This window comes from Nelumbo lutea, chromosome 2, assembly GCF_056320005.1.
Source record: "Nelumbo lutea isolate HS-2025 chromosome 2, American lotus-T2T, whole genome shotgun sequence".
Taxonomy (NCBI): domain Eukaryota; kingdom Viridiplantae; phylum Streptophyta; class Magnoliopsida; order Proteales; family Nelumbonaceae; genus Nelumbo; species Nelumbo lutea.
The window spans coordinates 62242105-62386283 of NC_142685.1; the positions used below are offsets into that span (position 1 = coordinate 62242105).

General features: G+C 38.1%; 4 protein-coding genes and 1 long non-coding RNA gene across 7 annotated transcripts; 2 read left to right on the plus strand and 3 right to left on the minus strand.

Moving 5' to 3' along the window:
• Window positions 1-724: 724 nt before the first annotated feature.
• LOC148871118 (histone deacetylase 9-like) lies at window positions 725-69406 on the plus strand. Its single transcript, XM_088970917.1, has 14 exons — window positions 725-902; window positions 2685-2797; window positions 2904-3021; window positions 19179-19253; window positions 19331-19550; window positions 25612-25675; window positions 44113-44205; window positions 44314-44422; window positions 44578-44627; window positions 44704-44794; window positions 53080-53150; window positions 53576-53674; window positions 68723-68789; window positions 69120-69406. The coding sequence occupies exons 1-14, from the start codon at window positions 734-736 to the stop codon at window positions 69200-69202; spliced, it is 1422 nt and encodes a 473-aa protein (XP_088827043.1). The 5' UTR covers window positions 725-733; the 3' UTR covers window positions 69203-69406.
• An 11433-nt stretch (window positions 69407-80839) lies between these two features.
• LOC148871119 (neutral/alkaline invertase 3, chloroplastic-like) lies at window positions 80840-100641 on the plus strand. 2 transcript variants are annotated; one of them, XM_088974117.1, is made up of 8 exons: window positions 80904-81192; window positions 81289-81342; window positions 81959-82750; window positions 95656-95821; window positions 95929-96140; window positions 97993-98486; window positions 98775-98823; window positions 99881-100641. In XM_088974117.1, the coding sequence occupies exons 3-8, from the start codon at window positions 82019-82021 to the stop codon at window positions 100226-100228; spliced, it is 2001 nt and encodes a 666-aa protein (XP_088830243.1). In that variant the 5' UTR covers window positions 80904-81192; window positions 81289-81342; window positions 81959-82018; the 3' UTR covers window positions 100229-100641. The 2 variants fall into 2 exon arrangements, with proteins under 2 accessions (XP_088830242.1, XP_088830243.1); XM_088974116.1 differs by lacking the exon at window positions 81289-81342 and having other exon boundaries at window positions 80840-81192.
• Window positions 100642-101317: 676 nt separating this feature from the next.
• LOC148871120 (uncharacterized) lies at window positions 101318-106081 on the minus strand. 2 transcript variants are annotated; one of them, XM_088970611.1, is made up of 5 exons: window positions 105389-106081; window positions 105109-105244; window positions 104930-104997; window positions 104724-104810; window positions 101318-102671 (listed from the first exon to the last, which is right to left on the minus strand). In XM_088970611.1, exons 1-5 carry the CDS (start codon window positions 105557-105559, stop codon window positions 102594-102596), a joined length of 540 nt encoding a protein of 179 aa, XP_088826737.1. In that variant the 5' UTR covers window positions 105560-106081; the 3' UTR covers window positions 101318-102593. The 2 variants fall into 2 exon arrangements, with proteins under 2 accessions (XP_088826737.1, XP_088826736.1); XM_088970610.1 differs by having other exon boundaries at window positions 101318-104630; window positions 105389-105808.
• Window positions 106082-113173: 7092 nt separating this feature from the next.
• On the minus strand, window positions 113174-125225 carry LOC148871121 (serine/threonine-protein kinase D6PKL2-like). The gene is made up of 3 exons (XM_088970918.1): window positions 124855-125225; window positions 122029-124049; window positions 113174-114227 (listed from the first exon to the last, which is right to left on the minus strand). The coding sequence occupies exons 2-3, from the start codon at window positions 123834-123836 to the stop codon at window positions 113378-113380; spliced, it is 2658 nt and encodes an 885-aa protein (XP_088827044.1). The 5' UTR covers window positions 123837-124049; window positions 124855-125225; the 3' UTR covers window positions 113174-113377.
• Window positions 125226-140673: 15448 nt separating this feature from the next.
• LOC148871122 (uncharacterized) lies at window positions 140674-141651 on the minus strand. The gene is made up of 2 exons (XR_016108211.1): window positions 141272-141651; window positions 140674-141030 (listed from the first exon to the last, which is right to left on the minus strand). It is a non-coding gene; the product is annotated as an uncharacterized LOC148871122 (long non-coding RNA).
• Window positions 141652-144179: the final 2528 nt, after the last annotated feature.

Here is a 144179-nt window from a genome sequence, read left to right on the forward strand (position 1 = left end):
TATTTTAAAATTTTCATTATTTTTTCATTTTTTAAATGTCTCTCGTGGCTTGGCCCAAGACTTGGGCCTAAATGTGATATTTGATATCTAAATATGATTTGAATCTAATAGACGGTATTCAATTTCAATTTTGATGGTTTGGCTGTGTTGTTAAGTCAAACTGTCAAACCATTTGTTACCAAGGTGAAACTAGAGCTATAAATCGGGCCATGCTGCATGCGGCTTGGTAGGACGTCACATGGGCCGTGTCGGGCACGAAACAATGGGATGGGTTGTGACGATCTTGGGCACAACACGCCACAACCGAGACTGCCAGTGGCATGGCCCAACATGACCCATATATATTTATATATTATATATATTACATAATAATATATAATTTTATTTTATTTTCAATTTTATTATTACATACATAAACAATTGTATGCATCAAAATTCATATAAAATAAAATTGTAAGATTTTTTTAATATTTTATCTATTTTATTAAGTTATTTAAAAAATTTCATTAAATTTTCTTTGTTTTTTAAATATGCGTCTCACAGTTTGGCCCAGCATGGCCCACGGACCAACCTCACCCATGGCACAACACGGCCCGGGCCCGTGCCATGGGCCGTTCCATGCCGGACCTCTAAAGTTTCCCAGTAGCAAGCCCGGCCCGCCAAAAGCACGGGTCGCCACACCTCTAGCTAAATCATGAACCGCCAGTTACTTGGTCTTAGTGAAACCCGGTTCATGACCGTTGGGGCGAAAAGCCTTGGCTCGGTTATGTTAAATCTTCATGTCATACAATTTTCTGTTTCTGCCGTTGGGAATCCCGGCAAGGGCGAGATATCCCCAGGTCGTCGTCGTTTTTCACCGGCTAAAATGCCCTCGAGGGACAGGATAGCCTACTTCTACGATGGTAAATTTTCCTCCTCTCCATTTAGTTATCAGTCCACGCGTCATTAGTAGTCTTGAATTCTAGTTTTGTGAACGTGAACTCGTCTGCAATTCCATTCGGCTACTTAACAAGAAAACCCTAGAATTCCTGCTTCACGTTTTTTAGTCTCCCATGGGTTCTCTTTAGTGGTGATTCTTTAAATAAAAATAGTATATTCTTTACTCCCTTTCAAACTCATCGGAGTTGATAGTTATGAGTATGCTGAATGACGTGCTGTAACAATGAGTTCTCAGGTAAAGATGTAAAAGCAGTAAAACAGAACATACCAGATCAACCCCACACTATCAGGTTTCCGCCCTCGACTCTATCTTTCTTGTTCTGAGGAGGGGCGGTCGTGGTTTTGATGGCTAGTTAAATATTGAGGAAATAAATAGAAAATATCCAAGCACATGAAGACGCAAAGGTTTATGTGGTTTGGCACTTTGGCTTTAGCAAGATGCCTTGTGCCCTTGTCCACGGGGAAGACAATCAAAATAATCTATTAATTGTGGCAGGCTTAGAACCCAGATACATAAGAGGCATCCTTTTCCCAAAAACAACACATTATTATTCTTTGATCATAGTGATAGTATCACTTTATTACATTCAGATGACTACAACCACAGATTGGAGAAGGTAGAATCAAATTACCAAAAAGAAGATTCCATTACTTCTTTTGGGTGGATGTCTTCCCAGTCTAAATGTTTTTGTGAAGGATCTTCCAGATTAAGAAAACCTTGAAGCTAAGAAAATCCAAGAGCTCCATTTCATGCTTGGAAGATTCCATGGTATTTGATGAATCAGCTTAAGAAAATTCATAGCAAAGCAAGAACACTCTACCATTTTGAATACTCTTAGTTTGTTTGAGCAAAATGTGCTGGAGCAATAGACCTCAAGAGGATGAGAGGGGAAAAACCTGAATCTGGAAAATTCAGAATTGTTAGTTAGTGGCAACTGGCAAGAGAATTATAAAGAAGGCAGACAAAGAAACTTCTAGCAATAGTTGGGGGGGGGGGAGGAGATGGAACAGGGGAATGTGCCATCTACTTATTGCCTATGTTTGGGTTTGGTGCTTGAGAAATGAGAATGTGCCATCTACTTGTTGGTTTTCTTTCTGTGTAGAGGTTGTTTGTATGGTTAGAGGACAGTTGTTTGTGTATCCTGTTTGACAGTAAAATATAAAATTCGTTAGTAAAGAAGATATGAGACTAGGTTATAAAAAATCACCCGAGAGGGGTAAAGATCAATCAATGACAACCAATCTTCTGTTTGGCCCAACCAAAATCCCTTACACAATTGGCAATCCATAAGAACACCAATCATACCCATAAAAACAAAGTACAGAAATCCTTCAATCTTAGTTCAAAACCCCCTTTCCCCACATCCAAACAATAACTCCAGTTTAATACTCACTTCCCAGCTATCTAGGATAGCATACATTTTTGGGATGTGGAGGGTTAGGGTGGACTGTTTGGATGCTTATATTGGCCCTCCTTTTCCTGATCTCTTATGTAGGGTTTTTGCATCTTTTTGCTTGGCCACAAAGTCCTTTCTTCTGCGTGGAGATTTACCTTTTTTATTAATATATTTAAATTTACTATAAATTGATTATTCATTAAGTTTATGTGATTATATTCTGCTTCTAAACAAAAGTACAAGGTAAATATGTTTGGCGTTTTCAAATGTACATTAAGGATTGTCGGTTAAATATTATTTGCTCAGAATAAAGGCTCATAGGAAGCTTAATCATGTATTGTGATGCAGGTGATGTAGGCAATGTTTACTTTGGGCCAAACCATCCAATGAAGCCACATCGTCTTTGTATGGCACACCATCTTGTCCTGTCATATGAGCTCCACAAGAAGATGGAAATATATGTTAGTCTCTTAAGTGTTTTTTTTTTTAAATTTGTATATATGACATTCGTTATTACAGTTACAGTCAGTACTGGGATTTATTTATATTTTTTGTTCAACAATGCAGCGGCCTCACAAGGCTTACCCTGTTGAACTTGCTCAGTTCCATTCAGAAGATTATGTTGAATTCTTACACCGAATTACTCCTGATACTCAACATCTCTTCAGCAATGACTTGGCAAAATGTATGGTTCAGTTTTGATGAAGTTCTCAATTTTCTCTCTGTATGTATTGATGTATGTATGTGTTGACAGGTGTATTATATGTATTGTACATAGGTTTAGTGCCCATAGGGGTATTTTTGTAATTTTGTAGACCTCTTGTGTTGTACGACCAGTATAGTATAAATACAATGCTTCACTCGACTGAAGCAGTTTTTTTGAGGCCTTAACTTAGTAGCCTCCTCCTCTTCTTCTTCTTCTTCTTCTTCTTCCTTCTTCCTTTCTTCTTCTCCTTCTTCTCTTGCTCAACATGGTATCAGAGCAGGACCGTCTGGGCCTGGAAAACAACCATCTGAGGTCTCTCTCCACTGCTGCGTAGGAGCTATAGTCCTAATGCTCGAAGACAAGGAAGAGGAAGCATTCTCTAGTGCTGCGGTTAATCTCCACTGCTGAGTAGGGTTCTGCTACAAGAAAGCTGACTGTTCAACTTCCAAGGGCAGAAAAGGGTTATGCTACAAGTTTTTTCTTCTTTCTTCATCCTTCAGCCTTAGGTGTTGGTAACTGGAGTTGCTCGGCTAAGAAGATTGTAGAAAACCATCCCAGATGTATGAAGGGGGGTTCTGATCTGAAGAGAAGTTTGAGTCCATGATTGTACTGCCTATTCACAGTTCGGGTGACCTAGGTACTTAACTGAATTTTTTCTATTTATGGTTCTCTTCTTGCATTCTTTCGATGGGCTGTTAATGTCCCAAAATCTGAGTAGGGACTGTCTCCCTTCCTCCGATTGTGTGTTGCTCTATTCAGCTCTCTAAGGGACTGTTGATGAACTCTAAACCCTAAGTGACTGTTCGGTTGCCCTGGAAAGTGGATATCAGCCGATTAGGTGTGGTGAACCACCACTCGTATTGCTGTTCCTATTGAGTTTTTTTTTTTTTTCAGCTGAGAAGCTGCATTAAAGTTGTAAAACTGTAGGTCATTCAGACATGGTTACACTTCAAGTGCAGTTCGTATATTGTTTTGTGGACTCCTACATAGTGTAGGTCATACAACCTAGTACTGCAGCTGCGGAGTTTGTGCTTCGTTCTCTGTGAAACCGAAAATTAGCAAGTGCCTAGTTGTGGACTGTAGCAGCTCTATAAGGCAGTGTGCCTTTTGTTTTTGTGTACTTCTAAACCTAGAATCATGAATAGTGAAGATTCAGCTACATCTGGAATCTCCACAATGCTGAATGGAATGAGTGGGAGCAGTGACCTATCATTCCCTATGGCTGTTGTCCTCTTGATGGGTTAAACTACCTAGAGTGGTCAAGGGGGATCAAGCTATACATAACTGCAAAAGGAAAAATAGGCTACATAAATGGAAGAATCAAAGAACCACCTTTTGGAAATGTAGAACATGATAGATGGGATCAGGAGAACAGTATGGTTATGTCATGGCTTTTGATCTCCATGCAACCGCAAATAAGGAAGAACTTCATGTGGGTTGAAACTGCAAATGGGATATGGGAACAAGCAAAATCCACATATTCTGAACTTCGACACTATGCCAAGATTTATCAACTGCAAGCAGCTTCATCTACTTGTAAACAGGGGGGAGGAGTTTATCAGTTTATTACTCTGACATGACATCGGAAGGAGTTGGATCATTACCAGAATATTGATTGGAGTGTGATGAAGATGCAAAATTATATAAGAAACTTGTCTCACAGCAAAGAGTGTTTGCTTTTTTACATGGTCTCAATCCTATCTATGAATCCATCAGAGTACAAATTCTAAGTTCTAAGGATCTTTCTTCAATTTAGTAGGTCTATGCTCTTATCCATTTTGAAGAGAGCAGAAGAGACGATGAACAACACTGAAGGGGATGCAATTGTGTTGGCGGCAAAGGGGGGTTCCTCTACCAGTGGTAGACCTTCTTCCAAGAGAGGGGATATCCAGAAGAAAGCAGAAGATAAGGAAAAATTGTGGTGTACTAATTGTCAGAAGCCTCGACACACCAAAGATATTTGTTGGGATCTCCATGGGAAACCAAAGTGGGCTCAGGATTTACCTAAGAAGCAAGGCTCAGATGTAATTGGAAGACCCGGGAAACAAGATTCCAAGAAACACCACATGGCCAACATGGTTACTCGGGAGAATCAGCCCTCCACTTCTGCTATGACTCAAACACCACATGGCCAACATAGCTACTCTGGATCTGACCCAAGGGAGGATATTGTAAATTCCTTCCGTGACCATTTGGAGCTTTATGGTAGAGCAATTCGCTAGATGGATGCTCCTCCCACCACCTCTTTTGCATCTACATCAGGTAATCCTGTCACAACAAATGGCTCACTTCACCGGAGCTCCTGTGCCCGCACGCCACAACAAAATGGTGTGGCTGAACGGAAGAACCAACACCTTCTTGAAGTGGCACGGGGTTTACTACTCCACATGAATGTTCCCAAACGATTTTGGCTTGAGGCCGTCATTTGTTCTACATATCTCATTAACCGAATGCCCTCTTGTTGGTTAGAGTACAAAGCCCCACATCAGCTTCTCTTTCCTAAGGCCCCTCTTCTTTATATTCCTCCTAGTGTTTTGAGTTGTCGGTGCTTTGTCCAAAACCTATCTCCCACCCGGGGGAAATTGGACTCTCGTGCTATCCCGTGCATATTTCTTGGCTACTCATTCTCTCAGAAAGGGTATCGTTGCTTTGATCCTGTTTCTCGAAAATTCTATGTCTCCATGGATGTTACCTTCTTTGAGGATGAGTCTTTCTTTCCTGTTTCTCCTCAGTGGGAGTGTAGGCATGATGAGAAACTGGTTCATCTTCCTCCTCTTCCTACTCCTCATTCTCCCCCTTCTCCTTCTGATCCTCCTCCACCTTTCCGTGTTTTTTCTCGTTGTCGTAAAGGCCAATCAGGTTCAAGTGCTGTGGAGAATTCAGAAGCCGTACCTCAAATGCCATCAAATTCCTTGGGGGAAGATCATACTCACTCAGGTAACTTGACTCCCAACCTCCCTGTTAGGTCGTGCACCACTAAGCACCCCATTTCCAACTTTGTTTCCAATGAGAACATCTCACCTTCATTTCGTGCTTTTTTTACCTCCATTGACAGTATCACTATTCCCAAGAATGTGGCAGAAGCTCTCTCAGTACTAGAATGGACGAAGGCCATGAAAGAAGAAATTGATGCTCTTCATAAGAATGGCACGTGGGAACTTGTTGATCTCCCTAAGGGAAATGATCCAGTTGGATGTAAATGGGTGTTCACTGTTAAGCATGGGGCTGATGGAACCGTGGAGAGGTATAAAGTTCGTTTAGTGGCAAAGGGTTTTACTCAAGTATATGGAGTTGATTATGCAAAAACCTTTGCCCCTGTTGCCAAAATGAAGTTTGTTAGAGTACTTTTTTCTCTTGCTGCCAATCTGAATTGGGATCTTCATCAGCTCGACATCAAGAATGCCTTCTTGAATGGTGACCTTGAAGAGGAAGTTTATATGGTTTAACCCCCCGGTTTTTTGGCCCAAGGAAGTGAACAAAAGGTGTGCAAGTTGAAGAAGTTTTTATTTGGGCTGAAGCAATCACCAAGAGCTTGGTTTAGAAGATTTCATATTGCAATTCAGCAGAGGGGATACAAGCAACGTCAGTCAGTTCACACACTGTTTGTAAAAAGAATAGAAGGTAAAATGGCTGCCCTAATAGTATATGTGGATGACATAATTGTTACTGGTGACTGGAAGGATGAAATTCAAAGTTTGAAGAGCTTCTTTGCCACTCAGTTCGAAGTGAAAGATCTAGGACCCGCCAAATACTTTCTTGGAATTGAGGTTGCCCAATAAAAAAAGGGTATCTTCATCTCCCAAAGGAAATATGTCTTAGATTTGCTTAAGGACACTGGAAAGTTTGGGATTAAATCAGCCGACTCTCCCATTGACTCCAACCATAAGTTAAGTGACAGCCAAGGTGAACCTCTTAAGGATGTGAAGCAATTTCAGAGGCTTGTAGGGAGATTGTTGTACCTCTCTATGACTCGTCCAAACATAGCATATGCTGTTGGTGTCCTCAACCAGTTCATGCATGCACCTAGATCCATTCATCTTGAAGCAGCAGAGAGAATACTACGGTATCTTAAGAAGTTCCCGGATTCCAGAAACATGGACATTTGAGAGTTGAATTTTACACAGATGCGGATTGGGCTGGATCTCAAAGTGACAGAAGGTTTACTAGTGGTTACTGCACCTTTGTAGGAGGGAACATTGTTACTTGGAGGAGTAAGAAGCAAACCGTGGTGGCTAGATCCAGTGCTGAAGTTGAGTACCGTGCAATGGCACACGGAGTAGCCGAAGGTATGTGGATAAAGAATCTATTGGGAGAGTTGGGTTTTCCAGTAGATAAACCCATGACTCTACTCTGTGACAACAAGGCAGCTATAAGTATTGCTGCCAATCCAATACTACATGATAGAACAAAGCACATTGAAGTTGACAAGCACTTTATCAGAGAGAAAATCATTACAGGCGAAGTATGCATTCCATACATCAGCTCTAAAGACCAACTAGCTGACATCTTTACAAAAAGGCTAAACGATTCCAGACACCAAGGTCTCTGTGACAAGTTGAGCATGATTGATATCTATGCCCCAACTTGAGGGGGAGTGTTGATAGGTGTATTATATGTACTGTACACAGGTTTAGTGCCTGCAAGGGTATTTTTGTAATTTTGTAGACCTCGTGTTGTATGGCCAGTATAGTATAAATACAATGCTTCACTCTACTGAAGCAATTTTTTTGAGGCCTTAACTCAATAGCCTCTTCTTCTTCTTCTTCTTCTTCTTCTTCTTCTTTCTTCCTTTCTTCTTCTCCTTCTCCTGCTCAACAGTATGCATGTATTTTAATAATCTCTGTGTGTGTAGAAATGTCAATAGACATTTCTCCATGTAGAGATGGATATATATTGAATATATTTTGCTAAGATATTTAGAAAATCTAGAAAAAACAAGAATATTTTCTAGAACCATGGAATTAGTTAATAAACCTTTAAGGAATTATTAAAAAATATAATTGCACATTTATATTTCTCTACCTCTCTTTTTAGTTTTTTAGCCATCTCCTCTTCATTAATTATGTCAATTACTTGCCATTTTGACTATTGTATTTTTGTTACTATATGTGTTGATTAAATTTAGAACACTTTTGTGGTTTAATTCATTGTTCTTCTTCTTTTGAATTATAGTGACTTAGTAAGTGAATCATATGAAAATAGTAAGCCAATTATTCAATCACAAATTCTCTTTTGGTTCTTTTAGGAAATACTTTTAAAAATTATGATGATTTTTAATAAAATATAAAAATAATAATTTTCTAAAAATTTAAATCTTAAATATATAGTCTATCAATGAAATTTGAAATATTTTTGACATATTGGCAAAATATTAGAGACAGTTGGGAAAAAAGATTTCTTGAAAATTTCATATCACCACTTAGAAAAATTGGATATGTTGGGGATATTGTGAACCATGGTGTGTTTGTATGCGTATATAGCATAAATCATCGTCATTGTAATCATCTAAGCCTTGTCCCAACCATGGTTCGTAATATCAATATTGATGAACATTTCACCATGTAGAGTTGGAGAAATTTTGCTTAGATATTTGGAAAATCTAAAAAATTAGGAAAGTTTTCTAGAAGCATTAAATTAATTATGTCCAATTTGAAAATCAATTTAGTTATGTCCAATTTGAAAACCAATTTTGACAAAAGTTGTACTGTGGGTTTGAGTATAGAAGAGAGGGAGATGACAGAGGGAGCAAAAATTTTTGGTTGTGTGGTTTCTTAATGGCCTATGACTTGGGTTTATCCTTGGGGGATAATCCTAGAGGTAGCAGCTTCTGGAACCCAGTGGTTGACACATTCACAATTCACAAAGAAATTGGCATTATCTTTGGGTGAAAGGATCACATTGATTAAGTCCACATTAGCTAATTTGCTTGCTTACATGTCGGTGTTCAAAATTCTAGAAATCTTGTCAAATTTTGGGAACATGTTTGGCTAGGCAATTCACCATTAAAGGAACAATTCCCATCTCTCTTTGCCCTTTCCAATCATAGGGGAGAGCCCATTTCTTCTTTCTTGGTTCCTTCTAAGTCTAGGTTTGGGTTTGACTAGGACCTAAGCTTCAGAAGACGCCTCCGTGAGTCTAAAATAAGTAATGTATCGTCATTGTTCTAAAGTCTTGAAGGGGTTCTTGGATCCATTTAGAAGGGATAGGTGAATTTGGACTCTTTCTTCCTGTGGTTCCTTCATTTGTGTATCTTTCTTTAGGTCCTTTATACAGCTCGGTGATAGTCTTGGAGTATCCTTTCCTGTCAAGGAGGTTTGGAGCAAGCCTATTCCACCTAGGATATGAGGTTTTTGCTGGGAAATGTTTTTGGAAAGAATTAAACTTGTGATTTACTCCAAAGAAAAGACCTAATTGATGCTTATCCCCCCCATTGGTGTTCTCTCTGCAAGGCCGAGGGTGAGACTTGCTATCACTTTTAATCTCCTATCCCTTCACTTCTTCAATTTGGGAATGGTTTCTCTCTTTGTTCGGGTGTGGGTGGAACCCCCCACCAAATGTACAAAACTTGTTTGCTTCTACTTTTGTTAGCTGGTTGAAGAAGAGGGGAAGAATTCTTTGGAGGTGTACAAGGGCATTTGTACGCTGGACGAATTGGGAAGAAAGGAATCGGAGAACCTTTTCAAGGAATGAGAGGAATAGGGGTGCCTTAATTGAAATCAGTGCCATTGGAGTGGTACATTGGGTGAAGTTCTTGAAACTCTTTGAGGATTTTCCTGCTGATGATTTGAATATTTGATGAGGAAGTAAATGGTTTGAAGTAGCTTGTTCTTCTCCCTTTAAGGCTGTTATTAGACCATCTTGGTCCCCGCCTCATGGTGATTTCATAAAGTTAATTTTGATGGCAGTAGTGAAGGGAATCTGAGTCCATCAGGTCTTGGAGGAGTGCTTAGGGATGATGAAGGATAATTATTGCTCTATTCTTTGGTCCAATTGGTGAGGGTGACTCATTGAGGGCTGAAATAATCACTGTTTTGGAAGGTGTTTAAAAAGCTAAGGAATTGCATATTGATAAATTGGTGATCAAAGGTGTTTCAAAGTAGGTTATAAATTGGTTGCAAAAGGATGCTGGTTGGTGGGGTTACATTTATGAGAGAAGGAGAATTGGAAGGCTGCTACAAGAAGTGGAGGTTATTCTATGATGGGTAAAAAGAGATTCTAACTCCTTTGCTGATTCTTTTGCTAAACAAGGGGTGGGAAGAAACTAACTGTTTTGGGCTTTGTTGTAATCATGTTTCTAATCAAGGGAGAGATAAAGAGAATTTATCTCTCTCTCTCTTCATCCTTGTACTTCCTTGCTTTTAATTTAATGAAATTATTTCGGTTATTGATAAAAAAAAAATTAAGTTAGTTAATAAACCTTCAAGAGATCATTAGAAGAAATATAATTGCATATTTAAGGTCAGAAAACCATAAAAAAGAACCGTATAAATCAAATAGGAAAAATTTAAGCGATTGTAATAGGTATGTTTCTCTGTCTCCCCTTTGGTCTTTAGCAATCTTCTTTATATATGTCAATTGCTTGCCATTTTAACTTGTCTTTATTGTTACCATATGTTTTTTGATTAGATTGAGAATACTTAGGGTTGTCCACAGGTTGGGTCTAGGTTGGATCCAAGTAGAACTGGAACTGATCCAACAAGAAATACTAAAGACCTGGAACCAAACCAGACCTGATAGGGTCTGTAAGTTTTAGACCCAGAACTTAACTGATTGGTTCTCGGGACAATCAGGTCTGACCCGATTGACCAGATTATAATAAACCTACTGAAAATATTATATATGTACACACTAATTTATTTAAATATATATATATATATATATATATATATATATATATATATATATATATATATATATATATTGGGTTGGATCTGAGTTAGTTCGGGACTGGGTGGAACCGGTTCCGAAGCAATAATAATCGGGACAATATATCAGGAACTGGAATCGACCCATCGGTTGTGGTTCCTGGAACCAGAATCAACCCAATTGGTTTGGGTCCGTCAGGTCAGACCCGACCCATTGACAGCTCTAAGAATATTCTTTTATAGTTATATGCATTTTTCCTTTTCTTTTGAATTCTAGTGACTTAGTAAGCGAATCATATCAATGTAGTCAGCCAATTATCCAATCAGTAATTCCTTGCTGGTTCTTTTAGGAAAACATATTTAAAAAAAAATATGACAACTTTAATCAAATATTGAGAGGTTTTTAATAATGTTCTAAAATTTTGAAGTTTAAATATATGACCTATCAATGAAATCTGAAATATCACCGACACATTTTTGTATCACTACCTAGCAAATGGGGACTTACAGCCAAATATCATCGATATTGTGATGGGTGGGTAGCCAGCTGCTTGAATGTTGAATCGCTCCACCATTCCGTCCTGTTCAATCCATTGTTAAATTGCAGCCCCATAAATCATTTCTCACTACTATAATCCATGTCCTTTTTGACCTGCCCTTATCTCTTCTAGCCCCTTCAAGTTGTAATAGATCAATTCTTGCTTATGCTGTAGTTGACCTTCTCTTCACATGCCCAAACTATCTTAGTCTACTTTCCCTCATTTTATCACCTATTAGAGCTATTCTTTAGTTCTTTTGGATGAGTTCATTTTTAATTCTACCCTTTCTAGTTTTCCCACTAATCCATCTCAACATTTGCATTTCTGCCACATTCATTTTTTTTGGACATGTAGTTTTGTTTTTTTGTTTTTATCAATAACTAATTCATTAACTCATCATTAAAGTTATTACAAAGAGGAAGACAAACACTCTTATCTTCCAAATACAACTTAAGCCTTTAAAAGAAAAGAAAAGGAAAGGAAGAAACAATAAAGTTACAATTTAGCCCAAAACATTGAGTCCCTTTCTACCCCTTGTTTAGCTAATCCATCAGCTAAAGAATTAGCTGATCTTTTAACCCAATTCATCTTCACTTCCATCTCCCGCACCGGCCACTTAAATTTTCTCCTCTCATTGCTGTAATTCCATAAGCCACTGTTATCTTTATTCAACCACCCTATCACCACCTCTGAGTCCCCTTCAATTATAAGCTTTCTGAGATTCATCTCCTTTGCTTTCTGGATTCCTTCCATAACTGCAGAGATCTCAGCTCTAAGAGAGTCATCCACTCCAATTGGGCTGAGAACAAGGCAAAAATGACCCCATTCTCATCCCTAAAGACACCCCCAATCCCTGACTGTTTGGGATTCCCCCTACGACTCCCATCAAAGTTTAATTTTATGAATCCAACAGGTGGTGGGGCCCAGGGCACACTCATTACTGATCTGGCCTGTGTACAGTTTGCAATCTCACCTCACTTCCTCAACATGTCGTCCACTGTGTAATCTGTAAATTGCTCTAAGGATTTCAGCCATTGGACAGCCCTAATATGGACTATAGCCCTCAGTTCTTCAACCCCTTTCTCCACTTCTGAGAAGATCCTGGAATTTCTTTCTTCCCATATTGACCAGCATGCTGCAGCCCTCAATCCCCTCCACATAGTCCTTCCCCTTTTCATACGCCACCTGAAAAAAGAAGGGGAGAAAGACACTGCATGTCTGATGGAGGGTCCTAGCTGCATCAAAAAAAGAAAAGGCCCACTCCCAAATAGACTTTGCAAATTGGCAAAATACCAGTAAATGGAAACTAGTCTCCCCCTCCGCTTTGCAAAGAACACGCCAATGAGGTGACAAGCAAGTATTGGGTCTCTTCTTTTGGAGCAAATCACCAGTGTTTATTCTTTATAGAAAGGCTTCCCAACAAAAGCTACCAACCCTGGGAGGAATTGGTCTGCACCAAACCTCATAAACAGGGAAAAGGGGGGTAACGGGACTGGTGGATTGGCTTAAGACTTTAAAGAAGGAAGCATAAGAAAAAGAGCCAGTTGGGGTAGGGGTCCAAATTCTAGAGTCCACCTTAGTGGGGTCTAAGAAGACATTATCAAGAAGTTCAAGGAGACTCGAAATACTCTCAAGGTCTGAGTCCCTCACCGCCCTTCTCAGACCCAAGTTCTACCTCGACCCAGAAATGGAAGAGGAAGGGGTGATGAAAGAACATACTGGCTCATTTTTAAAATCATGTAGAGCATACAATGAAGGAAACTGGTCTTTTAGGGGAGCAGTCCCCACCCAAGTTTGTTCCTAAAACTTTATGGAGTTACCTGAATTCAAATCATACCTGATAAAAGGGGTGAAAACTGGTAGCAGATCATGAATGGCTTTCCAAGGAGAAGTGCTTGTGGACTTAGTTTTGATTCCAACATCCCATCCATTTTGCTCCAGCCCATGTATGCTTGCCACTATTCTAGCCCAAAGCTTCTCCCGCTCCAATGGAAATCTCCACAACCACTTCCCCAATAGAGTCATATTCCTTTTTCTAATGTTCCCGAGCCCCAAACCACCATAGTTTTTGCTCCTAGTCACCACCTCCCAACTAACTCTATGATCCCTCTTCTCCTCTCCCGGCTCCCAGAGGAAATCTCTCATCACCCTTTCCAACCTACTAGAAACCTTCATTGGGATTTTGAATACTGACAGGAAATAAATGGGTAAGTTTTCTAGCGTGGCCTTAATCAGTGTAGTCCTTCCACCAAGAGAGAGAGGTAATTCTTTTTCTAAGAAGCAAGTCTTCTTTCAAATCTTTCCACCACTGGGTTCCTGAAGCTCTCTCTTTAGGGGTATCACCTAATGGCAGCCCTAGATAATTCAACGGCCATTCCGAAACCTCACACCCTAGCACTTCCGCACTCTCCCTAATCTCCTCCTCCCCCATATTCACACCCACTACACAACTTTTCCCAAAATTCACCTTCAAATTTGACATTTGCTCAAAGAGTTGTATCACCATTTTCATGTTCCCGATGAAACTCACATTGCCTCATTCACAAAACAAAATCGCATCATCAACAAACTGTAGGTGAATGAGTGGGGTTTCCTCCCTTCCAACTCTCCAACCTTTAATGAGTCCCCTAGAATCTGCTCTATGAATCAAATTCCCCAAAACATCAGCAATTAGTATGAATAAGAAAGGGGAAAGGGGGTCTCCTTGTCTTATACCCCTAATGGCTGGAAAGAAATCTACCATTGTCCCATTCACTATCACTGAATAATGACAATTCCGAACACAACCCATGATCCATTTGCACCATCTAGCCCTAAATCCAAATTTAGTCATAACTTTCCTAAAAAATTCTCAGTCCACCAGGTCATAAGCCTTTTCCAGGTTCAACTTACAAACCACTCCCTTCTTTTTATCCTTCTTGAAACTCTTCACACTCGCATTAGCAATGAGGATTTGATCAGTAATCTGTCTTCCACTCACAAAGGCTCGTTGATTCTATGCAATGATGTCTGGCAGTACCTCCTTCAATCTCAAAGACAACAACTTTGCAATAATCTTGTACAGGCTATTTACCAAGCTGATTGTCTTGAAGTCCTTTGGATGTGATGCATATTTCTTTTTGGGAATCAAAGCTATAAAAGTGGAGTTCACATCGGGGTTAACAATTCCTCTCCTATGAAACTCTTCAAAAACCCTCAGAAGGTCATCTTTCAAAATATTCCAACAGTCCTGATAAAAAGCCATTGTAAACCCATCTGGCCCTGGAGCTTTTGTTCTATCCATAGCAAACACAACCTCCTTGATCTCTTCCAGATCAAACGTTCTTTCCAACCTTCTCCTGTTGTCCACCCCTACCTCTGGCTAGTCCAATTCTTCTACCCATACCCCACTACTTACAGGCCTTCTCTTCTTAGAATGGATTTAAAGTGTTCTACACATGCCCTTGCTATCTCCTCTTGTTGTGTTAACTCAACTCCATCCACTACCAGTTTGGAAATAAAATTTCTCCTCCTCCTCCCATCTGCCAAAGAATGAATACTTGGTATTTCTATTTCCCTCTTGCAGCCATTTACACACAGATTTTTGCCTCCAACTTATTTCTTCCTTATGTAGGCAATCCTCTAACTGCATTCTCAAGCTTCTTCTAAGTTCATTGTCTCCCTCTCCAAGTTCTCCCCTTTCTTCTCTAGAGTCAAGACTTTCAATTTGGTCCATCAGACCTCTCTTTCTTTCTTCTAACCTCCCAAACTCCAAAAGATTCCACTCCTTAATCTTTGCTTTCAAAAATTGTAGTTTCTTATGGAACCTCATTCCCTCCCATTCCACCATTGAGTTACATTCATACCACCACTCCCTTACCTTATTGGTAAATCCTGGATGGAGCAACCACATATTTTCAAATCTAAAGGGGGCAGGTCCTCTACTCCTTTCCTCCTTGCAGATTACTATGAGCCAATGATCAAATGTCACCCTAGGGAGAGCTCTAGATACCAAACTCCCCTAGTCCTCCTCCCAATCCAAAGAGAACAGGAACCTTTCCAACTTGGAACAAATGGGCCTAGATTGGAGATTTGACCATGTAAATGTCTTATGGGCTAAAGGTATATCCTTAAGCTCAAAGGCATTCACAAACCTGTTAAATTTCCTCATGCTAGCTATCACCCTCTGATTAGTCTTATTGGTTTCCTCCGAGTATATAGTCACGTTAAAGTCTCCACCCACACACTAGGGCCCATCCCACAACCCTCGAACATCAGTCAATTCCTCCCACAATTCCTCTCTCTCTGTAGTCATTTGGTCCGTAGACATTTGTGAGCACCCACACATAGCCATTCTTTTGCTGTTTAAACTTTATAGAAACTGAGTATTTTTCAATCAATTCCTCCAAGCCTTCCACCACATCCCTCTTCCACATTGTTATTATCCCCCCCGAAGCACCCCACGAGGGAGCAGCCACCCAACTAATCCCCCTGGCTTTCCATACACTCCTTGCCCATTTATTATTAAACTCCATTCTCTTGTACTCTTGTAATAGTACTATGTCTGGGTCATACCTCTTTATTACCTCTTTTATCGCTGCTCTTTTCCTTGCACTTCCTATTCCCCTCATATTCCGACTAAGTGTCTTCATTCTCACTTATTTTTTAGTTCACTTCTTCACCTAACCACTACTTTCCCCTTTTCCTTCTATCTCCCTTTACCCTGAACTTCTTGTCACCTTCCACATCTCTTTTCAATCTCTCAACTTCACTTAATTTCCTCTTCTTTGTTTTGATTTCCTTCTTCCTCTTTGATAAGCCTTCTTTGAGTACATTCAAGTCTTCCAGACTACACCCCAACTTCCCCACAAATTCTGCTATCGTGGCCTCCTCCTTAGAGTCCTCCACCACTATCTGTTCTACAAATTCCCTTCCAATTCTCCCCTCCTCTCCTTCTTCCTTTCCGCCTGATCCCTCTCCTCTAAATTCTCCGTCTGTCTCAACTCTTGTTCAACTTCCTTAAAGACTTTCTCAATAGTTTCCAAAACTTTTTCATTCCCATTATCTTCCTTCCAGCCTCTCCCCACAGTCCTCCCCTCTCCTCATCACACTCTTTGAGAACCCACCACCTTGGTTGGAAGCACATGCAAGGGCTGTTGAGCATGGGACAGGAACGGAATCTGGAACATAGGACACAGAGAGCACATTAGTAGCACAAACTGAATTCAACTGGTTATTTGGGTTTAACTGGAAGAATGATTGGGGATGCAGACTGTTGTTACCGTCCACTCTTTCTTGTTCAAAGGGTTGGTCAATGTCTGTCTCCCTGAGTTGGTTGGTAGACCTTTCTGTCCTTTGGCTAGTTTGGCGATCTGTCCTCTCTACCCATTGTTTATCCCTTATTGTTGTGTTCCCGCTCTGCCTCAGGTTCTCCAAGTTTACCCCTTTTTCTTCATCTTGCACAATCGGAAGCCTTGGGAGCGCAACCGTCTGATTTCTGCCTTCAGTCCCATTACTTTCGCAGGACTCAACTCTTCCTCCATCACCTGTCAGATTCCTCTGGCTGTCTGGGTTCAGTCTCCATTCCTCCTCTAAGTCCTCCTGGAATAAACTGGTGATGTGCAGCCCGCCGATGTTACCTATATCGGATTCACCCTTATCATTCACACTTCCGACGCTGCTATCCTCATCCACACTGTCCTCCATTTCTTCGTTGTTTACCTCATAATGCACCCAACCTTCATCCCATTCCTCCCTTTCATCAGTTCTCTCTCTTACATACCTGGGATTCGGCTTCTCTGAGGGGCGACGCACAGAACAATAAGCTTCAAGGTTCCGGTGAGGTACCCATCGCAGCTCCCTGTCACCTTCGTTCTGCCTCTGCAACTTTCTCCTTTCTGAACTCGCCAATGTGGAAGAAGATAGACCATGGGCATTGTCTAGCATCGGCCCACAATCTAACCCCTTTTCCCGACCCACGTGAGGCTTTAAGTTATCACGTGGGTCGGGGGCACTTCCCCCCGGTTCGCTGTTCGGTCCGCCCATCCCCTTTCCCTCACCTCTGCACCGACCCACGTGATACATTAAGTTATCACGTGGGTCACTAGGAAAGCTACAAGCCCCCGGTTTAGCTGTCACCCCACCCACACCTTTGACCGGCTTAGGTTGAGCCATTTGACGGCTCGGGCCACTTGAATTCTTCACCACATCAGCATATGATGGGCCGACCACCTGATGGTTCATTTTAAAAGTTTTTAAATTGTTTCCTTTTTCGATGTGGCTGCCCAAAACCCCTCTCGAACCCGACGCTTCCTCTTCCCTAAAATGTCCCCCCTTTCTTTCCCCTCCCCTCCCACTAAAACTTTGCCATGTAATCCTTCTTCCTCCATGTCACCTCCTTCTTCCTCCTTTGAACAACTTCTCCACAGCGACGCTTCCTCTTCCGTCAGGACCCAAATCCTCTCCATAGTCCCTCCGAGAAGAAAGTAACCAACCGAGGCACCTCCTCCGGCTTGATCCCTCGGATTCTTGCCTTGATCGCCTTCAAGTCTGTGAAACTACAATCCTCCATTAATCCACCCGTCGTGTGGACTATTTTTTCAACGAGCGATTTATTCCAGAGATTGAATGGCACCTCAAGAAGCTTGATGCCGAAACAAGCTACTGAAATGTCTCGCTCATTACAAGACATACGCCATCCTTCAACGACTATCAATCCGTCCTTTGTTTCAATAGCAGAGAGTTCCATTTTCGCTTCTCCTATGTCAAGGATAGCTCTGTTTTCACAGAAGGGCATCACAAGAACAGGTTCTCTAATGCACCAGTTCTTCCTTATCTCCTTGGCAACGAGCTGCCAGTCCGTGACCTTCCTTCCAGCCGTCAACACAAATTTATTGCTCCAATCCTGCTTGTCCACTTCGAACTCCAGTTTACTTGATTTAACAGAGCACGCAAAACATTCCTCCACTACCTTCTGAGTTTTCTGCTCTTCCTTTCCTACCAGAACACTCTCTTCCACCCCCGTCTCTGTTTTCTCTGTTGGAATTTTTTGCTGCACCTTTTCAATCCTCTCCGTCACTACCAGATACTCCTGTAACTTATCTGCAAAACACTTCCACCCTGTCTTCTTGTTTCCTTCCGGAATACACACTACCTTCCTGTTGCTTTTCCTAAAAGTTTCTGCGACTGCTGTGAACCACCCCTTTCTGTTGTTTCTTAGCTCGGCTATAAAGCTCTTCCTTCCCCTATTCAGCTGACATTTCCATCCAACTTGTGTCTTGCTGTACGTAACTGCATCCACGAAACCCTTCAACCAAAACACTGCATCCCTGCAAAGAAAGATGGTTGTGTGTTTCTTTTCTCTGATCTTCAAGCACGCCTGTCCCTTGTTTCTGCAAGCTTCAAACACATACTTTTTAGCTTCAAACTCCAGCCTTCTTCTCCAAGTAGCTGCCGACTTGAAACTCCATTTTCCCGCACTTTTTAGCTTCAATTGGTATAGTTGACTTTTCCCGTATCTTTGTCATACGGTCATACTAAATATGTTGTAGTTTTGTTGCCAGGATGCTAGCAAATCGGTGACTTGATAAACTCTTTTCTAGAATTCGATAAATGTTATTTTTCTCCTCTTTGGTGGTGTTTATTATTACCTTCTGAACTCAACTTTGGCCTTAATTGGTTCCAGTTAAATTATAGTTTTTCGCTATTGATTTCATGTTTATCACTAAAACATTTCTTTTCCTTTTACCTTCAGATAATCTTGGAGAAGATTGCCCAGTGTTTGACAACTTGTTTGAGTTTTGTCAAATTTATGCTGGGGGAACAATAGGTACGGCTTAACTTTTCACTATTGCTTTTAAAAGGTTGTATGAAGTTTTACTTAAACCGAATTTCTGTTGTCAACAGATGCTGCACGGAGGTTGAACAATCAGCTTTGTGATATTGCCATAAATTGGGCTGGTGGATTGCATCATGCAAAGAAATCTGAAGCATCTGGCTTTTGTTACATTAATGACTTAGTCTTGGGGATTCTAGAACTCCTCAAGTATCATGCTAGGGTTCTATATATTGATATAGATGTGCATCATGGAGATGGAGTTGAAGAAGCCTTTTATTTCACTGATAGGTACTAATAGTTTATTTTGAGGATAGGATGGAGTTCATTATACCCACAATAATCTGGAACAAATTTGATAAATGGTGTGGTAAACATGAAATAGCTCATTAGATGCCATACTAAATGTCTTGCAGATTCCAGGACCATGGATTCAGCAATATGGATTGTCTCAACTGTGTTGAAGTAAGCACAAATAAAGTGTATAATTTATGTGGTCAACTAAATTACAGTTTTGGAACCTACGGGACTATTTAATGTGGCAATGCATGATATTGACAATCTGGATTGAAAATTGAGAATGACAAAAAGAAAGATGTTTTATGCTTGTCAAGGACACCACACGTTTATTCTTCACTCATATATGATACATGTAGTCCTTATTGATGTACTCAGACTGCCTAATTGGTGAGAATTTATTGGGTGGCAGTAAACCTGATACTCATGCATGTTTAACATAAAAAAGATATACATAACTGACTGCTATATTAGATGTAAACCAGTCCTCAAAAATAGGTGTAAACTTGAAAAATTAGAGAGGAAAAGGAGGAAGAAAAGTAAGAGCAGCAGTACAAGAGAAGAAGATGGGAAAATAGGAAGAAGAAGATAGGTTCGAATAATCCTTCCCTCTCTTCTCTAATCCCTTTTACTAAAAATTAATGTTAAAATAATTACAAGTATGCCCTTAAGTGGGCGGTCAACTAGGCAGTAACATAAAGAGATTAAACAAAAAGAAATAACAGGCCCATTATCTAACAGGAAAATAGAAAAATTATTACAAGAGAAGATACTAGGACCCATTTGGCCCTGTCTCCTTACACTCCCTTCCAAGCTGAGCATTGATGTCAATCATGCCCAGCTTGCTTATATAGGGTGTCATTTTCCCTTCTGGAACTCCTTTGGTCAAGATATCAGCCAACTGTTCTTCTAATGTGATGAATGACAAACAAACTTCTCATGAGGAAACTCTTTCCCTTATAAAATGTGTATCAACCTCAATGTGCTTAGTTCTGTCATGTTGAACAGGATTATGTGCAATATTGATAGCTTCTTGGTTGTCACAGTAGAGCATCATTGGCTTCTCATAGTCAACCCCCAATTCTTCTAAAAGGGATCATAGCCACAGTAATTCTGACACACCATGTGCCATTGCCTTGTATTTTGCTTCTGCTGAAGATCTAGCTACTACAGACTGTTTCTTACTCCTCCACGACACAATGTTCCCAGCGACCAGAGCACAATAACCTTAGGTGGATCTCCTATCATCAATACATCCTGTCTAATCAGCATCAGTGAAAGCTTCCAGCTTCATATGTCCATGTTTGGCAAATAGAATACCTTTCCATGGAGTACCTTTCAAGTAATACAGAACCCTTTCTGCAGCAGCTAAATGAGTATCTCTGGGAGAATGCATAAATTGACTAATAACACTTACTACATAGGAAATATTTGGTTGAGTCATGCAAAGATATAACAACTTCCCAAGCAGTCTCTGAAACACCCCCTTATCAGATAAAATGTCACCATCTGTAGCAAAAAGCTTATGATTGGGATCAATAGGAGTGGAGATTGGTTTAGCTCCAAGTTTACTAGTCTCGGCATGGAGGTCAAGGACATATTTACGCTGAAAAATGAAGATACCATCCTTAGATTTAGCAACTTCAATGCCCAAAAAATACTGAAGATCTCCCAAATCCTTGATCTCAAATTCAGAGTTAAGGAATCTTTTGAGTTTACAGACCTCTTGAGTGTCATTACCCGTGACCACAATATCATCAACATAAACTACTATAAAAAAGGTCACCAGAGAGCCATTTCTCTTCAAGAACAGGGTATGATCAGATTGACTTTGTGTGTAACCAAAAGAGACAAGAGCAACCCTGAACTTCTCAAACCAAGCCCGAGGAGACTGTTTGAGACCATAAATAGATTTCTGTAGTTTACATACCTTGCCTTGCATTTTCTTCCCTTACACCCCTGGAGGCAAAGACATATAGACCTCTTAATGTAGGTCTCCATTTAAGAAGGCATTTTTAATATCAAACTGGTGTAGGGGCCAATCAAAAGTAGCGGCTAAAGATAACAAAACCCTGACTGAGGTTATCTTAGCTACAGGAGCAAATGTCTCAAGATAATCAATACCATACATCTGAGTGTAGCCTTTAGCAACCAGCCTAGCCTTAAACCTCTCAATAAATCCATCAGAGTGATATTTAAAGGTAAACACCCATTTACAACCCACTGGTTCCTTCCCTTCAGGCTAGTCAACGATATCCTAAGTATGGTTCTTATGCAAAGCATCTAGTTTAGCCATCATAGCATCCCTCCATTCAGGTTTAGATAAGGCTTCCGGTACGGACCTGAGTATCACATGGGAAGAAATAGAAGCAAGGAGAGAGTAGTAGGAAGGAGAGAGAAGGCTGTAAGACAGGTGTTTGGAGATACAATGGATTGTACACTTCCGCTTGCCCTTGCGGAGAGCAATAGGAAGGTCAAGGTCTGGGAAAGATGTAGATGGGTCAGAGGAAGGCTGGTCTGTTACCTCAGTAATGATGGGAGGAGCAAGGGGCTCTTCTGTAGGAGTGGAAACAACTTGCCCATGTCTGAATTTGTGCCTTTGGTACCACCTTTGGAGAACAGGATGAGGATGAATTACAGGAGAATGAGGTGGAGGAGGAATTAGAATATTGGAGGTAGGTCCAGTGGGAGAAGTGGACACCTCATGAGAGGACTCAAGAGGAATGGGAAGATGAACAGCTGGAGACATAACAAAGGGATCTTTAGATGTCTCCCCCTCAGGGGCATATCCCAGAAAAACACATTTGTGAGCTTTAGGTTCAAATTTGTACCTTTGATGGCTGTGAACATGCACATAACAAGTGCACCCAAAAACACAGAGAGGAAGAGAAAAAAGATCCTCATCCGGGAAAAGAAGGTTAAAGGGGGGTTTTGAAGTTAAGAACTTGGGAGGGCATACGATTGATCAAAAAGGTAGCGGTAAGAATAACATCTTCCCAAAATTTTATTGGAACATGGGATGCAAACAGGAGGGATCTGGCACTTTCAACCACTTGTTGGTTCTTCCTTTTCGCCACTCTGTTCTGTTGTGGAGTGTAGGAACAAGAACTTTGATGAATAACCCCAAAAGTTTCAAGATAGGCGGAGAGGGTTTTCTCAAAATACTCCTTAGCATTATTAGAACGAATTATTTTGATCCGAGTGTTAAACTGGGTGAGGATGAGTTCATGAATTTTTTGCACAATAGCTGGTACTTCATCCCTGGATTTCATGAGATAAATCAAAGTGTAACGAGAGTAGTCATCAATAAAAAGAATAAAGTACCTGTAACCCCTCATAGTTGGCAAATGATATGGCCCCCACACATCAGAGTGAACAATATGAAAAAGAGAAAGAGATCTTTTATTGTTTACTGAATAAGAATGTCTACAATGGTTTGTTAGTTCACACGACTCACAATGAAGACTCGATAAAGACACTCCCTTAAACATATTTAGAAACAAATGACTCAAAGCAGAAAAAGACAAAGGACCAAACCGAAAGTGACATAACGAGACTTTGTCAATAGACTTTGACAAGACCGACTGTAAGGCAACTCCATGAGGTGGTCCAAAAGCTCTATCCGGTGTGTCCAGCAAGTATATTTCATTCGCCTCATTGCCACTCCCAATCCTCGTCTGAGATTGCAGGTCCTAAAAAACACAATGTGTGAGAAAAAGGGTTATGCTACAATTCATGGATTTAGTTAAGCTGCTAACAGATAAAAGGTTTTTATTAAGTTTAGGGACATGAAGGACAGAGGATAAATAAAGGGTGTCAGAGGTCTTTATATCTCCTTTACCAGAAATGGGAGCAAGAGACCCATCAACAAGGGATATTTTCTCTTTACCAGAGAGAGAAGGTGGTATGAGTAGAAGAGATTAGACATGCTGGTCATATGGTCTGATGCATCAGAATCAATAATGCAAGGGATTTTATGATTACCTGAAACTGAAGCATGATTTGCAGAAGTACAAATACCTGAGTGAGCAAATGCTGATGATGATGATGTGTTGCCGGAAGAGTGAGATGAAGAAACAATAGCTTCTAAGTGATTTAGCAGCCTCCCATACTTTTCAAAATCCGTCTTCATTGCTACCATTTGCTCAATGGTTGGTTTTTCTTCACTCTCCTTATTTCCTCCTTTAGGTAATGTAGCAACATTAGCTGTCTTAGGCTTTCTTGCCTGCCTTCCCTTCTTAGAACTGTTGTTATTCTTAAAGCTGTCCGGAAGAAGCTCAGGTTGAAGCTTCCAGCAAGTGTCCTTTGTATGCCTCGATTTCTTGCAATATTTACATTTCCGCTCCTTTTTCTCAATAGGAACCTTTGGCTTTATTCCAACATGTGCAAAGTGTTTTGTAGGTGGACTCTGTAACTGAACCCGTTGCCTACTCTCCTCATTGCTTATCATAGCGTATTCTTGGGAAAGAGTAACCTTATCTTTGGCCAGTATTTTGCCTAATGATGTCAAACTCAGGGTTGAGTCCAGTAAGAAATTCAAACACCCTATTTCTCTCCACCAACTTCCTATACATTTAAGCATCATTCTTACTCTCCCATACAACTGTCTCCATAACATCAATTTCTTGCCATAGGGATTTCAGTATAGGATAGTGGATTGCTACACTATTCTCCCCTTGTCTTAGGTTCTTCACGTCACTTTTCAACTTGTAGACTCTGGCTACATTCAACTTCTGTGAATAGGTCTCAGTAACATTGTCCCATATTTCCTTAGCCGAAGACATCCAGAGATGATAATGCTGACTTATCTGAGGTTGCATAGAGTTGACCAACCATCCAATGACTGTATAGTTCTCTTGCATCCATTTCTCAAATTCAGGGTCTGTCTCTTCGGGTTTCACTTTACTACCTGTGAGATACCCGAGTTTTCCTCTACTACAGACATAAATTCTTATAGACTGTGCCCAAGCAAGATAATTTGTCCCATCTAGCTTGATTGTGGTCACACCAGTCAAAACGGAATCTACCGAGCCGAGGCCAGAAACCAGCACTTGCTTGAACTCACTTCCGTATGGCTCCATTAATCAAACGAAAATCAAAGAACCAGAAATTTGGTCTATATAAACTTACTTGAAGTCAAACTAGAACCCAGATGCTTGAAAACTAGGGTTTTACTCCGTCCAGCTGTTGGGGAGGAAGATAGAAGATGTAGTCGCTCCTACCTGAGCTTCCCAATCTCTTCCAGACCTGAACTGCCCTCCTTCAGGAGTCAAAAGACACCTCCCAAGCACAGAGCGCCACACCCAAAGCTTCACTTTTACCTGTACCTCAAAAGTCTCTAGTCGGCAAGGGTTTTGGGCAGCAACAGAACAACTCCACTTCTTGGCATAATCCAGCCAAATTTAAACTCTCCAAACCCTCTACCAACTAGGTTAGAGATCCTCTGAGCTATAGAGAGCCTATCTCTCCATACACTCTCTTAATTAAAGGGTGTATGGGAAAAGAGGATGAAGAAAAGAAGGAAGAAAGAAAGCTGCTCTGATACCAAGATGTAAACGAGTCCTTAAAAATAGGTGTACACTTGAAAAATTATAGAGAAAAAGGAGGAAGAAAGGTAAGAGCAGCAGTACAATAGAAGAAGATGGGAAAAGAGGATGAAGAAGAAGAAAGGTATGAATAATCCTTCCCTCTCCTCTCTAATCCCTTTTACTAAAAAGTAATGTTAAAATAATTACAAGTATGCCCTTAAGTGGGCGACCAGGTAGGCTGTAACATAAAGAGATTAAACAAAAAGAAATAACAGGTCCATTAGCTAATTGGAAAATAGAAAAAATATTACAATAGAAGATAGTAGGACCCATTCGGCCCAGTCTCTTTACAATATTGACATATTGTACAATCTGCTAAATAACTTATTTTTAGTTGTATTTTACTTGCCTTTTCTTGGATGGACTAATCATATAAAGAGGCTTTCATTTATGTGGACTGAATTTCATAGTACAAATGGGATCATTCATTCTTTTGGAATTTACATTGACAAAGTTTCATATGACAGGGTGATGACTGTCAGCTTTCACAAATATGGGGATATGTTCTTTCCTGGAACTGGCGATGTTAAGGTGATCCTTTTTTGCTTGTTTAACTTGATTATTAATTTTCTGCATTTTTCCTTTTATATGGTTTTAATAAGATATCACTATAGGAAAAAAATAGATTGCAAAGAGCCATACTTGAACTATTGAACAAATCCCATTGTTGAGCTAATGGATATGTTGATTAGAGATTGTGTTGAGGAAGTATGTTGAATGGAAAAGGAGGTGGTGAAAAGGAGTTTTGAGATGATAATGTAACTTATGACAAAATGTTTAAGATAAATAAGAAAGTGATTTGAATAATGTGCTTGAAAAAGAAAAGAAGTGGGTAAGAAGTTGGAGTTCTTCTTTCAGGAAGTGAAGATTTTTGCAGAAAAGTTTTCTTAGAATTAGAAGAGAAGGAAAGAGAAAAATCTCAAACCCACAAATTCAGATGTCAATGAGTAGATTGGAAGTTTTCAATAGAAGTTGGGGACAAGAAGACATATGGGGGTGCTGAATCATGTAAGGATGGTGTTTTGGTGATTAAGTTGAAGCAAAGAGAGAGTTATAAAAAAAAGATAGCATATCTCCTAAGATTTATCAAAGAAAATGATATCTTATCACCTAAGATTTTTTTTTTGTATGTAAAGTATTGTATTGATATTGAAAGTCAATTACATCAGACCATATACAAAGAGAATCTGTACAATGGGAATATAAAACCTCAGAAGTTACCCGAATAAAGGTCCAAACATGCAAAAAAGAAATAAAGTGGACACCATGAAAAACCTCAGAAGTTACCCAAAGAAAGGTCCAACTTACAAAAAAGAATTAAGCTGGTCACCATGAAATATCCTTTTTACAGTGTACACCCAACCAAGAACACAATAAGCCTATAAGATTACCTTTAACCATTGTTTAGAAAACCGGACCAGATTGGCCGGTTGAACCACTTGAACCATGACCTGGACCCCTATCATGCCCAAAAATTGCAACTTGTGAAAAATCTGTCAAAACCTGCTGACCGGTGAACCACCCAATCTCTAATGAATGGAAGTTTGAAAGTGGTGTTGGCATGTAACCACTAATCCACTTGTTGTAATCATTTATGCCACTTTAATGTATATATTGCTTTTATACACGTATTTTAAAGAACATGTAAGTTGAGAGACTTGAACCCTGGTCATTTACCATACAAATTAAAGTCTTGGCCATCTATCTATCACATTCAGGTATGATAATGTTTGTAAAATATATTATTTATAATATTTATTGACCTGCAGTATATGTACTTACCCATGAACCTCTCTTTTCTGGTTTTATGCTCGGCCCGGTTCTCTGAACATTGCTTTTAACTTTATCTAAATCTGAAAATTTTTATCAAATATGCGATGGTTTTTTCCCATCCATATAGTCCACAAAATGGCAGCCAGTACAGTCTTCTATAACAATTTCCCCCTTTTATTTAGATCCTTGATTGTTCACCCTTTTGGAAGTTGAAGAACCGGTTCAGGTTGGCAAAAGTGAAGATCAAAGCAGGACCTTGTCATTGTCAGCTGCTAAGGAAAGCTGCAGTGAACAAAGATGTGATTTTGAGGATCAGGGGGCTCATTACATAAAGAACATAAGATGCTGGGCTACGTGAGTAGAGGCATCCCTCTACCTCTAGTCCTCTACTAGACAGCTGGTATGTAGTTGAGCGTCTTTCAAGGGCTGCAGACCATACCAATTACCAAGAAGGCTATTTTGAAGGTATGTGGGAGCTCTAGAGTCCAGATTAAGGCTCAGGGCAAATCATTATCCTCCCAAGGGGCTACTATAGAAAGACTAACTGAAAACTTGCCTGAACTCTCCCCAGACATATTCTTTCATCTTCAGATAGCGAGTTAGGCTTTGTGCTTTGAATGAGACTTAGCAGCTGAATTAGCAGAACTATTTCCCAGTCATCGATATTTCTTCCAAATGTGTGGCCCCAAACTACTTTTCCGTTCACCAGATGGTCCAGATCAAAGCAGCCTTCAACTACAGCTTCCTTTTTTTGAGCTATATAAAATGACAGGGAATCTTTCCTTCAAAGTGAGATCCCCACACCATTTATTGCCAGAATTTGTTGTGGTTACCTTTGCCGACTTTGTACAAGTATGCCCTTTAGGAAATCAGGGAGGACATTAAAGGTATTACTTCAAAGAGCACACCTCTTGGGGAGATGCTGGTTAGGGGAACAAATTCAAATTTGTACAAGTATTTCCAATCAAGGTTTGGAGCCCATATTTATTATCTATGATTCTTATCCATTGACTTCGATTTTCCTTACTGAATCTCTAACACCATTTGCTGAAGAGAGCCCTGTTAATATTCCTGATACCCCTGATGCCTAAACCACCAAATTTCTTTGGTTTACACACAGCTTTCCAATTCCTCAAATGGGATTTGAATTTGTTCCCCCAACCAGCCCATAAAAAGGTCCTCATTTTCATTTCTAAAAGGCAAAAGCTTTGCAACACTGGTAGGGATTTGAAATAACCACGGGCAATAATAAATAGGGAATGAAAATAAAACACTCCTTATCAATGTGAAGTTTACCACTGTTACAAGCTGCTAATTCTCCAAGTATAGTACCGCAAGGGTACTATTGTAAATTTCTCTTTTTTTTTTATATCCTGTCGCCCTATTATATATACAAAAAGTTGGCGCCGTGAGCAAGACTTTAGGCTCTCAGATCTCTCTTCTCTCTTCTTCTTCTTCTTCTCTCTTTCTCTCTCTCTCTCTCTCTCTCTCTTCTCTCTTCCTCGGCATAACATGGTATCAGAGCGGGACTACCAGATCTGAAAGGAGAGATCGAGTGAACAGTTTCCTTCGCACCAGATTTCCAGATCTGCCACTCATCTACTGTTTGGCTGATTGAAGATCAAGGTTTTCTCGCGCACTGAAGTAACCTCTCTCCTTTTTTTCTGGTCGTGTGCCAGGGCAGAATCTGTACTAGGTCTGCTGATTGGATGTGAGGTGATCAGCACCTCTTTCTTTCCTTATTTGTGGGGTCAATTGACCCCTGTATAAACTCTAGATTGTGAAGACCTTTTGTGTGCTGCGATAGCAGCTTTTATGGTGAACTAAAGGTCAGAGAGTGACCTGTACTTGCTATGACAGCATCTCTGTTGATATGTAGGTCAAGAGATGACCTGTATGCAATGTGACAGCAACCAGTTTGATTCTGTAGGTCAAGGGATGACTTGTTAGTGCTGTAACAGCACCTGTGTTTGACAGAAAAGGGTTGTGTTTCCGAAGAAAAAAAGGGGTTCCTTTCTCCCTTGGTGTTAGACCTTTTTCTTTATGGTTTTGTACCCACTTTAAGAGTTTTTGAATCTATAATCCTGAGCGGTGAAGATTCTGCTACATCCAGTGTTTCCTCAATGCAGAATGGAATGAGTGGGGGTGTGGACCTATCCTTTCCCATGGCTGTTATTCCTCTCGATGGCTTAAATTATTTAGAGTGGTCAAGAGGGACTAAGTTGTACATTACTGCAAGGGGAAAGATAGGTTATATAAATTGAGAGAATCAAAGAACCCAATTCTGGGAGTGCTGAATATGACAGATGGAACCAGGAAAACATTATGATCATGTCCTGGCTTTCAATGTCTATGCAACCTCAAATAAGAAGGAATTTTATGTGGGCTGAAACGGCAAATGAGATATGGGAACAAGCAAAATCAACCTATTTTGAATTGTGTCTCTATGCAAAAATTTACCAATTATAGGCAGAATCGTTCACTTGTAAACAAGGGGAGAGGTGCTTGTCTGTATACTATTCAGACTTGACCTTTGTCTGGAAGGAGTTAATCATTATCAGACTGTGGACTGGAAGTGTGATGAAGATGCAAAATTGTACAAAAAACTTGTTTCCTAGCAAAGAGTGTTTGCTTTCCTACATGGCTTGAATCCTGCATATGAATCTATCAGAGTCCAGATCCTAGGTAGCAAGGATCTTCCATCCGTCTAGGAAGTTTATGCTCTAGCACAATTAGAAGAAAGTAGAAGAATTTTGCTGGACAATTCTAGATGGGATGCAGTTGTGTTGGCAATGAAAGGGAGTGTTACTACTGGTGGGGGAAATACCTTTAAGAAGGGGGATTTTCAAAAAAAGGTGGATGACAAAGACAAACTATGGTGTACTCATTGCTAGAAACCTCGACACACCCGAGATACATGTTGGAATCTTCATGAGAAGCTGAAATGGGCTTAAGATTTGTGTAAGAAGAAAGGATTAGAGTCGAATAAAAAGTTAGGATAGCAAGGTACAAGAAAGCACACTCCTCTGGATTTGATCCAAGGGAGGATATTATTAATTCCTTCTGTGACCATTTAGAGCTCTATGGTAGAGCAATTCGTCATATGGATGCTCCTCTCTCAACTTCATTTGCGTCTACATTAGATATAACTCTGCCATAGTTTTCCATGTAGCATTTCATACCCTTGACACTCCTTGGATCATTGATTTTGGAGCGTCTAAACACATGACTGGTAAGTCCTCTTACTTTCAAACCTATCACCTCCTTTTTGGAAGAGACAAGGTGAGATTAACTGATGGATCATACTCTACCATAGTTGGTCAAGGAACCCTTTCTCTTTCCTTTGGCCTTACCTTCTCTAATGTTTTACATGTCCCGAAATTTCCCATTAATTTGTTCTTTGTTAGTAGTATTACTAATTCCTTAAACTGCTCAGTGAACAATGACCTTTTTCCCTTCTTACCGTGTGATCCAGGATGTATGGTGGATAGACTTTACATGCTGGAGAATAAGGCTAGTCTTCAAGTTACAGAGTCTAAGAGCCAATCTTGTAAGAGTCAGGTCTATTTATGGCATAGTCGTCTTGGTCATTTATCTTTTGAGTCTTTAAAAATTGTGTTTCCAGAGTTGTTTAAGTCAGTATCAGTGCCAAAATTTACTTGTCAAACTTGTTAATTGAGTAAGCAATGTAGAACTCATTTTTCTTCAAGGAATAATAAATATGAATTTCCTTTCTACATTGTTCATTCTAATGTTTGGGGCCCTGTTACTTTACCATCTGAGAGTGGCTACAAGTATTTTATTACAATTATCGATGATTATTCCAGATATACATGGGTATATCCCATGTGAACTAGGGATTAAGTACCCAAAATTATTCAAGATTTTCAGCGGATGATCTTCACCCAATTTCAAACTAAAATCCAAAATTTTCAATCGGATAATGCCAAAGATATTTTCATAGTGATCTCACGAAGTTTTTTGCTTTGCGTGGTTCACTTCACTATAGCTCTTGTGCCCGAATACCACAACAAATTGGTGTTGCTGAAAGAAAGAACCGACACCTTGAAGTGGCCTGGGGGTTACTAATTCATATGAGTGTCCCAAAACGTTTTTGGCTTGAGGCGGTCCTTTGTGCTACCTATCTCATCAACCGTATGCCCTCTCGTTGGTTAGAGTGCAAAGTCCCATTAGCTTGTTTTCCCTAGGCTCCCCTTCTTTCTATTACTCCTAATGTGTTAAGTTGTTGTTGTTTTGTTCAAAATCTGTCACCCACTCGTGGAAAGTTAGATCTTCATGTTATTCCTAGTATCTTCTTGGGGTACTCTTTCACTCATAAGGGGTACTAGTGCTTTGATCTTGTTTCTCGGAAATTTTATGTTTATATGGATGTCTCATTCTTTGAGGGTGAGCCTTTCTTCCCTGTTTCTCCTCAAGGGGAGTATAGGAATGAGGAGAAAATGGTTTTGTCCTATCATGCTAAATTGGATTGTGGGCAATATTGATTGCAGCTTGATTGTCACAGTATAACATCACAGGTTCCTCTGCTTTCACCCCAATATCAATCAAAAGAGACCTAACCCAAAGAAGTTCGGAGACACCATGAGCCATGGATCTATACTCAACCTCTACACTTGACCTTGCCACAACCGCTTGCTTCTTACTCTTTCAGGAGATCAAGTTTCCACCTACAAAGGTACACACTCTTGATGTAGGCCTCCTGTCATCTAAGCATCCTGCCCAGTCTACATCTGTATAGGATTCTAGCTTCAGATTCTCATGATTTGAGAAAAGAATGGCTCTGCCAGGTTGCTTTTTCAGATATGCAACTATTCTCTCAATAGTTTCCCGGTGCTGAACCCGATGTGCATGCACACAACACTGACAGCATAAGAAATATCTGGTCGTGTCATACACAAATATAGTAGTCGGCCCACCATTCTTTGATATCTCCCAACATCCTTTACCAATTCACCATCCACACCATTAATTCTGTGATTTGAATCAATAGGAGTGTCTGCTAATTTAGTCCCAGCTTCCCAGTCTCTCGCAGTAGGTCAAGTACATACTTTCTCTATGAAATGAAGATCCCGTGCTTAGATCTTAAAACTTCAATCCCTAAGAAGTACTTGAGCTCACCAAGATCTTTGATATCAAATTCTTGTTGCAATGATTTTTTGAGATCATCAATCTCCTCCAGATCATTTCCTGTCACCACTATATCATCCACATACACAATCAGAATTGACACCAAAGCATCTCTCCTCTTCACAAAGAGGGTGTGATCAGACTGTGTCTGTGTGTATTCAAAATGAATGAGTGCTCCTCTGAACCTATCAAACCAAGCCCTAGGTGACTGTTTCAGCCCATACAAATATTTTCTGAGTGTGCACACATTTCCTTTACCAACATTTTATAAAAGCTTGTTGGAATGTCCATATATACCTCCTCCTATAAGTCACCATTGAAGAAAGCATTTTTGACATCAAGCTGGAACAATGGCCATGAATAGGTGTCTGCTTGAGATAAAAGGATACGAACTGAACTCATCTTAGCTACTAGTGCAAAGGTTTCCAAATAATCAATACCATAGGTCTGAGTATACCCTTTTGCTACCAACCTTGCCTCGTACCTCTCTATCTTGCCATCGGTCGTATACTTCACTGTGAATACCCATCGACATCCAACTGTCTCCTTGTCTGGGGGGAGATCAACTATTTCCCAAGTTTGGTTTTTGACCAAAGCATCCATCTCATCTTGCATGGCTGTTTTTCACTCAGGTTTGGAGAGAGCCTCAGTAACATTCCTGGGTGTAGACACAGAATCCAGGGAAGAAAGAAAAGCATGGTAGGAGGGTGATAAGGCACTGTAGGAAAGATGGTGTGAAATGCAGTGGGCTGTACACTTTCTCTTCCCTTTACGAACTGCAATGGGAAGATCAAGGTCAGTGGGATCAACTGCAACAATGGTGTTAGGGACAGAAAATTATCATCAGAAAACATAACAGGCTCAGGCTCAAGAGGAATACCTGGAACTATATTTGTCGAATCTGGAGTTTTAGAAGGACTAACATAGAGTGGTGTGGATCGAGGATGTGTGGAGTTAACCATCATTTTCTGGCGCTGATATTGTTGTGAGGCTGCCCATAGTGGCTCAGGTAATGAAACTGGAGGTGCAGGTGGTGGCTGAACTGATGGAGGCACCACAGAAACAGGAAGAGGAACAGATTGTGAGTTCTTCTCCCCAAAACTCTCCCTCTGAGGAGAACTACTTGAGAAGAAGAATGTGAATTCAAAAAAGGTAACATCCATAGTGACAAATCTGCTCCTCGACACTGGGTCATAATAGCAATACCCCTTTTGGTTTTGAGCATACCCAAGAAAAACACATTTCTTGGCCTTAGGATCCAATTTCTTACGATGAGGGACAAGAATGTGAACAAAAGAAAATTTTTCTGTTTTTAGGATACCAGTTAGGGAAGCTAGGAAACTGGAGAAGTTGATGAGAGATTTCTTATGGGAGTCGGGACAAGGAAAAAATGATCACTTGGTTAATTGGGAATTTGTGTGCAGAAGTAAAGAAGAGGGGGGTTTGGGACTTGGGAGGGTAACTAGAAAAACTCAAACTCTGTTGGGGAAATGGTTGTGGCATTGGCCTTTGGAAAGAGAGAGTTTGTGGCATGAGGTGGTGGGAAGCATTCATGGGAGGTCAAAGAATGAATAGGATGCTGGTGTATCGAGGCAAGCTAACCTAGCAGCACCTTGGAAGGCTATTCACAACACCCTTCCCCAATTCCTCAATTTTATCACGTATGAAGTTTGTTTTGGCAACTCTGTCCATTTTTGGGAATATTTGGGTAGGAGACGCACCGTTAAAGGATTTGTTCCCTTCGCTATTTTCTATTTCTTTGTACAAAAAAGAGGTGGTCTCAAAATTTGTCTCACCTTTGGGAACACCCTTAGATCCTACTTGGGATTTTGGGTTTCGTAGAGGTTGTAGGGATGATGAAATTGATTCTCTTTCTGCTTTGCTTGGTTGTCTTTATCAGGTTTGTTTGGATCCCTCCAAGCCAGATAAGAGGGTTTGGACTCCTAGACCCAATGGAACCTTCACTTGTGCTTCTTTCTTCAAGTCCATCTCTCAACTTTTTACTCACCAACCCTTTCTGTCAAAAGAAATTTGGTGTAGGCCAGTTCCCCCAAAAATTATGGTATTTTGTTGGGAAGTATTCCATGGGAAAGTAAACACTTTAGATAACCTACAAAATTGGTGTATCCTCTGTAGAGCTCACGGTGAGGATTGTTACCATTTATTAATATCTTGTTCCTTTTCTGCAGACCTTTGGGCTTTGGCTACTTTCGTTGTTTGGGGGTAGTTGGAGTCTACCAGCAAAAGTTCACATGCTCTTCAAGCATTCTACCTTTTATTGGCCTACAAAAATAAGGAGAATTATGTGGAGATGTGCTCATGCTGCTTTGATTTGGACCCTTTGGAAAGAAAGAAATCTTAGAATCTTTCAAGAAAAGGAAAGGAGCAGCCAGGATTTGAAAGACTGTGTGTTGAATAGGGCAATACTTTGGCTGAAAACCTTGTAAATCTTTCATCAATTCTCCTTTAATGACCTTTGGAGAAATTGGTCAACAGTAGCGAGGTGTTCATCTCTAAAGGACAAATCAATTACAAGCTGGTCTCCTCCATCCGAAGGCTCACTAAAGTTGAACTTTGATGGAAGTAGCATGGGTAATCCAGGTTTATCCGGAATGGGGGGTGCTTTGAGAAATGCGAAGGGAGAGATTTTGTTGCTTTACTCAGGTCCCTTGGGATTTGGGAACTCCATCAGGGCAGAACTTTTAGCTGCTGTACAAGGGGTGCAATTTGCAAACTAGCTGGGGGTACAACAACTAATAATCGAGGGGGACTCCAAACTGGTGGTGGGTTGGTTGAAAAATTCTGAAGAAGCTATGTGGCGATACAAGAATGAAATGAAGAAATTCAGTTGGTTGACAAGGAATATGTTGGTCACTGTACAGTGGGTAGGGAGATCAGCAAATACTTTGTCAGATATGTTAGCTAAGCAAGGGGTAAATAGGGAAGAATTATTTTGGGCTCAGTTGTGATTCTTGTTTTTCTTTCCTAGTTTACTTGTAAGATTCAAGGAGGGGCTGTGGCTCGCGCCTCTTGCTGAGATGATGTATGAACTCACTCTAAATTTACTTTTGAATCAATAAATTTATTATTATTCATCAAAAAAAAAAAAAAAAGAAACACAACCAAAAACCCTCAGAGGTATATGAAATATCTCTCCATCTGGAAAAAAGGAGGCTAAGTGGCACCTTAAACCCCAAAGTCCATGAAGGAACATGGTTAATCACATGTACGACTGTAAGAACTGCATTTCCCCAGAACTGCACAGGAAACCATAAGACTCCTTGCCACCTCCACAATGTGTCTGTTTTTCTTCTCAGCAACTCCATTCTGTTGCGGTGTATATGCACAACTGCTTTGATGAACTACACCATGTTCTTAGAGATACGTGGTTAGGTTCTTCTCAAATTACTCTCTGGCATTATTTGATCTAAAAGCCTTAGTTCTCACTCCAAATTGTGTGAGAACCATATGGTGGAATTGTCGTACTAAGTTAGGAATCTCATCACGTGATCTCATCATCAGTGTGAACAATATTAAAAGTACAAGTACTTTTATTACTTGGTTTATAAGACTGTCTACAATGCTTTCCTAACTGACAACTCTCACACTCCAAAGTAGATAATTGAATAGGCTCAAACAACTTTGGGAAAAGACATTTCAAAGAAGTAAAAGAAAGATGTCCCAAGCGATTGTGCCAAAGCATAATTTGGTTCACTGACTCTGACCCCCTACTATTGTTGCTGCTAACATGATGACCCTTATATCTCGGAATCTCATCCAGAAGGTAGACTCCATTCACCTCACGACCATCCCAATCATCTTCTTTGGCTCCAGATCCCGCAAAACACAATTACCAGGAAGAAAGGTCACAGAACAATTCAAATTTTTTTGTCAAAGAACTAACAGACAATAGGTTGGTATGAAGTCTAGGGACATGTAAAACAAAAGACAAAGTTATATCGTTGGTCACTCTAACTGTCCCCTTCCCAGCAATGGGCATATGTGAACCATTTGCTGTAGACTGTCTCTACCAGAGCACAATTGATAGGAACTGAAAATTGTAGGGGCATTAGTTATATACTTAGATGCTCTTGAGTCTATAATCCAAGGAAGTCCCTCCTTACCTGAAGTGGATGCAAGATTTGCAGTTGCATATGAACTACCTATATGTACAAAGGAAGTGATGTAGTTGGCTCTTGCATTCTGCTGTCCATCTAGAAGGCTAGAGTTGGGTGAATCTTTCTTACTCATAAGCTGTCCAAACCTTTCCAGTTCTGTTCTCACTGCTGCTACTGCAATGGATTCCCAATCAGTTTGGGAGAGAGGGGCTTAAGAGTTTGTTGTAGTGCCTACATTTGCATTTCCCTTCCTGTTTCTTATCCGAACAGGGAAAAGATTTGGATGAAGCTTCCAACAAGTGTCCTTGGTATGCTTAGGCTTCTTGCAATAATCACACACCAAGTCCTTCTTATCTTCCCTTCTATTCTCACTACTCCCCCTGTCTCCATTTGGCTTAGGTTTTGTTGTTTCAAAGTTACATTCCTCCTACTCTCCTCTCTAGAGACAAAAGCATAGGCTTGAGAGAGTGTCACACCCTCCCTAGAAAGAATATGCTGCCTAGCAATGTCAAATTCAGGGTTCAGCCCTGCCAAGAACTCAAAATCCCTATTCCTCTCTACCAGTCTGTGATAAGTTGCTGCATTATTTACATTTTCCCATACCACAGTTTCTAAGTGATCTATTTCCTGCCATAGGGTTTTCAGCATGGAGAAATACACAACAAAAGGTTTTTCTCCCTGTTTCATACATATCACTTGATTTCTTAACTGATAGTCTCTAGCTTCATTTTGCTTCTGAGAGTAGGTTTCAGTCATTCCATCTCAAATCTCCTTAGCAATATTAGCCCATAGGAAATTTTTTGCAATATGATGTAACATAGAATTACAGAGCCAGGACATTACCATGTAATTCTCTTGCACCCATTGGGAAGAGTCTGTATTAGGTTTCTTTTCCTCCCTAATGAGATACCGTAATTTTCCATGAGCACCAATAGCCATCTTAGTTGATTGTGCCCACTCCAAATAATTTGTACCATCAAGTTTTACTATAGTAATGATCCCAGACCCAAAAATATCACTACTACCTCCAACACCCAGTCCTACAGTACCGGTAAATTTCATCTTGGTATTCCAATTCTCCATTTTACTTCAAACAGTTCAACAGTAAGAAAAAAATAGATTGGAGACCTTCAAAAAATAATTCAATACCAGGCACACAGAAACCAACCCTTCCGGAAGAAGAAAACCCTACATGGAGGGAAATCTCTCTCCCCACGCCTCCCAATAGAGAGAAAAGTGAATCGATCACTCCGGGAGGCCTAGAAAATTTTAGAAACCAAACCACCCTCTTCAGAAAATCAAAAGAAAACTAACAATACCTGGGCACACAAGGTCAGATAAAAAACAAAGAGTCCAACTTTTCTGGGACTCTTCCACGTACTCCAGTTCGTCCTGATTTTGATGTCGAACAGTAGATCACCTTCCTGATGTCTAGGTCCTACCAAAAACTACAAGAACTGGGCAATCTATAGCAGATCGATCAACCCTTTACTACATGTAGTCGGCTGATCTAGGGCTACATGAGAAAGCTGCTGAATTAAAAAATATGAAAGAAAGTAATTTCTTGAAGAGAGAAGGAAGGAAGAAGAGAAGAAGAGAAGTTGAAAGAAAAGAGAGCAATAATCTGGCCGCCCCCTTCACTTATTATTTATAGTAAAATAATAGAACAATACAAAGACAACTATGCCCTTTTAGGGCGGCAAAACATAAAGCATCATATATAACACTCAAAAAACATAATAAAATTTGGACTCACATAACTACTGTGGTCCCCACCGCCTATCTAACAACTAACATAAAACATCTACTCAGAAAAATACCATAAAACTAATTATTTTTGAACAATGTTCAAGAGCTATGGAGCACCTAGAAGCTGTACCACCAATGCCATTAGACTCTTCGGGGGCGGATCATACCCATTCAGGTACCTTGGTTCCTGTTGATGTTCTTGACCCTATTGCTATTGATACATCTGTTGCTAATGACCTTGACCTTCCTATTACTCACTGGAAAGGTGTTAGATCTTGCACCACTGAACACCCCATTTCCCACTTTGTTTCCTATGAAAACATTTCACCCTCCTTTCGGGCCTTTTTCTCTTCCATTGATAGTATTCCTGTCCCTGAGAATGTGGCATAAGCTCTTTTGGTACCTGAATGGACAGATGCTATGAAGGAAGACATTATTGCGTTACATAAAAATGGTACATGGGAACTAGTAGATCTTCTTGAGGGGAAGTATCCGGTTGGATGTAAATGGGTTTTCATGGTTAAACACAGGGCTGATGGCACCGTTTGGCGGTATAAAGATTGTTTAGTGGCAAAGGGGTTTACACAAGTGTGTGGAGTAAATTATGTAGAAACTTTTGCACCAGTTGCTAAGATGAACTCCATTAGAGTCATTTTCTCCCTTGCTACTAATCTTGACTGGGTTCTTCATAAGCTTGACATCAAGAATGCCTTTCTGAATGGTGATCTTGAAGAGGAAGTATACATGGTACAACCCCTGGTTTTTGGGCTCAAGGTAATGAACAAAAATTGTGCAGGTTAAAGAAATCATTATATGGGCTGAAACAATCACCAAGGGCTTGGTTTAGTAGGTTCCCTGTAGCAGTACAACAAAGAGGATACAAGCAGTGTCAATCTGATCACACATTGTTTGTGGAAAGAGGGGAAGGAAAAATTGTAGCACTGATAGTATATGTTGATGATATATTTATCACTGGTGATTGAAAGGATGAAATTCAAAAGTTGAAGAATTTTCTTGCTACGTTTGAAGTGAAGGATCTAGGTCCTCCAAGGTACTTCTTCGGGATTGAAGTGGCCCGCTCACAAAAGGGTATCTTCATTTCCCAAAGAAAGTATGTCCTATATCTACTCTAGGATACAGGAAAATTGGGAGTGAAGCCAGTTGATTCCCCTATTGATCCTAACCACAAACTAGGTGACTGTCAAGGTGAACCCATCAAGGATGTGAAACAGTTCCAGAGACTTGTAGGAGGATTGTTATATCTTTGTATGACTCGACTAGGCATAGCTTATGCAGTGGGTGTTCTTAGCCAGTTCATGCATGACCTAAGACTACCCATCTTGAAGCAGTAGAAAGAGTTCTCAGATATCTTAAGAAGTTCCCAGGTGCAGGTTTGTTGTTTCAAAATATGGACATTTGAAAGTTGAAGTGTATACTGGTGCAGATTGGGCATGATCCCTGAATGACAGGAAGTTAACTAGTGGCTATTGTACATTTATAGGAGGTAATCTAGTTACCTGGAGAAGCAAAAAGCAGAATGTGGTAGCTAGATCTAGTGCTGAAGCTGAATATCGGGCAATGTCTCATGGAGTGGCTGAAATTATGTGGCTAAAAAATTTGTTGAGTGAGTTGGGTTTTCCAGTTGACGGACCTATGACCCAATTCTGTGATAACAAAGCAACCATAAACATTGTTGCTAATCTAGTGCTGCACGATAGAACTAAACACATTGAAATCGACAACCACTTTATCAGAGAAAAGGTTGTCACAGGGGAAGTGTGTACTCCTTATGTCAACTCTGAAGATCAACTTGTAGACATCTTTACAAAAGGGTTACACCACTCACATGATCATGATTTATGTGACAAGTTGGGCATGATTGACATCTATGTCCCAACTTGAGGGAGTGTTAAAAGTTGTTAATTCTCTTATTTTTTATATTCTGTCGCCCTAGTATATATACAAAAAAGCTGGCGCCGCCAGCAAGACTTTAGGTTCTCAGATCTCTCATCTCTCTTCTTCTCTCTCTATTCTCTCTTCCTCTCTTCTTCTTTCCTGCATAACAACCACCTTTTGATAAATATTCCTTCCACATGGCCAACTTCCTGTCAGGAATTGGAGGTATTGTGTGAGATGAGGATGGCAATAATTGTTGTCAAGGCGGCACTTAGGTGACAAGGCGCCCTTGGAGGTTCGCCTTGCCTAATCGCCAATCAGTTTTCTATTGCGTGTTATAAAAATCTTTTATATTCTTAATATTTTGAGGTTATAATTATAAAATAGACATTTTTAAACTAAAATATTCATTTTATGTGTTTATATACTAATTTCTTTTTATTATTTTCTTATTTGTTAGGGTTTAATCAACACAAACATTGCTAAATGCTGTATTGAACCCTCAAAGACCTCAAAACCTGAACTAATAAGTAAGAAAGAATATAAAATGTTGTCCAATCAATACATTTTCTTCTTTTTCTTTACTAATCTTGTGTGTTTATATACTAATTTCTTCTTCTTCTTCTTCTTCCACATTTTCTTTTCTTCTTTTCCTATAACAGAAATAGGGGTTCAGCCCCTATTTTTTTCAATTTTCTTTTCTTTCCTCTTTTTCTTCTCATGAATATGTTGATTTTCTATACTTTAACATGAAGTTTATACTTTTCTTATGAAAATTATGGATATTTATTAGGGAAATATGATTATGGAACCTAAGGAACTACCCTAGGATACATGTTTTTACTTAAAAAAATCCATCACCTGGGCGACTAGGCGACAAGGTGCCCCCCCCCTGTCGCCTTGCCTTGGTGCCTTATTTATATTAAGCTATTCAGGAACTGTGGGTATTGGTAATTCTTTGAGGGCTAAGTTGCTTGCAGTTTTACAAGGACTAAAGTTAGCTGCGATGAACAATTTTAGCAATTTATTGATTGAATGCAACTGCTAGCATTTTGTGGTTAAAAACAGTAAAGGAAGTCCCTTGGGCATTCAGATTCATTATAAGAGAGATTAATGTGTTGGAAAGACAACTGAGCAGCTTGTTCATCTGGGTTCCAAGGAGTGCCAATACTGCTGCTGACAGTTTAACCAATTCAAGGTTCTTTGTTTCTGATCTAGTTTGTGGCTGTCTGGGAGGGTCATAGTTGTAACTAAAAAGGTCACTACCAAATACTGGTCCCTGCTATCTGTGGTCTTGACATTTTTTTTTGCACAAAGTGGCCGCTCTCAGACTCAAACCTATGTTGTTGCACATGGCAGCCCGGGATATTACCATTACACCAAGTAATGACCCCTAGAGTCACAGTTGTAATTACTTTGATATAATCTCCTCTACCTGAATGTTGGTCAGCACTTGTGCTGTTTTTGTATATGTCTGATCCTTGCGGTTAGCTCTTTTCTTTACAAGGAATAAAATTTTGTATTGTTAATTATCAAATATTATTTGTGTTTAAATGAGGATTGCTGCTTCAATGCTTATCAAAGTGACATCAAACCTTGTGGTTGCACCACAAGGATTGCTGCTTCATAGAAAAGTTAGAGGAACGGTGACCTGAAGCAGTTTTCGAAGGTAAGCCTGATTTTGTGCTGTGGGCTAAATTAAAGATTTCTTAAACAGAAAATAAAAGACTGGTGTAAAAAGGAGATGGGGTGTATTATGTTGAGGAAGCAACAGTGAATCGAAAAACTTAATGCCCTGGATCTTAAAGAGGAAAAGTCCCTATTATCAGGGGAAGAAACTGTGCAAAGGTCTTTAGCTATAGAAGAGGTGTGTCGCCTTTCTCGCATGGAAGAGATAGTTTGGAGACAAAAGTCAAGGGTACAGTGGTTAAAAGAAGGGGACAACAATACTTCTGTCTTCCACTAGGTAGCAAATGCAAGGAGAAGGATTAACACTATCAAACAAATTAACATTGGGGGAGCTCACTTCAAAGGAGACAAGGAAGTTTCAGGTGCAATAGTGCAGTTTTACAAGGTCCTTTTTTCAGCAAATGTGTTGGAGAGGCCAAGCTTGGATAGTCTTGACTTTTTCTCAGATTTCAGAGCAGGAAAGTGCTTCCCTTGAAGCCTCCTTCTCCTGAGAAGAGGAAATTTGGTGTGCTACAAATGAGTTAGTTGGGGACAAAGCTCCTGGCCCAGATGGCTTCCCAATTGAATTATTTAAGAAGTGTTGGTCTTTCATCAAACTTGATGTAATTGCAATTTTTTCTGAGTTTCACTCTAGTGCTGATGTAGCGAATGCGGTGAAAGGAACCTTCATAACCTTCATTCTGAAGAAGAAGCAGAGGATATAAAAGACTACATTTTTCCTGAAACTAGGGTTTTCGATGGAGTTTTGGGATAAATTTTGGCAGGATGGACGTTAATATTTATGGGGATAAAATTGTTCTTATTTGAATTAATAAAACTATTCTCATTTATCAAAAAAAAAAAAACTTATGGGGATGTCCAAATATAGAAGCAACAGGAGATGGTTTGGAGCAAAAGGATGAAGATTACTTATTGGGAAAATTTTGGTTTTTGGTAAATTTAGAGAAGAATGTACATGGATCAATTTCAGTCCTTAGGGATTTGAAGGAACACTTTTGATGAAGAATTTGTGGGATGTTGGTGGTTGTAATGACTGCTTGCAGAATTGGGGAAAAGATAGAGAGAATGAAGAGATAGAGAACCTGGAATCATTCGACAAGGAACTAGTATCATTTTATGGTTTATGAGAATTACTTATCATAAGCATAATGTACATAAAATGCATTCCAATATCATTCCTTACATTATTCACTCAAAATATACATACATATAGAGGTAGCCAACCCCATTTGAACTAAGAAAAATAGAAATTACATAATTTCCACCACCATACTTTGGCTCAAAAAAACTCGATAACTCCTAAACTACTTCCAATGCTTATGAAATTTTAAATGCAAAATAAACATTTACTAGAAAAATCAAGACATTAGGCTGAACCATATGTAATATATAAAATGATCAAAATACTCCTCAACTATCTAAAAATAGAAAAGTACATAAAGATGTTCAAATTTGTCTCTTTTGCTCTTCTATTAGTGCCAAATGCCTACAGTCCGTAGTTTTGCTCCAATTGGGAGCATAAGACACCCATTGAAATTATTCTATCACACTCTACACATAGTACTCAGTCCTTAAATCCCCTTGTCATCAATCCCTGCTCCTACTGCCACACTCTTATTCCATTGGATGGTGTGCCTTTTAAAACCAATTTTGCAAATAAGTACCACCTCTTCCCATCTTGCCTCCAAGTTCCATAAAATTTCCAGCAATTAATGATTTCTATGATGGACCACATTTTTTATGGTACAAGTAAGCTTTTATTAGAAGAAAAGAAAAGTTAGATATACACTCCATTGGTGGTGGGATTCACCACCTAGCATAAAGAGTATTCAGCAACTGGTAGCAATATCAGTATTCAAATTCCTTCTTGATCAATATTTATCTTCAAGTTGCGCCTGCTTCTCTCTTACAAAAACTCAGCAAACAGTGAATGATACTATGCTCCATAAAATTCTAGCCTTCTTGCTCCTCCTATCCTCAGCTACAAAGAAAAATTGTCTTTGCATCAGATGGACTTGATTTCTAACTATTAAAATATCAAAGAAGAAATCCTGTGTAAATTCTTCCCAATTACATTGAATATATAAATGTCTAATTCCACCAAGTTGTGACCGAGGATGACAAGAAGCGCTCTTGAGCTCACCAATTGTCTAACTATTTAATTCCTCAAAAAATATATAAGTGTCTAACATTTTCCTCTTGTCTCTTACACATCACACGAATACTTGGAAGCTGATGACCTCTGCCTTCCAGATGATCCAAAGATAGAATACTCTCTAATGCTGTAAGCCATGCAAAAGCTTGAATTCTAGTGACCAATTCAATTTCAGCTTCAGCCATTAAGGATCTCAGAACCTCCTTTTTAACTTATTCACTAAAAGGCAATGCAACAAGTCATTCTGTTCAGCCACTTAAGCTGTTACCAAATGATCCCTTGTACTGAAAGATGGAGTCAGCAATTTAGCGTCAAGACAAATTGTCTCAATGTTCACTTTGCAGTTGTAGTTTAATGTAAAATTGGGTTGTTTTTGTTTACTATTATTTGAAGCAGAATATCTGATTAGTTGTTTTTGTTTTTTTGGTTTGGTTTTGAAGGAAATAGGAGAAAGAGAAGGGAAATATTATTCCATAAATGTTCCACTGAAGGATGGAATAGATGATGCCGGCTTCACTCGACTTTTCAAAACTGTAATTTGTAATTATGAATATTTTGAGTTCTATTTTCTTACATGGTTATGGTTGTTTTTGACAAAGTAATTGTAGATTTTTCTTACAATAAATACTCCAACCATGTAGATTATTGCCAAGGTTGTTGAAACATATCTGCCAGGTGTAATAGTTCTGCAATGTGGGGCTGATTCACTAGCTTCTGACCGCTTGGGCTGCTTTAACCTCTCAATTGATGGTGCTACTCTACGTGAAATTTATTCTCTATTTATCATTTACTTCAGAGTGAAGTGCTGAGCTTTGTTTCACGTTTCTGGTCTTTGCTACACTTGTTGAAATTGATTTATCTCTAATCCTGACATTTTGAGGGTGCAAAAATCTTTTTTCCAACAGGGCATTCCGAATGTGTAAGATTTGTGAAGAAATTTAATTTGCCTTTATTGGTAAGATTATGCCAATTACAGTTGCTTGATAAAGTTATCCATTTAGCATATTGTGTTGAACCTTGGTTTATTGCAGGTTACTGGAGGCGGAGGATACACAAAAGAGAATGTGGCTCGTTGCTGGGCTGTTGAAACTGGGGTTCTTTTAGATACAGAGCTTCCTAATGGTAAGTTGAAACTTGAAATATGATTTTTCCAAATTCTCTTCGGATTTGCATGGTATTTATAGAGTGAATGTGCCTTTGGCATTTTGTATCTACTCTTAATATTTGTGTTGAGTGATTTGTTTCAAGTTTCTTGAATGTTATATAATATGGTTATCCATTTTTTTTGATCAATAACAGTAACTTTTATTAAAAATATTAAAGAGAGATACAGTATAAAAGGAGAGGTAAAACCACTTAACCCTCCCTAACAATAAGGATCATATTACAACGCAACCCAAAAAAGGTTTGCTCTTCCCACCCCTTGTTTGGCAAAAAAATCTGCCAAAGAATTGGCACACCTATTGGCCCATTTAACCTGAATTTGCATGTTTCAAGTAATCTGGTTAATTTTTTTTTTCATTCGAGAACTTCCACAAAATAGAATCTTTCTCCTGCAACCAGTTAACTGCCAGCCTTGAATCTCCTTCCACCAACAAATTTTTGATGTTCAACTGCTTGGCTCTTTTGATCCCTTGCAATGCTGCCAAAATTTCAGCTCTCAATGAATCCCCCCAGCTTATAGGTGCTGAGAACATGGCAATAATTCGACCTTCTTCATCCCGAAACACTCCACCTATACCTGAAGGACCTGGATTTCCTTCACTGCTACCATCAAAGTTTAATTTAATGTATCCCGAAGCTGGTGGAGTCCAAGCTGGATTGGGAGAAGAAGTCAAGGGAGCAGACCTAGCCACTTCTTCCCACTTTCGAATGATGTCTCCTGCTGAACAGCCTTCAAATATCTTCATAGACTTGACCCAATGAACCACCCTAACATATATTGATTCAATGATGGCTTCCTTGCTTTTTTCTTTCTCATGAAAAGTTCTTTGATTTAATTCCTCCCACACACTCCAGCAGACAACTGCTCTAGCACATCTCCACAAGAGTTTACCTCTCTTTTTTAAACCCCTCACTGATGTAATACTAAATAAGCCCTGCACACTTTGAGGAGGAGTCCATCTGCAACCAAAAAGAGAGAAAGGCCAAACCCAGATTTTTGAAACAAAGGGGCAAGAAACTAATAAGTGATAATAGTTCTCACCATTCTTCTTGCATAAGATGCACCAGTGCGGGGATAAACACCGATTAGGCCTTTTCTTTTGAAGTAGGTCACAAGTGTTACACTTTTCTAGGATAGCTTCCCAACAAAAGGCATCTACTCTGGGAGGAATTGGTCTACCCCAAACTTCTGAGACTAGGAAAGGAGAACCAAGGATCAGATTGGACTGTGTTAATTTTTTGAAAAAAGATGAGCAAGATAAAGTACCCGACAGAACAAGAGAGCACACCCTACTGTCCACTCTAGAGGGGTTAATAACTATCTCCTCCAGAATCTTAAGCAAGTTAGAGATGGAGTCCAATTCAGAATCTCTGAGAGCCCTTCTAAAACCCAGATTCCAATTAACTGCGGAATCAGACAAAGTAAGAAAGGTAGCAGGCTCATTTTTAAACATTGAGAGGGAAAACAGAGAGGGGAACTGCTCTTTCAAAGGAATGTTTGCCACCCAAATATGTTCCCAGAATCTCACAGACATACCAGAATAAAGATCATACCTGATAAAAGGAAGAAATGAAGGAAGGATGGCATGAATATGTTCCCCGTGTCCCAGCCGTCTGCCTCTTGCCCGTGAATACTTAGGATTGTTTTAGCCCACAAATTCTCCCTTTCTTTATTCAATCTCCATAACCATTTCCCCAAAGAGCTTCATTCTTCTTCTTTAAGTTACCCACACCCAGACCACCATCACTTTTTGCTTTTGTAACCAAGCCCCACCTAACTCTATGGTCCCTTTTCTCCTCCCCTGGTTCTTGTAAGAAACCCCTCATTAATTTATCCAAAATCCTACATACTCCCTTGGGAATCCTAAACACAGACAGAAAGTAAATTGGGAAATTTGCCAAGGTTGGCTTAATCAGAGTTATCCTGCCACCCAGAGATAGGTAGTTTTTCTTCCAAGAGGCTAGCCTTTTTGTGAATCTATCAATCATTGGGTTCCAAAAGCTCCTCTTGGTAGGGTTATCCCCTAGTGGAAGCCCCAAATATTTCAATGGCCATTGAGCAATCTCACAACCCAAAACTTGGGCCCTTTCTTCCACCTCTCTAACACTCATATTAATGCCAATCACACAACTCTTATCAAAGTTTACTTTTAGGTTAGTCACTTGTTCAAACACCTTGATCACCATCTTTAAATTACTAACCCACCTAATTTCCTCCCCACCTCAAAATATAATTGTGTCATCAGCAAATTGTAAATGAGTGACCGGAACCCTGTCCCTCCCAACTCTCCAATCATTTACCAATCTTCTAGCATCTGCTTTCTCATTAAGCCTCCCTAACACTTCAGCAATCAAGGTAAATAGGAAGGGGGAGAGGGGGTTGCCTAATACCCTTAGTAGCTGGAAAATGATCTGTTACCTTGCCATTCACCAGTATAGAATAGTGGCACGTTTTCATACACCCTTTTATCCACTTTCACCTCCTCTGCCCAAAACCAATAGACTCACATACTTCTTGCAATAAGGACCAATCAACCAAATCATAAGCATTTTCCAGATCCAATTTGCATACCAGCACCTTGATTAGGGGATATGATTGTGGGAAGCACCTCTCTAATTCTTTGGGATAGCACCTTAGCAATGATCTTAAGGGTCTAAACTCTTTAGGGTGACAAGCTCTCTCCTTTTTTGGAATTAAGGCAATAAAGGTCAAGTTCAGGCCTGGATTTATCACCCCTCCTTCAAAGAATTCTGAGAAAACACTTTGGATATCAACCTTAATTATCTCCTAGCAATATTGGTAAAAAGCCATCGTAAAACCATCAGGGCTCGGGGCATTAGATCTATCCATAGAGAAAATGGCCTCCCTTATTTCTTCCAAATCAAACTCTCTTTCCAACCACTCAATCAAATCATCGGGGAGCCTAGGCCAATCCAACCCATTGATCCTTAATCTCTCATTTACAGGCCTTCTGAATATAGATTTGAAGTATTCCACAAAGGCCCCGACAATCTCATTCTGTATGGTTAAATTGTACCATCAACCACCAACTTAGATATGGAGTTTTTCTTTCTTCTGCCATTAGTTATAGCACTGAAGAATTTTGTATTCCTATCTCCCTCTTTCACCCATTGGTATCTAGATTTTTGCCTCAAATTAATTTCTTCTTTAAAAATTGTATCCTCCAGATTTTTCCTCAACTCCCACCTCACCTCTGTCTTTTTCCCCAAAACATCCCTGTTCTTCCTTTGCATCTATTTCCTTGATCTGGCTTATCAACCGTTGCTTCCTTTCTTCTATCCTCCCAAAGGTGAAGAGTATTCCACTCCTTAATTTTGACTTTCAGCTCTTTTAGTTTCCAGTGGAACTTCATTCCTGCCCAGTTTGCCCTCGAGTTAATTTCATTCCACCACTGCTTCACTTTCTCTTTAAAATCTGGATGCAGAAACCACATATTTTCAAATCTAAAGGGGGAAGAACCACTATTTCCAAAATCTGCCTTGCTTAGCATAATTGGCCAATGGTCAGAGGTAACTCTCGGCAAGGCCCTTGACACCAAATCTCCCCAGTGCTCTTCCCAACCTGTGGTAAATAAGAATCTGTCTAGTTTGGAGCAAATTGGATCATCTTGGAGATTAGACCAGGTGAATTTATAATGTGAGAGGTTCAGTTCCTTGAGTTCAAAGGCATTGATAAACTCGTTAAAACTTTCTCATACTTGTAGTACTCCTTTGAAGTCCCCTCCTAAACACCAAGGCCCATCTCACAGACCTCTAATGTCTTCCAACTCATCCCACAGATCATTCCCTTGCTTGTAGCCAGTAGGGCCATAGACATTAGTTAAGACCCATTCAAACCCATTTGTCACTTGCTTGAATTTGATAGAAACTGAGAATCTTCCCTATAATTCTTCCACTCCCTCCAACACTTCATCCTTCCACAAAGTGACTATCCCTCCAGATGAGCCCCAAGATGGACTCATTACCCAACTCAATCCATTTGCTCTCCACACACTTCTAGCCCACCTTTTATCAATAGTCATGAGTTTAGATTCCTGGATTAAAAAAATATCTGGGTTCTCTTTCCTTAGGACCTCCTTTATTAAAGCTCTCTTTCTTACATTCTCCAAGCCTCTCACTAAATTCTTCCCCTACCCTTCCTCTCACTAAATTCTTTATCCCCCTCCACATCCAATTTCAGCTTCTCAACTTCACTTAGCCTTCTTTTCCTCCTTTTTCCAGCTTCATTTTTAATCTCCAAATACCTTTTCAGCTCATTCAGATTTTTCACTTTGCACCCTAGCTTTTCAACAAATTAAGCTAGAGAGTCCTCTTTTTCATCTCCCTTTTTAGTCTGTATATGTCCATCCTCTCTGTGCCTCTTGCTTTCCTTCTCCTGCTCCACCCTTCCTTCAACTATTTTGGATTCACTGTTCTTCCTCTCTACCACCCCTTCCTGCTCCAATTCCACCCTAGTCAAATTATCCAGCTCATTTATTATTAAGTTCCACATCCTCAGCTCCCTCTCACCCCCTCCTGTATCCCCCCACCAACACCACCTCTATGAGCTTCTAATCCAAGGGCCATTCGGCAAGGAAGCAGGACTGGAATCTGGGAGACAAACATCAAGAGCAGAGCGGGTGTTAGTAACCAAATCCGAAAACACAGCAATACCTGGGTCTAGAAGGATTGGACAATCAACAATCTGTTGGGTTTGACCAGTCAGCACCAGAGGATGACTTTGCAGGCCACAACCTAGACTTAATTCACCCTTGTCAGTACTTCTGAGGCTCTGCCGTTCATCCCCACCTGATATATCCATGTTTGAGATCTGGTGATTAACCGCTGTCTTCCGGCTAGTTCCTTGCCCCTCATTCAAATTCTGGCTTGAATCCTTCTCACCTGAGGTTCGATTTTCCTCCCTTGCATCCAGGTGGCACTCGGCTTCGTTAATCATCCGACTGTCTGTAGATGGTTTCAGCACTTCGTTAACATCTTCTGCCTTCTGAACGAAAAGAATAGCTGTGCTAAATGTGTCTTCCAGCTGTTCTTTACAGTCATCAGTCTGGGTCCCTGCTTCCCAATCCGTCTCTATGTCATCCTCTGATAGATCACAGCTTACCTAGCCGTCATCTTCTCCTTCAAATTCCTCTCTACGATTCCTGGAGTATCTGGGATTTGGTTTGTCTTCTCCCCTCTTCTCTTGGTCGCCTTCTCTAGGTTTAACAATTGGAAGCCATCGCATGTTCTGCCTTAATGTGTTCTGTCCACCATCGAACTGTACACTTGCAGCTGGTTTCGGCGCCTGTGGGGAAGAAGATAGACCCTTACTAAGGTCTACCAACTCCACCTTTGATACCCGACACACGTGACCACTTAAAGAGTCACATGAACCGCAAGTAACACCAATAGTCTTCTTGCGGTTCGACCCAGACCGACCCAGTATTAGTCCGATCGGGTCCGATCGGGTCGTATGGTGTTCCAAACCTGCTCTAAATCGGCCCCTCCCCTGGTCTGACCGAGTTCCCCATTTGACCAGTTCTGCATAGGACGGACCAGCTACAGTGTTTCGTTTATTTTTAAAATTAAATTTATTTGAAACCTTTTCCATTAAAGATGCTCGGCTTCCCATACTTGACTTTTCAGCTTCCGAAGAAAATTTCTTCTCTTCTCAAGAAAAGGCTTCCTCCCCAGAAATGTTGTCGACGTGTCCATACGTATTCTCCTTCTTCTCGCCAAGTGTGACCCACCTCGCCACATCATCATCTGCTTGGAGCTTCTCCCTCCTATACCACTGTGACGCTTCAACTTCTGAGAGAACCCAGATCTTGTACCAGTAACCTTCTGTGCACAGATGGAGTGTTCTTGGCACGGCTTGCGGCTTCAAACCTGCTACCCTTAGATTGACTGTTCTCAAGTCTAAGGTCTTGCACGACAAGAGAACACCCCCCATTGTCAGAACTAACTTCTCCAGGATGGATTTTTGCCATAAATGAAAGGGTAGGCCCAACAGTTTCAGTTTGAAGCTCCCATCGACAGAGGTCACCTCATTAGCCATTGGTCACCAATTTTCGATTCTCACGACTCCTTCCTTTGTTTCCAAAATGGTAAATTCAACCGTTTCCTCTCCCACATCTAGTACTGCTTTATTTTCACTGAAAGGTATTAGAATAACAGTCCGGTGAAGCCTGAGTTTCTTCGTCACCTCCTCTAATAACCCTTTCCAATTTTTGACCTTTTTCATCGTAAAGAGGATTACTTTCTTCTCCCATTCTCCTTTCTCCCCTACCTCTGAAATTTTTGGTTCTGATATTGTGAATGCCACCGTTGGGTTATCTTGACTTTCAGCTGGCTCTTCTAAACCCAACTTTTCCAGCTTCTTCCTTCTTTCAATCATTTCCTCCTTCTTGCTGTGTCCACTGTCTACCTTCTCTGCCTGTGTCTTCACCGTCATCGACTCAGTCTCTTATGTAGTATGTTAGCCATCTCAGTCCATCCTGCTTCTTGTCGCCTTCAGGAATGATGATGGTTTGCTTCTTTTTCTCGAACTTTTCCTCCAATGTTACAAACCAGCCTTTGGCATTTTTCCTTCTCTCCGCAACATACTCTCTCCACGGTTGTCTGAATGAAGCAATCCAGGACTCACACCAGCTTACATGGACTGCTCCATCCAGAAAACTTTGAAACCAAGGCACAGCTTCGCCCACTAGCAGAATCGTTCCTCTCCTGCCTTCTCTTATCTTTATCGTGAGATCCTTTTGGTAGAAGATCTCCACCATAAGTTTCTCTTTCCTTTCCACTCTCAGAGTTTTTCTCCACTTACCGACGGGTGAGAAACCTTTGGACTCCATACCTCGCATAGAAGTGAGCCAATGGTCTTTGACTACTTATTCAATATTGTCATCTTCAAGTCATGCATATTTCTCAATATAAGAACTTTATACCAACAGTTCCAATAATGTGGTTATCCATTGGAACTATTGGATATCAAAATTTTCTATTACCTTTTTTTCCATAATCCATGGCAAGGGGACATTTGAATGGAACAAAATGTGGGGCAATCTTTAAGAAACACATCCATAAAATCAATATTAATGGAGATGAGGATGTTGAGATGAATATTTAGAAAGTAGAAATAATAGGTATAGAAATGGGTGTATTTGTGGGAATCTAGTGTGTAACCCCAATATGTGATAAAATGGGGAGAAGTGGACCAAGATGGTTTTGCCATGTGCATAGAAGACCAAGGAAGAAGTGATTTCATCCAAGTTGATAAAAGAGCCAAGTCAAAAAGGACAGTGGTTGGTGTAGTAATAGATGATTCTATAGAGGTAATGATACTTGATAAAGTGGAATAGTATAACATAATTCATTAGCCAAGTCATTTTTTTAAACCTGAAAAGAAAATTCATTAAAAAAGGAAAAAGGAATCGCCTGCAAACAAAATAACAAAACAGAATTGCTAGGGAGGAGAAATAAAATAAGCCATCCAAGATACAAGATGAAACTGCCACAATATCTCCCCAATTGTTCCTCAAACCTTCCTGGAAACTTGAATAAATTCTAGAGATGATGAAATCCAAACTGCAACCTATATGTTAACATTTTGCTGAGTATATCGTAGAATGTAGATTCCAGAACGGTACCTGTCTATTTAGATTTCTGATTGGAGAAGCTAAAGCTTTCTTGGGCAATCTGAACTGCTCATTCAGATGGGTGTCAATGTGTTCAAAAGGTTGCCTTATTAGATTTTCTCTCCTTCCATGCAATCAGTAGAAAGCCTTAAGTACAATGGAGATCCAGTGGATGCTGGGATGATCAGGGGCAAATTTGTGGTTTTCTTTTGAGGGGATGAGGGGATGGAAGGGGAAGGACTAACACTATTTAAGGAGGCATCAATCATGAGTTTGCTAAGGGCATTTCTAAATTCCAATTCACATGTTCTTTCTGCCTTTTTGGACATTGATTGTGCAGACTACATTGCATAATCAAACAATTTTCTTTCAATACCAATAAAGATCTCAAATGACATATTTTACCCCAAGCTTCCATTCCATTCTGGATCTTGTAACTGGTGGTCTGTGCTTGTCTCTCATTTCAAGTGAGACTATGACATATTGGCCTTTTCAGTTAATATATTTTTATAATCCATGCAGGTTAGTGTTTTGTGAAGAATTTCACATAATTTATTTGTGTTACACTATATTCTGAAAACTCTATTCTTTTCTTTTATTTTCTTACAGAAATACCAGATAATGCATATATTGAATATTTTGCCCCAGAATACTCATTGAAGATTCCAACTGGAAACATGGTAGGCAATTTTTTCCCCATGAAGTCATTGGAATGAAATGCTTTACAATTTTAATCTTACTCCCCTCCACCTGTTGTTTGAGGGTAAATAAGATTTGGGCACATCCCACTATTTATGAAGGGGGAATGCTCATAATGATTAGCCAAAAGATACATGTTTTATAAGACAATGATACTCCTATGTATTATTGATTTTTATCAATATGAACAAGGGTTTCTTTGTCTTTTCACGGGGGACATGCCTGGTCTATAAAAATGGGATGTGCCCTAATCAATTCTCCAAAAAAATTTTGGAAAATAATTTGACTTTATTGTGTACAAAAGTTGGGGTTAACATTTGTACTTGGGATACGATGAGATTGACTTTCTTTTAAGATAGTTTGCTAATGACATCTTAACTCATTACTTTTTTTATTGTTGGAGCAGGACAACTTAAATAGCAAGTCCTATCTTGGCACAATCAAAATGCAAGTGTTGGAAAATTTACGTTGTATCCAACATGCTCCAAGTGTACAAATGCAAGAGGTAAATTTGTGTATGACGAGGTTGAAAATATTCAATTTCTTTATTGTGTTTTCATTCTCCTTTTTTTCTATCATCTTTTTATTCATGGTTTTTTGCATTTTTTGGCTGGCAAAATGTGATATACCAAAAGCAAACTCCATTTACAAAATGTATGGAATTAAAGAGCATCATTCTTAGGTAAATGCGATGTTCCTTAATTAATGTTAAAAACTATGGATATTTTGGAAGAGTTCCCAATTGCTTGTTTGGCTGATCTTGCCATGTTTCGTGGTTCTTGGTATTGGCATCAACTTAGGAACATTGCATTTACCCAAGAATGTGATGGGTTCTTGGTGCAATGAATAATTTGATGTCTTATACTTGCCACCCCCCACCCCAATAAAAAAAAGAAGAGACAATTAATACTTATCTCTATTTGCAAAAAATGGATTATATGAGGTTTATTGTATCATGATGTCTGATGAACTTATCCATCTTCAGATGTTATTTATGGCTGAAAACTCCAGTTAAGAGAGAAAAAGCAGTATGAGTTTGCCATAATTAAAGAGAATGAGAGGAATTTCATTACTCGGTTGCAATGAAAAATCAATTTCTTTTCGCCAATTAGTTCCATTTCACCTCCAAACAGCACAAAACAAACTTCTTGAAAAGATATAAGAAAATGAACTGAGATCGAGTAATCCTTTACAAGGGCTGAACTTTTAGCATTACAACTTGCAAGGGTTGAGATTGAGAAATCTTCAACTAGAGGATTATTGTGGTAGAAGGAGACTTCAAGGTGATGATTGGTTGGGTTAAAAATGACAATTTAGGATCTTGTCTGTCTGCTAGCCAATATTTTGGCTAGACAAGGAGTGCAAAGAAATGAGTATTGGGGACTTATTCTCCTAGAAAACTGTGTGGAAATTGTAAATAGGGGTGAAGAGGTTTAGGTGGCTGGATCCAACCCAAGTCTATGTAAGGGTTCCTAGGCACACTTTTGTCTACTTGTACAAACAATAAAGTTTGATTTTTACTGGTAAAAAAGAAAAGGAAGAAATAAAAGGAGAGATAATCCCTAGAATCATTTATAGGGTTCCTAAAGACCACTTTAAGGCATCTATATAAGGGTTCCTAGAACCATTCTAGGAATTATACTTGGATGTAGTTGCATCATACAATTCAAGTTTACAGCAACATGTAATCTAATTTCATTCTCTTTATCATTCATGAGATTAAAAGAGTTTAAGGAAGCAGTTAGTGTGGGCTGGTTGCTTGGTCTTGGATTTGGAAGTCTAAGGTACCCTTTCGTTTTCTTTGTGTGGCTGGTTGGGAGAGGAAGGATTCGGAGTGGGGATACCTTAGCTAGGAGGGGTGTAATATTGAATGCTAGCTGTAGTCAGTGTGGGCTGTCTGATGAGACTGTTCACCACCTGCTCATGCACTGCCCTATCGTGGAAAAACCCAAGAAAAGCAGATTTGAATGGCACCCAAAATGAAAGTAAAACAGGGATGAGGAGAAGCAAGCATAGAGAACACATAGATTTATGTGGTTCGACTTATAGCCTACGTCCACAGGTGAAGGAGCAGAAATCCACTTTGTAGTCAGCAGGAGAAGAAATACAGAGTTGTGCACTCACAACCTTACTCACAGAAACCCTAAACCCCAAATACACCCAATGTCTCCCTCTTCTCTCACAAGACAAAGACTAAGTATACAAGAGAGAAAACCCCCGAAATACACAATTCTTCATATTCGGTTTGGACCTATAATCTGAATATGGATCAGGTCCATACCGCGGCCCAAGCCCTACGCTTCCATCACAAACACAATTCTTCATATTCGGTTTGGACCTATAATCTGAATCTGTAGTACCAATCTTCTTCACAATGCTATCTCTTTGTTGTACAACATCACGAATAAAATGGTACCGCACATCAATGTGTTTCGTCCTCTCATGGTACATTTGATCCTTGGTTAGATGAATAACACTCTGACTATCACAATAGATGACAGTTGCCTTTGGACCCAAATTGAGTTCACCAAACAAACCTCTTAACCCAATAGCTTCTTTAATTAACTCAATTACTACTATATACTCGGCCTTAGTAGTAGATAAAGCAACTGTAGACAGTAAAGTAGCTTTTCAACTAACAACACAACCGCCAATAGGAAATACGTAACCTGTGAGTGACCATCTCCTGTCAGCATAATTTGAATCAACATAACCCATTAAACTGTCATTGCTCCTCCTAAACTCCAAACAAGAATCTGATGTTCCTTTCAAGTATCTGAGAATCCACTTCATAGTCTTCACTACCTTCCAATGTGTATTGTTAGGACATGACATATATATGCTCACCACACTAACTACATGTGAAATGTCAGGTCGTGTGCAAACCATAGCATACATAATACTCCAAACTGCACTGGAATAAGGAACATCCTACGTATATCTTTCTTCTACATTTGTCTGTGGTGATAAATTAGTTGAAAGTCTGAAGTGTGCTGCAAGAGGAGTACTTACTGGTTTAGCATCTTTCATGCCAAAATGCTCTAAAACCTTCTCAACATACTTCTGTTGTGTCAAATACAACTTCCCTACTTTTTGGTCCCTTTGAATCTCCATGCCAAGAATTTTCTTTGCTGCACCCAAATCTTCCATTTCAAACTCACCACTCAACTATGTTTTTAATCTGTTGATCTTAGTTAGTTCTCTTGCTGCAATAAGCATATCATCAACATAAAGCAACAACTAAACAAAAGAATTTGCAAGTTTCCTGAAATAAACACAACTATCATACTTGCATATGGAATACCCAAGAGCCACCATAAAAAGAGTTAAATCTTCTATACCATTGTCTAGGAGACTGTTTTAAGCCATACAAAGATTTTTTTTATTGATAAAAAAAGATATATTTTTTTTTTAACAAGCAAACATGGTCTTCCTTCCCTTCAACAACAAACCCTTTGGTTGATGCATATAAATCTGTTCATCAAGTTTTTCATGCAAGAAAGTAGTTTTAACATCTAACTGTTTTAATTCCAAATTATGCATGGCAAATAAAGTAAGAAAAACATGAATGGAGCTATGTCTAACAACTGGTGAGAAAACATCATTAAAATCAGCACCTTGTACCTGATTGTAGCCTTTTGCAACCATTCATGCCTCATATCTAGCATCCTCTACACTTGGAGTACCTTCTTTCCTTTTGAAAACCCATTTGCATCCAACAATCTTCTTTCCTTTAGGTGGTCTTACCAACTCTCAAGTCTGGTTCTTATCCAAGAATTCAATCTCTTCATGCATAGCTGTCAACCACTTAGCAGAATCAACAAATGAGATAGCTTCTGCCCAAGTATTAGGTTCTGCAACATCAACATTCTCTGCAACTGACAATGCATAGGCAACCAGACCAGCATAACCATATCTTTGAGGTAGTTTAACCTCTCTCCTTGTTTTGCCTCTAGCAATAGAATATTGCTCCTCTTCTTCCTCTTGTACAAATTCATCTATCTCAATAGAAATGGGCACCTAGACTAATGTAAACTGAGGTGAAGAAGAACTTTTAACTTCTAACTCCACCTCCTTTCTTGAACCTTATGCATCACAAGAAATGGAAGACTCCTTTATCGGGTGAAGCATAACAGACTCATAAAAAGTAACATCTTTGCCAACTATGAATTTTGTTGATTTAGGACCAGGACACCACAATTTGTATCCCTTCACACCTAAAACATAACCAAGAAATATCCACTTCTTGGCCCTAGGCTCAAGCTTGCCTTCATTAACATGTGCAAATGTTGGACAACCAAATATTTTCAAATTTGAATAGTCAGGAGGGTTGCTAGACCATACCTCTTCTGGAGTCTTACACTTAATGGCAGTAGATGGAGCTTAATTTACTAGGTGACAAGCCATATTAATTGCTTCCGCCCAACAATCCTTTGAGAGACTAGCATTTGACAACTTGCACCTTGGTCTCTCTAGTAGAGTTCTGTTCATATGTTCTGTAACTCCATTTTGTTGTGGTGTTTTGACAACAGTATGGTGCCTTACAATGCCTTCATTTTTGTAGAACTCATTAAATTCATTTTCACAAAACTCTAAACCATTATCTGTTCTCAACTACTTGACATGCTTTCCTATTTGCTTTTCAAGTAATATTTTCCATTGTTTAAAAGTCACAAATACATCATTCTTATGCTTCAGAAAATAAACCCATACCTTCTTGGAGTAGTCATTGATGACGATAAGGAGATATCGAGCACCACCCTTTGATGGAACTTGTGAAGGTCCCCATATGTCTAAGTGAACATAATCCAAAATGCCCTTCGTCCTGTGAATGACTGTACTGAAGTTGGTTCTTTTTTGCTTCCCGAAAACACAATGTTTACAAAAGTCAAGCTTTCATGTACTTTGGCCACAAAGAAGATGACCTCTCCTGCTTAATACAATCAGTCCCCTTTCACTCATATGTCCTAGTCTCATGTGCCATAACTTGGTGGTGTTAGACTTAGATAGGGATGAGGTAAAAATTGCAACTGAACCTGTGATAGTAGTACCTTATAGCACATACTGACTTCCTATCCTCATGCCTTTCATCATAACAAGAGTACCCTTACTGACTTTCAAAATTCCACCTTCAGCTGAATACTTACACCCATTAGCATCTAGAGTGCTAAGAGAGATGAGAATTTTCTTTAAGCTCGGTACATGCCGTACGTTTGCCAATGTTTTCGCAACACCATCATGCATTCTGATTCGAATTGTTCCTTTTCCCATAGTTTTATAGTAGGCATTATTACCCATCAATACAAATTCACCATTAATAGATTCATAGGTGGAGAACCAGTCCCTGTTGGGACACTTTTGGTAGGAACAACCCGAACGCAGAATCCATTCATCCTTGGATTTGGTTCTGTCATCTTTCACTAAGAGAACATCAACATTCTCATCCTCAGCCACACTAGCCTCTGCAAAGTTTTTTTTTTTTTTTTTTTTTTTTTTTTTTTTTTTTTCTGCATTCTGGGTTTGTTTTTCAACATGTAACATTTTGTATTAATGTGCCCTTTCTTGTGACAATAGTTGCAGGTCAAGTTCTTATGTCTAGACTTAGGTTTACTATTTGAGCCCATATCCTTAGACCTTCCTCTTGCAAGCAATCTAGAGTCCTGACTATCACCCCTATTTATGGTCAAGTCTTTATTATTCACTTCTTTAGAGAGTAATGATTTTTTATCATCCTCTGTACTAATGGTGTCTCTTCCATAGATGAGAGACTCTCTGAAAGACTTATATGAGGGTGGTAAGGAACAAAGTAACAAAAGGGCTTGGTCTTCATCTTCAACCTTAACATTAATATTTTGCAAATCCATGATAATAGAGTTAAATTCATCAATATGAGATTCGATATGTGTACCTTCATCCATATAAAACAGGAATAGTTGTTACTTTAAGTAGAGCTTATTGGCAAGAGATTTTGACATGTATAGAGACTCCAACTTCAGCCACAAACCCGTAGCGGTCTTCTCAAGAACAACTTCCCATAGAACTTCGTTTGATAGAAGCAACTGAATCGTGATTAGGGCTTTAATATCTAACTCCTCCCAGTCTTCTTCACTCATAGTTGTAGGTTTCTTCTTCTTCCTGTTCAGAGCTTTGTGCAGTTCGTCTTGTCCCAAAATGGCATGCATCTTCACTTGCCAAATATTGAAACCGGTGCTACCATCAAACTTCTCAATACCAAACTTCATTGATGACATTGCAAGTGCCAAACGAAAAAAAATAGTTCTCTGATACCAGTTTGTCACAAAAAAACCTAAGAAAAGCATATTCGAGTGGCACCCAAAGTGAAAGTAAAATAGAGATTAAGAGAAGCAAAAATAGAGAACACACAAATTTACGTGGTTCAGCTTATAGCCTACATCCATGGGTGAAGGAGGAGCAGAAACCCACTATTTAGTCAGCAATGGAGAAGAAATACAGAGTTGTGTACTCACAACCTCACTCACAGAAACCCTAAACCCCAAATACACCCAATGTCTCCCTTTTCTCTCACAAGACAAAGACTAAGTATACAAGAGGGAAAACCCCCGAAATACATAACAATTAAATTTTATTAAATTTTCGTATTCGGTTCAGCCCAAGCCCTACACTTCCACCACAAACCACTATTAAATTTTGCCTTCGGGTTTTTCTCAAATTAATTCGGAGTGTATTCATGAAGCGGGTTGCTACAAACAATTCAAGACACAAACATAACATGCCCCTTTACGTACCAGGTCTGGTTCCATTTCTTCAAGTTGTTTTAAATAAAATGGGTTCTTCCCTCTTCCTTGGTCGAGCTGCTATCTTCTTGGAGAGTGGGCCTATTCTTTAGCAAAGGGGCGTTTCTGTGGAGTTGCCTTTCCATCTGTTGGGCAAATGGTTGTTGAGAAGATGGGTCGGCATTTTAATGAAATCTGTGGAAATTGAGGATAGTCATGTTTCTAATCGTTGGACTTCCCTTATTTTTTTATTTTATTTTATTGTATAGGAGCTGAATTTATATGCTATGTATACATACAGGCACACCTTCATTGAACCATCTATAAAAAAAGTGTTTTGACCATCTATAAAAAAAGGTTTTATCTAGAGCTTCAATGGGTTGTGTCTATCTAACAGAACTGAAGTTACCAAACGGACCAGACCAATTATGTCAGTTCTGTTTCTGTGGTTTTTTCCCAATTAATAACTGGATTGGAACCAATTCTTGCTGTTTCAAACCATTTCAGACCCAAACCAAATACATAGTTAACAAATAAAAGGCTCCTAGTTTTCTTGTAATTTTTGTTATATGTGTTGAGTTGGGCCGATTTCTAGTTATCGGGCCCAGTTATTTATTTCTTATTTTTAAGTTGTTAAGTTAGGATGTTGTTGGGCTTTAGGCCTATCAGTTTATGTTTTTAAGTTGTAACTGTTCAGCTACTTAAGTAACCGCCCTACTAAGGGCATTCTTGTAATCTCTTATTCTTTTAAGTTGAGTTTATAATACAAAGAGAGGTTGGCGGCCAGAACTAATTCAATTCTGGTTGACATCCTACTCCTTTTCTTCTCCTCTTTTCTTCTCTATTGCTGAAACTCTTCACCTTCTTCTTCTTTCTCTTCACAAGGAATTTATCCAAAACTACAATTAGTGATTTCTACTTGGTATTAGAGAAGGCCAAAGGTTCCTTGAGCTGTTCTATCATGCAACCCTAGATCGGCCGACTGAATGGTGACTTAAGAGGCTGATTGAATATCTCAGGTAAGCCCAGTTTTTAGATTTTTTGGTGGATCTGTTTGCCCTATAGCTGGTCTAGGGTTTCCCATCAAAATCAGGAGAAACTTGAGAAAGTGGGAGATTTTGTTTCTATTGGACTCTTCAATTTTGACCTAGGAAGTGGCGCCCTAATTTTTTAGGGTTCCTTGGAGTTTTCTGGGGGGTGGTTCAAGTCTTACCTGTTTTGGAGGTTTCTAGAGAGAGCGACTGCCTCTTCTCTCTCTTATCCCGTCCTGCAGAAAAGGAATCTTTTGTGGGAGGGCCATATAGGGCACCAGAAGGGTGTCGTTGGTACCAAAAGTGATTTATTTGACATTCTTGCATATTACAATAACCTTCTACCCCCTTTTTGATAATTATGGACGGTAACGGAGTTGAAAACAAGCTCGGGAGTGAAATAGAACCAGTGAGAGGTGTCAGAGACCTTTTTGGGGTTGGAACCATTACTACAATTAAGTTGGATGGTTCAAATTACTTGGAATGGTCACAATCTGCAAAGATGGCTATTGGTGCTCGTGGGAAGTTAGCGTATAGCTTTGGTGAAGAAGTGAAACCCAAAACTAACATCTCTCGGTGGGTACAGGAAAACTATATGGTGATAACTTGGCTGTGTAATTTGATGCTGCCCCATATAAGTAAATTTTTTTGTGGGCAAATACAACTAAGGAAATATGGGATGGGGTTACAGAAGCCTATTCATAGAGGGAGGATGTTGCTTGGGCTTATTAGTTGAGAAATCGGATTATTGCTACAAGACAAGGAGATAGACCTATTGCTGTTTACTTTTCAACCTTAAAACCCTGTGGTAGGAGATTGACCATCTGGAGACAGTTGTTTGGGAAACCACTAAGGATGCAGCTGCCTATCAGAAGCTCCTAGAGAAGTATAGGGTTTTTGAATTTTTTGTTGGCCTTAATCCCGAGTATGATATTGCAAGACAACACATTGTTTCCAAGGACAATGTTACTCTCTCCCAGGCATATGCCTTTGTGTTAGGGGAAGAGAGCAGGAGAAATGTGATGATAAAAAAGGATTTGATTTGTGACTACTGTAAGAAGCCTAAACACACAAGAGATACTTGTTGGAAGCTTCATCCTCATCTGGTGCCAAGTAGACTCAAAAACAAGAATGGAAATGCTCACGTGGTAGTCACTAGTGACATGCCGGCCCCTCCCACTGTAGCTACTCTAGAGTCTGTTGCAGCTACTGTAGTGAGGGCTGAAGTTAAGAGATATGGGCAGTTCCTAAATCTACGGGATACAATCGGTTCTAATTCAGTAACAGATGGACAACCAGGTACAGGTGGTTCTGGTGGAGCACACTCTACTTTCTTTGCTCACACATGTAGTTCACATGCCATTGCAAATTATGTTTCTACTACAGGTAAGGAGGGGCCTCTTTGGATTATAGATTCTGGAGCCTCAGAGCACATGACCCATAGTTCCACTATCTTTTCCTCTTACCAGCTTTGTTCTGGCAGAGACAGAGTCTCCACAACTGATGGATCTCATGTTCCCATTGTTGGGAAGGGGTCTGTCAAGATTAATGATTCCATTTCCCTTCCCTCTGACCTTAATGTTCCCAGATTGAGTACTAACCTGTTATCTGTTAGTAGTTTGACTAAGAACCTGAACTATTCAGTAATTTTATCTCCTGGTCATTGTATTTTGTAGGATTTGGATTCAAAGAGGACGATTGGGAGTGGTCGTGAAGTGAATGGGATCTACCTCCTGGTGTGCTTCCTCCTCATCAAGGTCATCATGTCAGTAGGGACAGTGAGGCAGGGTCTCTGAGTCAGATTATGCTTTTTGGCATAATCATTTAGGTCATCTGTTCTTTTCTTCTTTGAGTTTCTTGTTTCCAAAGCTTTTTGAGTCTATAAAGTCTAGAGTGTGAAGGTTGTCAACTTAGAAAACATTGTAGACATTCCTTTAAAGCTAGTAATAGAAGATGTTAGTTTCCCTTTGATGTTATTCATTCTGATGTGTGGGGCCTTATCATGTTCCTTCTATGGGTGGTTATCGATATATTCTCTTATTTGTGGATGATTTTTCTCGATATTCTTGGATTTACTTAATGAGATCGCGAGACGAGGTACCATCTTTGGTAAGGAAATTTCATCAGATGGTGCTAAAATAGTTTGGGATACGAATAAAGGTGTTCAAATTAGACAATGCCAGGAAATATTTTGAAAAATATCTTGCTTCGTATCTGTTAGAATATGGTATTGTCCATCAGAGCAGTTGTTCCTACAGTCCATAGCAGAATGGTGTTGCAGAAAGGAAGAACAGGCACATTGTTGAGATTGCAAGAAGCATGATGATCACATCTACAGTTCCAGTTCGTTTTTGGGGTGATGCAGTTCTCAAAGCAGTCTTTTTGATTAACAGGTTGCCCTCCCGTGTACTTGGATTCAGCACCCCATTCAGTCTCCTTTTTTCTGAGGGGGAGATGTTCCATATTCCTTTCAGAGTGTTTGGGTGTGTTTGCTTTGCACATATTCTTGGTCCTCATCGTCCGAAGTTTGATCCGGAGGCAAAGAAGTGTCTTCCTTGGATGTGCAGAAAATCAGAAAGGGTACTGCTGCTATGATCTAGTCTCTGGGAGTCGGTATGTTACTATGGATGCCACCTTTTTTGAATCCACATCCTTCTCGAAGAATCCTTCTTAGGGGGAGTGTTTTGGGGAAGTGAGTGAGCAGTCTATCCCTCTTTCGATTCCAGTTCCTGTGTCCACTCCTGTGTCTGATCCTCCTATGTCACCGACCTTACCACCTCCCTTGCGTCCTGCTTCTCAGCGTTACTCACGATAGAGACTTCACAGGGAGGTTGATTCCAATGCAGCAGAACTCACATCACTTTCTGCCAGTTCCTTAGAGACTCCAGTTTTAGTTGACATGGATTCAAGTATTCCTCTTGATCCTTCTACTGTTTCAGTTTCCATTGATTCTACTGATCCCATTACATATAACCTGAACCTTCCTATTGCTCATTGTATTTCACAATACTTATCCTATGGGTGTCAGCGAGGCTCTCTCCAAACTTGAGTGGAAGACAGCTATGCAGGAAGAAATGGAAGCCTTAATTAAGAATAAAACATGGGAAATTGTGGATCTATCTGAGGGCAAGGAGATTGTTGGATGCAAATGGGCTTACATAGTCAAATATAAGGCAGATGGAAGTATACAAAGGTATGAGGCCAGACTTGTTGCAAAAGGGTACACACAGACCTATGGCATTGATTACTTAGAAACCTTTGCATTAGTTGCAAAGATGACTTTTGTTCGAATACTTCTTTCTCTTGTTGTCGCATACTCTTGGCCCTTGTTTCAACTTGATGTGAAGAATGCTTTCCTAAATGGAGATCTGCAAGAGGAAGTGTATATGGATCTTCCTGTTGGTTTCTGTAGTGATGCTGAAAAGGGAAAGGTATGCAGACTTAAGAAGCCACTTTATGGTTTAAAGCAGTCACCCAGAGCATGGTTTGACAGGTTCAGGAAGGCTTTGGTTGCTTTTGGCTACTCTCAAACTCAATCTAACCATACCTTGTTTGTGAAGCGGAGGGGATCCGTGGTGTTAGTCGTAATTGTTTATGTGGATGATATTGTTGTCATAGGGAATGACCTGAGTGAGATTGACAGTTTGAAGAAGAATCTACACAGGGAATTTGAAATTAAGGATCTTGGAGAGCTTAAGTACTTGGGCATTGAAGTTGCAAGATCAAAACATGGAATCTTCATTTCTCAGAGGAAGTATGTTCTAGATCTTCTACAAGAAACAGGGAAACTTGGAACAAAGGCAGTCAATATTCCTATTGATTAGAATCACAGAATTAATGCATCAGAAGGTGAGCTGGTAAAGGACATTGGGAGATATTAGAGACTTGTGGGGCGGTTGCTGTATTTGTGTATGACAAGACCAAACATCTCCTGTGTAGTGAGCGTGGTGAGTCAATACATGCATGCCCCACGAGTCCAGCAGTGGGAGGCTATTGACAGGATTCTTGTTTATCTGAAGGTATACCCAGGCAGAGACATACTATTTGCTGATCATGGACAGTTAAAGCTAGAGGCTTATACAAATGCTGATTGAGCATGATGCCTTGATGGCAGGAGATCTACTTCAGGAGTTTGCACCCTTGTTGGGGGTAACCTAGTCTCGTGGAAAAGTAAGAAACAAATAGTGGTGGCAAGATCAAGTGCAAAAGCAGAATACAGGGCCATGGCACATGGAGTTTCAGAGCTTCTCTGGATCCGTTCCTTGTTAGGAGAGATTGATGTAAAGTCAGAAGAACCTATGATGTTGTACTGTGATAATCAGGCAGCAATTAACATTGCCCATAACCCAGCTCAACATGATTGGACAAAGCACATTGAAGTGGATAGACACTTCATTAGAGAAATGGCGACTTTTGGGGAAGTTTGTCTCCCATACATTTCTTCTGATCTGCAGCTTGCTGATGTTCTCACAAAAGGTGTTGCAAGAAACAAGCTGGAGCATGATCTATGCAAGTTAGAAATGTGTGACATTTACTCCCAACTTGAGGGGGAGTGTTGAGTTGGGCCGATTTCTAGTTATTGGGCCCAGTTATTTATTTCTTATTTTTAAGTTGTTAAGTTAGGATGTTGTTGGGGTTTAGGCCCTTTAGTTTATGTTTTTAAGTTGTAACTGTTCAGGTACTCAAGTAGCCGCCCTACTAAGGCATTCTTGTAATTTCTTATTCTTTTAAGTTGAGTATATAATACAACGAGAGGTTGGCAGCCAGAACTAATTCAATTTTGGTTGACATCCTACTCCTTTTCTTCTCTACCGCTGAAACTCTTCACCTTCTTCTTCTTCTTCTTCTTTCTCTTCACAAGGAATTTATCTAAAACTACAATCAGTGATTTCTACTATATGCATGTCCAAAAGGGTAAATTTCATAAATAGAATATAAGATAATTTTGGTTAAAAATACTTATTTTATGAACTATAAACAATTTACTATTTTTCTATCATTTTTATTAAGGTTATATTATCAAAAATAAAATTGTTATTATCATAGGTAATTATAGATATCAAGTACAATTGCATCAGACAGACCCAATTGTTCCGATTAATAAATGGGATGGTTCTGGATCTATTATATGTAACCAATTATTAATTGGTTCAGGACTGGTACACCCTGTCCTGATCCAGACTCAACCATTTGACAACTTTAGTTTTATTATCTTAATAAAAATAAAATTCATATATATGATACAACACCTTCCATAAAGGGATAGGCTAACAAGTAGTAATAACACATAGAGCACACTAGCACAGTGCAAATATCCCTAGCAAGAGAAGGGTTCCAAGGGATAATCTTGTGTAGGGTAATCCAGGAATGGGATGAGAATGCAAGGAGTATCTTAAGCGAGAAAATAGGGGTGATCAGCAATATACAGGGGGGGTTGGATGTATATTACCTGTTTATGGCTGCTTGTTGTACAGGGATTTCTCTTTTTGGTGATAAATTAATAAAATAAATACTTTCTTTACCCCTTCCCCCCCCAAAAAAAAATGCTGTTTTCTTTGTACCTATGGTTGTGGATGGTTGGATCTTCTTACTCATCTCAATAAGATCTTTCTACTGTTAACCATAAAAAAAGGGAAGCTATCTCGTTTGGGATGCTCCCCAATTCAAAGATTCCCTCAAGCAAACCCTAAAAATTCTATTATAACTGTTTATGCTTACATAGGATTGGACATTCTGATTGCCCTAATAGACCAAAGGATTCTTTGGTCCATTCGGGAAGAAAGGAATGCTAGTATTTTTAAAAGGAAAAAGCTATCTATGGAAGCTATTATTGAAAACTTTTCCATTAGAGTTGTGTATTGTTTTTAACTTTTGGACATTTTTCTTCTCTACTTGAAGGATGATATCCTTAGGGGATGGTTAATTGTTGCTTGTTTATCTTCAACCAGGGCCTAAACACAAAAGGAGAAGTGTTGTAAGACTCAGACTGGACTGGATGGTTGGTTGAACTAGTGATCTGGTGATCCAGTAACCTTTCTAGGTCCTAGTCAAATCACAGTTTTCACAATTACAATGGGCTAACCACCTGGTTAATCATTAAAACCATGACCCAGTGAGCATTCTGGTTTCGTGTCCATTACTCCAGTCCAAGTCTTACAACATTGAAACGGAGTGGAACCCACCAGCTTTGAATCAGGCTATGATCAATTGGGTGCAGTTTGGGGAATTCAGGTTCGTCAGGTATTGTGATATGATTATATTCAGGTTGCAATGGTGTTGGGGACTCCACTACAGCATAATTGACAGCTGTACTCCACGGCATAAAGTTGGGTAAAACCATAAAATTCTGAACATGAGTAACATGGTGGTGGAAGGAGATTCCAAGACTAGTGAGCTGGCTAAAGAATGACACCCGAGGGACTTGGCAATACGGGCATATGCTGAGAGAAATCAAGCACAGAGCAAGGGAGTTGGTTGTTTCAGTTATTTGGGTACCTAGATCAGCAAACTGTATGGCTGATTCATTTTCAAAGCATGGGGCTTATAGGGAAAGAATGTATTGGGTGTAAAAAATGAAAATTATGAGTAATAGTTGTATAGCAAAGTAATAGTAGGGGTTAGGTGGTGAAGGCCAGCCCAAAATGGGGAACCAAGGTTCTTTTTTTTTTCCTCTACATACTATTCTTTTATCACATTCAATGAAGTTCGTTGTTAGCAATAAAAACACTCTTCTGACTAAAAATAACTCTCTGAAAGTACCTATAGTTTACAATGACCCAAAACCAACAAGCAAGGTGCCAATTGGCTGGTCGGTATGGTCTCCTGCTGGTTGTAGCTGAGACTTGGAATCTAATCGCGCCTGCAGCAGGGTTGGTGGGGTCTATGGGTTTGGGGGATGTGCTACCTCCTGTTGTGTAGCCCCATGGAGCAAAATAAATAAATAAAAAAGAACATCTAAAGGAGATTATCATGGTCAAATCCACACAATTAAATAAAATGTCAAAAAATAAAAAAGCAAAAGAAATACAAGGAGCTATTATTTGATTTTGATCCCTCAACAAGGGTTAAGGGACCCCATCGTTATCATTACATTTCTAGAGTGGATTTTATGCAAAAGACTAATTCTCTGTAGCAGGTATATCAAAGTAGTTGCTTGTTGCAGTTTTATGATCCCTACATGGACCTACCAGTTCATGTAGTCACATTCTTCATGAGCCATAGCCCTCAACTTGGTCCGGTCTGTGATCCTAATGATTGGTTTCTTTTTTCAGGACTTGTTGTTTCATGCTTTCTTACTGATAATCTAGTATCTGATTTTTCATTTGAAATTGAATCTTGACCTACCAATTGGTGGATCTTGTCTTGGGTTGCTTTCTCACCTTAGTTTCCGATCCTAACTGTCTAATAAATAACTGGCCTATTTCTGGATATGGTTGGAGGTACTTATTTTCTGGATGTGGCTTGTCTGTGTCACCCCATCAATGATATTACCCCTTTGATCCCCAGAGGAGAAAAGGAGGAAGGGGCAAACGAAGGAGAAGAGATAAAAGAGCCATAGCCATACAAAGGCTGCATTTGGCAGGACTTACCTCCTTTTTGCAGTTAAAAACTCTGTGTTCATAGGGGCATTTTAACTGCAAAAAGGATGTAAGTCCTTAAAAAGGAATGCCAAATGCAGCATAAATAGTTTGCAGCAAAAGTATGAAAAAAGAATATGCAATGTTTTTGCCAATGGTGGCTGACAAATTATGTCCATGGTTGTTGCAGGTTCCACCTGATTTCTACATCCCTGATTTTGATGAAGATGAGCAGAATCCTGATGAACGGGTGGATCGTAAGTGATATGTCACTATTACTTGCTATTTTAGTGCATAGAATTCTCTCTGCCAATATGCATTGGACAGAAACTCCTATTCATAGAGCATGGATCTCCTGAAAGCAAAAATTCTGTAACACGCTGAGAGCATGTCATCCAATCGCATATTGAGAATATCTCCTGTACTTGTATGTTGAATTAATGGGGAGATATTACCTATCTACAGTTGGATTCTGTGCTCTCAGGGTGTGTACATGAGTTTTGCTTTCAGGAGATCCTGCCTACCATTCATATGGAAATTTATTGCCTATTTCCCTTGTTGTTGACCTCTGAATACTTGTATTTCAGAGCATACTCAAGACAAGCAGATCCAACGAGATGATGAATATTATGAGGGTGACAATGATAATGATCACATGGATGATACATAATATTTCCAGTTGCATAATTTTAGTTACATCTTCAATTTTTTTAGGGGATAGATTTTTGATTTACTGGGAGAAGTTATTTGAGACCAAAATCTGGTCAGAGATCTTTTTTTCCTCTATTGTAAATACTGTGCTCCATTCACGTCATTTTCATGTAAAACACAATATATCATATGGATGTTCCGTATAGTAGGGATTCGAACTGAACCTTCATGTGTTCCATGTGTCTGTGCATATGTAAAACTGTTTTATCTCGTACCACTTTCATTAAGGTGATCATTTAGGCCGTAAATGAACTTGGTTAAAAACACTATGCATATGATTCATGTTTTGTTGTTTGAATAGTGACTGGATTGCAGAGTTAAGTCTACAGACTGAATGATTGGTTAGATAATGCATTAAATTACATAATCAACCAATCATCCAGTCTATGGACTTAACTCTGCAATCCAGTCACTATTAAAAAAAAAAAAACAAAATACATAGTGCCCTTGGGAGGGCTTTTACACAACTTCTGGGGTTGCAAGGTAGGCCCCAGACGGAAAGCCATGAAGCTGTGTTTGATGAAAAACCTGAAAAGCCAAAGAAGGATTATATGAGCTGCAAATTCAACTTTCTAGTGAAGCTATTTTCAGTGGATTCTCAGAAGTGGTTCTGTGAAGCAGCTCAATCAGCGCTGAAGCCCTCCCAAACGGGAGACCTGCTTCTAGCTTAATGTATGTGAGAAGGATCAGGACTGGAGATTCGGTCAAGGCAAGTCCATGCCTACACCATGCCAACATCCTCTTGCAACCTTTCATCAGCAATATCTTCCCACTGTAAAAGCTGTTTGAACGGGTGTTGCCCTCACTGAAGCTGAACTCGGGGCTGATCCTTTTAGTAGAACCTGCCTAAAGAGATGTTCTACAACAAACTTTCGTATGATATAATGATTGCAATTGAGTAATTAGGTGTGTTATTTTGGATAATGGAAAAGCTGCCTAGAGCTTCAGAGATTTTCAAATCAGATGGCCAAGAATTACCTATGGTACTGGTCCTTGGTAAATACTGAGATCCATTAAGTTGAGCTAGGTCCCTATTTCGGCTCAGCTTTTTGAACCATGGTTTAAAGTATCTATGAGTTGCGGCCAACTGATACTACATTAATTTCTATATGTTTATTTTAAGGATTAATTATTTAAATATACCTTATGGTTTGACCAAACTACTTAAATATACCCTATCGTTTGCAAAACTACTTAAATATGCCTTGTTAAAGCATTTATGCTGTGTTTGATTTGAGAGAAAAGGTAGGGAAAAGAAAGGAAACCTATACCAGGGTTGTATATGTGACTTAAAAAAATCTAGAACCAATTTTTCTATATCCGATGTGAATCCTCCTTGGAAGGCGTGTATACCTTATAGAGCCCAATTCTGATTCTGGTTTGAACCAAATAAACATAGCATAGGTGATTTCGATTCCAATTCCAACCACAAACCTAACAGGCCTTTTATTAGGTGAGGCGATTTCCTATTCACTTTTTTTACTCACTCTCTACCCGCCGTGAATTGGAGCCACACATTGAGAGATGTGTGACTGCAATTCACGGCGGGTAGAGAGTGGATAGGAAAAGTGAGTAGGAAATCTGGGCTCTTATATTAGAAAAGTCATTGCTTCTTGATTTCTTGTTTATTAAAAACAAACACTTAGTTTTCCATGAAATCATAGGTTGGGGTTAAAATTGTTTTGCCGTTTCATTTATGATAATCCAGTGCAAATTGATTTTTCAACTTGTGAAATAATGACTGGTTCCTCATAGTTCACGAGTCAGCATAACTGCATAAGTGACAAACCAAGAATTTCTAATGGTCTACACCACAAGTTCCTTAATCTTTACCACTTGACCACTTTTCCTATTATTTATTGAAGTTTGTAGGGTATTTAGGAGGTGTTTGCCAAGTCTTTTTGTGTGGTGTTTTAGGCTTTTCAAAGCTTGGAAGACTAAACTTTGGTCTTTCTCTATTTGGCAATGAAAGATAGGAAGTTAGAAAGACCTATACTCTAAAAAGTTTATGAGAGCCCAAACTGTTCAAAATTCTAAAAGCTTCAAATTAAATGAAGATTCCTGTCTTTCTATCCCTAAAATCTTTCATTTAACAGCTATGTAGATCATGGTAGACTAAGACATTAACCAAACGGTCCAAATTTTTAAAAACAAGTCTCTAAAAGTTCATTAAATCTTATAGCCATCTATGATGTCAGAAGATCTTCCTAAAAAGACTTATCAAACAACACCTTAATCAAGAAGGCAAAGGGTGAGTGACAAAGATGAAGTACATGAATAAAGGCTGCATTCGAGCTCTTTAGTGCTTGAAGGATTAGAGTTCCCAAATGATGATACTGGACTTAAAGCTTTTTTGCATGAGGCCTTAATTAGAACTTGACACCTTCTAGTTCCTAGTTAGATGTGTTTTCCAGTAGGGCTGTAAATGGGCCAGATTCAGCTAATCCAAATTTGAAACCTGAAATATTGCGTTCGGATTTCGTCCAATTCCGTTCAATTATCATTAAAAAGAAAGAAAAAAGTAATTATTTTTAAATTCACATATAAAAAGTTATATAAATATTGAATATTACACAGAAATATTATATTAAATATAATTAGACTCAGATTGGATCTGGTGGGGCCATATCTGAAAATGTTTTGATTATCAAATGAATGCGGGACTTAATATCCAAATATAAGTAGTTGGTCCAGATGTCAGATTGGATATTGGATTTTCAGTCCATCGACAACCCTGGTAAGTGCATTTACCAGCACCATTCCCATATTGGATTTCTAGATGTCAGTAGTTGGTTCAGATAGTGCAAATCGGCACCATTCCCAGGAAAGGCTTATCCGGGTAAGTGCATTTACCCATGTTCTTTTTTTTTTCATGCAAATTAGGCAATTATCCATAAAAATCCATTATTAAAAGGGGCATTTTTTCTCATTCAAGTATTGGTAATATTGGCAATTTTCCCTTAGATGGGAAAGTTAATTTACCCACATAGGAGATAGGTATTACTTACCCGGGTAAGTGATACCCAGTAAAATAAACTTTCACTGGTCCCCACATAAATCTGAAAAATGAACATGGGTTTCTTGGTCAATGAGAATCAAAATCCCATTGACCAACTTTCCCCCCTCTCAGAATCCAAAAAAAGAATGCCCCCTTATTTCTAGTGTTGTAGAACCTAAGCAAAACAAAACAAGATGGCTTGTGTGGTGAAAATGAGCTAGGAGATAAAATGAGTATAAGTTTCCCTTCCGCATGTATCAAAATGTAAGGGATGAGAAGAGAAGAGTGGTATCAAGTTCTCCTCTGATCCAAGGGAATTGTTTCTTCCACCCTCAAGGAATGGTGCTGGTTTGCACCATCATAAAGGTTGAAGATGAACTATTAGAGTTTTGGTAATGAAATCTTGATATACTTTATTATAAATAAGCCATGATAGGCCATTATAACCAAATTAGTGTCTAAAAGTTGAGAATAATGATAATCAATTATTGGCTATGTAGGAAATGAATTGGTTACAATGATGTGACATGCTCAAATAGGTTATAACGATTCATTGGTTGCAGGGAGTGGGCTGAGTCTATGGCAGGGATTCATATAATTCTTCCCCACTAGGCTAGGCCTTATTCAAGAAATTGCTTTTCTGAAGACCGCCCATCTCTTCCATGTAGCGTCCATCAGGGGTGAGCATGGGTTGGGTTGGTTCGGTTTAATGGCAGAACCTGGAACCTACCCTGTAGGGGTTAGTCCCAAGTTTTTGGAGCTAGAACCTACCCTGTGAAGGTTGGTTCTGGCCTTGGAGGTTTTAGGGTTGGTTCTTGGGTCTACCTGTAGAACATGTTTTTTCTTTACTCTCTCGTTCAAAAAAAAAAAAAAAAAGAAAAAAGAAAGAAAGAAAGAAACATACTCTTTAAAAACATGATTTTCAATAAAGGTGTAGATTATATATAGTTAAATTTTATATTATCTTTATTGATTAAATTGAGTACCTTAATATGTAGATTATCATTATATGGTTCAAAACCTATAATTAAAATTTAAATTTTGTATATATTAATTTTTACATTACTTATTGTACACATTTAAATATTAAAATGAAAACAAATGATCAAATAACTTAAGTAACTCAATGGTCAAATGAGATCATGGCTTGTGTAACCATTAGCATTTGGGTTCAAATCTTCACATCTCCAAGAGTACTTTGGGGTTTATTTCAAGGCAAGTCCAGTTCCAAGGTAGGCTTTATCAAGGTCGGTTATACCAATGACAATCAATGTTCATTTAGGTAGGGTAAGCCCTTAGATCCTGGAACCGGCCTGGGTAGGGGTTGGTTCCAAGAATTTGGGACCAGACCCTACCTTGTAATAGATTGGAAGGTTGGTTCAAGGACGATTCCATTCAGTTCTAGGTAGAACCTTCCCATTTACTCACCCCTAGCGTCCACTGCTATGGTGCTCCCGTTGAACTAATGCCTCTGAGATTGCCTTATTTCCCTTGTTCACTAGTCTATGGCCCAATATGGCTATGGGATGAGGTTTGAATTTTTCGTTCTCAGTGAGTGGAGGCAAGTTGGGTTGGAAAGGCTGTGTGAGCTTAATTTCTTTTTCAGCCACGAGACATGGAAAACAGGGTGGAATTTACACCCATCTAGTTGTTGCAACTTATAAGCCACTGGTCTATGCGGTGGATCACCTTGCATGATTCATAGAAATGAGTAAATAACCTTTTGGATTTTCGAGAAGTAATGGAAGTCTGCCTATAAAGTTGGAGCCGAAGAAAAACCTATGGGATATTTGATATGACTTCCATTTATTAAATAAATGTTTGTATTTAATTTGTCTTGGAAACTGGGAAAAAGTGGTTGATGAACATTTTTATAGTGTTCATTGATTGATAGGCACCACATAAGCGGAATGGTAAATAAATACCTTTGTGTTGGAGGAAATGTTAAAATGAATATTTTCTCAATGGTTAGCTTGTGCACAAACCAATACAAACATTTGGGACAAGCACCTACATGGCGATGAAATAGCACTATTTATTTAATAAATGAAAGCCATACCAAGCACCATCCTAGTCATTTTACCCCTAGCCAAAGTCAAGCTATGCCTAAATTCTTCCAACATTTGGTCTCTTTTCCTTAGTTCATATTCAACTGCATGAACCCTTGTAGTACCTAACACATAAGAGAGTAGAGTGGGTGGATGGGTGACATAAACCAATTGGAAGGGAGTGGACTCGACTACCAAGTGGTAGGTGGTGTTGTACCACCATTTTGCAAGGGGAAGCCATTTAATCCACTGATGAGGGTTTAGACTTGTAAAGTAGAGAAAATATGCTTTAAGGGTTCTCTTCAAGACCTTTGTTTTCCCATCCATTTGCGGATGGAAAGCAATGCTCATGTTGAGCTTAGTTCCCTAAAAGCGAAAGAATTCATCATAATAAAATACTTGTGAAGACGAAATCCTTGTCACTAACCACCAAAATGGGTATATCATGCAACTTAAAGACCCCGTCTAACAACACTTGCGCCACATCTTAGGTCGTGTAAGGATGGACCATGGCCAAAAATTGATTGTACTTGGTCAAACGGTCCACCACTGGCAACCCCTTAATAAAATTCAAACTGACCGGTATATATATTTCTATTATATACTTTTTATATATTATAAATTAATAAATGATATATATATATATATATTTATAATATATTGTATATTATTTATTATTTAAAATATAATATTATATATATTTGTATATATTTTTATAATATATATTGTAAAAACTAAAAAAACCAAAAAAGTGATTGGTTTCAGTTCGGTTTCAATTATCGATTTTCCAAAAATCGATACTACCGTTTTTGTTCAAAAAAATACCCCGTGAGCACTCCTAGTGCTAGTTCTTCTTTGGTAATGAAATCATGATATCCTTTATTCTCATATGATGGATATTTATAGATAAGCGTGGTAAGATGCTACAACCATGTCTAAAATGCTGAGAATAATTATATTGGTTGTGCATGAAATGAATTGGTTACATTGATGTGATGTGCTCATGTAGGCTGTAACATTTCATGGTTGGTACTGTTTTGGGTTAAGAGCTGGACAGGGTGGTTCACATTGCAAGGAGTGGGTTGGGTTTAGGGCAGAAATTTGTAATTTTGTAACAAAGAGAAAATGTTTGATAACTTTGGTGCCATTTAATAAGTCTTTTTTAAAAGATCTTTCCGAAGATTTAATGGTCAAAAGATAGTGTAAACTTTTACATAAAGATCTTGGTGGCTCATAAACCATTTGGTTGGAAATACATCTTTCCATATGAAGATGAGACTTGAGTATGTGAAAAAAGGCGAGAAATTCTGTTTCTAACTTTCCAAAATAAGTTTGAATCTAGCTTCTTGTGTCTTTTTATTGGGGCATGGTCTTTTAGTAGAAAGATCTTCCCCTAACCAAACGAGAGACGAAAACACTAGCTATCTGACTTCTAAAAAACTGATGACCCGCATGAAAAGATATGCCAAACAAAGCCTTATTTTAAGACAATTTTGTCATTTTTCATTATTTTTTGGTAATCTAGTTTTCCCTAATGTCGATGACATTGAACATTACTCTCTAATTATCACCGAGTTTGTCAATTTGAAAAACCGTGTCATTAATTTTTAAAAAGTACTTTTGATTTTTATCTATTATTTTTTATCTTGTTCTTTCCCCTACTTAATGTTCAATGCGTCAGTTTTCGGTACAGGGTTAGGCCATCAAATAAGTTGAAATTTGTCTATTTCTTACTTTCCTTCGTAGCTGTACAAATTAGGAACGATTTGGGCTGAAAATATTACATGAAAAGAAAGTCTTTACCTATTAGCCAGAACTGATGCTGTGGTCGGTATGTACTTTTGTTACTTATTTCTCTTTCAAAGATATCAAATATCAAGATTTTCTTTCTCACCACACAAATATCAAGTTTCGGGTTTCTACTCCAAATTCATAACAAGCTTCCACCACAGAAGAAAATATCTAACAAACTTTACTTTGAACGGAGTCGATTTGTTTGTGTTTTATGGATTTTGCTTAGTAAGAGGTCCCTCACATGAGGGCTTGAAATCTATGCTCATGTCTGATTGGGTTCCACCTCAGCAGTCAATTCGTATACCACATATTTTGTCAATCCCATTGGGGGCCCTAAATCATTTGCTGAGTTGGTCACATGGGGAATAAGGGATGGAGACAGTTGGTCTACTCATGACCTTTTATTATAATAGAGATCCTAACTTTTGCTCTGATTAAATTTAGATTTCAATTAATCATGTCGGCGGTGTTTTACATTTTATTAATTCATATTTTATAAAATATATTTTGTCGTTTAATAAGATGTTAATAAAAGATATTATTAATATACATATTTTACTGCATGATACAATTGATACAGGATAGATTTTTCTTATTATAAAAGAGAAAATAGTCCAATTCAGGGTGAGTGATGGGCCACGCCTTCTTGTTTTAGAAAAGTTTGTAATTTTCCATGTGGTGGCTTTAATATCTACGTGAAAATCAGATTATTTTCTCCAAAGTTTTTAAAACCGATTTAGAGAATGAACCGGTCAGGGGATCGGTTATTGGGTAGAATAGTCAGTTCGTTCTGACAAAAAATAAAAAATAAAATAAAAAATAAGAAATAAGAAATGGTCAAAATCATTAAATGATTCAAATAGTTCGAACAGTTCAATCGTCTGAGTTAATGATTTATTGACTAAATCAACATTTTTTTGTAAATATCCAATTTTAAGAAAAAACGAAATTAATCATCTGACCAGTTTACAGCTTTTGAGGACTGACCGTCTGATCCGATCCGATCCGATTTTGAAAACCATGATTTTCTTTTGTATAATAGGAGTACAACTTAACTCAGACGTCGGGACACTGAATGATCATCTTAGCTACTTGGTCGTTAGTGGTCCTGCCTGAGGGGACCATAAAGAAATTGAAGACGTGCTAAAGCCAAATACAACTTTCCTTCAAAAGTTCAAAGTAAATTGTCACATGCAAAAAAGATGCGTGTTAGGATATTTATTTAGGAGGTGTTTGGCAAAAACATGCAAATGCATTTGTGTTTTCTAACTTCTTGCACTCCTGTAAAGGTTCTTTAATTTTAAGTGATTTGCATTAGAATTTAGGTCATGTTTGTTTTGGGGATTTTGAAGGGAAAAAGTTAGTCAATGGAATTATGATTCTTATGACCAATTTACTCATGTTCTTATTTCAAAAACGTGTGAGATTTACAAATAAAATTGGTTTTATACTTTTCTCAGACTTGGATAAGTTGAATTTTCCAAATAGAGGGTAAATGAAAAAAAAAATTAAATAATAAAAAATGGTACCAGAAGGTACAACCTAGAAAACATTGACTCGGTAAGTGCACCTACCCAGGAAAATAAATTCCTAAAAACAAACAAGGCCTTAAAAATGACATTCTTTTGGTATTAACATTCGTACATTCAAATGATATAAAAGACCAAAAACGGAGTAATGTGATGAGCATCTTAACCCCCCCAATTCTCCCATCTAATTCTAAATATATTGTATATTATGATTCACAAACGGGGAAATGATTGACGGAAGGCATGTCATCATTACATGGTAGGAATGGCAACGGGGTGGGGCAGGGAACGAGAGCCTCTCCCCATCCCCGTTCTCACGGGATATTCATTCCCCATTATTTTTTATAATGTTAATTATTTTATTTAAAATAAAATAAAATAATTAAAATTTATAATTTTACTAGAAAAGATTCAAGTATATTCAATTATATTTTATAAAATATTAATATAGGGATGTATGTATATACATATATATATTAATAGGGATTCCATGAGGTAGGAGGTGCTCTTCCCCGTCCCCGCTAATGGGGATGAAAATTTCCTCATTCCAGAATCATCCCCATCCCTGCCCCATTTAGGGCAGATCCACACGGGTTTAGGGAAATAGAGAATACAGTTTAAGACTTAGGATTGAGGCGAACCCGTGCCAAATCCGAATCCTTGATTTGTTCCCCACCCCTTTAATTCCCTTTGTATGGTTATCGTAGCTCTAGATCATGTAATGCAGGTTGTATCGGTATGATGAGTTCTATGGTGTTAGTTGTAATGAACATCTTGAGGCCCTATCTTATATATATTAATAGTAAATGGGTGCATTATGCATCCAGAAAATGGAATCTACTGGTACGAATAGGTCACACGTGCGAGCACCTATAGATACATAAGATAACAATAATTATTAATTATTATAATAATTAATTACTGTAATTTAATAATTACTAATTATTATAGAAATTTAATAAATATATAATTAGTGATTATAATTAATAATTATTGTTGTTATAAATTTTGTAAACAATAAGATATTTGTCTTAATTTTATTTTAAATTAAAATTATAAATATTGTTATTAAAAAATACTGTTAATAAATATAGTAACCCGGTTTTAATAATTATTGATTATTACAGTAATTTAATAAATATATAATTAGTGATTATAATTAATAATTACTGTTATTATAAATATTGTTAATAAATAGATATTTACTTTAATTTTACTTTAAATTAAAATTATAAATATTGTTAATAAATTTACTAATTATTGTTATATTAAAAATAATTAAAAATGTTATTAAAAGTATTGTTATTGATTATTTAATAAAATATTATAATTACTATTACTAATAAATACTGTTAATTTAATTTAATTTTGGTAATTATTAATTTAATGAATATTGTTAATAAGTCCTATTCATAAATTCAATAATTATTCTTATATTAAAAATAACTAAATAATATTATTAGAACTATCATTAATGATTATTTAATTAAATAGTATAATTACTCACTATTATTGATAAACGTTGTTAATAATGTTCTGAGTCTTCTAACAACCGGCAGTTCGACCATCCGGTTTGAACGAATGGCCCGCTCTGATAACAAAAATTACAAGCAAAAAATTACGGAACCATTCTGGCCACCAATTTTTGGGTCGACGGTTCAATCATCCGGTTCGAACGGACATTCCATTATGACAACAAAAATTATAGGCAAAAAATTGAGCTTGTGAGGTCCATTAAGTAGTATTATACGTGTTATGTTATTCGAGCACGTGACTCATACGACCCAAAAATGGAACCGTTCTGGCCATTGGTTTTGGATCGACGGTTTGAAACGAATGGCCCATTCTGACAACAAAAAATTATAGAACAATTATGGCCACCGGTTTTCAAGTCGACAGTTCGATCGTCTGGTTCGAATGGACCACCCATACTAACAACAAAAATTACAGGCAGAAAATTGAGTGTGGGAGGTCTATTGAGCAGTATCATACATGTTATATCATTTGAGCGTGTGACTCATACGACTCGAAAATGGAATTGTTCTGGCCACTGGTTTTTGGATCGACGATTCAACCGTTTGGTTCGAACCGGTGACCTGTTCTAACAACAAAAATAAAAAAAAAACAACCAAAAAACCATTGAACGGGTCAACGGTTTGACCACTTAGGTCAATGGGTCATTGATCGATTCAACGGTTTTTTGCCAGGGACCGGATTTGGGGTAAAACGGAATTGGTTGCTTGGACGGTTCCCAATTAAAAAAAAAAAAAACGGACGATCCATTCTAACAACAAAAATTATATGCTAAAAATTGAGTGTGAGGTCCATTAAGCAGTACCTTACGTGTTATGTCATTTGAGCGTGTGACTCATATGACTTGAAAATGGAACTGTTCTAGCCATCGATTTCGGGTCAATAGTTTGACTGTTCAGTTTGAACGGATGGTTCGTTCTGACAATAAAAGTTAAAAAAAAAAACAACTAAAAATTATTGAACGGGTCAAACAGTTTGACCGCCCAGGTCAATGGGTCATTGACCGATTCAATGATTTTTGGCTAAGAACCAAGATTAGGATAAAACGGAACCAGTTGCCTAGATGGTTCCTAATTAAAAAAAAAAACAAAAAAACAACCAAAAACCATTAAACAAATGAATGTGCCAATGGTTCGATTAATCAGGTCAATAAATCATTAATCGATTCAACGGTTTTTTGCCAGAGACCGGGTCAATATATCAACGGGTAGATGGTTCCATTCCAGCCCACTCATAACATTATGGGCTGGCTAGTGGCCATCCAATTAGCCAGCTCAACACTTCTCTAGTTGAGCCAAGCCGTGGACGGACGTCCACGGTCCACCAATGGCAGTCCGACCAGTGACCAGACCCTCCAAAGTCCAAAACCTCGGGCCATGAGCAAAACCATTAGATTTAGAGGTGGGACATTGTTTGGAAAATCCAATGAACTCTGCAATTTCAGATAGATTACAGTATCCATTTATTTGGAGTTTGGACTAGTGGGTCGACGTGGTATCAATTTCAAATTGCTTTCTAGTAAATAAACTTATACAAATTTGTTGGACAGTGAAATTTACACAAAAGCAATTATACAAAATTGCTTTCTAGCAAAATGACTATCGTACATTTTTTGGAAAAACCTTTTACCGTACATTTGGAATACTGTGTGTCTATGGAACGCAGCTGTTTAAATGTTCAAAATGAGTGGTATTTGGTGATTAGTAAATGATACAGAAAAAATCAAATTTGTACGCTTAGCATTACTCTTCAAAATTGAAAAGCGAAGGCTTGGACTGGAAGTTTTGGAGTTCCGTTTGCCACACGCGGAAGCAGAACACCTGTCAAAACGATCAAAACGGTCTTCTCAAATTTCTTTCCCGGCATTTTCTGGCTGCAAATCTTCGTTTTTTTCGATCACAACTCCGCAAGAAAGAATCATTGAACAAGTGGTGGGGTTTCTTCCTGCTTTCAGCATTTTTTCTGTGGTTGAAGACGCTTAAGAGAACCTAAGTTTCCGATCTGTTTCTCATTTCTGGATCGAATTCGTTGGATTGGATTGCAGTCGGTAAGAGCTGAGGATGAGTTTCTTTCATTTCTCAGTTTTCACTGTAATTTGATGTCTGTGTTCAGAAAATGATTTCTGTTATTTTTGTTGTTGTAGAATCTGACATAGCAGAAGGCCTAGTTAAGAGTTGTTGAACTTGCTGGATGGACAGTAGGTTAAATTTATTAGTGTCTGTTTTTGGTAAACAGTGAATGTTGGTATTGATTATACTGGTCCTGTATGCCCTGTTCTCTCTGTTAACATCATTAAGTAGAACTTGGTTTTCTTCTCTTGTGTCAACATTTTTTTTTTCTTTTCTTTTTGCTTCAAGCCTGCAACTACATGTCTCCAGCCTATAAAATATAGCTCTAGTAAACTGATGCATAGGTGTCGTTGATGATTAGCCGATGCGACTTAGTCCAGATATTTTTAACCTGAATCTTCTTTTAGAGGCTCTTTTCTTTATGATAAACTGTTCGTGGTTTTCGGATTTTTCATGTAGACGCTGTCCTTCTTGTTTATCTGAAGTTTCTCTTACTATAATGTCTGTTGAGATTAAAAATCATATACTTTGGCTTGATCACGTCTCCGGAGTTGCCTTCTGTTGATTTATTCTTTTTTTTTTTGGGTAATACTAAATTTTTGTCAGTGCAATGAAAATTTGGTTCTGCTGTAGTATTGGGTTTCTCTTTATCAATATAAGTTTGAATAATTTAGTATGCTCTTTGAAATACACTTTTGGTGGTTTATATATTCTCTTTATTTTGACTCGAAGCATTTTTCTTAGGCATCTGAAGCCTTGGAGTCATTTGGAAGGGGAGGATATTTGGACAAACAACATATTAAAATGTCGCTTGTGTTGCCTAGCACTTCAGAAGCGTCCTTGCAAGTTTTTTCAGGAGCTATACCCAAATCTTTGTTCCCTGATACATGTAATAGAAAACTAGACTCAAGTTTTCTCTCTAGATCCCATGTAAGACATAAAAAGAGAAGGGTTTCAGTGTATATGCAATTGCTAAATTGTTCAATGGTGCTACAAAATCACCCAAAGATCTCCACTGTCCATGGTATAGGGCATGTTTCCCATGGAAATATTGTATTTTCTCAATCAAGGTCTGTGAATTGCCAATGCCAATGTACAGAAAGTACTGGTGAGTTAACTGCAAAGGATGGAAATGTGAACTGGCTATTGGATGCAGTTCAGAAACCTAACCCACTCAATAGTGTCATGAATGTTCCCAATGTTCTAGAGTTTGAAGAGGTTCAACAATCAAAACATGAAAGTGAAAGTTCTGGTTCCAATGGTAAGTTAGCTTCAGTTGAAAAGGTCAAAGATAGCTTGCATAAAGTTGGCATAGATTCTCTTGAGGATGAGGCATGGAATCTTCTACGTGAATCTGTAGTCTATTACTGTGGTAGTCCCATTGGAACAATTGCTGCCATGGACCCAACCGATTCCAATGTACTGAACTATGATCAGGTCTTTATCCGTGATTTCATACCTTCTGGAATAGCATTTCTTTTGAAGGGAGAGTATGACATTGTCCGTAACTTCGTCCTTCATACACTTCAATTACAGGTAAACTATCCAACCAAAATACTCTTTACTTCTGGCAGTTTCTCTGTTTAAGATTATGATTTTTATATTGGTATAAATTTTCTTTCTTTTACATTTTTGAAACTTCCTGTGGTAATTTTCCCTATTGAGGTCCTCTTCATTCACAGGAAGTGCACAAGAATATTGTAAATCCTTGACTTCTACAGTTCTACTGATCACTCTGAGAGTATTTATCATGCAATGCTAATGTCATTGGCCTCTTTTTATAACAACACTGTCATGTACATTTTCCCTATTCAGTCTTCTCCACTTACCTACATGTGAAAATTCATAATTGTGGTATATAATCATGAATCCAGATCACTAAAATGCTATACCAACCCTTGGATTGGGGAATGGCCTGCACTGGTAGGTCTGCCTGGGCGAAATTATGTATTTAGAGTAAACTGCAGATAATAAAATGGCTAGTTGCATCCTTGACATAGATCAGACTCCATACTGTTTGGAAAGAGTTCTAACTATGCAAAATAATATCTCCACAAGGATAATGTTATGAGTAGTTTATGATTTTTTGTCATTGTAATCCAAAAGGTGGACCCACATTTGGATGGTCTAGATCAATGGCCATGCATCCTGTGTTTTTATTCAAGAAGAAAGAAATAATAAAGAAAAGAAGGATCACTGAACACCAAGTACGAATTCCACAACAACCAAAACCCAGAGATGCCTCTAGTAACCTTTCATGTAACTTAGGTGTGCCACCAATGGTATTCCGATACATGAAACCTGACCTTTGTGTCAGAAAACAAAACATTCCTCCAATAGCAACAGAGGCAATAAAAAAACCCCAACATACAAACTCTTCAACATTGTAGAGTCCCTCCTAGACCAAAAATAACCAACAGACAAAATGTTCACATGCTCTACATCCAGACCATGACTGATTACAAACCTCAGAAACTATGAAGGAAGTAATGAGCATAAAAAAAAGAATTTAGTTCTCCTTGATATTTTCTGAAAATGACAGTGTTAGTCCTACTACTCAAGGGCAGAAAGAAGAAAATCCTCGTTTTACATGATTAACTTTTCAGAGTTGGTACCATAAAAAGTTTGTAATTTTTACCGAGTTCAATTCTTTGGCTACCTCTTTGGTTTTTGACTGCCTATGTCTATTTCTCTTAACATCCACCTTTTCAATTGCGAAATTCTTAATAGTCTCCCTTTTGTTCCTCATTCTCCACAATGGGAAGAGGAGTTGCATTGCATCAACTAACTTCCTCTCCTTTGTATTTCTTTTATATCTTGTGAGAATATCATACTGAATAAGTGTAGGCTGAAGGTGTCTGCTGCCCTTCCTGTTAAAGGAAGAGGGTGTGCCTGTAACGGCAATCAGCTCATTTTAGATTGACAGTAATGGAGATATAGCCTGGCTCTTATAGATGATAAATCCGGGTTGACTGAGATTAAGATTGGAATTGGAGAACCACTTCTAGAGCCAATCTTAGAGTCAGTTTCTGCAAATGCCATGAGCAAGATCCCTTTGTTTTACCACTAGTTTTCCCTTAGCAGAGGTCATCTTTCATGTCTATAGTCAAAGAATTCACCTTGTAATAATTGCCTGTCTATTTTATATGAATGAATTCTCTGACTTAGAAAACCATTAGTCCTTATTGATGTCTCCAAAGCAGTCCTTTTTTTTATAAGTAATTTTATTAGAAACAGAATATATAACAGTACAAACAGCCCAGGGAGAGGTGTGAGATTCACCTAATCCAAAAGACAGAAAACTAGAAAAAGTACAAGTTACATTTGAGCCCAAAATAAATGATCCCTATAAACCCTTTGTTTAGCTGGAGGGTCAGCCAGTCCATTGGCCGATCTCCTTTCCCATTTAACAAAAACTGCTAAGTTACTGGTGAGCCATTTAGCCTTCTTAATTTCAATTTTCAATATCTTCATCAATTTCAATTTTCTTCTACATGTTTCTGAACATCAATTGTTCCCCACAACAATGAGCAAAAACTCAATATTATTTTCACAACCATTCTAATCCAGACAATATCTTAGGTTAATTTGCAAAGTATGGTTAGCTTTTACCTACTAAGCTAAGGCTCATGGACTTGGGATCCTTACTGTTAGTTGACTTGTCAAACCAAGTGTAAACAGCTTTTATTTATAAAATAAACAGGTGATGAAAGAAGAAGAAAAGTAGAGAGAAAGTAGAAGAGAGACAAGAGGAATGAGAGAAAGGGAGTAGAAAAAAGAATCTACTTTGCCACCCCATTAGATTGCTATTTATATGAGTACAAAAACAAAACAAGTATAACGATCAAAATATTCTACCCTAAACAATGATAAAACATATAATAACAACAATATAAGCATAAGAAAAAAAAGACAGAAATATCTATGAATCGTCCACTGCATCTCTACACTCCCCCTCCAGTTGGGAATAGAACAAGCAAGAATATTTTGTTTCTACTCTTCCATGAAATAAGATTTCCTCCTACAAAAGTGAATGCCCTGAAGTGGGTCGCCTATCATCAACACATCTGGCCCAATCAACATTAATGTGCACTTCTATCTTCATAAAGTATACCTTTGCCTGGACACCTCTTCAAGTAAACAAGTATCCTCTCAACCACAAGAGGATACTGACTAACAATATTGACACCATAGGAAATCTCAGGGCAACTCAATCAAAGAAAGAGAAGCTTCCCTACAAGCTATTGATACATAGCTTTGTCTTCGAGAAGCTCACCACCCTCTGCACTTATCTTATGATTCAGCTCAATGTGTATTAGAAGTTTTAACACCAAGCTTCCTAGTTTCCTTTAGGAGATCAAGAACATGCTTTAGATTGGGCCACCTCAATTCCCAAGAAATACCATAGGCCCCCTAAGTCTTTCAGTTCAAATTCTTTGTTGAACTGCTTTAGTGACTCAATCTTAGCAATATTATTGCTTGTAATGACAATATCATCAACATAAACCACAAAAAGAGTCAATGATGATCCACCTCTCTTAATAAAGAGAGTATGATTAGTTTTAGCTTGCACGTAATCAAGTCAAACTTCTCCATAGCAAGTAAACCACGCTCTTGGAGACTATTTTAAACCATATAATATTTTCTTTAAATGATGTATCTTTTTCCCTACCTTTGCACCACAAAAATCAAGAGGCAACTCCATATAGACTTTCCTTAAAATCTCCATATAGAAATGCATTCTTGACATCCATTTGAAATAGTGGCCATTAAAAACTAGCAACAAGAGACAATAGTACCTTGATGGTGTTCATCTTGGCTACTAGTTTAGTTTAGCCTTATACCCTTCATTGTATCATTCCACTCAGGCACTAAAAGAGCTTCTTGCATGTTTTGGGGGATGGGGATGGCAGAAACAAATGCTAAATAGGATTTATAGGGTGATGAAAAAAGATCATAACAAAAGAAACTGTGAAATACAATGGGTAGTAGATGTAGTACAACTACGCTTCCCTTTCCGTACAGTAATAGGAAGATCAAGATCACTTGGAGGAAAAGGAAGCTCAATTTATGCATGTGAGGAGTCATAAGGTAAAATAGTAAGGCCATTAGAAGGAGTGGGTAATGAAGTGATAGCAATAGGCAAAGAAGCAAAGTATGTGGATTAGGCATCTCAAAAGAGAAAAGAGCTGGCCTAGACACATCATGAGAACTAGTCCTGTAAACGGTATCCGGAAATTTGATTCCGAATTCGAGATTCGACTTAAACGAATCGAATTCGGATATTCGAATCAAATAAACAGTCGAATTCGAATTTAATTTTCATACCGATTATTTAATCGGATCGAATTCGAATTTGACTTGATTCGATCCGATATATATCCGAACCGATTGTAATTACATATATTAATATATTACAGTCGAATTCGAATTTAATTTTCATACCGATTATTTAATCGGATCGAATTCAAATTTGACTTGATTCGATCTGATTGTAATTACATATATTAATATATTATATAAATTTACATGCATAACCCCATTGTATCTATGTTTCTTTAATAGTTCAAGGGTATAAAGGTAAAATAATTTTTCCCTACACACATTCCAACAAATCTTCTCTGCCATTCAAAAATCTAGCGCATCCTCCAATAAATCTCCTTCCCCAAAAAATCAGCGAGCTGTCCAATCCTCCAACAAATCCCCTTCCCCAAAATATCAACGAACTGTCCAAGAAATCTCCTTTCTCATTTGAAATTTGAAAATCCAACTCTAAACCCAAGCGAAAGTCCCTAACCCTCATCATTTCCTTCTTCTATACTTCTCCTCTGTGTATTCTTTGAAGAGCCAAAATGGCAACCAGAGTTGAGAGATCTTGCCCCTGCAACATTCATTCACAAAGTTTAATGCTAATATCTTTGCACAAGCAAAATGGTGAATGAACAACTTGGAGAAACCTCTGCTGCAGCAGCATTCTTCACAAATATTATTAGCAGATTTTCAACAAAGATCGATGTCGACATTGAGGTCATTTTTGTCTAAGATGCGATTGTTGTTGACGGTGACAAGGAGCATTAGCAGCAATGGTAGATCAACCGATCAACTAAGGCCAGATTCTGACTTGTTTTTTTTTTTTTGCTTTATCCTCTATAAATTTTCTAGTGTTTGTAGCTTTTTTCATTTCTTCTTTTGCTTAATCTTTACTATGGGAATGGTTGTCGAATTTAGATTCAGTTTTGTCAAAATTGTAGCTACCATATTTTGATTCTAAAGTAATATTTTTGTATTTTAATTCACAAACAGAAATAGGTAGCTTGTTTTTTGGGTTTGGAACAACGAGATGTCCTCATCTTTCATTTATCCCCAATTTCTTTATTTTTATTAGAGTTGGATTTTTATGTTTTATGCCAAACCTAAACAGTTGAATTCGAATTGGTCGAATATTCGATTATTCACTCGAATTCGAATTCAGTTACTGATTTTAGATATTCAATGGATTTCGAATCGAATTTGAATCTTTATTTATGCAATCGAATTCGAATTCGGATATATCTTGATTCGCTTCGAATTCGATCCGTTTACACCTCTAATGAGGACCATAATCAACTCGTTTCCACCTATATCTCTAAAATACTTGAAACTCCTCACACTTCTAAAAGTCCTTTGCTCCACCCTCCCGTTCAATGATTGGAATAGGTAAGGGAACATTTGGAGAAAAAAATAACCCTTTCACCATTCTCTCCCTAAGAAGAAACGCCAGAATAATAAGGGATATCTTCAAAGAAAGTGCCATAGAGACAAAACGAGAACCAGATTAAAGATAATAGCAACAGTACTCCTTTTGATTTTATACATAACTAAGAAAAATGCATTTGGCATCCTTAGGATCAAACTTAGTACAATGAGGTCTCAAAGTTTAAACAAAACAAGTACACCCGAACACCCTAAGGCCCTGTTTGTTTGGGAGGTAAAGTTGACTTTCCCATGTTCTTTTACCAGTGAAGTGTGCGTCCCATGGAAACAAAACTTTCCCATGGGTAAGTTTTTGGCAACTTGTGAAAGTTTTACCCTCTTGGGAGGTGGGTAAATTATTCACCCATGGAGGGAGAAATTAGCCAAATTGTGTAGGACTAAATGCCCTTTCCAAAAAAAAATAGGGATCCTTTAGGAAATTCGCTCACCCATCTAGCAAATGAACATGGGTAAATGTACTTACCGGGTAACATTTTCCTAGGTAACACTTACCTAGGCAAATGCATTTACCCTAGTAACTTATCGCCAAATGAATGGGGCCTAAGAGGATTGGAGAATAAATCCATGTTAGGGTATGTTGAGCAAGAGCAAGAGAAGAGAAGAGAAGAGAGGAGAGAAGAGAGGGAGAGAGGAGAGGAGAGCCGAGAGGACTGAAAGCCCATTCTGAACTTAGGGGGCGAAAGAATGGTATATTATTATTTATACTGGTACAGTCGAACAATATAAACAGAGGAGAAATTACAACAGTACCCTTATGGTACTAAACCTAAATACATAAACAACTGACAACACCCCCCCTCAAGTTGGAGCATAGATATCAATCATGCCCAACTTGTCACAAAGATCATGATGTCTGGAAAGGTTTAAACCCTTTGTAAAGATGTCTGCAAGCTGGTTCTCAGAAGTGACATAGGGGGTACACACTTCGCCTGTGATAACTTTCTCTCTGATAAAATGCTTGTCAACTTCGACGTGCTTTGTTCTATCATGTAGCACCGGATTGGCAGCAATGCTTATAGCTGCTTTGTTATCACAAAATAGAGTTATAGGTTTGGTCACTGGGAAACCCAACTCCCCAAACAAATTCTTTATCCACATGCCTTCAGCAACCCCGTGGGCCATAGCACGATATTCAGCTTCAGCACTGGATCTAGCTACCACATTTTGCTTTTTACTCCTCCATGTAACAAGGTTCCCTCCTATAAAGGTGCAGTAGCCACCGGTAGACTTTCTGTCACTTTGGGATCCAACCCAATCTGCATTTGTATAAACTTCAACTTTCAAATGTTCGTGCTTTTGAAACAACAAACCAGTACTCGGATACTTCTTTAGATATCGGAGGATTCTCTTTGCTGCTTCAAGATGAGAAGACCTAGGAGCACATATACAATCTCCCTACAACATATGCAATGTCTGGGCGAGTCATAGAAAGGTATAACAATCTCCCTACAAGCCTCTGAAACTGTTTCACATCCTTGAGCGATTCACCACAGTTGTCACCTAATTTATGGTTGGGGTCAATGGAAGAGTCAACTGGCTTCACTCCCATCTTTCCAGTGTCCTGAAGTAAATCTAGGACATATTTCCTTTGAGAAATGAAGATACCCTTCTTTGATCGGGCAACTTCAATTCCAAGGAAGTATCTGGTAGGTCCTAGATCCTTCACTTCAAACTGAGTGGCAAGAAAAAGTTTCAATTTCTGAATTTCATCCTCCCAATCACCAGTAACAATTATGTCATCCACATATACAATTAGAGCAGCAATTTTACCTTCTCCTTTTTTCACGAACAGTGTGTGATCTAATTGACATTGCCTGTATCCTTTCTGTTGAACTGCCACATGTAATCTACTGAACCAAGCTCTTGGTGATTGTTTCAGCCTGTATAAGGACTTCTTCAACTTGCACACTTTCTGTTCATTGCCTTGGGCTAGAAACCCAGGAGATTGAATCATGTACACTTCCTCTTCAAGGTCACCATTCAAGAATGCATTCTTGATGTCCAGCTGGTGTAAAACCCAATCCAGATTGGTCGCAAAAGGGAAAAGGACTCTAATGGAATTCATCTTGGCAACGGGGGCAAAAGTTTCTGCATAATCAACTCCATACACTTGAATAAATCCCTTTGCCACTAAGCGGGCTTTATACCTTTCCACTGTTCCATCAGCCTTATGCTTGACTGTGAACACCCATTTACATCCAACTGGAACATTTCCCTTAGGAAGATCAATAAGTTCCCATGTGCCATTTTTGTGAAGGGAATTAATTTCTTTCCTCATGGCATTTGTCCATTCAGGAACTGAAAGAGCTTCTGCCACATTCTTAGGGATAGGGACACTGTCAATAGAGGTAAGGAAGGCACGGAATGAGGATGAAATGTTCTCATAGGAGACAAAGTTGGAAATGGGATGTTTAGTGGTGCACAATCTAACACCCTTCCTGTGAGCAATAGGACGGTCAAGATCATTAGCAGTAGAGGAATCATTTTCAATAGATTCAAGGACATCATTGGGAGCCAAAATACATGAGTGAGTATGATCCTCCCTCGAGGAGTCTGGTGGCACTGGAGGTACAGCTTCCGGATTCTCTACAGCTCCACGAAAAGGTGGAGGGTCAAGGAGAGAGGGAAGCTGAACCAGTTTCTCCTCATGCCTACACGAAAAGGTGGAGGGTCAGGCAGGACATTTGACTCAAAAGACAAATGACCAAGACGACAATTTCATAAATATACTTTTTTCTTACAGGACTGACTCATAGACTTTGTAACATGAAGACCAGCCTTATTCTCCAGCATGTAAAGTCCATCAGCCATACGACCCCTACCAATCGTCCTCCCCGAGGCCAGATCCTGAATCACACAATGAGAAGGGAAAAAAGTCATTGAGCAATTCAAGGAATTAGTAACACTACTAACAGAGAACATATTAATGGGAAAATTTGGAACATGAAGAACATCAGAAAGGGTAAGGCCAAGAGGAAGAGAGAGAGTTCCTTGACCAGCTATGGAAGAGTATGAATCATCGGCTAGTCTCACCTTGTCTCTTTTAGAAAGAGGGTGATAGGTTTGAAAGTAAGAGGACGTACCAGTCATATGTTTTGATGCTCCAGAATCAATGATCCATGGAGAATCAGGGGTGTGAGAAGCAACATGGAAAGCAGTGGCAGGATTACCTGACGTAGATGCAAATGAGGTTGAGGGAGGAGTATCCATTTGACGAATTGCTCTACCATAGAGCTCTAAATGGTCACGGAAGGAATTCATAATGTCCTCCCTCGGGTCAGGTCCAGTGAGATGTGTCTGAGTCACAGTAGAAATGGGGGGCTGATGCTCCCGAGTAGCCATGTTGGCCATGTGATGTTTCTTTGTACTTTGCTGTCCGTACTTCTTATTCACCTCTGAACCTTGCTTCTTAGTCAGATCTTGAGCCCATTTTGGTTTCTCATGAAGATCCCAACAGGTATCTTTGGTGTGTCGGGGTTTCTGGCAATGAGTGCACCACAATTTTTCCTTATCTTCTGTTTTTTCCTAGAGATCTCCTTTCCGAGAAGAAGATCCCACACCAATAGATACACCCCCTTTTTCAACTAACACAACAACATCCCCACCAGGGCTGTTCATCAAATTTCTCCTACTTTCTTCAGATTTTACAAGAGCATAGATTTCCTGAACAGAAGGGAGATCCTTAGAGCTGAGAATCTGAACCCTGATAGATTCATACATAAAATTCAGACCATGTAAGAATGCAAACACCCTTTGCTGGGAGACAAGCTGTTTGTACTTCTTAGCATCCTCATCACACTTCCAATCCACACTCTAGTAGTGATCCAACTCCTTCCAGGCAGATGTTAAGTCAGAGTAATAGACCGATAAACACCTCTCCCCTTGTCTGCAAGTAGAAGATGCTGCCTGCAGTTGATAAATTTTGGCATAGTGTCGCAATTCTGAATATGTAGACTTTGCTTGTTCCCAAATTTCATTCGCAGTTTCAGCCCACATGAAATTCTTCCTGATTTGAGGTTGCATGGAAACCAAGAGCCAGGACATAACAATACTGTTCTCCTGATTCCATCTATCATATTCAGCACTCCCGGAGGATGGTTCTTTTATCCTCCCATTAATATAGCCTATCTTCCCCCTTGCAGTGATGTATAACTTGATCCGTCTTGACCACTCTAGGTAATTTAAACCATGAAGAGGGACAACAGCCATAGGAAAGGATAGGTCACCCCCACCCATTCAATTCAGCATTGAGGAAACTCCAGATGTGGCTGAATCTTCACTACTCATGATTTCAGGTTTAAGAAAAAAGCAGCAACCAAAGGGGTACTTCCGTACAAGGCTATTATAGAAACAGGTCCTTCTGACCTACGGTTTCACTGGGAGCAAAGACTGAACACTGCTGTTGCAGTACTGGAACAGGTCTGTATAACCTACGGTCTTGTAGGAATCCAAAAAACAACACTGCAGTTGCAGTACATAACCAGGTCTATATGACCTACAATTGTACAGAGGTCATATGACCCCCCAACAGAATGGAAAATACAAGGTGAAGTTCACCACACCCCTAATCGGCAGGCCTGGTAGCCGAACTGTCAATGACTGAGATCAATACAACATCTGCTTTAGGGCATCAACAGTCCATCAAAGGGGTAAAGAAATACAAAAAAAAAATTGTCGAATACAACTGCTTTGTTAAAGAAATACAGTCCACCAATAGTCCATCAATCGGCTTTCAGTCAATCAATAAACAGTCAATCCGTAGGGCAGCCGAACAGTAAATGAACAATACCTCTTTTAACTTCAGATGATAGCCTCTCTGTAAACTAGAACTCCCTCTACGAACCTCAGATGATAGCCTCTCTACAGTCGAATAGACAATGAATACAACTTCTGGGCTGGAAGATGAAAAGTCTCTATAACTTATGGGTCGAATTGAATGCAACTTATTAGCAGTTCGATGGATACAGCTCTGGGAGATGAAGAGACTATCTGCTCGACATTGAACAACAGGTTTGCTTGACACCACCCTTCAGGCCTGGACGACTTGCTCTGATACCATGTTGAGCAAGAGCAAGAGCAAGAGAAGAGAAGAGAAGAGAGGAGAGGAGAGCCGAGAGGACTGAAAGCCCCTTCTGAACTTAGGGGGTGAAAGAATAATATATTATTATTTATACTAGTATAGTCGAACAATATAAACATAGGAGAAATTACAACAGTACCCTTATGGTACTAAATCTGAATACATAAACAACTGACAATAGGGTACAAGAGAAAAAAGGAGTTTTCATATCTAGAACCCGAGAAGGAACTTCGTTGATAAGATAAACAGCAATTGAATTGCATCCACCCAAAAATGAACATTGCCATTTAAATTCAGCATAATACCCCTTTCAACTTCAAGGATGTGTTTGTTCTTCCTATCAAAACTCCATTCTTCTAGGGGGTATGAGGAAATGTACTTTGATGATGGATAATCCCATACTTGAAAAAGTACGAAGTCAAGGGTTTAGTAAAGTAGTCCTTGGCATTGTTAGATTGGAATATTTTGATCCTAATGCCAAACTGTGCAAGGAACCATTTGATGGAAAAAACAAGTCAATATGGGAACCTCATCCTAAGAGCGTATAAGATAAACCTAAGAAAATGAGAATAATCATCAACAAGTAATAAGTACTTATACCCCCCTAGCAGCAGTATGATAAGGCCCCCAAATATTAGTATGAACAATTTTAGATGGAACAATGTTTTTTTTATTACTCAGAGAATAAGTTGATCTACAATGCTTTGCAAGTTCATAACTTGCACACTTCAAATTGGACACTTGAATTGATGCAAATACAATAGGAAAAAGAACTCTTAAAGACCCAAAAGACAAATGACTCAATCAATTATGCCAAAATATAATCTGACTTGCTGACTGAGATACAAGATTACCAATTTCTTTATTATTCATAGGTGGATGATCTAGCAGGTAGATTCCATTTGCCTTACTACCAATCCCAATTACCTTTTTTGTCACCATATCCTAGAAAACACAATGATCAAGAAAGAAGGTCAATAAACAATTCTATGTTTTAGTAAGACTATTAACAGAAAGGAGATTAGTACCAAGTTTGGGAACATTAAGCACTGAAGAAAGAGTGATGGCATTAGACATCCTAATATCTGCCTTGCCAAAAATAGGGACAATAATCCAACAGAAATAGAGGGTTTGTCTCTATGAGAAGACAACCAATAAGAGGTGAACAAAGAGGATAACTAATCATATGGTCAGAGGCACCCAAATCTACAATCCAAAAGTGATTAGTGCTACCTAGAGCTAAAGCATGATAAGCAGTAGCCCTTATACAGTTGTACCTGAGTGAATAAATGCTGAAGTAGGAGTTGGAGCCAGGGTGTTGGACTGAGATGATCTGGTAATTCCAACTTCATTCTCCAACTGAGTCAAATTATCTCTAATAGCAACCAATGGATCCAAATAAGTGGATCTAGTCCTAGAACTAGTAGTGACATCTGAAGTAATAGCAACATTAGCACTTCCCTTCTTATTTTTGAATCTTTCAGGTACAAGTTGAAAACAATGAACATGCCATACTATCATCTTTTACTCCCCCCACACTTGGGCTAACATGGCGGAGTTACTGTCAAGGTTTCCTGTCCCACATATCCATTTCAATTTCATTCTTTCATGTTTAACCTATAATACATTAGTTCAGCATCAAAATGATCTCTCAGTTTTTTTCTTCCAGAGTTGCATGAATCTCTCAATCAAAGCACATATTATTTGTGTCGGTAGGATGTAACCCCTGCTACAAATCTGCATCAAGCCATCTGCTTTTGCTAATAAAGTAGTTCTTTCTTTCTCCAAATTAAAAGAGAAAACTGGAGTTGGCCATTTGCAGGATCTTTTATGGATTTTTTCAGGTTTATCTGACAAGAAGGTCAGAATAAAGTCATCAACCACTGCTGTACTTTAAACATGGAAGTGATTACCTTCAGATATTTAGCTGGATTTCACCATTTCAGCACCTCTCATTATCATACATGGACCATATCCCTAACCCATCCTTCAAACATTTTTCCAGATTTTATCAAGCCCATACAATTGATACTCCTAACAACTTTGACATTTTTTTATAGTTAATCGCACTTTCATTAAAATAAAAGGAGTGCAAATAAAAAGTGATGGGAAGTCACCAATTCAAAAGAAAATAGAAAACAGCAGTACCAAACTTTGGATGAAATCACAGCCATTCCAACATCACAGAGAAAATGTCAGCTGTTATTCTTCTAATCAACCAATGTTTTCTTTAAAAAAAGGTTTATTCTTTTTCTTTCTAAATGTCCCAACAAACAGCAAAAAGGAATTCGATTATACCCCAACTATGCTCTGCTTCATCATTCCACAAATTAGCCTAGGCATAAAGCAAATTTTCTCATGAATTGAACAGTTGATGCCTTGACATATCTTGGATGTTACCTGGATAATCTTGCAACTTTTGTAGGAAAATACGGAATTTATTTTCCTGAGAATCCTTGAATATTTTAAAGATTTTTTTTTTTTGTTACAAAAATCTTTTTACAGATTTGAAGTGCCATATCAACAATACCAATTTGGTCATTTGTTTTGGAAGATACAATTAAGTTAATTTGCATTTAAAATTTAGTATCACTCCTTAATTTGACAGAGCTGGGAGAAAACAATGGATTGCCATAGTCCTGGTCAAGGGCTGATGCCTGCCAGCTTCAAGGTGCGCACTGTTCCACTTGAGGGTGATGATTCTGCAACTGAGGACATTTTGGATCCTGATTTTGGAGAGGCAGCAATTGGCCGTGTTGCACCAGTTGATTCTGGTAAGTAAATCAAAATCAGATCTCCTCTATAAAAGGGTTAGCATGTTTTAATACTCTTTGATTGATGGATCTCTGACTTTCTGTATACATAACATTTTCAATATCAGGACTGTGGTGGATTATACTACTACGAGCATATGGAAAATGCTCTGGAGATCTCTCAGTTCAGGAGAGAGTTGATGTACAGACCGGAATTAAGATGATTTTGAGGTTATGCCTTGCAGATGGTTTTGATATGTTCCCAACATTACTGGTGACTGATGGTTCTTGTATGGTAGACCGACGCATGGGAATTCATGGCCATCCTCTGGAAATTCAGGTATATAGATTGTTCCTCTCTTTTCAGAAGGAAAAAGTAATATTGTTATTTTTTTCCTATATGTTCCTTGATGGCCATCTTGATTGGTTGTTTCATATTCCATTTTCTTTGTCTTATAATACATCTAGTTAGTGAGAGTATTCCCAATCAAAGAATTACCTTTCAACAACTCCCTGACCCCCAAAATAAGCGTTCAGGCTTTACTGTATATTCCACATGTATTCAGGAATATTAACTAGGATAAAATTATTTCTGTATGCATTGTACTTTGAATTAATTAAGACAGAAGCTAGTTAAAATTAATAAAAAGAAAAAAAAAATGGGATGACTTATTACTATTGGTTGAAAGGGCATTGAATAAAGACTAAAATTCTGTTCAAATATTTTGGATGTTGCATTCCAGCATAGTGCAAGTTATGATAGTCATCATTATCATCATTGCTGTCCATGCCTTATTCCAACTATATGGAGTCAGCTACATGCATCCTGTTTCGCCAATCTGTTCTATTTGAAGCCATATCCTATGTTAAATTATTAGTGCTTAAATCACTTATACTACATCTACCCATGCCCTTTTTGGTCTACCCCTGGCCCTTCTAGCCCCTTCTACTTGTAACATATCATTTCTTCTAACTGGTGTTGTTGATGGTCTTCTATGCATGTGAGCAAACATCTTAGTCTACTTTCTCTCATTTTATCACCTATTGTGGCTACTCATTGGTAGGATGACTTCATTCCTTCATTCCTGATCCAATCCTTTCTAGTTTTCCAGAGAATAAATTTGAAGTAAAACCACTTTTGGCTGAATATTGTTTAGATTATTTTTTGTGAAGATAATGTGTGTGTGTGTATTATAGATAAATGGCAGGATATTAGATGAGAGAATGTAAACTGATGCGCAAAATTATAGATAAATGGCAGGGTATTAGATGAGAGAATGTAAACTGATGCGCAAAATATAGAAAACAAATCCCCTCCAATTAGAAAAAAAGTAAGAAGGAATAGAGCTATTGCTTAAAAAGAGCATCCACTACCATATTTATTTCCCAAGGTATCCATCTTACCTGAACTTTCAATTTTTCCAAGGACTTGCAAAGACAACTGGTTTACTAAGGTTAATGCACTATGGTATTAAAGAAGTAGATATGTTGGCTGCCAAGAATAGGCTGAAAAGTTGCAAGTTAAGATTATGATTCACTTCGGTAATCAACTAACCATTTGACTTCTTTCTGGGATCCAAGGGTAGAAAAAAGGAGGTTCCACTGAATCTGAGGAAAACAATACATTATGGCAATACCACACTATCTGACTATTTGGCATTCATATAGTGACTTTAAGTTTGCCACAGAAACTGGTTTCCCGTTTATGTGGAAAGTGTTGGGAACTTGAAGTGGGTTAAGTGATATCAGTAGAGCAAGATGCTGACTTCACATTGGGCCAAAGGAAAAGTTGAAAAGATAAACTTTGTTCCTCATGAACAACATGTTTCAAAGTGCTTTGGTGGTCGGAAGACATTAACCAAGTTTCCCAAAATAGCCAATGATGAAAGATGAGATAGCTTGGCAATCCAAATACCCATTGATAGAGATTTAACTTCTGCTTCCTCAGAATCCATGTTTCCAATAGGGTTAGGTTCACTGATTTAGAGTTTGGTATAGAATTATTTCTACATGGTGTAAATTTTGCAAGACAAAAGGAGTTAAAATTTCTACAAAATGCTACATAGTGCTTGAAATGGCAAAAGATGCACCTTTTTGTCTAATGCCATATCCATTGTTAAATTATGACCCTTTAACATTCGTATGTGCACATTTACTTCACTGACTTGGTGTCCTTGTTACAAATCTTGCAGGCATTATTTTATTCAGCACTTCTTTGTGCCCGAGAGATGCTTGCTCCAGAGGATGGGTCAGCTGATCTGATCCGAGCACTAAACAATCGTCTGGTCACATTATCATTCCATATCAGAGAGTACTATTGGGTGGATATGAGAAAACTGAATGAGATCTATCGCTACAAAACAGAAGAGTATTCATATGATGCTATCAACAAGTTCAACATCTATCCTGATCAAATTCCTCCTTGGCTGGTGGATTGGATGCCCAATAAAGGAGGCTATTTAATTGGAAATCTGCAGCCAGCCCACATGGATTTTCGTTTTTTTGCACTTGGGAATTTGTGGTCTATGGTTAGCAGTCTTGCAACAGTGGATCAATCACATGCCATATTGGATCTCATTGAAGCCAAATGGACAGACTTGGTGGGGAATATGCCATTCAAGATATGTTATCCTGCTCTTGAAGACCAGGAGTGGAGGATTATCACCGGATGCGATCCTAAGAACACGTAAGGCCTCTGCTCATCTGCTGTAAGGTTTTAATTGTCAAGTTAGGATCTCCTGCCTACCAACACCCTACCAACTTGATCTGACAGCGCACATCTCACTATGAAACTGGGGCCCACCATAAAAGTGGAATCCATCATGTATGAGATGTATGATGTTAGATGATGTTGGTAGGGTGTTGGAACATATTTTGTTGGCAGGTGATCCAGACATGTAATTGTCATGCCATTTCTTTGAATTTAGCATATTATTATGTTTCGTTGTTGAGTTGTTTCTCAATTTTGATGCAGGCCTTGGTCCTACCACAATGCAGGTTCTTGGCCAACTTTGCTCTGGCAGGTCAGTGAACTGTTTTGAAATTCACTAATGTGAACTTTAATTAGCATGCACAAGACACAAAACACAAATATACATAATAATGGAATTGGGAGAAAAGGAAGCCATAAAGTAAGGTTCTTACTGTACCTCATTGAATGGCTTAGTCATCATTCCATGAGGAAGAGGTGGATGTGTTTTGACTGTATTTTGGGAGGGACTGAGGGGGAACTGACTTGCAATTCTATTTAAACAATGATCCTCAATGTGATTGAAAAGGCATGCTCAGGTGCGCCTAGGCACAAAAAGCAAAGCGCATTTCAAGGCTTGCATTTTGCCTAGGCCCAGGTGCACCCACCTTAGAAAGGCGCGTCTGGTGTGCCTGGTGCACCTTGCGCCTTGCTTGCTCATCAGTGCTCTGAAAACCTCCCATTTGTTAATTTTGTTCATTTCATCCTTCCTAATATAGGACATTTTTTTAAAAGATAAGGAACTATAACTAAATTATAAAACCAGTTTTTTGTGTAGATTTTAAGAATTTAAGACACTAGCATGGACTTTTTTGGGCTTGCCTGAAGGGGTTTGATAACAAGTGGCTCGTAGAATCAGAGTAATGCAATTGGAAAAGAAATAAAGAGCTTGAAAGTTTTATGTGCTTAAAATTGTTGAGTGCTTTTATGTCTAATTTTATTTTTACATTTTCACTTTGCATATGCATTATGTGTTACGTTTGTGCATTTTAATTTGAGCTAATAGGTTTTTTAAAACATTTAGTTTAAAATTTAAGTATGTAGTTTTTAATTAATATTATTTTTAATATTTTCATTTTTCATTTTTTTTAATTTTACACCTTGCACTCTTTTAAAACACACCTCATATACGGGGATCAGGCCATTTGAACAAGGTATGCTAAGAATGTCACTGTATGGATAGCATCCTCCCTGATGGCAATGTTGCCAAATATTGTTTCATCTGTATGGATAGCATCCTCCCTTTCTATTTTCTTTGGAACGTCCATAGTACTTCTCATCGGATAGAGAAAGGTCGTATATCACTGACATGGTTGAGAAACCTGTCACAGCTCACAGCGGCGTGCATAAAGATGAATAGATCAGAGATTGCAGTGAAAGCTGTGGAGGTTGCAGAGAAGCGGATATCAAGGGATATGTGGCCTGAATACTACGACACCAAAAGTGCAAGATTCATTGGCAAACAGGCACATCTGCTCCAGACATGGTCGATTGCAGGATATCTCGTGGCAAAGCTCCTCCTTGCCAATCCTAGTGCAGCAAGTGCGCTGATAAATGAAGAGGATAAGGATCTTGCCAATGCTTTTTCTTGCATGAATGCTAATCCAAGAAGGAAACGTGGTCGGCAGGGGGCAAAACAGAGCTATATTGTTACGTGCCTTAAGCGAACTTACCCCTAAACCCAAGCACATATATACCCCACGACAGCATCCCATTCTACCAATGTGGGATACTTCACATTAGCATCCCATACTACGAACATGGGACAATAACATATATCGTATGAACTACATGTCATGAAGTCCATACTTGTGTCAGAGAAAATCTAGGGGAGTGGATGATAATTGATAAGCACTTACTATTAACTCGGTCCGGATTTTGATCATCATCGACCATCAGTGGCTGGTTCTACGGGTTAATTTAGTTTGTATACATTTTCGATTCGTCTCTTTCATATTTTTTTGGCGGGTTCATTGGTTCTGAATCCATGGCCAAGCTGTAACTTGTAATTCCACAAGGATGAAACCTGTATAATAGTACTGAGTTCTCATTCATGTACCAACCATATGGACTACATGATCTTGTTTCACCATTTCGTTCTGTTCAGTGCAGTATCGAGTTATAATAAGACTACTTCAAATAGGAGCGCGTATCTGCTACCCACTTAACCCAAAAGACACTACCGCTATCCATTGGGAGTATCTCCTATACTTTATGTATTGTGATTCATGGGAGATGTTCCTAATATACGGCTGTAGTGTCCTGTGGGTAGTGTTGGAACAGATCAAGTCTAAATACATGGGAATTCCACATTATTACATATAAAGAGACCTGGATCTGCTTCCATCTAGGCATCTAGCTGCTCATTTGGTTATTGACTGGCTTTGAGTACAACGTTTGCATCAACTTTTTGAATGAAAGTTTGTTTCCCATTTTGAATGCAACATGTTTTGGAATTCATAATTGTCGTTATATGAATTCACTTCAGTTCGACCAAAAAAAAAAAAAAATCACTTCAGTTCTGTGTTTACACCTTTAACAAATGCAGTCTTCATTTCTAGATGAAAATTTGCAAACTGAGCAGTTGCAACTTAAAATTTTTACTCCAAAGTTGGATTTCCAAGAATCTGAATTATATTAATGCGTGGTTAATGGCCTTGTGCTCCATTCTCCACCAGTGTTTTTTTTTCAGGTGTGGGGGGTGGGGTTGCTATGAGGAGAGGGAGTGGTAAACGAATTATCAGTGGGAAGTAATAAAAAATTTTGAATTGCAGCAATCTACCATTTGAACAAAATTCATTCATCATGGATCAATGTACAATGCGAAATCTCAAGCTCAAACATAATGGAATCAAGTTCCAACAGTAGGTAAAATTAACCAAAATTCAAAGTGAAGCCCATATAATTTGCTCTTGAGATTACATTCAGCATAAAGCATTGTACAAAATGGAATTTAAGCCAATTTTATACTATTCAGTAGTGGTGATCATTTCTAGCCTAGCCTAGGCCCAATACTTCCAGTGCGACCCAGGCCTGGACAGCCCCGCAATACATGTAATATATAACATACATGAATATGTTTTGTATTTTGTATTATACATTTTATATAAACATTATTATGCGACAGCATTATATATAATATTTCATATTCCATAAGATAAAATATAAAGAAGTTCAATTTGCTTTTGAAGACCTTTATCTTAAGGTTCAACCGTTCATAACTTATTTTCATTAGTTAACCATTATTAAATAGATGAACGCAAAGCCTTCATTTTTTATAATTCATCCATGTGAGACCTTAAATATTAGGTTTTTGCCTTTTTGCTGAAATGAACCGTCAAGTTTAAATAGTTGAACGTGCAAGTAGACATTTCATATCCTACATCAATGAATTGTAAAAATAAAAGCTTTGCATTTATCTATTTAACACATGGTATTAACACATAGACAACCGTGCAAGTTGGGAAATCATGCACCATAACACATGGCCACCTAATTTGCACAATTATCTATTGTTGAGTAAATGAATGCAAATCTTTCATTTTTATAATTCATTCATGTAGTACCTTGAATGTCAATTAGCACACCTAACTATTTAAACTTGTTCATTTCAACAAAGATGTTAACAATTTAACATTCAAGATCTCACATTGATGAATTATGAAAATGAAAGCTTTGTATTAATTTATTTAACAATAGTCAACTAAGAAAAATAAGCCATGAAAGGTTAAACGCTAAAATAAAGGTCTTCAAGTTTTACTTTACAAAATATAAAATATTATACAACATATGTTTTACATATCACATAACAAAATTTATATAAAATATATAACATAATATAATACAAAATAAAACACAAACATGCATGCTTTTAATAATATAAAGTATATTAAAATATATATAATATATTGCAGGCCAGGCCAGACCCGAGTTGGGCTTTAAGCATTGGACCCATGCCCAGAAATTTCCGAGCTAACTCGAGCCAGGCTTCCAATCTGGGCTGCAAATGATCACCCCTAACATGCATACTCTTAATTAGAACTATTATTGTAAAGTATGACTGTTCTCTGCGAGGATGCTGTCCAACAATGATTCACAAGCATCTTCTAGTATATCTAAGACCTGCCATAACACCACAAATTGGAAGTAAATTGTTTGAGTATTAATGGCATGACGAATAAAACAGTAGAAGTGAAATTGCTAATATGAAAGACAACCAATTTAGAATAAAACTCATAAAACTTGTCCAGGAGCTATCACTATAAAATCTGATTTTACTCTTTATGTTCTTCCAATGGATTTCTAAGTAACATAAACAAAATTGCATACTTGTCAAAAAAGCATAAATAAGTTCGAAAAAAATAATAACAATATTGCATGCATTGCTCTATTTGGCCATTACCAAAAGAACCGATTTTACTCTATTGATGTTATTCCAAAGGATCTCTAAGTAACACAAATAAAATTGCATGCTTGCAAAAAATATAACAATGATAATAACAATCTTAGGCTGACAGGCATGAGAACAAGGGTTCGAATCTGAGAGCAGCCACTTTGTGCTAAAAAATGCCAAAGGTCAGGTCCGCATCTAGTCCATCCCTCCCAAGAACCTATATGGGGGACCAACGTTGGGCAATGTCCTTTTGTGTTGTTACTTTTTTCACCCTTTTACTGTCATCTCTCAATTATTATAACAACTGCCTGACTTCCCATATAGATAGACCAGAAACAAAATCTCTTCTGTGAAACATTGCAAAAGTTTGCCAGCCATTGAAACATGTCTCCATGGAATCTAATTTGAGCTTATGCAACCGTTTTTTAAATGTCACGTGAGGCTTGTACTAATTTGAATGCTTTCAAGTGGGGTTTGCAATAATGATTCCAAAACTATAGACTTCAGGTACCACTCAATCTTATTTAACCCCACCTATTGGCATAAACCTTCGGGCTAATGGATCTGTTTAAATCATTCCCCCGTCTTTTCTCTTCACTAAAATCTATCTTATTAAAAAGCATAGTGGAGAAAATTGCTTAAGAAGGCGAAGAATTAGTTCAAATTATTAAATCTAAGGTCAAATTATAATAATAACCTGAACTGGCTTGGTAGGATAACTGCGGGGAAAATGGTTAACCTAATTGGATGGAGAAACATTGGAGCAGCTCAAGCTTACATGGGGTTTATTGTAATAACCTTCCTGTCCTAGGGTTGTCTTACATAGGTAATAGGTCTTACTGTAATTTTGGATCGAAAAGATAATAAACAAGTCGTTTTGGTTGGGTCAAATAGGATGGCGGATACCCTAGCAAAACAAGGGCCAAATAGATCTTCATTGTACCGGGCAGAATTGTAACTAATTGCTGGAGATTGCAGTTTAGATGAATGTCCCTCTGCAATCTTTATCTATTGTAACTGAATTTCTCTGTTATTAATGAAAAATTTTTGCTGATAAAAAAAAAAAGATAATAAAGAAATCTTTCAAAAGGAACCAGGTACAGCAGCACAAGCCTACAAGTATATAATGCTCCTATGAATTGCATCAGTTTTATCGTTATTAGAAGTTTCAAACTAGTACTCCAAGCCAAGGGCATATTTTCATATTCAGGCATATGATGATGGCGCACAGGGATAACAAGGTCTTATGCAAGAAGCACACTTACAAGTACAAATTTATTTATTTATTTATTTTCCACAATCTACCTACGCAACATGAGCTTTGCAACATTCGCAATTTCAACCAAGTAGGTGTCATGTGCTTATAGATTGACAGAAATGGATTAGTCGCTTGATATTGAGATAATAAAACATCAGAAAATAACACATTACAGTGACCTGGGGATCTGAGATGGAACCTGATATTCCATCCACTCCTTCCTTAAATAGTCAAATGTTGCATGATATTTGAGAGAAGTCTCTGTTTTTAGATTCGGTGGTTTGGTCATTCATTAGCAGAACTTGTAATCAACAGGCCCATGATCTGCCCATCATGTCTTGGTCAGTAAAAGGGGAGTAGGTTGGCTGTTTTCCTTCTGATGTTCTGAACCTATTGTATACTCATCCTTTTCTTGTTTAATGAATTTCCACTGGTTTACCCAAAAAACTATCTTAGCTTCAAAATCTTGTATTAGTCATAAGAAGCATTCATATAGAATGGTAAGGCCAAGTTAGTGGTTTACCTTCTCAAAACCTTGAGGTCCCCCATAGTAAGGATCAGGAACTTCGGTTTCATCATGCTTCTTACAGTAGGAACACATTAACCTAACCTGCACTACCGTTAAACAACAAAACGAATGAGTAACAAGTTTCTTAACTTGATAAGACAGTTACCAGGAAAAAACAAGATCAAGTAATCCAAACAACAAAATTAACCCATCAAGTTAACCTTCTTATTAGCATCATCTGGAAGAGGTTCCTTGGATTTCCACCTATTAAATGCCTTTAATATATCCTCTGCAGACACAGAATAAAATAGAAGGCAAAAAATCGCTACTAAATGCCATCCATGCTAAAGAATTAGGAAAATGAATACAGAAGCAAATGTAATATTTGATAGTTCATTACCTATGTTTTGCTTATCCATGGCAAGAATAAGATCGAAGTCTCTTAAATCAGATGGCCTTATCGGCCTCGAGATGGAAGTTATCTCAATCCCACGCCTTTTGGAGGCTGCCCTCATCCGTGGATCCGCTTGGTTACCCTTAACAATTTCGATTGTAACAACAACACTATTAAATTCCAAACCGCTCTCTCCTCCATCGAACAATTAAGTAAACATAAAATTGTCTCTTGATCAGCGTGAATCAAATCAACAATTCTAACAAAAGCAGACAAAGTAAAGTACCTCATGGTAGTCGATTGTACCGGCAGAGTCGATGTTGAATTTGGAATCGATCCCTCGTTTCTTGACGATATCTCTGAAGACGGCCTCCGCAGCGGGGCTTCTGCAGATGTTGCCGAGACAGACGAAAAGAACAGAAAAAGGTTTAGTCTCTGTTGAAGGCGTGGACGCCATTGCTGCAGAAGGACGCACTCCCGCGATGGATGCTTAGAGGAAGGGAAAGATTAGGGGGTACCGGGGTACCAGGCTACCAGCCTCTGGGGGCAAAGCGGGAAATGCAAACGAGTGTGCCAGTGTGGTGGCAAATTTGTAAATATGGTCCAATAATAATCGTTGCCACTTGCGGCCTCTCTTATCAAATCAAACAAAATGAAAAGAAAGAACGAATTGAAGCTAGGGCTTCTTCTCTGCCGATGCTCACTCAATCAAAATTCTATTTACTGAAAAAGATTTTTTTTTAATGTGTTGTAGGCTCTTTTTTCTTTTTCTGTCATGGTCTTTTCTTTGTTGTTTTGCTTATTAAATTCAGTTTTCACCAAAATTTGTATTTTGAGAATCCAAACCCCCTCAAATTGTAAAACCCTACCCTCACCTTATCAAATGCTTTCCAAATTCTAACAATATACCAGGTTAGGGTATTAGGGAGGGTTGGGTTTAGCCTAATATCATATCCTGTTCATGCCCATATGGGTTGTAGAATTCCAAAACCTGTCCCCACCCAATATTTTTCCTTCAAGCATACCCAACCCATTGACAACCCTAGGGATCATACCATCTCCGGTCCTTGAATTGTGAGTGTCAAAATTTTGGGCTTTCTAGGGTGAAAACATTTATACAGCCCTAATTTGTTTCCTTTTTCTTTTTGGCTGCTTTTGTAAATGAGGACCGGTATAAAGCTCCATTCCCGATTCAAATTTATTTGTGGTGTAAATAAAGATGGGTGTAAAACTCCACTCTCGATTTGTATTTATTGGCATTTGAATGGAGTGTAGTTTTATATCATAAATCAATGTATAGTTTTATATTGATAATTGATATAAATACAACATCGATAAAATTGACATAATATTTACACAGATAAATACAACTGTTAATAAATTTTAAATGATGGTGTTAAACTCCATCCATGGACTTTTATGCTATGTCTAGAAACGATGCAAATAAGTGTGAATGCAAATATGTAGTGTAAAACAATCCATATAAATTGCAAAGTTGGGTTAGTTTGGCATGGACAAATTTACTTTCTTACAAAACAAACTTTTAGTTGTAATGGATGCAAACACCAATTCCAATAAAGCATATGCTTTTTTTTATCAAAAGCCCACTTAAATGCAAATTTACTTCTTTTTAGGGAAAATTCTTGATAGGTACCCTATACTTTAAGTCGAGTGCCAATTTAGTACCCGAACTTTAAAACGAGACAATCTAGTACCGAACTTTCATTTTACGATGTTTTAATACCTGTCATTAACTCACCGTCAGTTAGAAGGCAAAAATACTTAATTACTCATCAACTATTTCGAGCAATGCATGGTTTCCCGATCGAAATGACAAAAATGACCCCAACTATAATTTCTCAGCAAGTGGGAACAAACTATTCACACTTGCAGTTACCTGAGATTCCAAAAACCAACTCCTCACACCGGTGATGTCAAGCAAATGCACCGCTGGAAAAGTTGAAATCAACACTGACCCCAAAAAAGTTGAAATCGAAGAAACCAGTATCGTTTCTGGAGAAGACGACTCTTGTTGCGGGCGCCGGAAACAAGAGTCTTGTTTCCCTTCCCTAAATCAGAATGAGATACATAATTTGTTTATCAAGGGGAACAAGAGTCTTGTTTCCCTTTCCTAAATCAAAGTCTTGTCATTGGTGTCGACGCCGGTGTTTGAATCTTTGCGATTTCTTGGATCGTTCAATCATGTTACATTTTACAACTTTCCTATTCTGTGTTTCCAATATATTATTAAAAAACCAGATTCTCTGTTAAATCCTTTCTGAGTCCTAAAGGATTTTGGGTCCCTAAATCAAAGTGTTGTTGGTAGCGCCAGAAATAAGAGTCTTGTGTCCCTTCCCTAAATCAGACTCTTGTGGAAGAACTCTCACTAGACGTAAACATGAAAGAACTTTGATAGGAGTTACGGGGCTAAAAAAGTAACTAAGGGTCCATTTGGCACGTCTTTCCGTGCGGTCTTTCAGTTGTTTACAAGCTGGGAAGACCAAAAATCAATCTATTCCTGTTTGGTAAGTGGAAGATCTAGATGCCAAAAGACGGGACACCGAAAAGACACAAGAAGCCCATTTTGGGCTGATTTCGAGAAGCTCCAAATGAAGCTTCTTGCGTCTTTTGCGTTTTAATCTTACAAAGAAAGACCTGAAATGATGCACGGAAAGATGTGCGTGTCTGCCAAATGGTCTTTGGGCTGCCCAGATCTTATGTCAAAAGCTCAATGCGTCTTTTGAATGTCAAAGCTACAAGAAGATCTTCTCAAAAAGACTTGCCAAACGGGCCCTAAATAATGAGGAGGCTCTCAAGTCTCAACCACTAACGAAGCCGTTTGTTTCCTTGAACTTTTCTCCCCTTGATAAACAAATTAAGTTAGATTATTAATAAAGAATTAAGAATTAATTAATCATCTTTTGAGAACTTAAACCCAACTTGCTATTCTATCCATCATCTTATGTATGTATTCTGTTGTTAGACAGTTGTATGCCCTTAGGTCCAATCAAATTGATGTACTTATGACATTTATTGTAAATGAATAAAGTACACATTTGATTCAAGTTATAGTAGTGTGTTTCTATGTAATACCCTTAAACTGGACACATAATGAGGCTCGTGTTAGTTTAGAATGTTTACAGTCGTTGGATAAGTCTGAGGAGATTTATTCTGTTAAGGCTGACACTGGTGTGCTGCCAAGTGTTTTGGTGACTTGCCTTAGCTGCCAGGTGAGACCCGAGGTACATGCAGTGTAGGTTTATTTGAAACCCTAAACTGGACCAGATTTCCATTATTGCCCTAGACCTTGGTGATTAGTGGGCAAAACTGGAAAGTTACACCTGACCCCTAGACTCGATTATGATACTGCACTAGGTGTCAGATTTGGCTATCTTTGATATGCCAATCAGTGAGATCCTTAGAGGGGGTCAAAACCTGGGTATGTTGGGACAGTCCGAGAATTCATCTGAGTAGATGATCATAGTGACAAGATCAGTCCCTTTATCGGACAAAGGTAATGATTGGGGATGCACTCTCTCTAATGGAAACCAAGACTGTTGGCAACCGATTCTAATCGTTGAGATTTATTTTACAAAATATATTTTATATACGGATATATATATATATATATATATTGTTCCTTGCAGCCGGTTTCAAAATGTTTGCAAAGGTTTTAATTTCCGGGATCCATGTGAGTAGAGAGTGCAACACTGTTCCTTGCAGCCGAGGGAGAGGTCTTCTCTTGTCGGGTAGTGTATGATCATCATGGGCTGAGAGGTTAAGTGTAAGACCATTGAGGGTAATACCTGATGAGTTAACCTTGCATCTACCCACAGTCCCTGGGTGTTACAAGGTGCCTAGGGACCACTTAGTGTAAGTGTTGGGCTCATATAGTCCATGTGATGGGCTCAAGGGGTTCATTGGGCTTTCTAGTGAATTCGGCTAGGCCTTGTGACAAAGGCTGGGCCGAACACTTGTGGCTGATGTGTAGATCAATGCTTGGGTCCCACACCGTACAAGAAAGCCCAATTGGGCAGTAGTTTGGAAAGCTAAGTGAGCACATAAACTTATTGGGCATAAAGCCCATTTCGAACAGGGCTGATTGATCAGTCAAATGAAGGGGCAAATATGAGATTAGATTAGCAGATAGGATAGGTTTTACCCTATCCACTCAGAGAGTCCAAATCTGAATACAGATTCAAATCTAGAAGCCTCTTGATAAGATTAGGAGAGGGCTGATCTAATCTGTAGATTGAATAAGGGTATATCCTTATCTCTTAAAGGGAATTCATATCCAAATATGATTTGGATCAACAACTCCTAATGGGATTAGGAGTTGATCCTTTTAAGGTTATAAAAGAAGGAAGGGGCAGCAACCTTTAAGAGATCACATTATCACCTACAGAGAAGAGATTACAGAAGAGAAAAAACAACTTCCAGTAAGACTGCACTGATTTCTCCCTACCGCCGCTGCCGCCATTGCCAGGGCTTCTCCATGACAGTAGGAGTGATCAAGATTGGATCTTGATATCAGTCATTTGTGAAAGGGCTGATTGGAAGTCGTGCTCACGTGTCGTCCAACTGATTCTTGTGAAGGATCTGGTTCTTTAGAAGAACACTGTTGATTCTTCTCCATCCTACACTGTGCCATTTTCAGTGGGAGCGGTCTTTGGTTCCTACCTTGGGCGTGAACACCTCCATTGGGAGATATTGTTTATCCGTATCAGGTATATCCCTCTCCTGCTTCTGTTTTCAGATCTGGTTCGATTTAGGGTTCAAGATTGATCCCTAAAAATGTAGATTTTCTAAAACAGGGAATGTGATTCCCAGATGAGGGGAGAGGAAATTTTTGAAATTTTGCCCAACCTACCTGCAGGGTTCAGCCATCCATACGATGGATCTCTCATCCCTTCACTTACGTATGTATTATGTTCAGAATTTATGGAATTCTCCCAAAATCTTTATGTATGCTTCTGGATTATTTTGTGACAAAGAAACAGTAGAACATTTTTCAGATCAGAACTGTGTGTGGTTCTGAAGCTAAACCTTTGTCCCACCATCTCTGATGCCTCTGGCAAGATGGTTATAGATGAAGTCTGTGCGCGGTTCTGGAGTGGAGTCCATATGAAAACTCCATCAGAACTGTGCATGGTTATAGATGAACAGATGTTGGGGGAGTTGGGGGAGATAGATGTTAAGGGTGAAGCTTACCACCTTTCTTCACTATTCCTTCAGGGGCTTCACATGAACAACCGAGTCTCCTCTCCTCTATCATTTCTTCAACCAAGTTTGAAGAGAAAGGGATGGAATGGGCGTGCTTGGAATGAAGAGAAAGATTGGAGTTGAGTGAACTCTCCTCTCCTCTCTCGTTCGTTCAACCCAGATTGAAGTCTAAAGGGGAGTTGAGTGAAGTCTCCTCTCTTTTCTCATTCGTTCAACCCAGATTGAAGAGAAAAGGGGATTAGGGAAATAGGAAGGAAAAAGGGTGAAATGATCAGTATTTTTTCATAAAGGTTAGTTTTGGTATTTCAAAAATATTTGACCCACACCTGATATCACGTGATGGTATTGACTGATGGTGAGTTAACGTTGGGTACTAAATCGTCGCAAAATGAAAATTCGGGTACTAGATTGTCGCATTTTAAAATTCGGGTACTAAATTGGCACTCGGCCTAAAGTACAGGGTACCTATCGGGAATTTTCCCTTCTTTTTATTGATGTGCCATCTTATTATCAATGTAAATATGCATTGGTCTGTCATTTGTCAATGCATAAATGTAATATTGCCAAATACAGACAAAAGTGAATCAGAGTGCAAATTTACCTTGAATTGAGATTTACACTCCATTTGCATTGTTTCCAAATGCAACCTTACATTGCAAACAAACGCAACCTTTCTTAGAAATGATAAAAAGTCTGAGAACTCCATAAACTATTTTGATAGTATGATACAACTTTGTGTATCATCTTTTAACGGATGTTAGGCCCTGTTTGATGATTAAGTACTTGTTAAAAGTTAACAACCACTTAAGGTTGTTTGGTAACCCACTTTTCAAATCACTTATTATGTTTTTTAAGTACTTATTGGGGTGGGGATGTTTGGTAAGCTACTTTCCCCATAAATGTGTATATTGATACAAATGATAATTTTACCCTCCACTGTAGATTACTCGGATCTCTCCCTCTCCCTCTCATTTTCTTCATCGGAATTGTAGATTGGACAATAGAAAGACTCCTCCAATTAACAACCTTCACAAAATTCTCGGATTCCCATTTTCACCTCATCTAGCGCAAAAGAGCATGGGTATAGCTAGATATCAAGCAAGTCCACATAACCGCATATTTCTCCGGTATTTCACCAAACAACCGGTGGGCCAATGCCACATTACTCGTTCGAACATATAGATTAATGAGTGTATTATATAGGAATAAATTACCGACAAACCCATTCTTGATGATTTGAGAATGGAGTCGCTCAGCATCTTCAAGATTAGAAGAAACTTCACACTAACTAACTAGGCACTCATATCTTTCAGAATACGAAAACAAATCACAAACGATTCTTCACTTGGAGCTGGTGAAGAAGTCGGAATTCGAAAGCATAATCGAGACTTTTTGTACCGGTCAATTAACTTCTGCAGTAAGACCAACGAAGATGGTGAGGTTTCAAAACTAAGATTGTTAGCATTCAGATTTGGTTTTAATATGAAAGTGGGTGTAAGAAACCTGCAAATCATAGTAAGGTAAGCAGAGAGGATTTGTTCATGGTTGCCACGCCTTTTTCAATTTGGGTTGGTCGACCATTGATGAGCTCAGGCAGGCTCAGCCTTCTTGGCTAGTCGCACTATCTCAGTTCTCTCCCAAAATTTCCAAGCTCAAGTCGGTTTATACTAACCCGATATTTAACACCCAAATTCGTCAATGGACTTGCAACCAAACGCCACTGCTGCCTATTATTATAGGGTTTCGAATGGAAGAAGAAAATGATAAAATCAAGTGGGGATAGTTGTCATTAAAGAAAAAATAGGGACAAGTTTGTCCCATTCAAATGAAGCACTTCTTCAAAAAGTGCTGGAAAAAAAACCACATCCATGTCACTTTTTTAAGAAGTACTCTTTTTAATAATAAGTACTTCTTACCCTCTTTTTTACCAAACACCCATAAGTACTTAAAAACCACTTAATGTGTGGTCCCATGTCTTAAAAGAAGTCTTGTTTAAATAAGTACTTCTTTTAAGTATTCTCAAAGAGGGACTTAGTCCATTTGTGGAATTAACAATACTTTAGAGCAACAAAAAAACAATCATAGCAAAGTAATATAATTAACCAATGTAACCCATTCAGTGGGTTACTGAGTTTTTGTTTTTTGTTTTTTGAAAATTTACTGTGTTATAAATTGACCGCTTGACCTGAACGATTGAACCACTGACCCGATTACCCAAAAGGTAAGAGACCAGCTTCAGTCAGGGCAAATCTATGCCCTCACCGTTCTAACAGCCTTTCCCAACCTTACATTGGGAATATCTTCACATGATATAAAGCAAATAAGTATGAAGATATTCTCAATACAAGGCAAGGCAGTAAAGGCTGCCCGAACAGAATTTACCCCGACTGAAGCTGAACTCGGAAGGGAAAGGACTAACAATTATCCAATGTAATCCGATTTGATGACGATTGGATGCGCAAACGAAACTGTTCGATTCCAAGATTAGTAGTCACAAAAATGAGTATCAACAGTCCTTATGAATGAGATAAGGATTCTAGGGCCGAACTAGAGGGGGGAATAAACCAGTGATTCGAACAATTCCTCGCCCATGTTCACTCTAGAACAGTAACAAATTTCAAGTTCAACCTGTCAGCTCATTTGAAAACCAGACAGATCTATTTATCGCGACCCTGGAGTAATGTCGCTGTTAATAAGCTAACGAGATTTGCTATTTCTTGGTCCCCCCACCCCCACCCCCAAGCTTTCATTGCTATCTCTGGGGTGAGCTGGCGAGCTTGTAACTATTTGTTAGATGAATGAATTTTAGCCTGATAGCCTCTAAAAAAGAAAGAGAAAAACAGAACGCTTAAAAGAACTCCCTCACCTTGCTCTTTCTTTTCCTTTTCATTTCAGGCCCAAATTATCATACACGCATTGACGCAAAGCTTCCCGCGAACTTTATAAGCTAAATTTACACTATAAGCTCCGTTATCAATTACAACCAGGAGCAGCTTTTATGGAGACCCAGCAAATCAAACAGCTCTCACAAAGTAGAGGTCAGAGGACCATGCTAGAACAGTTCAAACTCCAGATGCTCACCTGAAGCCTTGAACTCCAAACACTTGCTCTCCTTATGGGAGGCCAAAACTGGAACTCCGAGATCACTGGACTTTGGCAGCTCCGGTGGGGTGGTACACCGTATTAATGCCCAATTCAGACCCTCGAAGAATGGATGCTGCTTAATCTCAGCTGCCCCTTTTACCGACCCCAACCGATTCTCTGGCTCCTTTATTAACAGCCCTCTTATCAGGTCCCTCGCCTGAGAGCTCACAATTGGGCCTTCGGGAAACTTGAGGCTCTGTGTCACTACATTGGCCAACGTCTCCTCGTTTCCTGGACCCTTGAAAGGCGTCTTACCAAATAAAAGCTCATAGAGAAATATTCCAAATGTCCACCAATCAACAGCACTTCCATGACCCTCTCCTTTGATTATCTCAGGGGCCAAGTACTCATGGGTCCCAACAAAGGAGTTGGAGCGTGCACTAGTTGGCTCTGCCACAAGCTGTGGCAGTGGGCTGACCTGGGCTGCCAAATCAGATTTTAGTTTCCTGTTCTTTGCCGTGGTAGATACAAGCCGAGGTGAGAAGCATGAGACTTGAGCCCAAGATGGCTGAAGGCAGAAAGGATCGATGCAATGGGATTCAGCACACGGACCTGAAAACCTTTTCGTGGGCTCAATGATTGATGAAGAGGATCTAAGAAGTGTTGGATTCACGGCGCATCTCAATGACAAGTCAAAATCTGAGAGCATGATGTGACCATCTTCTCTAACTAGAATGTTTTCTGGTTTCAGATCTCGGTAAACAACCCCAAGCATGTGTAGATACTCCAACGCAAGGAGGACTTCTGCAACATAGAACCTGCAGAGATCATTGAAAGAAATTAGTGCCAAAAGGAGAGAATATCAGAAAACAAGGATGAGAATTAATAATCATCAGTCTTGGTATATAGTTTCTTGAAAGACCAGAAAAGAATTCGTCATGGGTATTCTCACAAGGAGCTTTCTTGAATTGCTTTTGTTAAATAGTCATCGTGTGCTGAACTTTTCTGGCATGTGCAATGCAACCACCACCCCAACACCGAATTTATAGAGAAGGCACTAAAAAGAGCATGGAGAACTTCCAGGTCTGTAATGTGAAAATGACCCAGTATCACTGCAAAGGCATAGGAACATTCTTGATCCCCAACTCATTTTGTCTTTTAGGCTTAAGATATATTGGATCTCTTGGAAGCTACCATGTCTTTCTTTTAATGATTCCCAGTTAACAATTTTTCACTCTCCAACTCGTGTGTGTTTATATTTCTAAGCTTATATGCTTTTTAAGCCTTGAAATTATTTGGAAATTTTCATTTCAAGTTTCAATTGTAAATAGAGTAACTCATGACTAGGAATCAAGAGTCTAAAAACCAAAGTATTTGTTATAGCAAAAATTTATTTCTTTGGTGAAAGGATTCAAATATAGGAAAAGGAAATTGTGATAGTAGACAGCAGGACACACAAATGGGCAGTGACAAACCTCAAAGTAGCCAGCTACAAGACAAGTAGGATTTGTCACATCTCATATCAGGCCCAGAAGCTCACCATTAGGCCAATTCACTAGGTAAAGCATTGGGAAGCCTAGGCATTGACTGAATGAGAAGTTGAGAACTGACATGCCAAGGTGTAGGGGTATCTCATAATTTTTAACATTTATAAGGACTATTCCTGTATTTTAAAGCCACCACACCATGGAGGCATGGATCACCATCAGTCTCACTCTTCACATCAAGAGAAGAGGACGTCTAGGACCTTCTATGAGGTATTGAGGACCAACCTAATCTCTAATCACTATAAAGATCTTTTGTGACTTTATTGCCATCTTCTACCTCTTTTTTTTGTACTTAATAATACACTCCAATTGCTTATTGAAAAATGAAAACCAATGAGGCCAAAAGGCAAAAGGATTATTCAGAGAGCCGTCTCAAGTGCACTTCAACGCCATATAGGCCAAGGCCTTCAAACTGAAGACCTATAATCAAGGTTGAATTTTTGTTCAAATCAGAAGAGACCGCAAACAAGGGCATTCCAAAGAATAGTGTTTCTAAAGAGGCCCCCAAACACACACACACACAAAAAAAAAAAAACATCTGGATAAAAATGATTAAATGATTAAAAAGCTTTGTTAAAACGTGGACTGTTATGGGCTGTTTTTATTTCTTTTTATTAGTGCTGTCATATCAGCTGGGCCTTGCTAATTTTATTCTTTATTAGATATGTCTTGAAGTGCACCTTCAGTGTTGTGTAGGCCAAGGTTTCAAATTGAACACCTATCAAAGTTGAACTTTTGTCCAAATCATAAGAGACCACAAGCAAGGTCACCCTAAAAAAATAGTGTTTCTAAAGAGGACCCTAAAAGAAAAGAAAAGGAAGAGGTCCCTAAGCAAATCCCATGATGATCTTGACAAGCACATCCTCCTAAGAATGATAAAACATCTTGAGTAACCGCCTTAAATCTCAATACCAAAACTGCAATGAAGAAAGAATCTGGCAATTCCCATATGTGTTGCACACCAGAGAAATGGGAGGGGGAAAGACACCACTCTTTCTCACAATATAGTGTACCACGGGCATACTTTTTGTTGGCAGCTAATAATTCAACTGAAATGTGGAAATGCAAGAAACTAGGATTTGGTCTCCACTTCGGCTTCAGTTGAAATGTGAAAATAAATAATTCAACTGGAACCCTTAGAAAAGAACATAGAAGGTACCGATTAAAATAAATAAATAAAGGGAAGCATTTCCCAAACTTGAGGAAAACAAAAATGAAAACAAAATTATAGACAATTTCAAATTTTAGACTGTCACATGTAAGACAACTTGCTATATGCTATTTATTTTATTACAAATGGCTGTTGTGGTTACTTAATAAATCTTTAAACATGTATTGCCATTTATTCCATCACTTCTGCATCTTGCATCTTGTGTGGTTCATCTTTTGGGCCTAGCAATTAAGACTACGTTTCCAGAAATCCCCATTGTTCTTGTTTTGGAGATTGAGTGACTTTATATTTCTTGGTTCCCATCAATGAATTTTCAAGTCATTCAGAAACAAGATTAAAGAAAAGAACTACTTTCGCTGATTAAAAAAAAAGCACTACTTTCTAATTTTGTTAGTGTGAGTGTGTGTTGAGGGCCCGGAATAGGATCTCATCATGGGTCAGTCCACGGGGAAAACCTCCTGTTTTCCCTTGTTCCTTCCTGCTCGTGATGAACCTATCTTGGCGCCTTTGGTGATTTGTCCAAGAGATCACCAACTCTCCTAACTCACTCTTGACTGAATAATTTGATATCTCATTCAATAATGGGGTCTCCTTAAATAGGAGATTACAAGAGTCCTAATCCAGGGGAGTCTCCTTGCTGAATAGGGAGACTTCCAGTTCTATCTTGCTAAGGATAAGATAAGCTAATCCTAATCTGATAAGCTACTAACAAGATAAGATAAGCTAAGCTAATCCTAATCTGATAAGCTATTAACAAGATAAGATAAGAGATAAGAACAATAAGATAAGAACAAGCAAAATGAGCTAATCTAATCTAGATAAGGCTGCTGTTTTCGAACTAGGTAGGATGAGAATCATTGGATCACTGCTGCTGCTGGCGGTGGGTCAGGTTCCTGTTGCTGCTGGTGGCGATGGTACGTCTTCCGGAGGAATGCGTCCATAACAGTGTGTGACCCTTTTTTCTGGTGGTGTGAAGCCAACCATGACAGTGTGGCAGTGCCCGATTCATGCAACTCCTCAATCCTTCCATAATTCCATGAATCAACAATTTTTTTCCTGATAATTTGTCTTGCTTAACTTCATTGCTGCAGCCAGCTGTATGGTCATGAATGTAAACAGTCAACTTGATCTTCCCTAGATTTGGAGTCCTTAGCCTTTATCCTCTGCCCCTACCCCTAGTCCCTCTTTCTGCCCCCAAACAAGAGGGGCTAGAAGCAGAAAGAGGGGTCGTACAATCCTCATTAAGACTGCCCTTTTTTTTATGTTTGAAACCCGTCTTAATGATCTTGATTTTGTGATTGTTCACAAGTCATTTGCCTCCTCATTAGCAATGTAAACATCCATTGGAATTAAATGTTCATACTTGATGTAATTTTCCAGGATTCCCTCTAGAAATGGAAGTCTGCAAGAGCTCCTGCTACTCTCTCCAACAAGACACCCAAACAACAGAATACCAAAATCCCTATCCCTGTAGCCCATGGTTATTTTATCATAAGAACAATGAAAAAGATGTTATTCATGATGATCAGAAGAAACTGCAAACAGCATGAGCTGATAACAAAAATAACAGTACAAATTACAAGAATATTGATATTGATAACCCAAACCCAAGCATGGAGCTCCTGTGACAATTCAGGTCTATTAAACCATCTTTACTTTAGCTAGAAAATCTGCCAAGACATTAAATGCAGTATTCATGGTTGAAGCTAATGCCCTGGCCTCCTTAATCAAGAAATTGAGATTCAACAGTTCCTCCACTGGAGAAGAAACCCAATCAATAATCACCAGATAGTCACCTTTGACCATGAGTACCTTCCATGCCGAGGAGTGAGGAGTAACCCGGCTTCAGAGTTCAGACCTAACAGCACTGCCATTAACCTACCCTAAGAGAGTTCCTTCACCTATAGGGCCTGCAGTTCATAAATAAGACCAGCATAATCTTTAAAAAACCTACCTATGCCTAATATCAAGGATTTTCAAGAAAACACCCATCAAAACTAAACTAGATTCTCACACTGATAGGACCAGCCCGTTCTTGAAAAATAAACCTCCTGTGTGGGGCAATAGATCATCAACATCTAAAAAACGAATCGGCCAATACACCTTTTAATTCATCTTTGGTGGAAATCCAGTTTGCAACTTTCACCTCAATGAGATCAATAAGGATGACCTCTCATTTGCTGTTATGAGTACGAGCGGGTGTGGTTGGCACTCGGTCCTCCCAAAAATTCATGGGGTTCCCTTGATACAGCTTAGCTCTATTTAAACCTTCCCTAACAAGAGAATCAGCTAGAGAGTTTTCTGATGTCTGGACCCATTTGCACATAAAATCACAAGCCAAAATATAGAAGTCAGCCTGACCCTACTGCTCAAAACAAAATGAAAATTACAGAGGCCTCCCCTGTACTTTGGAGGTGTGACACTTAGCCCCCATATGTTTTTTGTGTGGCAAATAGCCTTTTGTACTTTCATATCATGACAAGTAGCCCTTCGATCACCATTTTGTTAAAGGAACTAACTGAAATAAACCCACATGCATGTCATGTTCATCTTTAGACATTTCTAAAATCCTAAATTGCCCATGTCTTGCTTTTGAGGACAATTTTGTTCTTTACCTATTTGTACCCATTTAATATTATTGAAAGAGATCTTTCCTATCATCATCTTCTAACCAAAGATATAGAATACTGAATTCATGTCTCAAGATCAGTCCACTAATCTTGAAAATCCAAATGATGTGCAATGGTTTCAAATAATCTAGGCAATAGAAGTTGTATAGCAAACATTGAATTTGAACCTTCCCAAAATTTGAAAAAAAAATGTAAATGGTGTACTGAATTAACCCAAAGATCTGAGACATCAAAGTGGTCTCTTAAGACCAGTGCATTAATCTCAACCATCCAAATGATGTACCAACATTTAACTACTCTAGGCCATCCAAAAGATGTACAAAATAAACAAAAACGAATCTAGGCTATCAAAGTGACCTCCTAAGAGCAAAGATTTTTTTTAATAGTGATAACTGTTAACTTTATAGATATAATAAAGAGCAAGGTTCAAAGTTATCAATACACCCAATATGCATGAATGTGCATATCAGGTGTTCTGATAATATAAAACACTATTTTTTAATTTTTTTATTTAGAAAATTTCTTGGGGTTATTCATAAAAAAAAAAGAAATTTCCTTGGGAGTTGATGTATAAAAACCTAAGTTTCTGGAAAAGCCTTAAAAAAGGTGTGTCGGTCAGCTCAAGATACAATTAGATACGCCTGATATGGAGTGTATTGTGTCAAAATTTTGAACCTTGATGAAGATGTTGTATAAATAGAATGCCAAAAAAACCTGGCAGCCCCTGGCTACCAGCCTCCTTACACCCACATTTAATTGTACATGCTAATCCGCAGCTGAGTTACCATTTTTACCTCCCCCCTCCCCAATACATTAGTCATGTTTACTCCTTGTTTAGCTAAACCGTCTCCCAAGCCATTTCCTCCTCTTGGAATCCATTGAATCTGCGCTCTTATCTCCCCTAGTATCTTCCTTACATCTCTTAGAATGCTTCCATATTTCCATGGGCCTGGATTGCTATTTGATAAGCATTTCACAGCTTTGCAGGAGTCTCTTTCCACCAAGATATCTTTGGGATTTATTTAAGAAGCAAGCTTTAAACCATAAAAGGGGGAGCCAACATCTCAGCCTTTACTGCATCCCCTTGTTCTATAAAACCTAAGTAATCACTCCACAATGCCTGCTCTTCCAGAATTTCCTAGTCTTCTTCCATCGAAGTTAAATTTGAGTTGGTTCGAGTAGGGGGCTGTGATAAGCATTTCAAAGCTGCTGACCAAAGAGAAAAAATTTAATATTGGCCATCCAAGCCATATACCAAGGTTTCAACTAATCTCAGGCATTCAAGTAAAGCACTGAAGTTTCATAAATCTAAGCCAAAGAAAGTGATGTAACAAATAGGCCAAATATTTGGACCATCATAATGACCTCCTAAGATCTGCAAACAATCTTAGCCAACCAAATTATGTACTGAGCATAGTTCAAAGTATCGAGACACCTTCGTGTATCGGCAGAGGTGTGTCGGTACTTTAACTGGTATGTCTTATATTTTTTTAGTTTTTTTCTTTTACAAATTTCAGTTTCAAATATATATATATATATATATATAATTTAATAAAAAAAGAGTTTGTAAAAACACCTGTTTACAGGTGTATCGGGGCTCAAAGATACGACACGCCCCATATCGGGCGCGATACTTTGAACCTTGGTACTGAGATTTCAACTAAATTAACCTATCCAGTTAAGGACCAAATCAATCCAAAGATCTAAGCCATTGAAATGGTCTCCTGAGATTAGTGGATTAATATCAACCATCTAAGTGATACCAATAGCTCAATTAATCTAGACTGTCTTGATAACGTATCAAATCAACCCAAAAGTCAAAGCCATCACAGTGGTCTCCTAGAGAAATAGATTAGTCTTGCCCATCCAAAGCTATGTACCAAATTAAACCAACAATTTGTCAAAGTGGTATATATTCTGTTGTTAATCAAAATCAGACATCACCGCCGTCTTGTTTGGTAATTTCACATAGTAGAATATATATTCTGTTGTTAATCAAAATCAGACATCACCGCCGTCTTGCTGTTTGGTAATTTCTAACAATATCTGGGGTGGGGTGGGGTGGGGTGGGTGGGTGGGGGGGGGGGGTTGACATCATATGAAGGCATTATATAAAAATACCAGGGGCTAAGTGTCACACACACACCCCCCCAAAAAAAAAGTACAGGGAGGTCCCTGTAATTTACCCCCAAAATAAAAGGGAAAAAAACTATAGGCATATATCTGCAGTCATTTATAAAAGCCTGACCTTCTCCAGATCCTCTTGGTCCTTTGGTGTCTGAATCCAACTCCTAGTAATCCATCTAATTCACAAAGATAATAAACCAATCTCCTTGAACTTTGACAAATCCCATTGCTCCTCCATCCATCTAATAACATTGGCAGAATCACCTTCAACTGCCAACCCCCCCCCCCAAAAAAAAAAAAACTTCATTCCTTGCTGAATGAGATCTTTATTTATTTATTGAATGGTGATAAACTAATTTTATCAATAAAAAGAAAAGCTGAGGAAGAGATTTCCTCATCAGTAACATACAAGGCTACAAAAGACAAACAAGGAATTAGAGAAAAAGATCATTATCCCGAAGATCATTTCTCTTCTATCGAGTTAAACTGAGAACGGCTTTGCCAGGTCAGAAAGTTAATTAGAGCCTATAATAGAAAATCTTCATAGCCATAGGAGCCTTGTATATGCTAAGAGCCTGTAAAGCTTGTAATAGGCCCTTTTCTGTGTGTGTCCATCCCCTACCTACATCATATGCTTGTAACCCCCCCCCCCTTCTTGTTTTACTTAATGAAAATAATTTCACATAATCACAACCCTAATGCCAATGAGGAGTACAACCACATTAAATTCGGTCGAATTTTCAACAACGATAAGGTTAGAGAAAGCTTGTGAGGTGCTGCCATCTAAACTGAGGAAGACCGCACCTATCCCATCCTGTCTTTAGTTGCCAGTGGAGCTTCCATGAAACTGCAGCTCAGCTAACCCTTCAATCTAAGGAAAATACGCTGCTCCAGATTCCAGAAGGGGAAGGACTATGGGAGGATTGAAGTTCTGAAATTATAGCTATAGCTTTAATATTTGAAGCCTCTAACAATATAAAGAATTCCAAAATTTTGAGTATTTGGTATGGTATACTTAATAACTAGAGCATGCTGTTCATGTATATGCATCATTTCATGTGATACAACATATGACCTTTATTAGGGAATGAAAGCAAATTAGAAAAAAAGTGCCAAATGTAAAAGTTCACTTTTGGCTATCTACCTGGCTGCTGATTCAGAGAAACTCCTGCTTGGTTGCCTCTGACGAAGAACGTGAAGATCCCCACCTGGACAATACTCCATTACCAAGCATGAGAGTTTATCTGTTGTAAAATGAGAATATAAGGTAGGGAGAAAAGGATGGTCCAACATTTGCAATATTTCCCTTTCAGTTTGAGCCCTTGGCATCTTTTTCCTGCTTTCCAGAAATTCATTATCCATGACCTTCAAAGCAAATAGGCAATTTGTACAAGTTAGCTGAGCAAGATAGACTGTCCCTATGTCCCCACAACCAAGCCTTTTGTGCAGCTTGAAGTGCCTTAACCCTAAGCTTCCATACCGCATCTGAACATGACGGATGGCTTCCCATCTAAGGTCCTTTGACATATGAGGCCTGTTGCCTCCGGAACTAGAGGCACTCAAATTGCTCTCCTCACTGATGCTGGTGCTACTGCTGTACTCACCAATGCTACTTTTTGAGCTTTGTGAGAACTCCCCCTTCCCTTTTGATCTTGAGCTCTCATTGCCCTTCGGACAAACTGTTCTGTTTCTGTTACACGTATTTGAATTGAAATCTGGTTTAGTTGCACTGAAATCTACTTTACTCGAATTGACCTCAGTGCTGCGACCAGTACTGCTGCATGCTGGAGAAGCAGATTCTTTGCTTACATTATTCCAGGAACAGTTGTGAGTCCTGCAAACCAATTTACTTGTACTGGGACCCAAATCACTGTCAACTTCATTGCATGTATTAGAACTACTAGAGGCAGAAGTTGTAATTTGATCCCCTTTCTTCTTAACAAATTTCTTGTTTCTTAAGATTGGCTTGATGACTAAGCATGGGCTGATGCTAGTGGAGTTGCTTATTTTACTGCCAGTACTAGAGCTAGATGGAGAAGGTTCTGTTTTCCGCTTGTCCTTCTGGCCCAGCTGTGGCTTTGAAATTTTTCTGCCAACCTCTTTGGAGACAGGAACAATTTCCTCTATTTCTGAAATTTTATTACCAGTATTAGAGCTAGATGTTGGAGGTACACATTTCAACTTTCCCTTGCGATCCAGCTCTCCCTTTGAAGTTTTACCCCTGACCTCTGTTGATTCAGGAACAATCTCATCTTGAGATGTTTGTACCAGTGTTACTTCTGCTGTGGTTGCAACTGCAAATTGAGGTGAAGTATGAGCATTTTTGTTCGATGCTTTTGTCCCTAGTGTTTGCTCAGATTCAGATACTTTCTCGGATGAATTTGGTGTGCTTTTCTCTGGCACAAGGGAGATTTCTAGAAAACTCCCTTTGCCTTCATTTAAGGAAAGACCAGATTCACTTGCCTCAACCACAACTGCTCTGTACAACCTCTTGATCGTTCCAGCTTCTGAAACCACAGATGCTGGTTTTGATAACCGCTTCATAGCAGCTAATTCCGCTTTCTGGGAAAGGCATAAACCCCTTAATGCTTGTTTTAGAGACACAGGCTCTGAAATTCCAATTCCTGATGCCTGAGATAAGCCAACTCTAATGGGCTTTTTTAAGGCATTCCTCTGTGAAGGGCCTGTACCTTTCTGGAGTGATAAACCCAAACCCCTTGTTGAGGCTTTGAGGTCAATTGCCTCAAAAAGTCGATTAAGATCATCCTCCAGAAAATAATTGCGCCTGGACTTAATCATGAGATTCTTTCCATTTATGTCATCAGCTTTAAAACCTGAGCTTGATGGGTTAGCTCCTCGATAACACTGAACTGAATCTGATTCTTCCTTAAATTCAACAATTTCACATGTACCAGGAGACGGACCTATCATCTGGGGATACCTATTCTCCATTGAATTCAATGAAATAAAGGAACAATTCAAAAGGTGGAATAAGGCTTCGCAAGTTCATATTAGCCCATTTCTAATGAACTCTTCAGAGATAAAGGAGCACAGATATTAGAAAATAAAAAACTACTATATTTGGTCTCTCTATCATAATGAATCCAGTACACGAAAACCCTGTCCAACCGCTTTCACTCACTTCAGCATATACCATCCAAGGTCCTGTCATCATCAACGTGATTCAGATAAAAAGAGCCTGAAATCTAATCTCTATTAAACAGTATAAGTTATCCATTTGCCTGAAAACAAAATAAACACTAAACAATAATTTGAGATTTACGTACAACAGCAAGGTTCTTACAACAATCAAGCACTCGGTAAGGCTCCAATGCCAAGCCAACTCAAACAAAGGATCCAATCAGGCGACAGGCTAGACACCAGTTTGTAGAGAATAATATAGTAAAATCATTCCCCAATTAAAAAAAAAAAAAGAAAAAACATTTCCTAATTGCTTTATAGGAAAAAATGTGGATCACTAGGCAAACAGCACAATCTTTACTCCGTTAACATCATATCCGTGTACTTAAACCACGAAGAATTTTATCAGGATTTGAACTTGAACACCGATGCATAAAGCAAGTCATCAAGTGCTTGCAAATTCCTCAGACCAGCTCAGGCGAAAAGATTGAAAGTTCACAAAAAAAAAAAAAAAAGTACGATTTCAAACACAACAAAAAGGAACGTCAGCAACGACAGCAGCCTCGCACTAACTCACACCACATGAATAAGAATCGAACTGATAGAGCTCGAAACAAAATTTATAAAAGAAAGAATAACAAAACGAGGAACAAATATGTTCAGTAAATATCAAAATGAAAATAAATAAAAGAAAAAAGGCTCAATCAATACATAGAAAAAATTAAAGCTACACCAAATGAGTTCAGACGGGAAACACTCAACAGTAGATCAGTAAAACAAAAAAAAATATGTATTAATCAGAAAAGAATAAGAAGGATTCTACTTCTACCTGTAACAAATTCAGAACCGCCAGCTACAGGATCCGAGTCGATGATCTGCTAAGTTAATGAGCAAATGTAAGGAGAAAAAATGTACAAAAACGCGAAAAAAATCTCAAGTTTTTGGAGAGGTACGGAGAAGTAGGGCTCGAATCTCTGATTTTCAGGAGAGATGGTGACGAGAGAGTGAATGAGTGATTATAATGAGGATTCAGCTTCAAAGTTGGAGGAGACAGAACAGGATTAGGGCACGAGAAGAAGTTTAAAGCGAGAACAGAGGAGGAAGAAGGAGGAGAGGAAAAGCGAAAGCGGTGAAAATTTGCACTTCACGAGGATTTTCACCAGTCCTCTTCTCTCTGTTTCTTTTCCTTCTTTTCCCAACAAAGCAAAAAAAAATGGCGGAAAAAACAAAAATAAATTAATTATTATATTAATAAAAAGAAAAAGAGGAGTCAGTGATTACGCTACGATCATTTAGATGGATCTTGTGTTTACTAAACTACCATCATTTTGAGTTTTTATTACGGCTATGCCTGTGAAATAATTATGAGATTGGGTGGTCTTCAGGACCATACTAGTACTATAGTCCTTAAGCCTGCACCTTTTCGGATTAAAATTTGAAACGACCCGCATTCCGATGACCTAGGATCCGGAAAAAGGAGATTACAGTCCAGATTGTTAATTGTTACTCAAATCACTTCATAATTAATGTAGAAAGGTAGTTTAAATGGAGGTCAATTATGGTTCTTCACAACCCACTTATTTTTGCCACGTGGATATATGACGTGGAAAGTGTACACTGTCAATTGGATTAGTGACCCTGTGAATTGGTAATTTTGTTTAGGAAATCTCGGAAATGTGTGATTTCAATTTCCTATGCCAAATAAATAAAAGATTGTAAGGAGAACTCTGTACTAATTTTCTATACTTTTTGAAGTCATTCCCATTGTCCAATAAGTACAAAGCCTAATATTCAACCAATAAAAAAAGGTACAAAGCCTAATACACGTCCGATCTGTTCAATATTTTAGTAGTTGTGAAATTTAAAAAAAAAAGTCTCAATAGTCAATACGATATCAAAAAAGACATTATCCCTAAAAAATAAGGTCTGTTTGGTTTGTGAAAATGGGGTTTGAAAAGCAAATGGAATGGCCCATACTATTTAGTTGGGCATAAAGAGAAATCAATTCATATACATGGCAATCCCCCATTTAAGGGAATGGCCATCGTGGTTTTTAAAAACGAATCGGGTCGAATGGTCAGGCCATTCGACCCGAATGGTCGGTTCGTTCTGACAAAAAAATAAAAAAATTAGAAAATGATCAAAACGGTTCAAACAGTTCGAAAGGTTAACCGGTCGGTTCAGCGGTTTGTTGACCAAAATCAACGATTTTAGATGATCGATCAGGTGACCGATTCCCGGTTTTTCCAATCCGACCGACTGGTCCTGTTCGGTTTTGAAAACAGTGATGGCCATGTCGGCCCCCTCCCTGACAATGATAACCCATTCTAATTTACCAAAAAAAAGCCTGATTCCCTTCCATCACCCCAAGGTTTTAAAAATTGATCTGGAATCGAAACCATTTTGGCCACCGGTTTTTTGGGCCAATGATTCGATTGTTCAGTTTGAATAGACAGCTCATTTCAACTTAAAATTTAAATAAATAATTGAAACAAAAATGGCCAAATTTGATAAATGGGTTGAATAGGTTGACGGTTCAATTGCCCAAGATAACAGGTCGCTAACCAAACCAATAGTTTTTCAACCAAGGACCAAGTTAAGGGTAAAATGAAATTAGTTGCCTGAATGATTTCTGGGCCAAATGAAGAAAATGTTTGGATCGATGACAGTTCAAAAACACTCCAACACCTCCTCCAACAATTGAGCCCTACAAACTTTGGTGAGGTAACCACCGGTTATCGCAATAAATGAGATCTCTTAAATTTTGAGAAACAAGGGGGAAATATGCCATTCCAATTCCAAAGGATTTTGATTTTAATTCCAATTCCAATTTTAACCGTAAGTCAAATGGATTTGGATAAATAATTAATTAGTATCATAAAGGTGGCTACTTTTTCTAGTATTATATATTACACATTACAGTTTCTACCAAAATATGTTACACTTCAAAGGGGATTAAGGGGTGCATTTGAAGTCTAATGACCCTATCACAAAAAGCCTCCAGATATGCAGGTTTAATAACATACCTCCCTATTTGGAGGGATGTGGAATGATAATCTCAATTTAGTGAATTATTCGCATAAAATTTACCAATTAGACAATATTCATAAAAAATTCACATAGAGTTCTGTTTGGCCAAAGATCTTCCGGTATCATAACTTTCTAACATCATATACAAATTGCTAAAAAAAAGAATGACTATATTCGCTATTAAGATTGAAGCTGTCTTTTGGAATTGTATACTGTCCAAAACTCAGATAGATAAATGATTAATTAAAGAAAATAAATATAAAAATAAAACAATAAATTATTTATTTTTTAAAAGTTCTAAACAATAATAACAATTAATAAAACAATACTGGTTTTCAGTTGGAAGAAAATTTTTGTAAAACATTTTTGCTGTATTTGGTTTGAAAGAAAATGTAGGAAAAGAAAAGAAAAGGTAGGAAAACATTTACAAACCTTGAATAGATTTCCTTACCTCTCCCGTCCTTTCCCTACCTTTTCCTTTAAACCAAACGTAGCCTTTGTTTCACTCCTTTTTTGTAAGTGAAAATGTAGAAGCGTCCATTCCATTAAATTTTGCATTTGTTTACCTCTTCAGTCCAAACCAATCTCTGTATTTGATCTTTATCATGCAAGTGGTACTAATTGTACAAGGTTCCAACCTTTCTTTTATCAAAAAAACGGGCAAAAAGGGCTTACTTTGGACATATAGATTGGCTTGGCCAGAAACTTTCCCCATGGATTGAGTGTGGTGGAACATGTTAGGTCGTTTCTTTGGTCCCCAACCATATTTGTCATGTGGGAAAGAAAGATCTATATGTCTTAGGCTTCTCTAAACAATGTGGCTTATATGTTTGTTCCCTTAATAAAATGGTAGGGCTCCGTTTGAGAAAAGTGCAAATGTAAATATATTCAGTTTTAGTGTAAATACAAATATGCATAGTTAATATGCATAGGATCCATTCGTAATTGCGCTCTTTCCAAATAGAGCCTTAAGGCTGTATTTGGTTGCAATGCAAATAAATTCGCACTAATGCAAAACTATGGCAGCACAAATGATTTGAATGTAAATTCTGACCCATTTTTGTTTCAACTTTTAGATTATTTTGTTTGATTGCAGTACAAATGAAGTAAATGAAGACATGAAACATAATAAAATAAAACACAAAATAAAATTAAATGAGAATTTGCATTGCACTTTCATGCATTTGTACTAGTGCAAATAAAATAGCACTGCAACCAAACACAACCTAAATTGCAAAATTAACATTCAAACAATTATCCGAATTTGTATTTCGACCAGAATCAATTCCTTTTAACGCATTAGATCTTTTTTCTTTTGCATTATGGTTTGAATATGGCATTAAATAGAGCAAAATGGCAGATTAAGATTGATGTAGCTGACCCTATATAGTTGGGATAAGACTTTGATGATGATGATGGTGACTATGATTTTTCACATGATGGTTTGGACTTAAATACAAATAATTAAAAGTAATATATAGCAAAAATCATCATCTGAGCCATGTCTCCCAACTATATGGGGTCGGCTACATCAATCCTAATCGGCTTTAGTGTCATATCCATTATTAGGTTATTAACCTTCATTAACATTTGTCATTAACAACATATAAATATACTTTTTTCTTTATTAACACTTTTTTATCCAAACTATACCAGAGTTATAATTAAGATGATCGCTGAAAACATGCCAATAACTAAAAAAAAAAGTGCCCTACTTAACCAAATCGGATCACTCAGCTCCAAACCAAGTTCATGGATGAACTTTAAAACTAGAAAGTCCATCATGTTTAATAGAAGTAATGAAGAGTTTTCCTAACTTATCATTATCATCATCACTATTATCTTATCCTGGTCGAAACTATATGGGGGTCGGCTAAATTTTCCAATAAATATATAAATGTTTAAATATTATCAATCAAATCAGATAATATCAATTTGGATTGGATTAAATTCATATTTCATCAAATCATATACAAATTGTATTCACTTAATAGGATGAGGTTTGATGAATTTTCAAAACCAATAATGTTAATTCCATTAGTTTTGAAAGACAAATTGGATTGATTGCTCCATCCACAATAATTTTCAACCTAGTCAAGCAAGGGTTATTCTTTGTACACCAAGCGTAGTACTAGAATTAAGATTTTGATTAGTAGGTACGAATATTTTTAAAACCGGACCGGATCGAAAAAAACTGAAACCGGTCACCCATTTTACCCTAAGCTGTTTTTTGGTCAAAATTTATTAATTTGGTCTACAAATCACTAACCCATGTAATTAAATTATCAACCTGAAAACCCATTTTACCCTAAAGCGGTTTTTAATTTTTTTATTATTTTTACTTTCTTATCAGTACGGACCGTCCATTCAAATTGTTCAACCCGAAAACCGGTTTTAGAATAATTCCCTGTCCAATCCGATTTTAAAAACCTTGATAATGCAATAAACTTTAACTATGAATTTAGACGTCAGTGACCCAAAAGTTAAGATGGTCAAAATATGTGAGAGATTAAGCCTAGGGGATTGTAGATTCTCCATGGTATAGCCAGTGGGACCTCATGATCAGCCTGCTCTGTCCCCACCCTTGACTCCCCTTGACCCTTGTAAAGCTAATTACGTAATACCATAAGACAGAACTTTGAATTTGGACAAATGGTTACAAATTTAGAATCATAAAAATTAAGAACATTTACTTTCACATGCATTTAATAGGTTCAGAAGGAAGCCACTAAGGCAAATTCCATTCAACATAAACTACCATAAGCCATGGTCTTTATATACAAAAGAAGACGGAGAAATCAAGGCAATGAGACCAAGTTAAACAATTCGAAATCAAGCAGCCATGATTGGCTAAGAGATGAGATGCTTTACTTAACGACCGAGGAAAATAAATGACTTGTATTTAGAAAAGGTAACGGGGCGGGTTTTGGGGTGGGGATTATATTTTCTGTCTCCCAAGAAATTAATCCCTGTACTTTCTCTAATTTTTATTGGGGATAAAATTATCCTCCATCTTCGATCTCTAACGAGGATGGGTTATTTGCAGGGATCCGAATTACAAAATGATTTTAGCTAACAGTATTTTTTGAAAAAATAAATAAATATTTTAAAATATAAATAATGTTTTAAATATATTTTAATATATACAAATAATATTTAATATATATACATATACAATCGGGGGCGGATTGGGGCAGGGCGGAGACCTCAATCTCCACCTTGACCGATGGGGTTGGAGAAATCGGGTCCCTATTGGGGATGGAGGACATTGCCATCCCTACTTATACTCGAGTAAAACCTTGCATAAATGTCCTGAAATCTGCTATAGCTAACAAAAAACCTTGTATTTTGTATTATATATATAATACAAGATTTGTATATGTACTCTTTCTAAACTGAGCCTAATTCTGCCATTGGAAACAGTGCAAATAGAGTCTAAATACCTATAAGATAAATTTATTGCAAAATTAACCTAACTTTACATTTATATGGACCAAGGTACACCTTGTAATTCACATCTATACTTTATTTGTATCTTTTCGAGCACAGCCCAAAGGATACAATACAAATACATATAAAATAATACAAAATGCAAGGTTTTGTACTCTATATATAGTATAAGACCTTGTATTTTCCCAAACTGAGCCTTAATAGCAAAGAAAAAACTAGGGGTGTCCACGGTTCGGTTAACAGAACCATGGCACTTTTTTGTAAATCGAACCGGTGGTACCGGTTTTTCCAATTCTCCGAATCGAAACAGAACCGGTACCATCGGTTAACCAGTTCGTCGATTTTGGATTTTGACCAGTTCGGTTCTTTGGTTTTTTATATTTATAATATATATGTATAATATTATATAATAAATGATATATAATATATTATAAATATTTGAAAAATATATAATATATTTATAAATAGATCATTATAAATATAATATAAGTATATGTTTATATATATATATATATATATATATATATATATTTATAATGAATATATATTTATATATAATACATAGAAAACATGTGACATATATTAAAAATATATATAAAATATACATAAAAATATATACCAGTTGATTCGGTTAATCATCGATTTTTTATAAATTAACTGAAAACTGAACCAATCCTTCGATTTTTCAAAAATCCCGAACTAAAACCAAACCAATCAATTCAATTAACCACATTTTGCGGTTCGATTTTTTCGATTCGATTTGATTTTTCGGTTTTTTATGGACACGTACACCCCTACAAAAAACACCATTTCAATGCAATAAAAAATATAAGCGGCCATTCTATAATAACTAAAGTAGCTGTATTGAATGATTTATTGCTTTATCCTGTAGTGTATTTATTACACTCTGTCCATAAAACATTTTGGCAGCATAGTAATAAACACGACGTGCTATTTAGCAATTTAAAAAGCCAATAACCTACTTAATAATTTATTCATAGAAAAATATAGTAATAGTTTAGCCACTTCATCCGTTGCCAAACGGACCCCAAGATTAAAACAAGTACATCATCACAGAATCAAAGCATCCAAAGCTGCTTAAGGATTTAAAATTAAGGATCAGTAGTGATCAGTGGTGTCACGTGACATGCCGTGCTGTAAAAGTTAGGACTTTTGGAGTGAAAATCACTTGACACCCATCCAACCTGCCATTACTACGAATGCTCGTGTTTTCATAATTGTGTCGTGACAAATTTCGAACCTCCAATGGCTGTCGACATAAGCAGTTCAAAACTTCAAATGCTCTGCAAAACCTGTGGGATCTACATGTACAGGTCTAGCTTTGTGTGTCATGATCGGCCAAATACTACGAGTAGAACTAAAGGAATTCAATTTTTATTAATCTTATTCCCCTGGCCCCAAGCACTCGTGTGGGGCCATTAAGTTCTTGTGGTTATTGTATATTGCCACAATAAAACACTCGATATTTCTCACTCACTTTTATTACCTACTCTCTACCCGTCGTGAATTGGAGTCATACATCTCTATAATTTATTACGGTGGGTAAAAAATGGATAGTAAAAGTGAGTAAAAAATATTGGGTCATAATAAAAATAGTTATATTTGGTAGTGTAAATGAGATGATAAAATTGAGTGGGGCTTTAGTCAGGGCAATTTCAATAGCTTCTACAGCTTTACATTAGGAATATCTCTGTATTTATGTGATTTATTTCATAGAAGATATTTCCAATTCAAGGTTGTAAGGGGTTCTTCGAATGATACGAGCATCAACTTGTCCCGACACAACTCGAACTCGAACTTGATAAAAATTAGGGGGTGTTTGTCTGAACCTACATGTGATACAATCACCTCAATTTAATCTGAGGGAACAAATGGGGGCAACGTTCAAAATATTGATACATGGTGATACGTAGGGGTGTATTGGCCTGTATCGGTATTGTTTTTTTTTTTTCCGAATCTGGTTCAAAGGGGCTGGTCTACCCCCTGAACCATTCATTGACCCAAAACACCTCCTGTAGGGGCATATCGAAAAGGCTTCAATACGATACGTATCAACCAATACGTGATGATATTTTAAACCTTGCATAGGTAGCCCTCCCATCAATCACTAAAACATAGAAAGTAAAAATGACCGATTAGGAGGGTGTTCACAATATGGTTGGTTTTGTTTTTAAAAACAAAAACAATTATATTAATTTTGCTGACATGGCAGCTGTTTTTTGTTTTTTAAAAACTACCAACCATGTTGTCAACACCCCATGTAAGTACATGTTGTTCATTATGACTGCGATAGCAATGAAGGTAACAAATTAGAACCACAAAAACACCCATGACAACATTGACAGATGACATATGGCGAACCCCTAACAGTGTCCCCCTGACAACCGACACCGAATTGAAGGTCCCCTTTCCAAATAAGAGTCAAATCCTTTTTGGCTCCTTCCCTTCAGAGCCTCGGGGATCTTCCCTTATAAAAGGGGATGTGAATCAAAACAAACACACAACTCTATTGATAGAAGCCCGTAGCCTATTCTTGCTCCTACCTTCCTTCATCCTTTGAGGAAACCACCACACTTAGCCTTACCACACCACCTACGCCCCTGAATTGATTGATTTTTTTTTTGTTTTTTTGTTTTTTAAACCATGTTATTGAACACTCTCTTAGATTCATGGGTGCATCTGAACCCACAACATGACCCAAATTAACAAACCAATCCACTACACAATTAGCCTTTTTGAAGACATGAGAATATTGAATATTTAGATTCCATTTATTTCAAACAAAATAACGGTCTTTGGTGGTGCTCTTGATACTCCACGGGATAATATGACCCTTCAAAATTCAAACCATGGTTTTAGAACCATCATTGACCTAGATTGTTGGACCATTTGAGCAAAAAACTGTCAAAGCAATTGGTTTCATTTCACCCATAATCTGTTCTTTGACAAAAAACCGTTGACTTGATCAACGATCAGCTGATCCGTATGGTCAAACCGTTGATCTATTCAATCCAGACAACGATTTTAAGCTTTTTTGTTTTGATTATTTTTTATTTTTTTAAATTAAAATGATTCATCTAATTTGAACCAAGATGATCGAATGCTGACCTAAAAAATAATGGCCAAAACAGTTGCGATTTTGAGTCGGTTTTTAAAACATTGGTTTAAAGACATTGCTATCTTCAATTTCATTGATGTTACTTCCAACAAAAGAAGTGAAGTGGCCTAATAGAGCACTAGAGCAGATCCTAACTACTTACTCATCACTCTCACACAACCAATGGGCGATGAACCGATTAATTTTTCTAGAAGCATTAGGATGCTTTATGGCTGCCCCCTGTCCTCAGCATCATATCTTGGGACCCTCATTTGCATTTAAACCATACAAATATGTCTCATGATTGCTAGAGAAAAAAAGAAAAAAAAAGGAAAAAGCGCCATTCCCAAAGCACATTTCGATGGCTCAGAATCCAAGGACCAGCCTAAAATCATGTGGTTGTTTTTTTCTTTTTGTTTTAATGAACGTTGTTATTCGTTGATCAATTAATGGTTTCCTATTCACACCAACTCATATATTCAATACTAATTTGCTGCTAAATGCTGCCTTATTAGAGCTCTTCGGTCTGATTCAGCTGGTGCTTGAAGGTTGGGCTTATGAACATTCGGTGAATGCCCTATTGGTAGGAATCAGAGGAGGCATTTTATACTGAGAATGAGATATCTACTTTATTTTTTTTATATTTATCAATGCATTAGAAATTGCTTTAGTCGTGACAAATTTAAGAGAAATGTTAAAAAGTTATAGTGAGTTTTAGATAAATTAATTTTTTATTAAAATTAATAAATGTTTTTTAAACATAAATAAAAACACCCTAAAGAATTTGGATTTGCATCTAAAAGGCTGAAACATTTCTGTACAGCTGAAACATACTGTGAGATCGGTGTGAGGTGAACTTTAAACCCAGATCAAGTAACATAAGTGCTTTACCTATTTTGGCAGATCAGCATGGCATCTTCACCCCGGCGCCTACTGTGACAATTCCTCCTGAAGCCGTATCATTTCGACATCTTTACTCCAAGCCGCATCAGTATCAGTGTTTTATACTCCTGTCCCGAGATGAATAACCCTTACCTCCTGATCAATAGTCCGTGGTTCAACCATCCGAGTCAACGGATCAATTCATAAAATCATCATGACAAAAATATCATACTGAAACGATAACCAATAAACGAGATCGTTCCACAATATAGTATGTTTTGTTTTTGAAAATAAAAAACAACTACATCATCATCAAATTTGTCCAATACCCCGAAATGGATCAATAATTTTTCAATCCAAATCAGGGTTGTGACTGTGATTAACAATAGGCTTAAAACATCAAAACATTAATCGGTATTGACCTTCACGGTCTCACCTAACCTAATCTGTCTGCTTCCATTAAGAAAATCTTGATTCTCATTTGTCCTTTATCCTACCATGGCACCATTCTTGCAATTTCTCTAAAGCAACTTTTTATAAGCTTTAATTGCTTCCAGACTGACCTCTGTTTTTGAGAATAACATACTATGGGCCATGGCAGCAGGCGGTCTTTCCATAAATTCAAATATATCAGAGTCCATTTGATTCTTAGGAATATGAACTTAGAATTGGAATGGACTATTCTGATTTCAACTGTTTAATTGAACAGAATCAGAACCTCATTCTCATTATTGGTGGAATGACATTCTTTCATCTGAGAGAATGGTCATGCCTTCAATCGTTCCCCCTTTTTTGGAAATGAAATTTTATGCCCAGCTGATCTCAATTCTCATTTCAATTCTTGTCCAAATCAAACGAATTATGAAAATAGACCGTTTCAATTCTAAATTTGATAGACTTTGATTCTGATTTCAATTTCGATTCTAATTATAATCCGAATGGACCCTCAAAGTTTTGAGTGAATTTATTCTAACTCATATTCTCGCAAGGCATGACGCAATTCAACCTTAGGGTAGGGTTTGACCACACTTTCATGGCATGTGGATAGAAGAGAAAAAGATGCTCAATGGTGTCTGAGAGACTGAGAGATTAGGGCATCGTGGGCAGTCGTCATTGCTGCTGAAGGTCACATGGCTGACCTGAATAGTCCATTTTGTAGGACCCCTTTGAAATTTGGGTTGGTCATGCAGTCACTTCCTTAGTCCCCATTAGCCATGTAATGTACCTTGTTTTGGACATTTTCCTCTAAGCAAATAATAGCCATCCAAATTTGATTTTCTTTTTTAATTTTGGAAAAAAAAATACATAAAAATTTATTTTAAGACATGTGGTAAAGCTTTTTAGTTGGAGTTTATCAGCGGAAACAGCGGTTGCCATGTGTAATTCAACTAAGGTACATAATTGATAAAAGAGTGAATTGTGACCGCACAAACCCCTTTGTATTAGGACTGGAAGTCAGGTAGGCTGGCCCAAGGTTTAGCTTGGTTGAGCCTGGGTCAAGCCCGAATTATTAAATTTGGACCCAGTCCGAATTAAAATTGGATGCATTCTGATTAGACTCGGGTTACGTAAAGGCTTGGCTCAAGTTCAGTATGAAAAATTAAAAAGCCCAAAATTTTGAATCTAAACCTAACTTAAAGACAAAAAATTTAAATCTAACCCATTCTCGGATTAGATGGAACGGGATCTATTCTTTACATTTGGACGTCTCACGTGCACATCCACCGTGTATTGGAAACATCTCCCATGAATAATAACTTTTAAACATGGGAGATGTTATCAGGGAATGGTAGGATGTGCATGTGGTCTCCCGGGACCGCCCGAATTGCACCCCTCCCTTGTACGTGTGATTAGAGTGAAACTCGGGTTGGTCCGAATTAATATTTACAAATTGCCAATCCGAACCCGCCCAAGTTTCAGCCCTTGCGACCCCAGGTCCCACTTTATACCTTCAGATCCCGGCTCATGAGGAGAGGCTGAGTATTTCTATACCCTACACCTCATCACCTCATAGAATGAACTGTGCTCCCACGCGGAAGCATTACCCTTTTCATTATGTAATGATGCTATTTTTTTTTTTCGGGATTAAAGAAAGGTAATCTCTGTAATTCAGTGTGAAATTAAAGTACATTTTCGTGAATTGAGCTTCAACTTCCAAGGGATATGGCGCCACTGCCACTTCGGCAATATTATTTTAATATATTAGTGTTGGAACACGAGGAGAAGCTATTGACATACATACAATAATTTATTATTGACGTACGCCAACATAAATATTTCGAAACAATAAACAAAAAATTCCTTTAAAAATTTAAAATTAAAATAATTGTCGCTTTGAGAGTTTGAGTGAGGCTTTTTCCCTCTTTGCTCCTTAGCTAAGCATTATCCATTTATCCTAAACATCCTTCCAAGCTAAGCTTTACAAACAAATTTCAAGATCTCAGTCTCAGTATTGTCAACGCAATAGAGGGTTATCAACTTACCACGTGTAGCGAGATATGCGTCACATTGACCTTGTGATCTCTTCCTCGATGTAGACCGTATGACTGTGGGAGGTGGGATATTCAATGATTAGCGCTATAAATTGGGTTAGGTGGGATGGGTGTCTTTCTCTTTTTGTTTTTTTTTTCAATTTTGAACGGTCTGGAACCTCCGAACCCGATGTAAACAAATCAGGCAACCCGATTTGCTCGAAGATATACAACAATCAATGTTTTAAACCGAGCCAGACATTTTGGTTCAACCGGGCTAAACTGGAAGGGGTTAAGGGAATACTTTCATAACCGGACACCCTGAGCCGCTTATTTCAAGGTTAATTTAAGTTTAAACCACCAGAGTCCAGAATCCAGATTGAGCTGGAAAACCAGAGCAGGACCCGTGTCGTGTTTGTTGTCAGGCGAGCTTTCCAGGATTCTAATCGAGAACAAATCAATAATCATCCAGTGTACGGAACGTATGTGTCATCAGTAGATCTCGTTAATCGGGTGGCCAGGGGCATAGCCGGTTGCTTCATTTGGGGGGCCACTGCAAAAGCCTTAAAAGCTTACGGGGGCCCACTCTATTATGATGAGGCCAGAACACAGAGAATGCATTAAAAACTTTTGGAAGGATAGGGGCCCAATGGCCCATAAATCACCCAATTTTTTATTTTTTATCGATCTAAAGATTACAACTACACGCTAACGCCTCAAAGGCTCAAACAACTCCTAAAATAACACCTATACATGGCTTTTCCAATGTGAATTGTGAATCCACATTGGCACCTAACATTCAAGTGGCGGTGTCGGCCATTTTCTTTTGGGGCCAAGTTATATATATATATATATTTTGGTTTATAATAATCAAAAAATTATATTAAATATATCTATTGGTTATAGGCTTTGTGGCAACTCTCCCGTAAGTATTATTTGATTTTCAATGTAATTGACTTAATTTTTCTTATCGTCTATTTTGTTGGCAAAAATAAGAAAATGAGATAGAGAATAAATAGGGCTTGGAGAGAAATAGGATAGGAGGTTTTTGGTCTATTATGGGTTTTTTTACGAAAGAAAAATAAATAATGTTTTTTTTAATAATTTTAAGACAGTGGAAGGGCATTAGAGAGTTAGAGAGCACTCCTTAACATTTTAAAGGAACTTTTGTTTTGTTTTATTTATTATTTTTTTTGAAGGGGTTTTTTTATGAAAGAAAAATAAATAATGTTTTTTTTAATAATTTTAGGAGATAAGTGGAAGGGCATTAGAGAATTAGAGAGCACTCCTTAACATTTTAATGGAACTTTTGTTTTGTTTTATTTATTATTTTTTTATACAAAGGTCTGCTTTTAACAAAATGTTTGGAGGGCCAAGGACCCCAACTTTATACTTGGCTCCGCCCCTGAGGGTGGCTAAGCTTCAGGGACGTTTAATACATTGTTTTGAAATGTGTTATTGATCAGGACAGTCGGATCATTTTGCCCAAAAATCGTTCAGACAATTGTTTTTATTTTATTTCTGAACCGTTTCTTTGTCAAAAAGACAAAAACTATTGTTTGGTCAGCGACCTGCTGAATTGGGTGGTTGAATCATTGATCCAATCGACTCGAATAATAATTTTATTTATTTTTTAAATCTTTTAGACCGAACGGTCGAATTACTAACCCAAAAACCAGTGGCCGAAGCGGCTCCAATTTCAGGCCAAATTTTAAACCTGCTTTAATATTAAGAGCATGTAGAGCATTATTATTAGTTACAGAGATGTTAACACAACTATTGGTCAGGGTCCTCTGGGATGGGGGCAACAAAGTTCCCTTGTAGAGCTGTTGATGGATCAGTCTGATTTGGGAAAAAGTGGACTTGTCTCAAATAAATTATTAATTTAAAACCACATCAATTGTTAATTGGGATAATTATGCCTGATCTAATTAGACCTGATTATACTTGACATCAATAACTACCGTTGATATGTTGATAAAATTAGTATTTTAAACATGAAATGTAAAAAATATGTAAGAAAATCAGGATTTCTTTATATGTTATAACCATATAATCAATTCGAAATAGAAAGAATCGGTCCCAAATTCAATTATTAACAACCAGCATGATCAGTTCAAATATGTCAATTGGACTGGATTTGGTCCAATCCAATCCAGTTCAATGTGAGTCAAATGGACCAGGCCCACTCCAACTCAATGAATATTTTAGACCATTTTGGACTGGTCAAATTCAATGTCGGACCATCCAATCTGCTCAAATTTGTTTTAATTTAAATTGATTTTAATCCAAACCCGGTCCATTGGTAATTTGACACCTATATTCTTATCTTCCATCAATAGACCGGATATTGTCTCAATCCAACTCAATCCAATATAAATTCATTATGAATGGATCAGGTCCAATCCAATCTAATAAATATTTTGGATCATTAAGTCTGGTCTGATCCAATTCAATATATCTTGTTGGTCTGTACAATCCTTCAAATTGATTTTGGTTTGGATGGAATCCAATCCAAAACTCATCCATCAACACCCTTAGGTTCAATAAGTTCGATTCTTTCGGATATACCCCACCAATTGAAAGCTCTAGCTCTCTGAAGGATAGCCTTGATATCTCTACTAACCAACCTCTCTGGTTTCCACCCTCTTTCATTCAGAAGTAAAGAGAACGCTTAATCCATCTTAAAGCATTGTTACTTTGTGTCGAAGGAAAGAAAAATCACAAAAGGAGTGTCTTTTGCAACTTAAACAAGGGTGATAATCATCATGGAAATTTCAGGTAACATCAATAGATTGAGTATGAAACAAGGGTTTCAATTTCGTTGCAATCGTCGTTTGAAAAGGTCGCAATAAAAAATAAAATAAAATAAAAACTGACCGGACACTGTATATAGGGGTGCACATGGGCTGGGCTGCCATGCACGAGACTGTGATTTTGTTGTCCCTGGGCTGGGTTTTAGGCCCATCCATTGAATGGTAGAATTATAAATTGATTGAAATTTTGATTAACAAGTCCTAAAATTTTTAAAATGCATCATTGGATTCAATTTTATATAATTAAATCTCTTGTGGCTGAACGATTGTTTATATTTAAGGAAAATTTATTAAGCACTTAGCTTTGCCATTATTATTTGTAATTAAAAAAAGGATGGTGATCTGGGTACCTCCAGATTTTGGCAAACGAGGTGAATGCTAATTACTATTATTCTTTGTTGATGTAGTGATGTAATGATTCTTGCCCATATGTATTGTTTATTTGTTGTTTTAAACAAAAAATAATTGCTACATAAGCAAAAAGTAAAATCTATGGTGAATCAATTGCATTGTGCAGCAAAGAATGTGAATCAGTGATAAAAATGACACATCACATTCGACATTTTTATGCCGTTAAAGTTTTGACGGTAAGTATACTTTGTGAAATGTGAACTAATGAAAATTAAGTAGATCATCTGACATTTTTAATGTGATTGGTTGAAATCTTGATTTAATGTACATCAAATATTAGTAAATGCATTGTAGTTAGATTCCATCAAAAAATAGTCCATTTGTTTTGCAGTCAGAATTGAATTCTCTCTTAATCAGAATTATAATGGTTTATTCCCATAACTGTTTGGTTCTAGGAATCGGAATTGAAACCAAATGGAATGGGATCTCATTCCCAAGGGAGAGGGAAGAAATAACAATTCTCTTAAATGTGGAAATGCCATTCTATCAAGAATAGGAATCAGATTCTGATTACACTTAGTCAAATGGTTGGAATCAGAATAGACCTTCCAATTCCAATACCAATCAAACAGGCCTTTAATTTGGTTGCTGAGACCAATTATTCTACAAAATTTGTTTTCCCGTATTTGATTGTTGAGAAAATTTTGCAAGATGCTTGAGTTCATTCCTCTTCAACCATTAACAACAGTAGAACATGAACTTCCCCTTCAACCATGATCAATGATGATGACAGAAGTTTAGGAAGGTTTAGATCTGCAATAATAAATCGTTCTACCTAATAGCAGAGGTTCAATGATGACAAATCTGCAATAGAGGTTTTAGCATATCTGCAACGATGGTGATGGCCAAGAAATCAGGGATGCCTAAGAAATCTAACCAATATATGATGAAAAAAATTATAAACATGTTAGATCTACAACGATGAGAACGGAGGTTTAAGCAGATCTACCAATATTTGGTTGTCGAAAGGCTAAGAAATCATGAATGGGAAGAAAAGCAATGAAGTTTTAGAAAAAAAAATACAAAAAAAAGTTTACTGGAGAGAAACGGAGCATGGATAGGTCTTACCTTCGTTGGAGATGAAGAACAGTGATTGGACTCTTAGGCGCTTGGGGTTCTGAAGCTTAGCTAGCAAGAAAAACAATGAGGTTTTTGAGGAAAAAAATATAAAAAGAAAAGGTTCAATGAAAGAAAATGGAGGAGATTCCATGTTTTCACCAGAGATTAAACATTTTCAGAGAAAAAAAAAATACAAAATGTCCAAAAAATGTGAAACAGATATGGAGATTGTGAACGGAGGAGGTAAAGAAAACAGTGGTTGGAGATTTGATCGTAGGCCTTCGACATTTTTTCTCACCGACTTCTCATTGTTTTCGTTTCTAACCGGGGTCGCACCTATCTGGTGAGATCCCGCGTCTCTACTTTTGGGATGTAAGTTATCATCCCATCCTATTGTTTCAACCAAAACAAACGAGAGAAAATAAGAATCTTATGCTATTCCTACTTTCTTATCCGGGTCGCAACAATCAAACATACCATTAAAGAAAAGTCACTGTTAAACTGTTAACTATAATTTATGTGCATGTATCTTACAACTGTATTGTACAAAGTAGTGTTTTCAAAACGACCAGATGGTTTGACTGGAAAAACTGAGAATCTGTCACTTGACTGGTTTGGTTTCACCTCAAAATCATCTTTTGGCAAAAAAACCATTGATTTGGTCAGCGAACCACTGATTCGGGCAGTCGAACTGTTGATTTGGACAATAATTTTTGGCTGTTTTTGAATTTTTGAATTTTTTTATTATAATTAACCATCCATTAAGACCATTTGACCCGAGAACCGGACCCAAAATGATTCTCTATCTGATCCACTTTTAAAAACCTTGGAGCAAGGTAAAAGATATATCTAGTGCAAGTTGGGTGTGCTGTGTTGGGCTTTAGGCTTTTAGCTCAATCGGACAACCCTAGAATTTGGGATTAAAACCCGAACCCAGCGCAATTTATAGGTCAAACCCAAATTATTCAACCAAACACAGCCCATATGTATTCAAATTGGGCCCGGGCCTGAAGTAGGTTCAAGGTCGGGCTGGGCCCACCCAAGTTGAGTATTGTATCATTTCAATGCCCCAAGTAATAAAGCAAATATATGCCGCTAGTAGATAATAATATATTAATACGATACTTAATTTGTGGTGATGCAATTTTGGACGTGTTGCTTGCTGAATATCTTTCAAATCCCAGCGACAAAAATTGTCCTGGATCTGCTCTAATTCTATCCTTCATTCATTTGGACCATTCCTTTTTAGTTTTAAGTCATTTCTTTTTCAAATCTTCAACTTCTAGTACGTATCAGACAATAAACATATGATCAATTCAGGTGTACCACCATCTGACTACTGTTCAGGTCGGCCACATGGTTCCTCCATGCTAAAATTGGAGATGCTATCAAAAACAATATATATCCATCCAATTGAACGAGCTTTTGGATTGGATAGAAATACTTTTCATACACTTCTTCATCCCCATTCTCCTGCAATTCTTGCTTACAATCAACAGCCCCATCCTTGGGCACATGGAGTCCTTGATGAATATAGATTTTTATTCGAAGATATAAAAAATATGAAAAATTTTCATAAAAAGTATGTAATACATTAATAATATGGATTTTGAAGTATAGGATGAAAACTAAGAATATTTTAATTTTTAAATATTTTCATAATGTAAGAAGGGGCCGAGCCGGGGAGTGGCAGAGAGGAGCCATGGCCCTCTATGCCTTAAAAATCCCCACAAACCCTATTGATAATTCATTCATATTTTGGTGCCCATTCATATTTATTAACCTTTAACTTTTATGATGTTTATTTATTAGGCTTAATTTGAAAGGAGTATAAATATAAATATGTATTATGCAAATACATACAAAATAATATAAAATACAAGATTTTACATTTTACAAAATTTGCATTTATACTTCTTCTAAACTGAGCCTGGAAGAAATACAAATATGTAGAGTGAAAAATTTTACATTTTATATGTATTTATATTGTATATATTTGTATTTATACTCTCCAGATTCAGTCTTATCTTTTGTCCTCCTTTTAATTTATGCTCGCTCCGCCCTAAATATAAGATAGGGGCTATATTTGTTAATATATGCATATTTTCAATTCATATGTGTACTATGTCATCCATGTTTATCTGAATTTTTATCATATATTTCATTCATGAAACCAAATTATAGATTGATTTTATCTGTAGTATGAGATAGATTCGATAAAAGCCCAATCAGCCTGCCCATTAAGCTGATCCCCTGGGATGGCTTCACTGTTGGACGGGCTATGACTGTTGCTGCTCATCCCCTAAAGAGATGGAGGCTATGACTATTTTGGTGGCCATGAAATCTGCTAATTCTTTATTAATGGATATAATATCATCGTGGAGAGTGATGCTTTGCAAATTATTATCTCATTGAATTCTTGATCTGATCCACCTTGGAAAGCATTCGCTGTGCTGTCAGATTGTAGGGCCCTCTCTCAATCTTTCTCCTTGCAAGTCCACCAAGTTGCATCCTATCAAATTATGGAAATTTTGCATCATTGTAATCCTATTAAGTAATGTTGTTCGATCAGAGGTGTTTCGAATTAAAGTTACAGTCAGATATTCTTGTCAATTGGACGAGACCGAAGGATGAAGCTGTGCACTAAAGTCTATAATCACAGGAAGAATCAGAGGCTCGAGGAATTATTTTCATTGGCAACACTAATTTGATGATGTCCGGTATGAGGTGTTCCGAACCGAAGTTGTAGTCAGATAGTCTTGCCGATTGGACAAAGCCGTAGTGGAAAGACAAAGCCGCGCATCGAAGTCTGCAATCATAGGAAGAGTTAGAGGCCAGATGAATTATTCCTTGGATAGACACTCCGATGCTCAAGTTAGTGAGTGGTAAAGAGATCGGTCAAGACGAACCAAGGTAT

Coding starts and splice junctions, on each gene's coding strand:
- LOC148871121 (XM_088970918.1), bottom strand. CDS start 123,836: ATGGAGAATAGGTATCCCCAGATGATAGGTCCGTCTCCTGGTACATGT. Junction 114,228..122,028: donor TTCTCTGAATCAGCAGCCAG/GTAGATAGCCAA, acceptor TGATCTCTGCAG/GTTCTATGTTGCAGAAGTCC.
- LOC148871120 (XM_088970610.1), bottom strand. CDS start 105,559: ATGGCGTCCACGCCTTCAACAGAGACTAAACCTTTTTCTGTTCTTTTC. Junction 104,998..105,108: donor CATGGATAAGCAAAACATAG/GTAATGAACTAT, acceptor CTGTGTCTGCAG/AGGATATATTAAAGGCATTT. Junction 104,811..104,929: donor CAGATGATGCTAATAAGAAG/GTTAACTTGATG, acceptor ACGGTAGTGCAG/GTTAGGTTAATGTGTTCCTA.
- LOC148871118 (XM_088970917.1), top strand. CDS start 734: ATGACCGTTGGGGCGAAAAGCCTTGGCTCGGTTATGTTAAATCTTCAT. Junction 19,254..19,330: donor TTATGCTGGGGGAACAATAG/GTACGGCTTAAC, acceptor TGTTGTCAACAG/ATGCTGCACGGAGGTTGAAC. Junction 68,790..69,119: donor TCCTGATGAACGGGTGGATC/GTAAGTGATATG, acceptor CTTGTATTTCAG/AGCATACTCAAGACAAGCAG.
- LOC148871119 (XM_088974116.1), top strand. CDS start 82,019: ATGTCGCTTGTGTTGCCTAGCACTTCAGAAGCGTCCTTGCAAGTTTTT. Junction 82,751..95,655: donor TTCATACACTTCAATTACAG/GTAAACTATCCA, acceptor TTAATTTGACAG/AGCTGGGAGAAAACAATGGA. Junction 98,487..98,774: donor GGATGCGATCCTAAGAACAC/GTAAGGCCTCTG, acceptor ATTTTGATGCAG/GCCTTGGTCCTACCACAATG.